Below are 107,859 nucleotides of genomic sequence, written 5' to 3'. Positions count from 1 at the left end.
GCTCGTTCGACGCCATCCAGCCCCTCCCTGTCCTAACCCAAACCCAGGACAGAGATGAGGCTCCCCGGGGCTGATAATGGGCGGGGATTGTCTCTGTCTGTTGTCGGATTGCCCATTCCGAGCGCTTAGTACAGGGCTCTGCACATAGTAAGCCCTCAGTAAATATTATTGAATGAATGAATGAATCTAGGCCCCTGCCCCCTTCCCCACCCATCCTCCAGCGACGATAAATAGGAATCGTCATGGTGCTTCAACGCTCACTAAGGGCCGAGCGCTACGCTAAACCCTGGATTAGGAATTAAATCGGTAGGTCCGACCCACTTCCCGGCCCACATAATAATAAAAATAATAATGATGGCATCTGTTAAGCGCTTACTATGTGCCAAGCACTGTTCTAAGCGCTGGGGAGGATACAAGGTCATCAGGTGTCCCACGTGGGGCTCACAGTCTTAATCCCCATTTTACAGATGAGGTAACTGAGGCCCAGAGAAGTGAAGTGACTTGCCCACAGACACACAGCTGACGAGTGGAAGAGCGGGGATTCGAACCCAGGACCTCTGACTCCCAAGCCCGGGCTCTTTCCACTGAGCCACGCTGCTTCTTTAGTGGAAAGCGGATGGGCCTGGGAGTCAAGAGACCTGAATTCTAATCCCCATCTCCATCCTGACTGCAGGGAGACCTTGAATAAATCAGTTAACTGATCTGCGCCTCAGTTTTCTCATCTGTAAAAAGAGGGGGATAAACTACTCTCTGTTCCTCCCATTTAGGCCGTGAAGCTCACGGGAAGCTCATCTGTAAAATGGCGATTAAGACTGTGAGCCTTACGTGGGACAACCTGATTACCCTGTATCTACCCCAGCGCTTAGAACAGTCTCTACACATAGTAAGCGCTTAACAGATACCAACATTATTATTATTAGGTCATGCTGCTCTTCGCCCGACATTAAGCCCCTGGGCATCCCACCCCAGGTAGTAGGCAAGGATTAAGTGAAGGGGATGAGAGCGGAGGACAGGGGCAGACATCGGGAAGGAAAAAGCTGGGGAATGCCAAGAATGGGGGGGGAAGGAAGGAAGGAAGGAAGGAAGGAAGGAAGGAAGGAAGGAAGGAAGGAAGGAAGGAAGGAAGGAAGGAAGGAAGGAAGGAAGGAAGGAAGGAAGGAAGGAAGGAAGGAAGGAAGGAAGGAAGGAAGGAAGGAAGGAAGGAAGGAAGGAAGGAAGACGGGTGTGGGGAGGACAGGAAGAGACTATACAATTCAATCGTATTTATTAAGCGCTTACTGTGTGCAGATCACTGTACTAGGCCTTTGGAAGAGTACAATATAACAATAAGCAGCGTGGCTCAGTGGAAAGAGCCCGGGCTTTGGAGTCAGATGTCATCGAATCCCTGCTCTGCCACTTGTCAGCTGTGTGACTGTGGGCAAGTTACTTAACTTCCCTGTGCCTCAGTTACCTCATCTGTAAAATGAGAATTAACTGTGAGCCTCACTTGGGACAACCTGATTACCCTGTATCTACCCCAGCGCTTGGAACAGTGCTCTGCACATAGTAAACACTTAACAAATACCAACATCATTATTATTATTATTAGACACATTCCCTGCCCACAGTGATCTTACAGTGTAATGACTCCATTGGATGTCCAGCTGTGGATGTGAGGGGGCCACCAGGCCTGGACCTTTGAGGGGGGCTACATTGGGTTCCCAAACGCAGGGTCCTGCAGCAGGAGAATTCTCCCCTCCCTCCCTGCCAACCCCGCCAAACCCTGTCAGGCAGGGAGACTGGAGACCTGGGAAGGTGTAGAAAATCAGCCTGGGAAGAAAAACATCCTTGAAGAATAATCGTGGCATTTGCTGGCTGCTTACTCTGTGCCAGACACCTTACTAAATGCTGAGATAGATGCAGGATAAACAGGTTTGACATAGTCTCTGTCCTCCCTGGGCCTCATAGTCTAAAGGGAGGGAAAAGCAGGTATTTCATTTCCATTTTACAGAGGAAAAAACAGAGGCACAAAATGTTTAGTGGCTTACCCAAGGTCACAGAGCAAGCAGGTGACAGTGCTGGGATTAGAATCCAGGTCCTCTGACGTCAGATCTGTGCTCTTTCCACTAGGCCACACTGCTTTAGTTGCCTAGACAGAGTGACCTTGCAGATAGGTAAATGAGTTTTTTTTAATGGTATTTGTTAGTCAATTATATTTATTGAGCACTTACAATGTGCAGAACACTGTACTAAGCACTTGGGCGAGTACAATACAATGAAATTAGCAGATACTTTCCCTGTCCGTAACAATTTTATAGTCTAAAGAAGTGCTTATTATGTGCCAGGCACTTTTTTAAGCACTGGAGTAGATGAAAGGGAATCAGGCTGGACACAATCATTCAATCATTTATTCAACTGTATTTTTTGAGTGCTTACTGTGTTCAAAGCACTGTACTAAATTCTTGGGAGCGTAACATAGGCTTGCAATCTTAATCCCCATTTTATAGATGAGGTAGGCACAAAGAAGTTAAATGACTTGCTCAAGGTCACACAGCAGACAAGTGGCGGAGCTGGGATTAGAACCCAGGTCCTAATGACTCTGAGGCCCGTGCTCTAACCACTGGGCATGTTCTTTGAGGGCAGGGATCATGTCTATCAACTCTATTCAGCATGGTGTAGTGGATAGAGCATGGGCCTGGGAATCAGAAGGTCACGGACTCTAATCCCGGCTCTGCCACTTTGCTCTTTGACCTCGGGCAAGTCACTTCACATCTCTGGGCCTCAGTTCCTTCATCTGTAAAATAGGGATTTAGATTGTGAGCCCCATGTGGGACAAGGACTGTGTCCAATCTGATTACTTTATATCTACTCCATAGTAAGCACTAAAATGCCATTATTGTTATTATTACTCTCCCAACCACTTAGCACAGTTCTGTGCACAGTAAGCACTCAATAAATGCCACTGATTGATGGATTCATTAATTGCCTGAGAGTGTTATTGTGTGGACAGGACCTACCCTACAGTACTGGAAAACAAAAGGTTTCATCGAACACTTTAGCCGCTCTGGGCTAATGAAAAGAAAAGGAGTGGGGCTGTGGGAGATGCCTAGCTACCTCCTGGAAAGAAGAGGTAGGAAAGACACCGGAACAGGGATAAAAGGGGGGTGGGCAGGGCAGGGCAGTGAAGGGCAAACCCCAATTGACCAAGGCAACAACGTCACCCTGACTTGGTCCCTTCATTCATCTCCCCCGGCCCAGCTCCGCAACACTTATGTACATATCTGTCATTTAATTATTTATATTTATGTTTTTCATTCATTCATTCAATTTTATTTACTGAATGCTCACTGTGTGCAGAGCACTGTACTCAGTGCTTGGGAGAGTACAGTCCCCCTCTAGACTGTAAGCTCGTTGTGGGCGCAGAATGTGTCTATTGGTATATTGTATTTACCCCAGTAAATACGATTGAATGATTGAATGAACGAGTTAAACATAATCAGTGGTATCTACTGAGGGCTTACTGGGTGCAGAACACTGTACCAAGCACTCAGAAAAGTACAGTGCAATAGAATTGGTAGACACATGCCTGTTCTCAGGGAGTTTACAGTCTAAGGGGGAAACAGTCATTCAAATAGAAGCAGCACGGCGTAGTGGATAGAGCACATTCATTCATTCGATCATGTTTATTAAACGCTTACGGTGTTCAGAGCACTGTACTAAGTGCTTGGAATGTACAATTCGGCAACAGATAGAGACAATCCCCGCCCAACAACAGACCTGGGAGTCAGAAGGTCATGGGTTCTAATCCCGGCACCCACTTGTCTGCTATGTGACCTCAAACAAGTCATCACTTTCCGGGCCTCCGTTACCTCATGTGTAAAATGGGGATTGAAGATTGTGAGACGTGGATACTGCGTCCAACTTCATTTGCTCGTATCCACCCCAGCGCTTAGTACAGCACCTGGCACATAGTAAATGCTTAACGAATACCATCGTTATTAAATACTTTACAGCTGGGTGAAAAAGCAGAGCATAAGGATGTGGAACGGACACATAATCCTGGGCAAACCTGTCAGGGGCCCGGAGCTGGGGATGGACTCAGGGATGGTCCTCGCCTCTCCCGATCAATGTTGCTAGTTGGACCCGTGGCTGGGGGATCTGGTATCTGAGTGAGGGTGGGTGGGAGCTCAATGCCAGCGGCCAGGCGAGAGAGGGGGATGAAATTCCTTAGGGCACAGGCTGCGGAAAGCCTAGGACTAGGAGAGCTGAAGGAAAGGGGAGGCCATGTACGTAGGCTGGGGTTCCCCTGACCTCCCACCCAATCCCAGGGGCCAGAGGACCGGAGGGGAAGCAGCCCCCAAATTTACTCCCACCCAACCCCAGGAGGCCGGAGGGGGGACCAGAGGTGGGGCAGACCCAGAATCCATGAGGCCGGGGGGACCAGAGGTGGGGCAGACCCAGAATCCACTCCCCTTCCAGGCAGAGAGCTGTTGGCCCTATTTTTTAAAGGTCTCTCTGAAGATAGAGACCCCCTCCTTCCCAACCCCCCACCTCCCCCTTCCAATCCCCCCACCCCCCACCTCCTCCTTCCCATCCTCCACCCCTCCCTAGCCATCCACAGTTGGCCTGTTTCTGGGATTAAAGCAGCCACAGCATTCTTCCTGAATGCCTGGATAACCTGTCAAGCGCTTAGCTCAGTGTACTGCACTTAGTAGACACACACATACACTCACGTATGTGCACAAACACACACACACACAGGGCTCTGCATCATACCCAAGGAAGATGCCGCTGAAAGAGAGAAGCAGCGTGGCTCAATGGAAAGAGCCTGGGCTTGGGAGGCAGAGGTCTTGGGTTCTAATCCCCGTTCTGCCACTTGTCAGCTCTGTGACTTTGGGCAAGTCACTTCACTTCTCTGCATCTCAGTTACCTCATCTGTAAAATGGGGATTAAGACTGTGAGCCCCACGCGGGACAACCCGATCACCTTGTATCCCCCCAGCGCTTAGAACAGTGCTTTGCACATATCGAGCACTTAAATACCATTTTTATTTTTTTTTCATTTTGCTGCACTCCATAGGTGCACAATAAATGCCCGTATCACTACTAAATCCTTCCTATCATCATTTCAACCCAATTTCTCTTGCTGTATTTTAGGTGATGGACAACAGCTGGTTCCTCTCCTCTGAAGCAAGACCTTTTCTGCATTTAAAATCCTCTATCCAGTGCCCTTCCCCCACAGCCAACTTTCCCTTCTCTAGGCTGAACACTCCCAACACAATATGGTCCAGACTAAAGGCAAACATAATGAAAGGATTGTTTCCTGGTTGTTCGTGCATGGCCTGCTTTTTTTTAGCCCACACTGTCCTAGTGTTTTTCTGCACCACCCAGGCCCACTCAGATTCAGCATGTGGTCCACTCTGACCCCTGGACCTTGTTCGGCCACCCTGATAATTGGCCAAGTATCCCGCATCCTCTGTCTGTCTGCCTGTTTGTCTGCATAGTGGATAAAGCACAGGTCCGCGAGTCAAAAGGTCATGGGTTCTAATCCCAGCTCCACCATTTATCTGCCGTGTGACCTTGGGCAAGTTCACTTCACTTCTCTGTACCTCAGTTACCTCAACCTGTATTTATCCCAGTGCTTAGAACAGTGTCTGGCACAAATACCTTCTTCTTCTTCTTTTTATTGTTATTATTCTCTGTGCCTCAGTTACCTCATCTGGAAAATGGGGATTGAGACTGGGAGCCCCACATGGGACAGGGAGTGTGTCCAATCCGATTCGCTTGTATCCGCCCAGGGCTTAGTTCAGTGCCTGGCACACAGTAAGCGCTTAACAGATGCCATTGCTATTCTGCGGTGCTGCCCTGAACTTGTCTTTTCCAGGAATCCTGTCCCCATCCCTCAGGCCTTGCGGTCAGAATCTGAGGAAGGGAGAATTAATCAATCAATGGTATTTATTGAGTACTTACTGCGTGTACAGTATTATATTAAGAAGGAGAAGATAGATGGAGCTGGCTTGATGGCCCTCTGCCAGATCAATGGTCTCATAACCCCTGGGGACCTCTAGCTGGACTCTGGGGCCCTGCAGACTCCCAAGCGCTTAGTACAGTGCTCTGCACAGAGTCAGCACTCAACAAATACCATTGATTGATTGACTAATCCTCTACCCCACTGTAATTTAGCCGATAGAGCGGGTCTGGGAGTCAGAAGGACCTGGGTTCTAATGTGGGTCCCGCCACAAGTCTGCTGTGTGACCCTGAGCAAGTCACTTAACTTCTCTGGGCCTGGAGTACCTCATCGGTAGAATGGGGATTAAGACTGTGAGGCCCATGTGGGACAGGAACCGTGTCCAGCCTGATTAACTTGTATCTACCCCAGCAATTAGAACAGTGCTTGGCACATAGAAAGCTTTTAATAAATACCATCTTTTTTTTCTCCTATTAGCCTACCCTGGCTCCTGTCATCAGCCCATTGGGCGATATAGGAGGTAGGGGAGGGGTCTCTCTGTCTCTGTCTCTGCCACTTGTCAGCTGTGTAACTGTGAGCAAGTCACTTAACTTCTCTGTGCCTCAGTTACCTCATCTGTAAAATGGAGATTAAGCCTGTGAGCCTCATGTGGGACAACCTAATTGCCTTGTATACCCCAGCGCTTAGAACAGTGCTCTGCACATAGTAAGCGCTTAATAAATACCAACATTATAAGCCTGCTGCTGGTGTCAGCGGGACGGTAGCCACGTCCTAGCATGTCCCTCCCCTTCTTGCCCTTCCCAGCTCCACCCCTCCCCTTCTGGCCCCACCCCCTCTTTCTCAGGCCCAGCCCCTTCTGTACTCGCCCCCCCCCCCCTTTTTATGGTATTTGTTAAGAGTTTAACTTACTATGTAATAATAATAACGATGATGGTGGTATTTGTAAGCGCTTACTATGTGCCAAGCACCGTTCTAACCGCTGGGATAGATACAAGGTCATCAGGTATGGACGTGGGGCTCACAGTCCTCATCCCCATTTTACAGATGAGGTAACTGGGGCCCAGAGAAGTTCCAGTGACTTACCCAAAGTCACACAGCTGATAAAGGGGCGGAACCGGAATTAGAACCCATGACCTCAGACTCCCAAATCCGTGCTCTTTCCACTAAGCCAAGCTACTTCTCACTGTAAGTGGCTGGCACTGTACTGGATACAAGCTAAGCAGGTTGGACACAGTCCTAGTCTCATATGGGGCTTTTACCCATTTTACAGATGAGGTAACCGAGGCATAGGGAAGTTAAATGACTCGCCGTAGGTCACACAGCAGTCAAGTGGCAGAGGTGGAATGAGAACCCAGGGCCTCCTGACTCCCAGGCCTGGGCTTTTTCTACCAGGCCAGGCTGCTTCTCGTGTTGCGCTTCCCCTTTTGTACCCCCACCTTCTTCTGACCACTGCGTGGCTCAGTGGAAAGAGCCTGGGCTTGGGAGTCAGAGGTCAAACCCGGCTCTGCCACTTGTCAGCTGTGTGACTTTGGGCAAGTCGCTTAACTTCTCTGTGCCTCAGTTCCCTCATCTGTAAAATGGGGATTAAGTCTGTGAGCCCCACGTGGGACAACCTGATTTCCTTGTACCCACCCCACCTTTGCTTAGAACAGTTAAGTACATAGTAAGTGCTTAACAAATACCATTATTATTATTATTATTATTACCACAGGCCCTGCCCCTTCTCGCCCAGGACCCGCCCCCTTCTGGCTCAGGCCCCACCCCTGCCCCCTCCCTCCCCGTGTAATGGTTGTGTCCCTGGCAACGGGTGAGGGGAGGGAGGGGAGCAGGTTGTTATGGTAACTGCGGGGAAAGGAGTGGAGGAAGAGGGTTCCCCTGGCAACTCTCCCCACCCCTTCGGGAACAGATTTCCCTGGCCTCCATCTCTCCTTTCCCTCCTCCTCCTGTGCAACTTCCCCCAACTCCATACTCCCCTGGCTCCCTCCTCCCCTACCGCCCCTTCCCAAACAAGATCAGGGACCCCGAGACCCTCCCCAAACCTCTTCCTGAAGAGGGGTCATTATTATTAATCATAATAGTATTTGTTAAGCACTTACTATGTGCCAAGCACTGTTCTAAGCACTGGGATAAGTACAAGGTGATCAGGTTGTTCCCCATTGGGCTCACACTCTTCATCCCCATTTTACAGACGAGGGAAGTGAGGCCCAGAGAAGTGAAGTGACTTGTCTAAAGTCACACAGCGGACAAGTGGCGGAGTCGGGATTAGAACCCACGACCTGTGACTCCCAAGCCCCGGCTCTTGCCCTTGAGCCACGCTGCTTCCTTTGAAGTACCCCCCCCCCCCAGGCCTCCAGGATCTGTTTGTGAGGATGGGGGAATGGAAAGGAAGCGAAAGGAAAGGAGGGAGCTCCCGGGACCGGCAGAGCAACGAGTGCCTTGGGGGCGAGAAACGAGAAAGGAGAGCTTGCAGCAGAGCATAATGGACTCATCCTTTCGAGGGGTGGGCTCATCCAGCAATTTCCCCTCAACGACCTTCCCTCTTTAATCTTTTCATCTCCACACCCTATTTCTCCTCTTTCTACTGCTACTTCCGCCTCACCTGTGGACTCACCTCCCTCCTCCCAACCCAAACACTTATCTACTTATCTTTAAACTCTGCTGTTTCCTCCTACTGGTAATTTATTTCAGAGTCTGTTTTTCTCGCTGGATTGTAACTCCCTCAGGACGGGGCTTGTGCATACTATTCTACACCCTCTGTGTCTCTTTCTTGTCTTTTTGGCAGTGGATCCTTTGTTCACCCCCTCCTCCCTGGAATTCCCTTCCCTTCTCTTACCACAGACTAGAGCTCTCCACAATTTAACAGCCCTTCTGAAATCACATCTCCTCCAGAAAGCCTTCCTTGCTTCATCTCTCTTCTCCCCACCCTATTCTCCCTTCCCTTCTATGTCACCTGTGCATTTGAGTCCTGACTCCTAAGCACATATCTCCACACCCTCCCTCCTCCCCCACAGCACTTACATATTTATATTTACATCTTTATACTCAGTTCCTTTCCTCACCTGTAATTTATTTTAGTGTCTGTCTCCCCCACAATTTAGTAAGCTCCTCGAGAGCAGATATTGGGTCTACTAACTCTACTGAAGTAACATGGCTTCAGTGGAAGGAGTCCGGGCTTGGGAGTCAGAGGACGTGGGTTCTAATGCCGACCCCGCCCCTTAGCTTTGTGACTGTGGGTAAGTCACTTCACTTCTCTGGGCCTCAGTGATCTCATCTGTAAAATGGGGATGAAGACTATGAGCCCCACGTGGGACTACCTGATTACCTTGTATCCATCCCAGTGCTTAGAACAGTGCTTGGCACATAGTAAGTGCTTAACTAATATCATCATTATTATTACTATATTCCCCCAAGTGCTTAGTACAGTGCTCTAAATACAGTAAGCACTCAGTATGACTGTTGATTGCCAAGCACTTAGTCCAATATTCTGCACCCAGTAAGTGCTCAATAAATATTAGATTGATTGATTCCTAAATGCTTAATAAAAGTGTTCTGTAGAGTAAGTGGTCAGTAAATTCATTCATTCATTCATTCAATCTTATTTATTGAGCGCTTATAGTATGCAAAACACTGTACTAAGAGCTTGGGAGAGTACGTTATATCTAGAAACAGACACATTTCCTGCTCACAATGAAGTCAAAGCCTAGAGTGGGGAGAAAGACATTAATATAAATAAATGACTGATATGCATAATGGATAGAGTACGGACCTGGGAGTCAGGAGGTCAGGGCTCGTCCACTTGTCTGCTGTGTGACCTTGGTCCAGTCACTTCACTTCCCTGGGCCTCATTTCCCTCATCTGTAAAATAAGGACTGAGACTGACTGAACAACCACCATAATAGTAATAACAATAATAACTGTGGCATTTGTTAAGCCCTTACTCTCTGCCAAGCACTGTACTACGCACTGGTGTAGATGCAAGAAAGTTTCCAGGCTTGATGCCAGGTTGAGTCGAGCATGGAGCTCCCAATTCAGTCGTATGTCCTGAGCACTTACTGTGTGCAAAGCACTGTTCTAAGCACTTGGGAGAGTACAATATAACAGTAAACAGACACATTCCCTGCTCACAGTGAGTTTACAGACTAGAGTGTCAGGAAACCCTCTTCTCATATTTTGGGATTTGCCCTGTCCTGTTTGGGCTACCCTCAACCCAATCCCATGATAACCACTTCCCAATCAATCATTCAGTGGTATTTATGGAAGGTCTACTAAGAATAATAATAATAAAGTCATTTGTTAAGTCCTTACTATGTGCCAAGCACTGTTCTAAGCACTGGGGGGATGCAAGGTAATCAGGTTGTCCCACATGGGGCTCACGGTCTCAATCCCCCTTTTACAGATGAGGGAACTGAGGCACAGAGAAGTTAAGTGACTTGCCCAAAGTCACACAACTGACAAGTGGATTAGAACCCATGACCTCTGGCTCCCAAACTCGGGTTCTTTCCATTGAGCCACGCTACTTCTCTAGAGCTTAGAGGACATATAACAAGCAAACACGCATTCGCTGCCCCCCAAAAACTTACGATCTAATAGGGGAGATGGATAACAAATATTTACAAGTTGTGAGAGCCAGAGGAAGAAGAATGATATAACAGTTAAGTAGTACAAATGTACCAGGATGAGAATAACTGAATAATTGAATGTGCAAATACACATAAGTCTTTTTGTGTGCACAGTGCAGTCAGGGATGGCAATGACACACAGATCGGTAAGTTGATATTTACTGATCACTTTGTGTAAATCAGTGTACTATGCACTTGGGAAAGTATGATACAGTTGATAGACACAATTCTTGCACTCAAGGAGGTGAATTTCACCATCAGGGGTGTCTTTTTTGAGTAAGAAGGAAAACTATATATATATATGTAGAGAGAGAGAGAGAATTATTGAAAGTGGACATGAATCACACAAATGCTAAAAGTGGCTATTGAGCTCATGTGACGTGAAAATTATTCAAAGAAGTCTTCCTGGAGGAGGTGGGATTTTAAGAAGTTATTTGGAGATCGGGAGAGCTGCGATCTGGCTGATTCAGGCCAGGGAAACGGCACAAACAAAGGGCTGAGGCAGAAGAGCTAAGAGTGAGGTACAATTAGAAGTTAAACTTGGGGAGGAGTGAAGATTTTGATGGGGGAGTAATTATTATTTTTTCATGGTATTTGTTAAGCACTACCTATGTGCCAGGCACTGTATTAAGCACTGGGTAGGTACAAGCGAATGAGATTAAAGACGGTCCCTGTTCCACATGCAGCTCACAGTCTTAATCCCCATTTTACAGATGAGGGAACTGAGTCAGAGAGAAGTGACTTGCCCACGATCACAACAGACAAGTAGCAGAGCCAGGACTAGAGCCCAGGATTAGAAACATTGCTCAGCCCCCATCTCTTCACTCCTTAAAAGCCTCCAATCGCTTTCCACTTGCTTCCTCATCAAGCAAAAACACCTTACAGTTGGGCTCCTCTAACTCTCTCCATTTTACATATCAAGCTCTCTTCATCAGAAACAGAGCCTAGCGGAAAGAGCAAGGACTTGGGAGTCAGAGGACCTGGGTTCTAATCCTGTTCCACCATTTTTCTGCTGTGTGACCTTGGGTGAGTCACTTAATTTCTCTGTGCAACAGTCTCCTCACTTGTAAAATGGGGATTAAGACTGTGAGCCCCGTGTGGGACGGGAGTTGTCCCCAACCGGGTTTTCTTGTATCTATCCCAGCCCTTAGTACAGCGTCTGGTATGTAGATAGCACTTAAATACCTTTTTTTTTAAAAAAAAAAGAGCCTGAAAATCTAATTTATGGTGATGGAAGCAGGGAGGTAATAGCTGAGGGGGCAACTGGAGAAGGCTTTTCTTGTGTAAGAAATACTTGAATGTGTTTGAAGTTGTCTCCGAGAGTAACGGTTGAAGATAGAGACAGTGTTTTTAAGAGGGGAGAGGTTAAGATCAGAGGCCCAGTAGAAAGTAGATTTTGAGAGCAGACTGGGGACCTCTTCTTGAGGAGCAACCGGAAAGGAAAGAGAAGAGGTTAGTGGTGAGTTAGTGATAGAGACACTTTTGGAATTTCACGCTCGATGATTTCAATTTTATAAAAGTTAGCGAGGTCAGGGGTCTTCTGGAGGTGGTGAGGCTGGGTGCTACCAGAGGGAGTTGAGTTTGAAAGAGTTGGCAGGCTTCTTGGCTATTGGAGTCAATGAGGGAAGAGGAGAAGAGTTGTTGAGCTGAATTATAGCAGGTCAAAGAAAATCTGAAGTGACAAATTGGCCCAGTGCCTGGATTTTCGCCAGCAGTGTTCTCCTACACTCATGCAGATGAAAAGGAAGGAGACAGGGAGGGGGAACAAGGGTTGCTGATGAGACAGTGATGGAGGGAAACTGAAACCAAGAGAGAATTAGGGTAAGTGGAGAAAATGGTGTTGAGGGAGTGGCCTTCAACAGCAAGTCACTTCAATTCTCTGGGCCTCAGTGACCTCATCTGTAAAATGGGAGTTCAATACTTTAAAAAAAAGTATTTAAGTGCTTACTATGTGCCAGACACTGTACTAAGTGCTGGGATAGATACACGCTAATCAGGTTGGACACAGTTCATGTTCCATACGGGGCTCCCAGTCTTAATCTCCATTTTACAGATGAGGTAACTAATACCTGTTCTTCCCCACTTAGATTTTGAGCCCTTTGTGGAACAGGGGCTGTGTCTGATCTGATTATCTTGTATCTTCCCAGCCTTTAGAACGGTGTTTGACACATAGTAAGTGCTTAGCAAACACCACAATAATTATCATCAAGCTGTATGAGTTGGTAGGGTAAGGGAGTCCAGGAGGGTGATAGTCTGGTACAGGTGCAGCAGGTCTAGAGTACAGTAAGCAGTACGGCCTAGTGGAAAGGGCTCAGGCCTAGGAGTCAGAAGATCTGGGTTCTAATCCCAGTTCCACCCTTTGTTTGCTATGTGACCTTTGGCAAATCACACAACTTCTCTGTTTCTCACTTACCTCATCTGCAAAATGGGGATTAAGACAGTGAGTTCTTGGTGGGACAGGGATTGTGTCCATCCCAATTTATCTTGTATCTACCACAGAGTTTAGTACAGTCCTTCTGATTCCCAGGCCTGTGCTCCAGACACTAGGCTTAGTATCTAAGCCTAAGAAACAAAGAACATCCCTGGGCGAGGGCCCCAGAGCTGGGATCTTAATAATAATAATGATATTTGTTAAGTGCTTACTATGTGCTAAGCACTATTCTAAGCCCTGGGGAAAATACAAGGTAATCAGGTTGTGATGATGATGATGATGGTATTTGTTAGGCACTTATTAAGTGCCAAGTACAGTTCTAAGCGCTGGGGTAGATACAAGGTAATCAGGTTGCCCCACTTGGGGCTCACAGTCTTCATCCCCATTTTATAGGTGAGGTAACTGAAGCATCGAGAAGTCAAGTGGCTTGCCCAAGGTCACAGAGCAGACAAGTGACGGAGCCGTGATTAGAACCCATGTCCTCTGACTCCCAAGCCCTGGCTCTTTCCACTAAGCCGTGCTGCTTCTCCAACATGGGGCTCACAGTCTTAATCCCCATTAAACAGAGGAGGTAACGGAGACACAGAGAAGTTAAGTGACTTGCCCAAAGTCACACAGCTGATAAGTGGAGGAGGCAGGATTAGAACCCACAACCCCTAACTCTCAGCCCTTGCTCTTTCCACTAAGCCACGCTGCTTCATTAATCAATCAGTGGTGTTTATTGGACCACTAACTGTGCTCTTTACTAAACACTTGGGAGAATACAACGGCTTTGGTCGTTAAGTTCCCTATCCACAATGAATTTACAGTTTGGAGAAAGTTGATTCTGATTCCACCCATCCCAGGCTCAAATACTCCTGGATTCCCTAACTCTACCAACCCTAACACACCTGGCTGATACAGTCCACTCCCTCAACATCCTTTTCTCCACCAAGCTCAACTCTCTCGTCTCTGGTGTCTCTCTATTACTGTCACATCAACAACCCCAGCTCAGGATCATCGTGATCTTATCTTTTCCTCTCTCCGCCCATATCTCCCACCAGCTGGGCAGTGACCATCTTCCCCCTCCCTTTCACCCTTCAAATCAGAGAGAGGGTGGGTATATGCTCTACGCCCTTTTCCCCACCCCACCGCACTTATGTATATATCTATAATTCTATTTATTTATATTGATGCCTCTTTACTTGTTTTGATATCTGTCTCCCCCCTTCTAGACTGTAAACCCAGTCTAGGCAGGGATTGTCTCTAGTGCTGAGTTGTACTTTCCAAGCACTTAGAGTGCTCTGCACAGTAAGCGCTCAATAAGTACGATTGAATGAAAGTGTATGAGGTCCACCCCGTCCCCAAGAGTCCAGATGCAGCAGTATAACGCACACAGCTTTATTTCGCAAAGGCCAAGAGCTGAGCCTACAGGTTAAGAGGTGAGGAGAGAGCCCACTTTCACACAGGAGTCCAGCAAGGAGAAGGTCAAAACCCCATCTCCACTCATGAAGCCCCCACTGGGGCAGGAGCAATAAAACCAAATTAAAATGGGCCGGGGCTCGGCCTGGAGATGAAGGGGTCAGGGGTCAGGTCAAGCACTTGGGAAGTGCAGAGGTCTCTGGTCACGGGACCTTAAGAGGGGCTTTTGCGGGGGCAGAGTCAGGAGGACGGGGGTCCGGGGAGAAGAATAAGTGGGAAGGGGAGGAGCCGGGGGGCCCGGGAGAGACATCTGGAGATGGGCCAGGAGGCGAGAAGGGGGAGCCCGAAGGAGGTCCGGGCATCAGGGACCAGTGAGGGCAGTGGCCGAGGTTCCCGCCCCAGGCCTCCGGGAGCGTGGGGGCGCCTCGGCCTCGGGGGCCCCGGCCCGGGTACCCCAGCTCCCTCTCCAGCTCCTGCTCCAGCGTTGGAAGCGAGCAGCTGCGGCCAAGGTGGGGGGCCGCCTGCCCGCCCCTCCGCCGCTGCCTCCGATCACCCTGCTGCCGCCGCTGCCACTGTCGCCATTCCCGCGCTGCGTTCTCCTGCGGGCAGTGAGTCCAGCTCACCCGGGCACCTCCCCCGAGCTCCTTGGGCAAGGGGGGAGGTGGGCGAGGGGCTGCGGAGGATCCGGGGAAGCTGAGGGAGGCTTGATGGGGTGGGATCTGCAGACTGGAGTGGTTTGAAGAATTGTGGGGGGCAGGCCCTGCAAAGGGGTGCACGTAGAGGAGGGCAGGGGGAAGACGCTACCTGGGCAGCAGTCTGGAAGTGAAGGGCGAAGGTGTGGAAGGTGGCACAGAGCTCCTGCAGAGGGCAACGAGCCCCATCCTCACAGAAGAATTCCATCAGGGTTTCAGTCAGCTGGGCCAGCCCCTGGAGGCAGGCCCGAGCCCCTTGCAGCTCCCGTTCTGCCTCCTGCAGACAGAAGGGTCCAGCTTAGCTGGCCAGGGTAGAGCTAAGGTGCTACACCACACCCGAAAACCCCAGGGCTCCTATGCTGCGCGGGGGGAAGGGAGGCGGCATGGTCGGGGCAGGGTGGGGGTGAATGGAGGGAGGACCCTCGGAGGAGTTAGAGGCTGCCCACCTGGAGAAAGGGCTCCATCTGGGCCCACACCTCAGGGGGCGGGGGGTGGGTGCGGGCCCCCCGGAGCCGCTGAGACAGGAGCTCCAGCTCCTCCTCCACCTCCTGTTCCGGGATCCTGCAGTGGGGCCCAAATGCACATTAGCCCTTTGCCCGCTCCCGGGCCGGGCGAGATGTGTTGGGCCCCGAGGTGAAGGGGAGGCAGTGGGTGGGCCCCGGGCCAGCTGGATCAGCGGCATCCCCCGATGGGGGCAGTTTCTGAATTTGGGGCAGAGGCCTTGAGGCGGGAATCGGAGCAGAGGATGGATAGCGTCTCACCGGGAAGCAGGCCCAACATGGGGCAGCTGAAGGGGGAAGTGCAGCAGCCGCGGCTCTCTGCGCCCCGCTTCCTGTGGGGAGAAGCCAAGGGCAGACAGGGGTCACTCTCAGACCCCACCCTCTCCCCCTCTCTGCAGCCCCCACTTGTGAGAGGCGGACAAGAGGCAGACCAGGGTCACCCCCAAGGCTCCCATCCTCACGGTTCCCACCATCCCCCCCTTCTGCACCCCGCCTCCTGTGGGAGACAAACAAGGGACAGACAGGGGCCACCCCCAGTGCTCCCACCATCTCCCCTTACTGCCCCTCTATTAATCCTCCCAGACTCCCCCTTGCTGCTCCCTGCCCCTCCAGACCCCAGACTCGGGACCAAACCCCTCCCTCACATGGAGTCCCCACCACCTACCATGGCCACAAAGTGCAACAGGTGAATGCCGGGAGTGTTGGCCTTGGTGTCGGTCAGGCGCAGCAGCGAGGCCATGCGGAACCCCACGGCCCCACCTGCATAGCCGCCCTGGGGAGCACAGAGGTAAATGGGGTTTTCACTCACACGTCCAGGCTAGGGGACTTCCATGTGCTCCCGGCTGGGAGTGAAAAGCATCACCTTTCCTTCCACCTCCCCACCTCCCTGCTCACCGCATTCAGGTGGTTCCCAGCCTTCAGGATGAGGCGGATGATGCAGTGCAGATCCTCACATGCCAGCAGCTCTAGGGGATTAGGGGTAAAGAGAAGAGGGAGAGGGGAAAATGGGATGGGGTGCTGTTCAGAATTCCGCCAGGCTTGGATTCGGCTAATAATTAACTGTGGGATTTGTTAAGTGCTTACTACATGCCAAGCAAGGTGTTAAGTGCTGGACTGAAAACAAGATATCAGGTTCTACATTGGTCTCATAGTATAAGTAAAAAAGAGAACAGGTATTGAATCTCCATTTTGATGATGAGGACACTGAGGCACAGAGAAGATAAGTGATTTGCCCAAGGACACACGGCAGGAAAGCTAGAATTAGGACCCAGGTAATCTGACTCCCAGGCCCGTGCTCTTTCCATTAGGCCATGTTGCTTCTGCTCTCCTGCCTGCCTCTCCCCACCGGTGCCCATGCACCACCCTGCCATGTCCTGAACCCGTGTGACCTAGGGCTGGGCCTTCTTCTGGGCTTGAATCTTCCCCTCACCCATCCCTGTTTCCCAGGACCCCATACCCTGAGCAGCTTGAGTTAAGATGGCAATGTTGGCTCGTAAGGTACCAAGCTGGGGCAGAAATTCCTCCTTCAGCACCATCAATGCAAGCCGTTCCGGGTAACTGGGGAGAGGGGACAGGAAGAGTTGGACAGACTCTGGCGGTGGGGGTGGGAGCGAGATTTTTTTGGGGTTAAAAAGGGCTGTGCGCCCAGGGGACCAAGGAAGAGCTGTTAGTGAGGGGACTCACCAGGGCACTTGCACCAGCAACAGCATGAAGAGCTCGGCCTCTGACAGCTGCTGCCGTGACCGCGACCGCCGACCCTGCTCCCCTGCCTGGAAGCTGCGCAGCCGTTGCACCTGCCAGGGGTAAGGATGGACTGATGGATGGACAGTCTGTGGGCCCAGTGGGGTCTAGCCAGCAGGAAACTGACCCTCCACCCTGAAGACAGTAGCCCACCTCCCTCCCTACCTCATGGGAGTCGGGCAGCACCCGGCACAGCTGCCGAAGCCTCTGGGCCCCATAGGGCCCTCCGGTACCAGCCCGCACGGCCTCCACGAGTTCCACCGCTGGCCTAGAGGGAGAACAGATAGTAATAATAATTATGGCATTTGTTAAGTGCTCACTCTGTGCTAGGCACTGTACTAAGCACTGGGGTAGATATAAGCAAATTGGGTTGGACACAGTCCCTGTCCCACATATGGCTCACAGTCTTATTCTCCATTTTACAAATGAGGTAATTGAGGCACAGAGGAAGTGAAATGACTTGCCCAAGGTCACAATACACAAGTGGCAGAGCTGGGATTAGAACCCATGACCTTCTGATTCCCCGGCCCTCACTCTATCCCCTACACCATGCTTCCCTGAAATCGGGTTCCAAACGAAGTTCTAAATCAGTTTAGAACTTGGTTCTCTCCCCCCACCCCCCATCGAAAGAGTACTTATTGAGTGCTTACTGTGTGCACAGCACTGTACAATAGGCCAATAAAATGAATTCCCTGCCCCCAGTGAGTTAACAGTCCGGGGTGGGTGGTGGGAGACAAACGTTAATATAAAAAAAGAAGTTACAGATATGTACATAAGTGCTTTGGGGGTGGGAAAAGAGATAAATAAAGGGAGCAAGTCAGGGCAATGCAGAAGGGAGTTGAAGAAACGGAAAAGAGTTTAATCAGGGAAGGTCTCTTGGAGGAGATGTGCCTTCAATAAAGCTTTGTTGGGGGGTGTAATTCCCTCCCCTCCATGGACAGCCTGGTCCAATCCTCCCTCTCCAAATCCTTTAATCGGTGGCTTTTCCCCACAAGGTCCTTTAAGGCCCCCCAGAGCCCTCCCAGCCCTCACACTCCAGATATTCAGCCTCTCTCCCGGACCCCTCCCTCACTTATCCCACGTGTTTACACCCCCACCTCTTGCACTGCCTCAGCACGATTCCCAGCGTTAGGACCTTCTTAGGGTCCAGGAGACACACCTGGAAAAGGAGGGAGGGGAGGCTGAGAGGATGGGAAGGACAGGGCTCGGTTGGTGGGGGGCAGAAGTCCTGGGCAGGACGAGAGGTGGCTCGAAGGGGCTAGGGTGATGGGTCACTGGGGAGAAGGGAGGGAGGACTTGAAGGACCCCAGGAATGAGGGGAGGTGGGAAGGGATCGAGGGGTGGCAAAGGTGACTAGGGGGTCGCTGGGGGGTTGGGGGAGTTACCTGTCGGGGGATCCCCCGGGCCGGGGGGCCGGGCCGTTCCCCGAACAGCTCCTCCAGACGCTGGAGGTCCAGGGGACCGGGGTCTGGCTGGGGGCCGGGGCCGCCCCCTCCCCAAACGCTGCGCCGGCCCCGGACCCGCTCGGCCGGCAGCGGGGCCCAGTGCAGGCTGCGGAGCCGGAGTCGCGGGCCTGGGGGGCCTGGGGGGCCTGGGGGGCCTGGGGGGCCCGGGGGGCCCGGGGGGCCTGGGGGGCCCGGGGGGCCCGGGGAGGCTGGAGGCGGTGGGGCTGCGGGGACCGGGGCGGGGGGCCGGGGCGGCCCGGGCTCACCCTCCATCCACCGCGCCTCGGCCGGGCCCTGGCACCGGGGGAGGGGAGAGAAGAGGAGGGGAGGGGAAGGGGACGCCTGGGCCTGATAAGACCCCCGGGCCCCTCCTCCACGTTCACGCCCCGCCCCCACGCCCACGCCTTACTCACTCCATCGTATCTGTTGAGCTCTCACTGTGCGCAGAACACTGTACTAAGCGCTTGGAAAGTCAATTCAGCAGTAAAGGGACACCACCCCTGCCCGCAACCCTTGCATCCACAGCACCCACTGGCTCCAAAGTCGGGAAGGAGTGGGGGATTCTCCCCACTCGGGCCCCCGGATCCAAAAGTCCGGTCCTCCCCGCGTGATTCATTCATTCAATAGTATTTCTTGAGCGCTTACTATGTGCAGACCACTGTAATGTACAATGCGACAACGGATAGAGACAATCCCTGCCCACTGAGGGGCTCACAGTCTAATCGGGGGAGGCAGACGGACAAAAACAAGACAACATATTCACGATAAATAGAATCAAGGGGATGGACACCTCATTAACAAAATAAATAGGGTAATAAAATATATACAAATGAGCACAGTGCTGAGGGGAGGGGAAGGGAGAGGGGGAGGAGCAGAGGGAAAGGGGGTTTATCTGAGGGGAGGTGAAGGGGGAAGGGGGAGGAGCGGAAGGGGAGCAGAGAGGGAGCAGAGGGAAAAGGGGTATCTTAATCTGGGAAGGCCTCTCGGAGAAGGTGAGCTCTCAGTAGCGCTTTGAAGAGGGGAAGAGAGTTAGTTTGGCGAAGGTGAGGAGGGTGATCAACCGGGACTCAGCGTCCACTCCCCTCTTCAACTGGATCTGGGCTCCTCCAGTCCCCGAGATGGGAAAGGCAGGGGTTCCGTGGGGATTCGAGGACTTGCAGCCCGAAAACAAGGTGGGACAGACTCAGTGTGGCCTAGTGGATAGAGACCGGGCCTGGGAGTCAGAGACCAGGGCTTCTAATCTATGTCTGCTGTGTGACCTTGGGAAAGTCACTTCACTCCTCTGGGCCTCAGCTACCTCGTCCGTAAAACGGGGGTTGAGACTTGGGAGCCCCACCTGGGACGTGGACTACATCCAACCTGATTCGCTTATATCTCCTCCAGTGTCTGGCACGTAGTACATCCTTAAATACCACAATTATTATCGTTATTACTGGGGGGCTCCTCTAAGGGGGTGCGGAGCTCCAAATCGATTGGCTTTCTGCCATCAAATGGTCCCGCACCACCAAAACTTAACATCCTTCCAGCTCCGCTTTCCTCTTCGTGTCTGACTCACTGAAGCCGCGCAAGAATGGTGAGTTAAGTTGTCCCCGAGTGGGAGACCTTCTGTTCAGTGTGCGCGTTCTGCTGCTGAACTCAGCAAGAAGGCAGTGGAGAAGCCCAAGGTGACTGTGCTGGCAACAGAATCTAGGCCTCCGAATCAGAGGACCTGGGGTTCTAATCCCCGCTTCTCCGCTCTTCTGCTGTGTGACCACGACCAATTCACTTCTCCGTGCCTCAGTCCCCTCACCTGTAAAATGGGGATTAAGACTACGAGCCCCATGTGTGACAGGGACTGTGTTCGACCTGATTAGTTTGTAGTCATTCATTCAATAGTATTTATTGAGCACTTACTATGTGCAGAGCACTGTACTAAGCGCTTGGAATGTACAAATCGGTAACAGAGACAGTCCCTGCCCTTGGACAGACTTACAGCCTAATCGGGGGAGACAGACAGACAAAAACAATAGCAATATCTGCTCCAATGCTTAGTACAGTGCCTGGCACAATGTAAGTGCTTAACAAATACCATTTGAAAAAAAGCATCAGCCACTGACTCCCTGGATAATCAATCAGTGGTATTTACTGAGCACTTACTCTGTGTGGAGCACTGTACTGAGTCCTTGGGAGTATACAATAATAATAATAATAATAATGTTGGTATTTGTTAAGCACTTACTTTGTGCAGAGCACTGTTCTAAGCGCTGGGGTAGATACAGGGTGATCAGGTTGTCCCACGTGAGGCCTACAGTTAATCCCCATTTTACAGATGAGGTAACCGAGGCACAGAGAAGTAAAGTGACTTGCCCACAGTCACACAACTGACAAGTGGCAGAGCCGGGATTCGAACCCATGACCTCTGACTCCCAAGTCCGGGCTCTTTCCACTGAGCCACGCTGCTTCTCTACAGTACAATTCAGTGCCCATAATTGTGATATTTGTTAAGTGCCTACTATGTTCCAGGCACTGGACTAAACTCTGCGTTGAGGCAATGTAATCAGCCGTCACAGTCCCTGTCCCACCTGGGGCTCACAATCTACGAGAGAGGGGGAACAGGTATTAAAATCCCCATTACAGCTGAGGAAACCAAGGCCCAGAAAAGCTAAATGACTTGCCCAAGTTCACACAGCAGGCAAGTGATAGAGCCAGAATTAGAACCCAGAATTAGAACCCCGGTCTTCTGAATCCCAGGCCATGCAGTTTTTCCTGTTGGCTCCACTCCTAAGGTTGGTGACTCATAGAAAATGGGCAGGGAAGTGGGTCTCGTAGCCGGAATCGTCTCTCCTAGCGTGTTGCCATAGACTCTGCCCCCACCCCGCCCGAGGAGCGAAGGAAGCTTCCATGCTGGACTCCCCAGGGAGTGGTAGAGCAGAGGTTTCGTGGAAAGAACACGGGCCTGGAGGTCAGAGAACCTGAGTCCTAATCCCGGCTCTGCTACTTGCCTGCTGTGTGACCAGCTTGTCTCTTAAAATCACTTCTGTGTGCCTCAATTTCTTCATCTGTAAAATGGGGGTTAAATCCTACTCCCTCCTACTTAGACTGTGAGCCCCATGTGGAATTCTATTTGTTTTGATGTCTGTCTCCCCCCCATCTAGACTGTAAGCTCGATGTGGACTGGGAATGTGACTATTGTTATATCGTACTTTCCCAAGCGCTTAGTACAGTGCTCTGCACACAGTAAGCGCTCAATAAATACGAATGAATGAAAGAATGAATGAATTAACAGGGATTATGTCCCTCTTGATTATCTTCTTTCTATCCTCGTGTTTAGTACAATGCTTGGCAATCAATCCTTCCCCTCTTCAGAACCCTACTGAGAGCTCACCTCCTCCAAGAGGCCTTCCCAGACTGAGCTTCCCCTTTTCCCTCTGCTCCCTCCGCTCCCTCTCTGCTCCTCCCGCCCTCTGCTCCCTCCCCCTTCCCCCTTTCACCTCCCCTCAGCTAAGCCCCCTTTCCCTCTCCTCCTCCCCCTCTCCCTTCCCCTCCCCTCAGCACTGTGCTCACTTGTATATATTTTTATTACCCCATTTATTTGATTAATAAGGTGTCCATCCCCTTGATTCTATTTACCGTGATCAAGTTGTCTCGTTTTTGTCCGTCTGTCTCCCCTGATTAGACCGTGAGCCCGTCATTGGGCAGGGATTGTCATTCATTCATTCAATAGTATTTCTTGAGCACTTACTATGTGCAGAGCACTGTACTAAGCGCTTGAAATGTACAAATCGGAACAGATTGTCTCTATCTGTTGCCGAATTATACATGCCAAGCGTTTAGTACAGTGCTCTGCACATAGTAAGTGCTCAAGAAATACTACTGAATGAATCAATCAATTAATCAATCAATGGTGTTTATGCTGTGTGCAGAGCACTGAACTAAGCACTCGGAGAGTACAACAGAGTTGCTAGATGGTAGATTCCCTGCCTACATGGAGCTTACAGTCTAGAGGACATATAGAGCCCAGCTGTACTAGGCGTCTGGGGAGAGTACAACAGAGTTGATAGACATGTTCTCTGCCCTCATAGTGCTGAGTTGAGGACATAGAAGTCCCACAGGGCACATAGTAAGTGCTTAATACTATTTTTAAAAATGAGGTGTGGCCCAGCCCCTTATCACCCTACAAACAGAATTTACAACAGTCCTGCCGATTCTCAGATCAGCACTGCACCCAAATAGCCAACCCTGAGTCAGGTCCGAAGTAACCCAGGGCTGGGGGTTGGTTACTCCCAGTAACGCGTGGATTGAGTACTCTATTAAACACTAGGGATTAAATGATGATGGCATTTGTTAAGCGCTTACTATGTGCCAAGCACTGTTCTAAGCGCTGGAGAGGATACAAGGTGATCAGGTTGTCCCAGTGGGGCTCATAGTCGTAATGCCCATTCTTACAGATGACATAACTGAGGCCCAGAGAAGTTGACTTGCCCAAAGTGACACAGCTGACAAGCGGGGATTTGAACCCATGACTCCTGACTCCCCGGTCCGTGTTCTTTCCACTGAGCCGCGCTGCTTCTCTAATCCTACTCCCTCCTAGACCGTGAGCCATACGGGTCAGGAACTCTGTCCGATCCGTTTATATTGTATCTCCCCCAGAGCTTGGTACAGTGCTCGGCACACGGTGAGCACTGACCAAATGGCACAGTCACTACTAGATACAAGCCGATCCAGCTGGACACGATGACCTCATGAGCCGATAGCCCGGCCCGATACCTGGGGACTGAGAATACGGCCCATATAGGACTCCCCAGTGGATAGAGCACGGGCCTAGAGGTCAGGACCTGGGTTCTAATTCCAGCTCACTCATCTGCCATTAGACCTTGGCGAGTCACTTCACTTCTCTGTGCCTCAGTTACCTCATCTGTAAAATGGGGATTAAGACAGTGAGCCCTATGTAGGAAAGGGGCCGTGTCCAACCTGATTCATTTGTATCTGCCCTAGTGCTTAGCACAGTGCCTGGCACATCGTAAATGCTTAACGAAAACCATAAAAATCAAAACCAAAAAACCTCCTCCTTTGGATGTAGGAGTTCATAAGTCCCCATTTGAGCAAGGATAGCAATCTCTGCCTCCAGGGGATGCTCCCAGACACCTGCACAGGTCCTATATTACCCTAACCCATATCTAACACCCTCCCACAAAGCAAATCTGCTTCCCTATAATAATAATTATACTTATTAAGCACTTACTATGTGCCAAGCACCGTTCTAAGCGCTGAGGTAGATATGAGTTAATCAGTTTGGACAGTTCCTCTCCCACCTAAGGCTCACAGACTCAATCCCCATTTGACAGACGAGGTAACTGAGGGCCAGAGAAGTGAAGTGACTTGCCCAAGGTCTCAGCAGACACGTGGCAGAGCTGGGATCGGAACCCGCGACCTCCGACTCCCAGGCCTGTGCTCTATCCGCTCCGTCACACTGAGACTCAACTCTGATGTGAGTCACTGGGAGCTGGGCTAGGGCCTGTGTGTGTCCCCCTCATCCTTTCCTTCTCCTAGTACATCGCGACCAGCCTGTCATTTTCCCCTCGGGAGGGGAGCCGTGCGGCCGGATTAAGAGGAAAACGACCAGGTTGTGGACAGGCTAGCTTCCAGACGGGCCAAAGCCTAGGCGTGGTTTACCCTGGGTCTCCGGGAGAAAGATGGTGGCGGCTACCAGGTTGCCCACTTAACAGCGCCCCTCCTTCCCTCCAGCTTTGCAAGTTTCACGAGGGCCGGGTAAATCGCATCACCCAGCACCGGCCCTCAAGCCCAGACTCGGGACTTTCCCCGGTCTCCCCGTCCTCCCAAGGTCCAGTCTGGACCGAAAGGCACCTCCGCGAGCCGCCCTCTCCCCGGGGAGATAGGATCCTAGCCAGGGGAGAGGCCAGAGGCCGATCCGGAGGGCGGCCCGCTCCCACACAGAGACGGCCCGGTTTTATTAAAGGTTTATTCACCGATGTCCGGGGTTATTACACTGCTGGGTTTTGTACATTTTATTTAGACTCTTTACAGAAAGGGGGAAGAGATGGGGGGCAGAGGGGGCTCTGTGGGGGGACAACACAACAGTTCTTGGGGACAACCCCAGGATTAAATTATGGAGGAAACACCCAGCTGCTTCCTCTGTAGTGTTGCCGGGCGAGCTGTCGGGGGGCGGGGGGAACTGGGCACAGAGACAGCCACACGGAATGGGAGAGACGGACATTACAGACACACATCCACAGGTCACCGGGGTGGGGGCGGGGGCTCTCGGTCCCCCCACCCCCTCCTCCCATCGGATCCCGTCTTCCCCACGACTTACAGGGGGCTGAGGAGGGGGGCGAGCCCGAATCCCATCAGGCAGCAGGGAGGCCAGTGAACACGGAGGATTGGGGAGCGATGCCACCGGCCGACGGGAGGGCCCAAGGAGTGGCGCCGTTGGCTTTCGGGAGAATCGTCGGCCGCGGGGCCACCCCCGACAACGGAGCGCCGCCGGCGGAGACGAGCCCGAGGAGTGGCGCCGTCGGCCAAGGAGAGGGGGGGGCCCCCCCGGAATCATGCCATTGGCGGAGGAGGTCATCCCCAAGGTGCGATGCCAGTGGCCGAGGAGAGGCGCGCCCAAGGAGCGATGCCGTTCGACGAGGTGGGGGAAGGAGCCCCACCAGTGGAGTGACTGAGGGGAGGGGAGTGACCCCAGCCCGGGCCTTGTCTTCGCCCCTGGTTCCGTGAAGGTCGGGGAAGGAGGAGGTGTGGGTCAGAGGACCAGCTCCCCCAGGGTCCCTTCCCCAACTCTATCCCATTCCAAACACAAGCCAGGGGCCTAGGGAGGCGGGGGTGGGGATGGGGGAGGAAGGAAGGGTGCCCCATCTCACCCTGTGGGGGCATCAGGAGGGGGGGAGCTAAGTGAAAGAGCGGGGGGCCACCGGAGGGACAGGACTTGGACCAGGGGTGTGGAATGTGTCCCGGCCCCCCGCCCCCGCCCCCCGGCTTCAGTACCGTCGTGCTGGGGGCGCCTGCCGCCCTCCACCCTGGGGCTGCCGGATCGGGGGAGGGCGGGGGGGGCGGCCCGGAACCCCGGCCCCTTCCTCCTCCAGCCCCTCTCGGAGGCTCTGGGCCGGTAGAAGGGCTGGGGCCCGGGCTTCAGATTGGCAGATCGGGGAGCCCCCGGGGAGCGGCTGGGCCGGGCCGGTCGGGGGCCTCACTGCTCCTCCAGCCAGGACGGCTTCTCGGAGCCCGGAGGCCGCAGCTTGATGTTGAACTGCTGCAGCGTCTGCTCCAGCTGCTGCTGGTTCCCCGCAAAATAGGACGAGACGGCGTTGTGAAAGAGCAGGAGCTGCTTGTGCATCACCTTGATCTGGGGAGGAGACACGGTTGGGGGGGGAGGGGATGAGGTGGGGAGGAAGAAAGGAGCAGAGGGAGGGAGAGGGAAAGGGGGAGAGAGATGGAGAGAGGGAGGAGGGGGAGAGAGGGAAAAGAGGGGAGAGAGGGAAAGGGTGGGGAGAGAGGGAAAGGGGCAGAGAGAGGGAAAGGGGCAGAGAGAGGAAAAGGGGCAGAGAGAGGGGAAGGGACAGAGAGAGGAAAAGGGAGAGAGAGAGAAGGAAAAGGTGTGGGAGAAGGAAAGGGGGAGGAGGCCCAATCCAGCCTCAGCCCCAGGCTCCGACCAGGGTGGGGGCGGGCGGAAGAGGGGAGGGATGTCCCCGGTCCCCCGCAGTCCCTGACCTTGTTCTCCTCCAGGAATTTCAGCTTGATGGCCACGTCTCCGCGCAGCTTCTCGTACTTGTCACGGTGCGTCTGGAACGTGGCCTGCGCCGCCTCCAGCCGGCCCAGCGTGCCCGCGTCCCGCGGCCCCAAGCTCAGCTCCTCCAGGTCCGTGCGGTAGGCGTCGTACTCCAATCTGCCCGGCGGCGGGGTGAAGGGGGCGGTCTTGGAGGAGGCCCCGGGCTCCTCCCCTCCCCGCCACCCCCCACCCCGTGACGTCTCTGTTCCTCAACCCTACCCCTGCCAGCCCGCCCCTTCCCGTACCTGGCGGTTTCGTACTGCTTGACGGTCATGAGCGTGTCCTCCATGGTCTTGTTCACCAGCGTGTTGATGCTGGCGACGAAGAAGTTGACAGCTCCCAGCAGGGTCTCCCCGTTCTTACACAGCAGCTTCTGCGTCTCCGCGTTGTAACCGAACTCCTCCTGCACCGGCGGTCCCCCCCACCCCGCGAGTCAAGGTCACGCCCTCCTCCCCGGCCTCCGACTCCAAGGTCGCGGCCGGGACCCCTGGCGCGACGCTCCGACCCTCCCTCCCCCCGGCTCGTCCCCCCACGGGGGCTCCGGCTTCGGGCTCGGCCCCTTCCCGGCCGCGGCTCAGGCCCACGTCCTGCCCCGGGACCCACCCCGGGCACCTGAAGCTCAGGGGACTTCTGGCTGAGGTCGGCGAAGGCATCGCCGAGCGCGTGCTGGGTCTGCAGCAGGTTGTAGAGGTGCGAGGTGAGGGCGCGGCCCAGGTGCAGTACGCTCTCGTATTTGCGTTTTGTGTCCCGCAGCAGCTCGATCTGCAGCTCCAGCTCCAGGTCCACCGTGCGGGAGCCCCGGCCAAACCGCTCCGACAAAAGCTGCTTCGTGCACTGGGGACGGGAGCGGGAAGGGGTCAGGGACCCCGAGGGAATCCCGCATCCGGGGACCTGCCCCTCGTCCCCTCTCCCCGCCCCCCACGCCAACACCGGGGCGGCCCACCAACACATCGGGCGGCCCCTGCTTGGGCCCCTTCCCACGCACACCTTGTAGGTGTTGATGCCCCATTTCTTGACAATATCGAACTTCTCCCCAGCGATGCCACGGGCGGCCTCTTCCCCCGGCCCCGGGGGCGCTGCGCTGTGTGGCTGGTGCCGGCCAGACCCTGCGGGACAGGACGGACTCGCTGACCACTCCCCCCGGACGAAATCCGCCAGCCAGGGCCATTGCGCTTCCGGGCCCCCCGCCCGGCCCAGCCCACCCCGCAGGACCCGATGGCCAACTGAAACACACCGCCCTTACCCTGAGCTCATCGCACCCCACCTGTCCGCGACGAGGCCTCCCCCCTGGGCCGGATCCCGGGGCGCGGCCCTGGTTTTCCCGACCCGGCCCGGACCCCTGGTCCCCAACGACCGAGTCCGGTCCGAGTCCAAATGAGATGGGGATCGGGGTTCTACTTCTGGGGGTGCTGCCATGACTCTGACGGGTTCCCGGGAGCCTGGGGAAGGAGATGGAGGGCATGTGGGGGACCCGGGAGAACCTGAGCTGGCCTAAACCTTCCTGCCTAGATTCTGACGTGGGGGGGGGGGGGGGGGGTCTCCTCCCAAACCCAGGCGGATGGGTCCCGCTGACTCCCGCCCCCCTCACCAAACCCTGCAAGACTCACTGACCGCTGCCTTCCCGCCTCCATCGTCAGGCTCTGAGGCGCACACTGATCTGCCCCATGTCTTCTCCCGCGGGCCTCCTGAGCCCCGCACGGGCCGGAGAGCTCGCCTTATTCACCCCGGCCCATCTGCGTCCCCACCCCAAGCGTCCCGGGCTGCGTCTCAGGGGAAGGGAGGCAGGGGGGCGGCGCGGGGAGGGACACGCCATGTGAAAACACCACACACGGGCACGGCGGTGTATCTTGGAGCCCCGGCCCGGGGTGTGGTCGCATCTCGGCTACTCTTTCCCCCTCCCCCAGGTCCAAAACACAGGGGCCACCAAAGGGACACCCGGACCCGAGCCGGCTCGAGGAGCACCGCCCGCACGGGATCTAAAGGGCGGACCCTCAGCTCCGTGGCCTGGGACAGCCATCGCCCAGTCCGGGGCAGCCAGAGACTCCCATTCCCCAAGTGCGAGTTCGGGCCCGCCGAACGCGTGGGGTGAACCCGTGATCCCGGACACGCTCAGCTGGACCCCGGCCGGGCCCCGAACCCCTCAAGACCCCCGGTTCCCCCACGCCGCTTCACCTGTAGGGATGAGCCCCTCGGCAGAGCCCCCGTAGCCGCCGGAGACGATGCTCGTCTCGTTGAGGTTTGGCCCCGACACCATCACCTGCTGCAGGTCCTGCAAAGCCAGAGCGGGCGGGGGCTGGGGGACGGGGGCGTTGGAAGAGTCTGCAGGGCGGGCTGGGGGCGGGGGGAAACTACAGACAGGAGAGCTGAGGGGTGGGATGCGGCGCGGGGGTAGCCGGGCTAGGGGAAGGGGCGCTCTGGTGGAAAGCGGAGGTGGGGGACGTGGCAGGCCGGCGGACGCACGGTCAGGCGGTGGGACGGCGTGGGCAGGCGGGGGCCGCAGGGGAGGGTTTCCCCCGGGGCGGGGGTCCCGCACTCTACCTGTTCCAGCCCGTCGTCCTCCGGGAGCCGTCCTGCATCCCCATTCCCGTGGATGGGGATCTCCATCGTGGCCGCCTTTCCCAGTATCCCGTCCGTCATGGCTGAGGAGAGACGAGGGCGTCAGCGTTGCGCCCCTTCAGCCCCCCACCCTCCCACTGCCTCCCAGTCCCTCCTTCGCTCAACGGCACTGAGCGAGCGCTTACTACGCGCGGAGCACCGTACTAAGCGCCGGGAATGGCCAATTCACCCCCTCCCCGTGCCCCACGAGCGGGGCGGCCCGTGCGCCCGCCCCAGCCCATCCGTGGGGCTGCAACGTGGCCCTGGCACAGGGCTCCGGGCTTTGGGCCAGGAGGATTAGGGGGTGGAGCTGGCCGGAGGGCACCTGGACCCGTCTGGCCCGGGGCCCGGGCAGGGGCAGGGGGGCGCGACCCCCTTTGGAGGGCTCCAGGGGAGGGTGGCTTCTTGGGGGGCAGCCCCCCCCGCAGGGGGGAGGTGGGGGGATTGAAAGGGGGGCGAGGGAGGGGAGGCTGCCGTGTCGGGTGGGCTGGTCCTCTGCATCGTCCAGGCTGGAGGGCACATGGCAGGTCTTTCCCAGAGGCCTCCGGGGCAACGATGCCCCTCCAGGCTCAGGTTGGCCACCCCCGTCCTTGCCGGCTGCGCCCTCACCCGGAGCCTCGACTCCTCCCTCCACCGTCTCCTCCTCCTCCTCCTCTTCTTCCCCCTCCTCCTCCTCCTGCCGGGCCTCCCGGGGGGGGGGGAGAAGGAGGAGACCCGGGCCCGGGCCGGGAGGCTGCCGGCGGGTCGGGGACACGGCGGAAGTGACGTCCGAGGCCGGGCAGGCCAAAAGGGGCCGCCGGCCTCCGGCCAGGGCGGAAGTGACGTCGGAAGCCGGGCAGGCCAGAGGGAGGCCGCCGGCCTCCGGGAAGGGCGGAAGTGACGTCGGAAGGCCGCAGGACGACGGCGGCGGCGCCGGGCGCGCATGCGCACGGCCGTTCGATGGAGGCCCTGCAGCAGCAGCAGCTGCGGAACGTGAGCCGGGGGGACCGGGCGGCGGGGGGGGGGGCGTGACCTTTGACCTCCGAGGTCGGGGACGGGCCTGCGGCCTCTTTCCAAAGTCGGGGCTCCTCCCGTCCTTTCGGTGGGCGGGGAGGGGGGGACCCTGGGGTGGTCGTGGGTTCGAAACTCGCCTCCCCCGCCTCAGTTCCCTCCTCTGGAAAAGTGGGGCATCCTCATCCCCTTGCATCCCCCCGCCCCCAGCGCTTAGAACAGTGCTTGGCACATGATGAGCGCTTAGCAAGTGCCATCATTGTTACAGAAGCAGCCTGGCGCAGTGGAAAGAGCACGAGAGATCATAATTCTAATAATGTTGGTATTCGTTAAGCGCTGACTATGTGCAAAGCACTGTTCCAAGCGCTGGGGGATACAAGGTGATCAGGTTGTCCCACGTGGGGCGCACAGTTTGTTTTTTTTTTAATCCCCATTTGACAGATGAGGTAACTGAGGCACCGAGAAGTTAAGTGACTTGCCCAAGGTCACACAGCTGACTAGCGGCGGAGTCCGGATTAGAACCCATGACCTCTGACTCCCAAGCCCGCGCTCTTTCCACTGAGCCACGATCGTGGGTTCACATCCTACCCCCGCCACTTGTCCGCTGTGTGACTTTGGGCGAGTCACTTGACTTCTCTCGGCCTCAGTTCCCTCATCTGGAAAATGGGGATGAAGACTGTGAGCCCCATCATGGGACAACCTGTCACCTTGTATCCTCCCCAGCGCTTAGAACAGTACTTTGCACATAGTAAGTGCTTAAATGCCATCATCATTATTATTATTATTGCTGCGTGACTTTGGACAAGTCACTTCTCTGTGCCTCAGTTACCTCACCCGAGAGATGGGGGTTCAGATTGGGAGCCCCGCGTGGGGCGGGCAGCGGGGCCAACCTGCTCAGCTTACGTCTGCGCTTGGAGCGCTGCGGGGCACACATTAAGTGTTGAACAAGTGCCGTGGCTATTCTTCATTCAATCGCACTTATTAAGCGCTTACTGTGTGTAGAGCACTGTACTCGGCGCATCTGGGGGACTATAGCAATCATAATCATATTTGTTAAGCACTTACTACATATCGAGCACCGTTGTAAGCGTTGGGGTGGATACAAGGTAATCAGGTTGTCCCACGTGGGGCTCCCAGTCTTCATCCCCATTTTCCAGATGAGGTCACTGAGGCCCAGAGAAGTGAAGTGACTTGCCCAAGGTCACACAGCTGACAAGTGGCAGAGCTGGGATTAGAACCCACAACCTCTGACTCCCACTGGTCTGCTCTGAGACCTTGGGCAAGGCACTTCACTTCTCTGGGCCTCAGTTCCCTCATCTGGAAAATGGGGATTGAGATTGTGAGCCCCACGTGGGACAACCCGATGACCTCGTGTCTACCCCAGCGCTTAGAACAGTGCTTGGTCCATAGTAAGCGCTTAGCAAATACCATCATTATTTTATTATTGTTTAACAAATATCATTATTCAGTCGTATTTATTAAGCACTTACGGTGTGCAGACAATAAGCACTAAGCACATGGGTAGAGCACGAGCATTATCATTATGAGTACCCCGGTACTTATTACTTTGTCTGGCATACAGTAAGTGCTTAAATACCCTAAAAAAAGAGGAAGCATCCTTGGGGTTTTCTGCAGCAGATACAGTTGTCGAGATCATCACTGTTTATTGTTGTACTTTCCCAAGCGCCTGGTACAGTGTTCTGCACACAGTAAGTGCTTAATAAATACGATGGAATGAATGAATGAGGTGTCTGAGAGGGGAGGGTGACAGGAGAGCACCTGGAACAGTGCTTGACGTCTAGTAAGTGCCTAACAAATAGGACAATAGTAAGAGACCCTCCTTCTCCCTCTCCTATTCCCGCCATCTTCTCACCTCCATCCTTTTCCCCAGTTTCCCGAGATTCCCGTAGCCGGATGAGACCCGTCGTCCTTTCGGGCCCCGGCAGGGAACAGCAAGGGAAGCAGCTTGGCCTAGCGGATAGAGCAGGGGCCTGGGAGCCAGAAGGACCTGGGTTCTAATCCTGCTCCGTCACTCGTCGGCTGTGTGACCTTGGCAAGTCACTTCACTTCTCCGTGCTTCAGTTCCCTCATCTGCAAAAATGAGGGTTAAGACTGGTTCCACATGTGACATGGACTGTGTAGATTGTATTGATTGAGCGCTTACCGTGTGCAGAGCACCGTCCTGAGCTCTTAGGAGAATACAGTACAACAGTGAAACAGCGGGAACGTGTTTGTTTATTGCTCTCCCGAGTGCTTAGTGCAGTGCTCTGCACACAGGAAGCGCTCAATAAATATGACTGAGCGAATGAATGAATAACAGGCACATTCCCTCCCCACAGTGAGCTTACAGTCTAGAGGGTCCAACCTGATTAACGTTGTGTCTCTCCTCCCAGCGCTCAGTACAGAGGCTGGCACATAGCAAGCGCTCAAAACCATTAAAAAGAGAAAACAGGGCCACTTCTCATAGTCATCTCCCCGTGGCACGTGGCCTGGGGACGTGGCCGGGTGGGCCAGCCCCTTCATCTCTCACCTTCCCCAATTTCCCTTCCAGCTCCGGGATTTCCTGTTGGTCTACAACCGGCTGACGGAGCTGTGCTTCGAGCGCTGTGTGCCCAGCCTGCACTACCGTGCTCTGGCCCCTGATGAGGTGGGCACCGGGGGCAGGGAGGGGCCGAGGACCCCGCGCCCTCTCCTCTGACCCAGCTCTTCCCCGCTTCCCGCCCCTCCCCTCGTCCTCCCCTGCAGGAAGCCTGCCTGGACAGCTGCGCGGGGAAGTTCGTCCGCTCCAACCACCGCCTCATGGCCGCCTACATGCAGCTGATGCCCACCCTGGTGCAGCGGCGGGTCGCCGACCTGGAGGCCGGCGCTGCCGCGGCCGGGGTCGAGCCCGCCGCCCCGCCCGGCCCCGAGAGCGGCGAGGTGCCCAGCCCCCAGCTGGAGCCCAAGGACGTCCCGGCCGGCCAGCGCAGTCTGTCAGACCCCACCGGCTAGGGCTCCGGCCTGCTTTTCCTTCCCGGACTGCTGGGCCGCAAGCACTCTGAGCCATCCACGCTCTCCGTTCCCTCCCCCGGCGGCTCCCGGGAGGGCGGCACAGGTCGGAGTCGTATACGGAGGGCGGGGCGGGTGCAAAGGAGATCTAGGACAGAGCAACATCTGAGGGGGTCGTCGGGATGGAACAGCAGTTACGGACTGGAGACGGTTGCCCTTGCCAGGGAGCGGTGCCCGCGGGGTGGAGCAGCGGGTCTGGGACCCGGACAGCTAGCTGCCAGGCACCGGGAAGACGCTGGACTCCCACCGGGGGAACCCTCCGGACCTGCTCCCTCTCTGCTTCCCCCATCCAGCCTGGATCCTCTCGAGGGCTGGTCACCCCGGCCGGACCAGGACCCTGCTTAGACAGCGGGGAGGGACAGACCGCAGCCTCACCTTTCCCGTCGCCAATAAATTAGTTTCCGTCCGGCTCGAGGCCTCCGCTGTGCGTGGGCGAGGGGGTGGGGGAAAGAGGGAGAGGAAGGCCAGGTGGGGAGCTCCTGCCCCACCGTCACGCCTCGCTTCTTGCCATTTTAGGGCGATTGAGAAAGGGGAGGGGATGTAGCTGCCAGTTGAGGGTTGATAGTAGGCTGGGCAGAGGCCCAGTCAGTGGGGCATTCTCCCTGTCCGCCCCCGGCGGCCCGGGGCCTGGGGAAGTAGTCCAGATCAACCCCGACTGGCTTCACCTGGCAGGGCGGAGCGGGCCAGGCGGGATTGGGATTTATTGCTGAAGATCATTTCAAAGGCTCCAAAAGGTGGGAGGAACCAGGTGTGTCATCCGGCCCCGAGGTCCCCCGATCGATGGAATTTGCCCCATAGACACAGCTCGACTGAGTCACTCTGGCCACACGCACCCAGGAAGAAAATGGGTCTTGGGGCCATTTGGGCTTAAGGAGCCACTTAGCATCTTTTACTGCTCGCCGCTCACCCCCTTTAAGGCCCCTCTGTCCCGCCCAGACGGCTGCGTATGGAACTGACCGACCTTAGGCGTCTAGTCGGTTCTGCTCTGTCGAACTGTGGCTTGGCTCAAAGATGGTGCCGCTTGCTGATGGTGAGATTCTGTCCAGGTGTGTGAATGTCATCACACTGTACCCAGGAAGATAAAATGGTGTTCCTTTCCGGTCCCTCGCCGTTGAGGGGACGGGTACGTATCGCCGCCAACGGGATGGACGCTTGAGTTGTTTTTGCGGTAGAGGTGATGGTTTGCACTCCGCCATCCTCACTCTCCCCCGTCTCAGAGGCTCACACAGATGGGAGGTAAGAACCAGGCCGTTTTTGTGGAGATCGTGTTCTTGAGAAGCGGGGTGGCCTAGTGGAAAGAGGACCTGGGTTCTAATCCTGCCACACCCCTCGTCTGCTGGGTAATCTTGGCCATGTCCCTTAACTTCTCTGGGCCTCAAGTTCCCTCACCTTCAAAATGGGGATTTAATACCCGCCCTCTCTCCTACTTAGGTGGCGAACCCCTTGGGGGAACTGATTACCTTGTATCCACCCCTGTGCTTAATACAGTGCTTGACACGTAGTAAGTTCTTTATTATTAGTATGAGCGTGGGTCTGGGGATCAGAGGACGTGGGTGGTGATCCCGGATCTGTCACTTGTGTGCTGTGTGACCTTGGGCAGGTGACTTCACTCTTCTGTGCCTCAGTTACCTCAAGCATAAAAGGAGGATTAAATCCGGGAGCCTCACGTGGGACGTGAACTGCGTCCAAGGTGTTGATCTTGTATCTACCCCCACGGTACCCAGCACACGAGTAAGTTCTTTATACCATATAAAGAAACCAAAAACTGCTTGCAAGTAAACCCACATAGTATTTATGCCTTGACTAACACCCTCTGATATTGCACTGTGTTCGGTGGACAGAGTGTGGGGCAGAGGGGTCCCGTTCCGGTTCTGCCACTTGTCTAATATGTGACGCTGGGCAAGTCATTTTTTTGAAAATCCTTTACATGCTATTTGTTAAACTCCCCCTAAATGCCAGGCACTGTAAAAGCTAATCGGGTAGGACGCAGTCCACGTCCCACTTGGGACTCACCGTCTTAACCCCCATTTTACAGGTGAGGTAAGCGAGGCACAGAGAAGCTTGTCCAAGATCACAGAGCAGGTAGCTGGGATTAGAACCCAGATCCTCTGATTTCCAGAGACCTGTCCTCTTTCCAGGAAGCCAAACAAGTGGGAAACACCACTCCCTTCACTTCCTCTCCACTAACTCTATTCTTGACCTCTGGCAATCGTCATTTCACCCCCTGAACTCTATTGTGACTGTGCTCACCAAAGCGTCCATTGACTTCCTCTTTGCAAATTTAATGGCCTCTTTTCTGATCTAATCCTTTCCCTTTCTAGGCTGCCTTTGATAAAAAATAATAATTGTCATATTTATTAAGCGCTTACTGCATGCCAGGAACTATACTAAGCGCTGGAGTGGATGCAGGCAAATGGGGTTGGACACAGTCCCTGCCCCACGTGGGGCTCCCAGTCTCCATCCCCATTTCACAGATAAGGGAACCGAGTCAAAGAGAAGTGAAGTGACCCAAAGTCACACAGCGGTGGTGGAGCCGGGATTAGAACCCATGGCCTTCTGACTCCCAGGCCCGTTCTCTATCCCCTGCACCGTGCTGCTTCTCCAAGCCTTTGACACTACTGGCCACTCTCTTCTAGCAACTCGATCTCACCTGTTTCTCTTCTTCACTGACCACGCCTCGGTCTCTGCTGCCTCCTCTTCGTCTCGGCGGCTAACGGAAGCAGCGTGGCCTATCGTAAAGAACACAGGACTGGGAATCACGAGACCTGGGTTCTAATCCCCACTGCACCACTTGCCTGCTGTGTGACCTTGGCCAAGTCACGTTGCCTCTGCCTCAGTTTCTTCACCTGTAAAATGGGGATTAAATCTCCGTTCTCCCTCCCCTGAGACTGTGAATCCCATTTTTTATGGTATTTGATAAGCGCTTACCATCTGTCAAGTGCTGTTTTAAGCGCTGCATAGCTTAGTTTAATTAACCTAGTTTACTACTTGTCCTAAATGGGGTTCATAGTCAAAGTAGGGAGACTAGGGATTGAATCCCCTTTTTTCAGGTGAGGAAACTGAGGCACAGCATAGGGGACAGGGACTGTCTGATCTAATTGCACTTTACCCCAGAGCACATGTAAGGGATTAATTGATTCCATTATTATTATGGCTACCAATAATACCTGTGGCTATACACAAGACTCTGTTTTCAGTCCTCTACCAATCTTTCTTAAATTCCTCTCTCGGGAAGCTCACCTGCTCTTGTGACTTCAGCTGCCATCTCTATATGGATGCCTACCAAGCTTATCTTACCCTCCTGCACCGTAAATATCCGTAATTCATTTATTATATCCATGATTTACTGATTACAGCCAAATTTATTTATATTAATGTCTCCCCCTCTAGACTAAGCTCGTTGTGGGCAGGGATCGTATCCACCAACTCTGTTAAATGGTACTCTGCCAAGCACTTCATGCAGTTCTCTGGATACAGTAAGCACTCAATAAATACAGTTGATCTACTGACTGATTGGACCTCTTGCTTGCCTGATATCTCACAATTTTTCTTGCAAGAAGGGAATCAAGCCCAAAGAAAATGGCCAGCTTTCAAATACTGGTCAGGTCCAATGACATAGGCCTGTCCAGCATTTCATACATTCATTCCGTTGTATTTATTGAGTGCTTACTGTGTGCAAAGCGCAGTACTAAGCACTTGGGAGAGTACAATATAACAAAGAGACACATTCCCTGCCCACAACGAGTTTACAGTCTAGAGGGGGAGACAGACAATATTCCAAGCGCTTAGTACAGTGCTCTGCACATAGTAAGCGCTCAATAAATACTATTGAATGAATGAATATAAATTACAGATACGTACATAAATGTGATGGGGGCTGGGACGGGCGGATTAATAAAGGGAGCAAGTCAGGACAACACAGAAGGGTGAGGGAGAAGAGGAAAGGAGGGTCTTTTGGAGGAGGTGTGTTTTCAATAAGACTTTGAAGCAGGGGAGAGTAATTGGTACGAGGAGAGAAGGCGTTCAAGGCCAGAGGTGGGTTATGGGCGGAAGATTGGCGGTGAGATGGATGTGATCGAGGTACAGTGAGAAGGTCAGCATTAGAGGAGCAAAGTGTGCGGGCTGAGTTGTAGTAGGAGAGTAGCTAGATGAGGTAGGAAGGGGCAAGGTGATCGAGTGCTTTAAAGCCAATGGTGAGGAATTTTAATTTGAAGCAGAGATGGATGGGCAACCACTGGAGTTCCTTGAGGAGCGGGAAAACTGGCCTGAACGTTTTTGTAGAAAAATGATCCGGGCGGTAGAGTGAAGTACGGACTGGACTGGGGAGAGAAAGGAGGCGGGGAGGTGAGCAAGGAGACTGATTCAGTAATCAAGGGGGGACAGGATTAGTGGTTGGATGGAGAGGAAAGGGCAGATTTTAGCGATGTTGTGAAAGTGGAATCGATTGGATTTAGTAATGGATTGAATCTGTGGGTTGAATAAGAGGAGTCAAGGATAACGCCAAGGTTATGGGCTTGTGAGACAGAAAGGATGGTGGTGTCCCCTACAGTGATGGGAAAGTTAGTGGGAGGACAAAGTTAGGGTGGGAAGATAAGTTCAGTACTTCCCCTGGACACTCAAGATCTGGACAGATCAACAGATAAATCAAACAGCTTCTTGGCTCTCCCTGTGACTGCAGGGCTCACCGCCTCCATTTTCCAGGGGCCGCAGCTGGGTGGGATGGGTGGGGGTGGGGATAGGTTAATTACGGTATTAAGTGGTCACCAGGTGTCAAGCAAGGTGCTAAGCCTGGAATTGAAACAGTGGGATGAGCAGGAGGTTAGGTTTGGGGGCGGGGGTGAAGAGTGTGATCTGATGAGCGAGGACGGGGAAGAAGGACAGACCAGCGGGTGGAGAGCCTTGGCGCCAGGGCTCAGGAGGAGTTTGAGGCCAGAAGAGGTGTGATGGGTTCCACAAGACGTTTCTATAAGGGTAGGGTGGACTCCCGAGAGAAGTTTGGGCGTGGGAGACCAGTAAGGGCCGTCACGGGGATGCTGCCCGGAGGGTAGGGGGCTGAACTGGGGTGGGGGGCCGTGGGAGTTCGGGGGAAGGAGAGTGTTGTCAGGGGGAAAAAAATAAAAGCCAGCTGTTCAGTGTAAAGGGCCGGACCACAGGTGACTTGCGCTTCTGTCATTTGGCCAGTTAAGAAAGGAGTCGAAGTGGGTAAGAGGGGGGCGGGGGGCAAGCCAGGGCCGGGCCGGCTCCAAAGGTGCCAAGCCGGGAACGGGAGGCCTTCGGTGCTTGGTTTTTTCCTGCGCTGCCCCCTCCCATACTGATGATGGTGGTATTCGTTAAGCGCTTACTATGGGCCAAGCACTGTTCAAAGCGCGGGGGCAGACACGGAGTCCTCAGGTTGTCCCACGTGGGGCTCACAATCATCATCCCCATTTTCTAAATGAGGGAACCGAGGCCCAGAGAAGTGAAGCGACTTGCCCAAAGTGACCCAAGCTGACAAGTGGCAGGGCCGGGATTGGAACCCATGACTTCCGACTTCCAAGCCCGGGCTCTTTCCTCTGAGACACGCTACTTCCATCCCTGGCCGATCCCCGCTCCGGCCCCGTCCTCTGTCCCACCCCCCTTTCGGTCCCTTGTCCCCCCTCCTCCAGCCCCCATCCTCCAGTCCGCCCTCCGGTCCCCGCTCTGGGCTCCCTACTCCAACCTCCCTTCCAGTCCCTCCCTTCTCCTGTCCCCCATCCTCCAGTCCCCCCCGACCCCCTCCTCCAGGCCCCTTCCTCCGGCCCCCTCCTCCAGTCCGGCCTCTCCGTCCCCCCTCGGGCCCCCTCCTCCTGTCCCCCTCCCTCCAGTCCCCCCCCTGCTCCTGTGCCGCCCAGTCTTGTCCCCCCCGCCCTTCCAGGCCGCCCCCTCAGTCCGCCCTCTGGTCCCCCTCCTCCTGCCCCCCCTCCCCCAGCCCTCTCTCTTCCAGCCCCCCTTCCAGGCTCCCCCGTCCAGTCCCCCCCTCCTTCTGTTCCCCCTCCTCCAGTCCCCCTCAGCCCCCCCTCTGGTTCCCCTCTTCCAGGCCCCCTCCTCCAGGCCCCCTCCTCCAGTCCCCCCCTCCTCCAACACCCCTCTGTCCCCCTTCTCCAGCCCTCCCTCCTCCAGCCTCCCCCTCCTCCTGTTCCCCCTCCTCCCGTCCCCCCTCCTCCGGCCCGCCCTCCGGCGTTTGGCCCAGGTTTCCTTAGGCTGGGAGGGCGATGATGTTGGTCCGGTCCTGTCCTGTCCTGTCCTGTCCTGGCCGGGCCGGCTAGACGCACTTGGGACCATTCGGCCCCAGGCGGGGACCCTCAACCTGCCGCTGACCGTTGTGCTCCGGCCCCCCGCGCCCCCTCCCCCGTCCGGTAACGACACTAACGGTCCGTCCGTCCCGACCTCCGACCCCACGGGGACCCCTCTCCCCGTGTCCAGCCTCAGCCCCGCCGGGGCGAAGATGGTGCGAGGCCGGGGGAGTTATTGGGGGGCGGGAAGGGGTCCTTTTCTCTCCTCCCCAGAGACTTGGGGAAAGAGCCCCCGTTTGCGAGTCAGAGGTCGTGGGTTCTAATCCCGGCTGGGCGACTTGGGCCAAATCACTTCACTCCTCTGGGCCTCAGTTTCCTCATCTGTAAAATGGGGATTGAGTCTCTGAGCCCCACGTGGGGCAACCCGATGGCCTTGTAACTACCCCAGCGCTTAGAACGGTGCGTGGCTCAGTGGAAAGAGCCCGGGCTTGGGAATCAGAGGTCATGGGTTTGAATCCCGGCTCTGCCACTCGTCAGCTGTGTGACTGTGGGCAAGCCACTTCACTTCTCTGTGCCTCAGTTACCTCATCTGTAAAATGGGATGAAGACTGGGAGCCTCATGTGGGACAACCTGATGACCCTGTATCTATCCCAGCGCTCAGAACAGTGCTCTGCACATAGTAACAGATACCAAAATTATTATTATTATTATTATTAACAAATACCCTTATTATTATCATCCCCTTTAGGTTCAAGGACAGCTTCAGGAGCGGGGTTAGCGGTGACTTTGGTCGGTGCGGAGCTGGTTGAGGACTGGAAAGGGAGGAGCGTTAGGCCCGGGGAGGCTTTCCCTCGGACCCCAGAGTCTGAGCCTCCACAAGTCGCCAACCATGACCTGCCCCCCGTCCTCTCCACGATCCTCCACCCCCCAGTCCGAGCAGCCTCTTGGGCCAGGTGAGGGGCCGTTGCGGTGGGAGAATTGGGTGGGAAGAGGGTGACGGGGGAGAGGAGGACAGCGCTGACCTGTCAGGCCAAGACCACGGGCCAGGGAGGCCGAGGACCTGGGTTCTAATCCCCCCTCCGCCGTTTTCATTCGGTTGTATTTACTGAGCGCTTACTGCGTGCAGAACGCTGGACTTAAGCGTCTGGAAAGTACAAGGCAGCAGTAGAGACAGTCCCTACCCACAACGGGCTCACTGTCTGCTGTGTGACCTTGGGCAAGTCACCTCACTTCTCTGGACCTCAGTTACCTCATCTGTAAAATGGGGATTAAGTCCGTGAGCCCCATGTGGGACGTGGACTGTGTCCAACCTGACTAGCTCGGATCTTCCTTGGCGTTTAGTACAGTCTGCCTGGCACACAGTAAGCGCTTAAGTACCATTAAAAAATAAAAAGGAAAGTTAGGCTGAGGATCCGAAGTCTCGTAGTAACAACCCCACAGCCCTGCCCCTGCCTGAGGTGAGGCCTGGACACACCTTTTCCCACTCAGTGTCAACCCAGAAGATGTTCAACCTCCCTCCCAACCCTCCTCTAAGGCCTGGCGTGGGGGCTCAGGTCCAGAACACCTGTCCCATAGGTAGGCATGAGAAGCAGCAAGGCGAGTGGGTGGAGCCCGGGCCTGGGAGTCAGAAGGTCATGGGTTCTAATCGCGGCTCTGCCACTTTGCTGCGTGACCTTAGGCAAATCACTTCACTTCTCTGTGCCCCAGTTGCCTCATCTGTAAAATGGGAATTCAGGCTGTGAGCCCCACGTGGGACAGGGACTGTGTCCAACTCGATTTGAAAGCAGCATGGCCTAGTGGCAAGAGCCCGGGCTTGGGAGTCAGAGGACGTAGGTTTGAATCCCGGCCCAGCTGCCTGTCTGCTGTGTGATTTCACTTCTCTGTGCCTCAGTTATCTCATCTGTAAAATGGGGATTGAGATTGTGAGCCCCACGTGGGACACGGATTGTGTCCAACCTGATTGCCTTGTACTTACCCCAGCGATTAGAACAGTGCTTGGCACATAGTAAGCGCTTAACAGATAATAATAATAATGTTGGTATTTGTTAAGCGCTTACTATGTGCTGAGCACTGTTCTAAGCGCTGGGGTAGACACAGGGCAATCAGGTTGTCCCACGTGGGGCTCACAGTCTTAATCCCCATTTTACAGATGAGGTAACTGAGGCACAGAGAAGTGAAGTGACTTGCCCACAGTCACACAGCTGACAAGTGGCCGAGCCGGGATTCGAACCCATGACCTCTGACTCCAAAGCCCGTGCTCTTTCCACTGAGCCACGCTGCTTCTCTGATACCATCTGATACCAGATACCATCATTATTATTTGTTTGTATCCACCCCAGTATTTATTGCAGTGCCTGGCACAGAGTAAGCGCTTAAATACCACTATTATTATCATTATTATTATTATTAGTGGTCTCTCTGCCAGGGTCCCAGTAAACCAGGCCTTCCCTGGCCACTGAAATGAGACTTTGCCTGGCCCCAGTGTGGGTGGAGTTATTAATAATAATAATAATAATAGTAATAATTCCCACCATCCTCATCTCCCAGGGGCTCTTGTGGTGGGTACTCAAAGCCCCTTGGTCCTCGGGCACCGAGGTTGGCTGCAGACATTCAACTGTCCTGAGATGCAGGGACGAACTGCTGCCCGTTCACCCACACCCACCCCCCCGACACTGCCCGGGTGCAGGTATTGCCCCTGATGTCATGCTAGACGTGCAGCCTATCGTAATGATGTTATACGCAAGCATTTTTCCCTTGCCCCAGAGCCACTGCTTCCCTCTCCCCAGTCCCTGGGAAATGCAGGTGTCGCTTCTGAGCTGTAGGACTGGGCGGAGAGGGATTGGTCACCTCCAGACTTTCCCCCACCCTCTTGACAGTGCATCAGGAGGCTGCCTCTCCCGTTGGTCGTCTGAAGCCGAACCCCTCGGCCCTCCACTCAGTTTTCCTAGGCCAGCCTTTGCCTAGATCTTTCCAGACTCCTAATTGCCCTCCAGTGATTACCTTTTGGGGAATTACTCCAGTGGACAGAGGGGGTGGAAATGGGAGGAGATAGTGGATAGTTCTGATTGAGGTATCTTCCCCCGCCCCTTTCCCCATCTTTCTCCCTCTTCCCGGTCTTCTCCTCTCTCCTGTCTTCTCCCTCTCCCCACATTCCCCATTTTCTCTCCTTTCCGTTCCCCCCATTCCTCATTTTCTCCTCTTCCCTTTACCCCACCACGTTCTCCCTCATCTCCTCCTCATGTCGGGTTCCTCCTCCTGTGTCTCCTGACTTCTTCCACTCCCGCTTCCTCTCCCTTCATCCTTTATCCCTCCTCCTCCTTCATCCTCCAGACAAGCATCCAGATCATAATTGGCAGCTGGGGACAGAGCTGTGGGCTTGGAGCGTGCGGCAGCAGCTGGATACCCAACTCCGGGCCCGGGGCCAGGCGCCGCCCCGGACGGTTGAGCTGCTGCTGTCCGAGCTGCAGGCCACGTTGGCTGCGGTGCTGGAGGACGGTCGGCCCGGCTCCTGGCTCTACCTGAAAGAAGTGCTGCGGCTCCTGCCCCCTTACCGCAAACTGCTGCAGGGGCGCCCGGAGCTGCTGCCCCTTCTGGAGCAGGTGTACCGCCGGGCCCCCCTGGCCGACGATGACCTGTGGGAGGCCCTGATCCAAGCCTTGCCTCCTGACACCTCCCTGCTGGAGAAATCCACGCACAGTTGTTGCCGGAAGAGGAGCGAGCCCTTAAGCGGAGGCGCCCAACCTCATGGAGATCCAGGCTCAGCAGCCCCCTGGGAGCGGCTCTGCCCGTTCATCTGGGTTGGATGTGAGGAGAAATCGGAGGAAAGTCAACTGCAGCCAGAACCCATGACTCTGTCTGAGCTGCAGTACTGCTTGGGCGTGGTGGGAGCCGAAGTGGTGGAGAGCGAGGGGCATTGGAGGGCCGGTTTGGGCCTCTTGCCCCTGGCCTTAGCGATCGACATCCCCCTGAAGCCTAGCAGTGAGGAGGAGCCCACCCCGGCCTGGGCTGGGACCAGGTAAGCTCCCCTTGGGCCTGACCCAGTCTGTGTCCCCGAGGAGAAAGAAGCTCATGGTTGCCTCGCTTTCTCCCTTCCTCTTCTGTGCCTTCCCTCTTCCCTCCCTTTTCCTCTTTCATTTGGGAAGCCCCCGGCTCACTTTTGAGGGAGGGGATGTAACCGAGAGGGGCGGAGCAGCCAGCTGGGATTAGAGCCCAGGTCCTCTGACTCTCAGGCCCGTGCTCTTTCCACTTTGTGTTGGGAGACTCCATGCCTCCAGTCTGTAATGACTCAGAATAGGGGTGGGAAGACAGGGGGAACTCTATGGGCTTGTCCACCCCAGGGTTACAAGAGGTTGGATGGGTTCAGAGATTGAGCACTAACCCAACTTCTACAGCTGTGCCCTCAGAGGAGGGGCACAGACCCTAATGACGAAGCCCATTTTTTGTCCCACTCTTCCTCCTGTCTGCTGCCTTCCTCTGGGTAGTAGAAAGAAAGAATCAGGGCTCTCCCCATTGTTCCCAGCTGGCTCCATCACAAAGTCAATCAATCACCTTTACCAGAGGCCTTCCCTGACTAAGCCATCAATTCCTCTCCTTTTCTTCACCTCTGCATTGACTCTGAGCTTAGCTGTGCCGCCCTTAAGCACTTCGATACTCTCTCCAATCCCACAGCGCTTATGGAAATATCCTTTTACTCCACTATTTCTCCTATCTGTAATTCATTTGACTATTTATCTCCCCCTGAAGATTATAAGCTCCTTGTGGGCACGGATTGTGTCTACCAACTCTATTCGATCGATGGATTGTATTTACAGAGTGCTTTTAATATGCGGAGCACTGTACCAAACACTTGGGAGGGTACAATGCAACAGAATTAGCAGACACATTCCCTGCCCAAAGCGATTTTACGGTCTACAGGGGAAGACAGACATTAACACATTAACGTGAATAGATAAGTCATTTATGCTATATAATTTAAAGATATATGCATAAGTGCGGTGGGGTTGGGGGTGGGCCAAATATCAGGTGTCCAAAGGTCACAGATTGAAGTGCATAGACAATGTAGAGTGTGTAGTCGACGCAGTACAACACAATATTGTAGTCTCCCAGTGAGCGCCCCTTAAATAGTATCGAGAAGCAGCGTGGCTTAGTGGAAAGAGTACCGGCTTGGGAGTCAAAGGACTTGGGTTCTCATCTCGGCTCTGCCACTTGTCTGTCGAGTGACCTCGGGCAAGCCACTTAACTTCTCTGTGCCTCAGTTACCTCATCTGTAAAATGGGGATGAAGACTGTGAGCCCCAAGAGGGACAACCTGATTACCTTGTATCTACCCCAGAGCTTAGAACAGTGCTTGGCATATAGTAAGCCCTTAACAAAAACCATAATAATAATAATGTTGCCTGATTGATCAGACCCAGGTCCCAGAGCCTTGGGTGGTTGTGTCATTTGCAGGTCACAGTGGACTAAGTTACCAGACAGCAGCTTGCCAGAGACCCAAGAGGAAGGGCACCGTCCCCGGACACTAGAGCACTCCCAGTTGGGAAGCCAAGTGGCCGCCATCCTACGGAGACACCGATTCCTGAGTTACAGCCACTTTTTCTATCTCAACGTGGCCTCCAGCAGACACTTCAGGTGGGAATCCCAACTCTCAGACTCTGGTCCCTCCGGGTACCCAGTCGCCAGGACCCCCCACCCGACCCCACCTGCTCCCCCTGTGCCCTGGCTCTTTGGCTCCCCGGGACTGACCAAGGGGTGACAGCATGGATCCAGTGGGTCTCTCCTTAGCCTCTTAGATCTCCCCAGGTGCCCCAAAGATGCCCCCGATCTATTAGATTCTATGGGTTGCTGCAACCCTTTATTCAGGGAGGCTGGTTCATTCTTGATCCCAGAAGAGATTGCTTTCCCTCCTTTGTTTGCATTCATTCCAAGTCCACCCCCGGTGAGGCTACAGATTTGACCTGCTTGGGGTCAGTTCGTTCACATATCCTGCCTTTTCTGGTGCCCCTGAAAGCCACCACCTTCTAGCCAGGGGACAGGGTTACCGGTCCCTCCGTCCCGATTGAGGGACCAGGCACAACTGGGCAAATGGTGGCAACCAGGATCAAGGGTGATAGAAATGTCCCAACGCTCCCTTCCTACTGATCAAAACGTCAAGCCGGGCCGGGCACCACAGCGGGAAGAACATCACGGCGCGTTTCCCCTGGGTCGAGGTGTGCAGCCATGAGTACAACTCCCTCAGAATCACCGCTCCCCTGTGCCCTTTTCCCATGCCCGCATCCCACCTGCGCTTAAGCCGTGCCTGGTAACCCCTCTCTCCCTACCCTGCTGCAGGCCGTACAGCCTCAAGGTGGTGGCCCGAAACAAGGTGAACCCCGAACACTACATCTTCTCCCCATTTGGGGTCCTGCACGTGCATCCCGTGGAGGGCAGCGAGGCCCTGACCCTGGGCACCTGGCACCGGGAGACCGTACTCTGGCAACTGCTCCAGCACATCCCCTTCTTCAGACACTGCCTCTTGCGCCGGAGTTTCACCTGGTCAGGGGGGCAATGGAGGAGGAGTGGGGAGAGGCGGGTGGAGGGGGGGGCAACCGAAGGGAAGGAGAGAGCCCAGTGTCGGGGTTGGGGGGTGGCAGGGGCCCCGAGAAAGGAGAGCTCATGGGGCGAAATCCCCAGAAGCGTGGCTCAATGGAAAGAGCCTGGGCTTCGGAATCAGAGGTCATGGGTTCTAATCCCGGCTCTGCCACTTGTCAGCTGGGCAAGTCACTTAAGTTCTCTGTGCCTCAGTTACCTTACCTGTAAAATGGGGATTAAGACTGTGAGCCTCACGTGGGACAGCCTGATGACCTTGTATCTACCTACCCCAGTTCTTAGAACAGTGCTTGGCACATAGTAAGCGCTTTAACAAATATATAAAAAAAAAAGGGCCAACATGAGCCATTCATTCATTCCAATGCTTAAAACAGTGTACCAACATTTAGAACACATAGTAAGTACTTAAAAAAAACCATCATTATTATTACTATTATTCATTCAATCATATTTACTGAGCGCTTACTGTGTGCCACTGCAGAGCATTTTACTAACCGATTGGGAAAGTACAATATAGCAGTAGAGAGACAGTCCCTACCCACAACACGCTCACAGACTAGAGCAGGGGAGACAGACATCAATACAAGTAAACAGACGTCATTATAAATAAATAAAATTACAGATATATACAGAAGTGCTGTGGGGTGAGGGGATGGGGAAAGAGTAAAGGGAGAAGTCAGAGTGACACAGAAGGGAGTGCTCCGGAGATGAGGAAAAGTGGGGCTTAGTATGGGAAGGCCTCTTGGGGGAGGTGCACCTTCAGAGCCCCACCCCTTAGGCTCAGAGCTTTGTCTTGTGTCCCCAGGAGGGGATGGGAGTCCATCTCTCTGGGTGACCGGTCCGAGCTCCACGACTCGGAATTCCCCACGGACCACCCTCTTTTCCCCCGCAGCTCCAGGCCCCTTCCGGGCCCTAGGCGTCCGGGCCTGACCCCATGCCCCCAAGGTGGCCCACCCTGGCTCTGGACACCGACTGATTGGCTCTCATCTCCCGTCCATAGGTGGAAGAAGAACGTGAAGGCCCAGCTCCTCCAGAAGACGCGGGCGGTGCTGGGAGCTGAACTGCTCTGTACCGTTCCACACTTTGGAGCCGGCCTGCTGCATATCAACAGGTGGGGGGCCGGCCCCAAGTCTACGTCCCGGGTCTCTGTCCCTGGAGCTGCCCTCCCCGCCCTCCATTCCCCTGCTCCCAGAAGTCTGCCGTCTTGGTGCCTCGCTCCTCACCGACTTGTAGCTCTCAATTTAGAGAAGCAGCGTGGCCTAGTGGATAGAGCACGGGCTTGGGAGTCGGAAAGTCAGGGGTTCTCATCCCAGCTCTGCCACTTGTCTGTGGTGTGACCTTGGGCAAGTCACTTCTCTGTGCCTCAGTTCCCTCAGCCATAAAATGGGGATTGAGACTATGAGCTCCTTATGGGCAGGGACTGTGTCAATCTGATTTGCTTGTATCCACCCCAGCACTTAGTACTGTGCCTGGCACACAATAAGCACTTAACAAATACCAGTTATTATTATTATTAATAATAATAATGATGGCATTTAAGTGCTTACTATGTGCAAAGCACTGTTCTGAGCGCTGGGGGGGGGGGACACACAAGGTGATCAGGTTGTCCCACGTGGGGCTCCCAGTCTTAATCCCCATTTTACAGAGGAAGTAACTGAGGCACAGAAGTTAAGTGACTTGCTCAAAGTCACACGGCTGACAAGTAGCAGAACTGGGATTATTCCAGTGTAACCTGCTAAATCCTGCCAATTCTTCCTTCCAACCCTAGGTCCTCTGAATCCCAAGCCTGTGCTGTTTCCGTTAGGCCATGCTGCTTCTCATTATATCGCACGTTCTCACATTAGATTGTAAACTCCTTGCGCGCTGGTGTCTTTTGCCTCGGCGTACTCTCCCAAGTGCTTAGTACAGCATGTTGCACTTAGTAGCTGCTCAATAAATTTCATTACTAGTTCTTCTATTACCACCATTAAATCTTCCCAAGCATTTCTTCTATCCTCTTGAAGAAAGAATTGGAGACCAGTTGTTAGAGTATCTCAAAGTTATTCATTATCCTTCAATCAATGGTATTTATTTGTTTACTCTGTACGGACTGTTGTACAAAAGCCCTTTGGAGAATGCAGTGCAACAGAGTTGATAGACATGATTCCTGCTCACAAAGAGCTTAGAGTCTAGAGGAAAGCATTTGAATCATATTGGTTTCTCTTTGCACCCTCTTAATAACGGCAGAAGAAACATATGCGTATATACCCACTCTCACACAAATATAAACTGCCCAGGGAAATGAAACTTGGCTTATAGAAGATTTGACCATTTTTTACAGTTGGCAAGAACACCCAAAAAAAGTCTTGAATTTTATATAATTTTTAGCATGCTATAAAGTAAAAATACCTCTTACCCCTTGAAAATGAAACTTCGATTGACTCTATTTCTTCTGGAGGCAGGCTCCAATATCGTCTCTAAGGAAGAAGTGGTGTGATGAGCTTTGCTTTGTTGCTCTCCAGAACCTTTCTCATCTCTTGCCAACTAATAATAATAAGTATTGTGATATCTGTTGAGTGCTGACCTCTGTGCCAAGCTTTGCGTTAAGCTCTGGGGAGGAGACAAGATAATCAGGTCGGACACGGGATTCACAATCTGAGGGGGAGGGAGAACAGGTGAGGAAACTGAGGCGTAGAGGAGTTAAGAGACTCATCTAAGGACACCCATCGGGCGAGGGGCAGAGCCGGGTGTAGAATCCTGGTCCGCTTTCCACTCTTTTCCTACTTGGCCACGTTGCATCGCTAACTCCGTAGGTGTCTCCCAACCCTATCACCCACCTCCTCCTCTACCCCCGTTCTGACCCATTTTCCCCCCGCCCCTTTTCCCAGACTGCTGCAGGAGCTACATTTGGTATTCTGGCTGCCCCAGGACCGGGCCACCTGCTACACTTTAGCCGAACTGCAGCGCGCGTTGGCCAGGGAGACCCACCGGGCCCAGCAGCTGCTCCGCAGGTTCCTGACACTCTGCACCACCATCCTTAACCTGGTAGGTCTCCGGCTAACTCCTGGTAAATCCCCTGCTAGTCCCCAGATGCTTCTTAACATGTCCCCGGCTAGTCCCCAGCTGGTGCCCGGCTAATCCCTGGACAGTGCCCAGCTAGTGGCCTGCTAATCCCCAGCTAGAGCCCAGTTAGTGCCCAGCTAGTCCCTGGCTCCTTTGCCCGTCTCTCTCACTTGACATTCTTTGACCCCCCTCCTGGCCCAGCTCACTCTTCCTGCCTTGACCCTCCTACCTTTCCCCTTCTTTCCTCGCCTTGTCCCGCTCCCCTTGGCACCTCTCTTGGCTTCAAACCATTTCGCACCACCTCCCCATCTTCCTAAATTCCCCCTCCCAACCCCTCACCCCTTGCTCTTCCCCTGGGAGCCAGCGAAGCCTCAGCTCCATCCGAGCAGCCATCCTCAGGCCCAAATTTGGGAGCCCGGCTCAACTTGTCCCAGCTCAGCCCCAACGGAAACCCTGGAGTTGTGTGCGGGGGCACTTGTGTGCGTGTGTGGTGGGGGTGGTGCCTGAGGGGGGAGAGGAGTGGTTAGTTGTTCAAGAGCAACTGCTCTTGCCCTGCTTGGGCTTATGGTTCTCATGGGTGCAGGCAGATTCCAGCACTCAACCCTTTTCCTCAAGCTTAGGCAATCAGAGAGGCATGAGAATTAATTAATTAATTAATGTTGGTATTTGTTAAGCGCTTACTATGTGCAGAGCACTGTTCTAAGCGCTGGGGTAAACACAGGGGAATCAGGTTGTCCCACGTGGGGCTCACAGTCTTAATCCCCATTTTACAGACGAGGGAACTGAGGCACAGAGAAGTTAAGTGACTTGCCCACAGTCACACAGCTGACAAGTAGCAGAGCTGGGATTCGAACTCATGAGCCCTGACTCCAAAGCCCGTGCTCTTTCCACTGCGCCACGCTGCTTCTCTAGAAGACCCTAGGCAGTGGGAATTGGGGAATTTGAGAGCTTGGGGCAGGGTCCTAGCTCCAGCCCCAGCCTCAGCCCAGGAAGACACTAGTCCAAGATCAATCCACCCTGCTGAGCTTCTCAAAGGAGCCCCTTTCCCTACCGAAAAAGGCAAGAAAGAAGCTGGCAGGGCTTGTATCCTCCAGCCTTTTGCTGTGCTCATGTCCTGGGGGCTGGAGAGAGAGGCAAGGGAAGGAGAAGGCAAGGCCCTGCCCTCCAGGCACTGACAGTCTGATGGGGGAAACAGGCCAGACAAACAACAGGAAGACAAGGGGATAGAAGGAGACCGAGAAGATAATCAATCCTTGGGAGCAATCTCCAGAACCGTGGCCTCCACCCCAGAGTGTTTAGGGATCTCAGGGAGAACGGCGTGCCCCAGATGTGCAGGGGGAAGAGAACTGCTTAGCAAAACAAAGGAGCTTCCCGGAAGAGGATTATTTATCCATATAAATGTCTGTCTCCCTTCTAGACTGGAAGGTCGTTGTGGACAGGCAACATGATTATCAACACTGTTATACTGTGTTCTCCCAAGTGCCTAATAGAGTGCTTTGCACACAATAAGCACTCAATAAATAGGAATGATTGATTGAGGTTGTCTCCAAGTAGATGTCTTCCTGGGTCAGGTTAGTTAAAACACTGTGCCCCCGACGTGGTGGGAAGAGGCTCTAGAATTCCCTCAGCCCTCTTTTCCTCCCTCCCTCTTTCTGTTGCTCCCCCACCCCCCCGATTTCCAGTTGGTGGTTGGGAGGAGTGAGGCATCCACACTTACTGAGTCCCAGCTGGAGGTGCCCAGGTTGGCCACGCTTCCTTAGCTAGACAACAAGTGAGGGGAGACAGAGCCCAGGCCCCACCAAGGCTCTGGGGTGGTATCACTCTACCACTGGGAGACCTGAAACCCAGGACCTGCCACCCTCACCCCAAACCATCCGCCTCCCACCATCATATGGCAGCAGAGACTGAGCCTCTTCTGTAGCCAAAGGGCGATTAGCAAGACGCTAGCCTGGTCCGGGGTCTCTGGGAGAGCCAGGTCCTCTGGGGCCCGGGCACTTGGCCGCCCTGGAGAGACAAATGGCCATCTGACCTGAGCATATGGGCATCTTGGGTAGTTTTTTGAGAATTGGACTTTTTCTCTGAATGTACATCTCCCCTGGGTGTTCGGGTGGAGGTCAGGAACCAGGCTTGTTCATGTTCATTTTCAGTGAATTTTCTCAAGCACCCAACTGGTCCACCACTCAGTCGGTTGATTGTGTTTATTGAGCACTTATTGTATGCAGAACACTGTACTGAGCACTTGGGAGAGTACAGCATAGCAACGTAACAGACACATTTCCTGCCCACAGTGAGCTTGCAGTCTAGAGGGGGATACAGGCATTAATATATATAATAAATTACAGATATGTATATAAGTGCTGCGGGGCCGAGAGGTGGGGGTGAATAAAGGGAGCAAGTCAGGGCGACACAGAAGGTAAAGGGAAAAGAGGAAAGGAGGGCTTAGTTAAGGAAGGCCTCTTGGAGGAGATGTGCCTTCAATAAGACTTTGAAGGAGGGGAGAGTAATTGTAGGATTTGAGGAGGGAGGGCGTTCCAGGTCAGAGGCAGGATGTGGGCCAGGGGTCGGCGGCCAGATAGACGAGATCGAGGTACAGTGAGGAGGTTGGCATTAGAGGAGCAGAGTGTGTGGGCTGGGTTGCAGTAGGAGAGTAGCGAGGTGAGGTAGAAGGGGGTGAGGTGATGGACTGCTTTAAAGCCAGCGATGAGGAATTTACCCGAGATGGCGGTGGGTCCCTGGCAGGTGCACGAGGACACATACCAGATGCTGCAGGGCCTGCAGGCACGTCTTCAGAGCTGCCAGCGCCTGCAGGTGGACGGCTTCCTGTCCCAGCGGCGCATCCAGTGCCGAAGACTGGAGGGCAAGCTGCAACTGGCTGAGCTGTGGTGGCAGCGGCTAGGCCGGCTGGGCCGCCTGGTGGACTTCATGGCTTGCCAGAACCTCATCACTATCCTGCAGGATCAGATCAGCACGTTCGTGCGCGGCATTCTCCTGGTGAGAGGGCGGGAGGCAGACCGACGTGCCCGGGGCCGTGCTCCCGGCCTCGCTCATCCCAGGTCTCGAGGAAGACCCAAGGGGTTTCCACTCGCTGCTGAAAAGACCCAAAATGAGGGCCGGTCCCCGTCCCGTAGAATCCCGTCCCCTACTTCTGACCCCTGTCCTAATAATAATACTAATAATAATCATAAGAAGAAGTGTGGTATTTAAGTGCTTACTATGTGCCAGGCACTGTTCTAAGTGCAGGGGTAGATATAAGATAGTAGGGTTGGACACAGTTCCTGTCCCACATAGGGCTCACAGTCTCAATCCCCATTTTACAGATGAGGAAACTGAGGCCCACAGAAGTTAAGAAACCTGACCAAGATCAAACAGCGGACAAGTGGCAGAGCTGGGATTAGAACCCAGGCCCATGCTCTATCCACCAGGCCAGCCCCTTCACAAGAGCATGGCTCCAGCTGTTGGGGGTAGGGAATTGGGAGACCAAGATGGCCTTGGCTCCCCTGAGGCCCAGCCCTTCTGGCTTGTTCTTGTGAGTGGGGGAGGGAAGGGGACCTGGGTACCTTTCCGGGTTCAACCTCATCCGGACCCTCTTCCTCCCTCCCTCTCGACACGGACACAAAATAATAATAATAACAATTCATTCATTCATTCATTCAATAGTATTTATTGAGCGCTTACTATGTGCAGAGCACTGTACTAAGCGCTTGGGATGAACAAGTCGGCAACAGATAGAGACAGTCCCTGCCGTTTGACGGGCTTACGGTCTAATCGGGGGAGACGGACAGACAAGAACGATGGCACTAAACAGCGTCAAGGGGAAGAACATCTCGTAAAAACCGATGGCGACTAAATAGAATCGAGGCGATGTACAATTCATTAACAAAATAAATAGGGTAACGAAAATATATACAGTTGAGCGGACGAGTACAGTGCTGTGGGGATGGGAAGGGAGAGGTGGAGGAGCAGAGGGAAAAGGGGAAAATGAGGCTTTAGCTGCGGAGAGGTAAAGGGGGGATGGCAGAGGGAGTAGAGGGGGAAGAGGAGCTCAGTCTGGGAACGGCTCTTGGAGGAGGTGATTTTTAAGTAAGGTTTTGAAGAGGGAAAGAGAATCAGTTTGGCGGAGGTGAGGAGGGAGGGCGTTCCGGGACCGCGGGAGGACGTGACCCAGGGGTCGACGGCGGGATAGGCGAGACCGAGGGACGGTGAGGAGGTGGGCGGCAGAGGAGCGGAGCGTGCGGGGTGGGCGGTAGAAAGAGAGAAGGGAGGAGAGGTAGGAAGGGGCGAGGTGATGGAGAGCCTCGAAGCCTAGAGTGAGGAGTTTTTGTTTGGAGCGGAGGTCGATAATTGTGGTAGTTAAGCCCTTACCGTGTGCCAGGCACTGTACTGAGCACGAGGATGGATACAAGCAAATCAGGTTGGACACAGTCCCTGTCCCACGTGGGGCTCACAGCCTCAAAAGGACCCCCGGGCCCTCCCATTTCGGGGCAGAAGAAGGTCAAGGATTTGGCAGCTCCCTCCTGGAAGAGAGGGGATTGAACTCCCCCAATTTTCTTCCTTCCTCTTTCCTGGCACCCCAGGAGCCACAAGGTGAGGCGTTGCTGTGGACCCAGCTGGTGTTTGAGACAGACAGCCGCTTGGCCCTGCTTCCCCGGGCAGAACTGCTTCTAGAGACCCTAGACTGCGGCCTGCAGAACGTGTTGGCTGTGGCCGTGAGGGTGAGTCAGGCGGCCCAGGAAAGCGGGGCCTGAGGAGGTGGCCCAGGGGCTGGACTGGTGAGTTGGGGGGTAACCGGTCTCTCCGTTATGCTGGAGGATGGGATGTACCTTGATCTCGTCTATCTCTCCGCGGACCTCTCGCCCACATCCTGCCTCTGGCCTGGAATGTCCTCCCTCCTATCTGACAGTCAGTGACTCTCCCCACCTTCAAAGCCTTTTTGAAAGCACATCTCCTCCAAGAAGCCTTCCCAGACTAAACCCTCTTCTCCCTCTGCGTCACCTTGACTTGCTCCCTTTATTCGTTCCCCTCCCAGCCCCACAGCACTTATGTACAGATCTGTAATTTTATTTACTTATACTAAGGTCTGTCTCCCCCTCTATTCTGCGAGCTCACTATGGGCAGGGAATGCGTCTGTTATTTTGTTATACTGTACTCTCCCATGCACTTAGTACAGAGCTCTGTACCCAGTAAGCAATCAGTAAATACAATCGACTGACCGACTGGGTGATGACTGGTCTCCCCATTGATCTGGTGGATGGACGTGACCGGTCACCCCATTAGTCTAGGGAGTGGGCGTGACTAGTCTCCCCGTGAGGGGGAGGAGGGCTCGGGAGGGGTAAGGAGTGTATGCACCTGGCTCCTCTATCTGACCTTAATCTGAACTAAAGTCAATAGGCTATTCTTTATTTTGTTTCGTTTTTTAATGGTGTTTGTTTAGGGCTTACTATGTGCCAGGGACTGTTCTAAGCGCTGGGGTAAATACAAGGTAATCAGGTTGGACAGAGTCTATGTCCCAAATGGGGCTCCCAGTCTTAATCCCCATTTTACAGATAAGGTACAGAGACGTTAAATGACTTGCCCAAGGTCATACAGCAGACAAGTGGGGGAGCCAGGATTAGAACCCAAGTCCTTCTGACTTCCAGGCCTGTGCTGCTCTTTCCAGTAGGCCATGCTGCTTCTCCCTGTTTGGGGACAGGGATTATGTCTACTGAGTCCATTGTGTCATGCCCACCCAAGCATTCAGTACAGACAGTGCTCTGCCCTCAGTAAACACTCATTAAATAGTCATTCATTCATTCATTCGTATTTACGAATACGAATACGTATTTACGAATACGAATGTGCAGAGCACTGTACTAAGCGCTTGGAATGGACAATTTGGCAGCATATAGAGACAATCCCTGCCTACTGAAGGGTTTACAGTCTAATCGGAGGAGAAAGACAGACAAAAACAAGTCAACTTCATCACAGTAAATAGAATCAAGAGGATGTACACCTTAAGAGAAGCAGCGTGGCTCAGTGGAAAGAGCCTGGGCTTGGGAGTCAGAGGTCATGGGTTTGAATCCCGGCTCTGCCACTGTGAGCTGTGTGACTGTGGGCAAGTCACTTCACTTCACTGTGCCTCAGTTACCTCATCTGTAAAATGGGGATGAAGACTGTGAGCCTCACGTGGGACCACTGGATTACCCTGTATCTACCCCAGCGCTTAGAAGAATGCTTTGCACATAGTAAGCGCTTAACAAATACCAACATTATTATTATTAATAAAATAGGGTAATTAAAATATATACAAATGAGCACAGTGCTGAGGGGAGGGGAAGGAAGGGGGGAGGAGCAGAGGGAAAGGGGGGAAAGGGGAAATATCACTGATGGATTACGTGGACAAGGGGGGCTCCAGCCCCAACGGGAGGGTGGGGATGGGGCTGGCCCCACTGCAGGGTCCTGACCCAGTTGGGCCCTGTCCCGTTGCTTAAGCAGCAGGGGCCCGAGAGTCCCCCCCACGCAATTTCATCCCTATCTGGAAGTAAGGCCAGGCCTTGCCGGTCCTCTCCTCGGGCCAGACTGGGCCAGGATTTCAGCCTGCGTGGCCGAAAACTCAACACAGGCAGGAAGGTCATCATCCTCTTGCCATTGGAAGATGACTGCTGCCTCGCCCTCCCCTCTAATCTGCCCGCCTCCACTCCCTCCTTCCCTCTGCTGTCTGGAGTATTTCCCTAAAAAGTCAATCCAGACATGGCACTTGGCGGCTCACACTCAAAAGCGCCACCACTGAGGGTGACGTTCACCTATCAATCCATCAACCAATGGTATTTATTGAGCAATTACTGAATGCAGAGCACTGTCCTAAGTGTCTGGGAGACTACAGCACCACAGAATTGGCGGACATGTGCCCAGGCCAAAATGACCTTACGGTCTAGAGGGAGATCATCCTGTCTACCCCAGCGCTTACTGTGCGCGGTGCTTGGCCCGTAGTAAGCGCTTAGCAGATGCCACCGTTAATCATCATTAATGGGTGTGCGTCTGACTGAAAACCTTCCCGCGGGCCCCTCCCCCGGTCGCAGCTCCAAGGTGTCCCCCCCAAGACTGTCTCTCTTTGCACTGCTGGCTCATGGTTTTGGGCGCGGCCCCCTCGTCTCTCGATCCTTACAAGCTAACGCGCAAGAAGACCCGCTCCTCTCTGGACAGACGTATGTCCTGGTGGACAGAGATTACATCTACCTACTCTTCTCTACTGTAAAGTAATAATAAGAATTATGCTATTTAAGTGCATACTATATGCCAGGCACTGTTCTAAGCGCCGGGGTAGATACGGTAGTCAGTTTGTCCCACGTGGTGCTCCAAGTCTTAACCCCCATTTTACAGATGAGGTAAATGAGGCACAGAGAAGTTAAGTGGCTTGCCCAAGGCCACACAGCTGACAAGTGGCAGAGTTGGGATTAGAACTCAAGTCTTCTGACTCCCGAGACTGTGCTCTTTGCACTAAGACACGCTGCTTTCTTACTTAGTACATTCAATAGTATTTATTTAGAGCTTACTATGTACAGAGCACTGTACTAAGTGCTTGGAATGTACAATTCGGCAACAGATAGAGACAATCCCTGCCCATTGATGGATCTGCACCCAGCAAGCGCTCTAAAAATGCCATCGCTTGAGGGACTGACTGGTTGGAAACCTCGAATGGCTCTCCGATTCCCTCCTCGTCAAACGGCAGCTCCTATGCAATGGTTTCAAGGCTCACTGCCAGCTCCCACCTTCTTTCATAGAGATGAACCAGGGCGTAGTGGACAGAGCACGGGCCTGGGGGGTCAGAAGGTCATGGGTTCTAATCCCAGATCCACCACTTGCCAGCTGCATGACCTTGGGTGAGCCACTTGACTTCTCTGTGCCTCAGTTACCTCATCTGTAAAATGGGGATTGAGATTGTGAGCCCCATGTGGGACAAGGGACTGTATCCAACCCTATTTGCTTGGATCCACCCCAGCACTTAGTAGAGTGCCTCGCACATAGTGTTTAACAAATACCAAAATTACTATTATTAAATATTATATCTGTTCTCTTCAGCCGCTCCACTCCCACCAGGACTCCTTGCTCCCTTCCAGCTAAACTGATTCCAGCTCATTCTCGACTCTCCTGACAGCTTCCCCACCCCTTGCTCGCTTCCCCTGCCCCCAGCTCACACCTCTTGCCTCCCCGGCCGGGGTCCCCAGGTGATGCAAGCTGACGAGCAGGGGACCAGTCCTGGCTTTGGCCCCAAACTCCGTGAGCCCACCACCGACCAGGCTGCCTCTGAGCCTCCAGCTTCTCTTGGTAGGAAGGCGGGCCTCGTTCGGTGGGGCCCTGAGGCGGTGGGGGAGAAGGGCAGGAGAACGTTACTGAGGAAGAGAGGCCCGGTTGTGGGTTGTGGGGTCCGGGTAGGCAGATTCGGATGGCGGAAATGATTGTGAGAGGAAAGGATCCTCAGGGAGGGAGAGGGTTGGGGGAAAAGCCCCTTTCCCACTCTAACCCACACCTTCACCTTTCTGAAGGCTTCAGGGCACAGGGGGTCGGTTTCCTGGCGGGGGAGAGTGGGTTCGGGGCGTGGGTTCGGGGGGAAATGCCTGTGAGCGGACCCAAGCAGCTCGCACGGAATCCACGCGTGGGGCAGTCCTGGGGCTGGGGAGTTGGCCGGATTAGGGGAGGGAAAGTCTTCGTTTCCCAGGGCGGTCCCTGCTCATGGCTGCGCATGGCTTGGGGATGGATCTGCAAAGACGGCGACTGGCTTCCTCACCCTCCTAGGCCTGGAGAATGATGGGGAGAAGAAAGAGGAGGCGCTTGACCTTTTGACGCCAGTAGACCGAGGCCAACCCAGCGAGGCCGTGCGCCTCTTCTGCGGTCCAGAGATGGACCTGATTAAGAAGTCGGCGGGCAAGTCTGGCCAGGGGCTGGGGCTGCGTGGACAAAGGCTCCGCGGCCAGTACGCTCCCCCAGCCCGGGCCCACCTGCGACAGGGTCTGGACACCAACCCTGGCATCCAGAGCGCCCTGGCCATCCAGAAGGCCCTCTTCCAGGTGAGACTGAGGGAGAAGAAAAGGGGGGAGAGGACAGCCTGCCTCCACTCTCCACTGGCCCCTCTCCCTTCTCCTTCTCGATCTCCTCCTTCCACCTTTCCCCTCCTTGCCTGCTTCGCTCCACTCCCGACCCAGGGCCCCTGCTCCCCAGCTCCCCAGTTCTGCGATTGCAGCGGTTTGTTCTCCCTCTAAACCGTCCCTCTGCTGGTCCCTGGGTTGGTAGATCCCCCCTTGTCTGGGGGAGAGAAGTGGTTCTAGGCAGGAGGCCCCACAGCTCACACTGCGGGGGGAAGCTGGAGCTCAGCGGCCTCTTCCACTGGATGGTAAGCTCCTTGTGGACAGGAAGCTCGTCCTTATTTTGCGTTGTACTCTCCCAAGCGCTTAGCTCAATGCACGGCACCCAGCTGCCTGCCCTAAATCCCTTTTCCGCTGTGCTCCCCTGCCTCCCCCTTCCCAGAGCACTCTACAGGAGGTGTACACGTTCTACAAAGACTACCAGTGGCTGACAGAGATCCATAGCTTCGTGCAGAGCTGGAGCGCCAAGCAACTGGAAGACATGCGGGGCTGGCCGGCCAAGCGTTACCTGCACCTCCTCCAGCAGCTGAGCGCCTGGCGCGAGCAGGTGGCCCAGATGCCGCCCGTGCTGCTGACCCAGGGCCGCCTGCTGCGGGTAGATTGCCTCTGTCTGCGAGATATCGGTGAGGAGTCTCGACTCCCCCCACCACGCCCCACTGGAGCCCTCCTCCTTGGCCCCTGCCCCACATAACCCACTCAACACCTCCCCCCAACCCGCTCCCCTACTTTTGTGTCCCCTGAGCCCCTGTTGATAGGAAGCGGTGTGCTCTGGTGGAAAGAGCGCAGGCCTAAGGGGCTAGAGGACCTGGGTTCTATTTCCAGCTTGGCCACTTACCCGCTGCGTGACTTGAGGCAAGTCATTTCATTTCTCTGGGACTCAGTTTCCTCAACTGTAAAATCAGGATGAAATACCTGTTCCCCCTCCTGTGAGCCCCATGGGGGACAGCAGCATGGCCTAGTAGATAGAGCACCGGGCTGAGAGTCAGAAGGATCTGGGTTTCAATACTGGCTCTAACGCTTGTCCTCTGTGATCTTGGGCAAGTCATTTCACTTCTCTGGGCCTCAGCTACCTTATCTGTAAAATGGGGATTAAGCCTGTGAGCCCCATGTGGGACATGGACTGTGTCCAACCTGATTATTTTGTAACTTACCCCAGTGCTTAGAACAGTAGCTGGCACATAGTAAGCACTTAACAAATACCATTGAAATAAATAATAACTTTCCAACCAGATTGATTATCTCGTAACTACCCCAGTGGCTAGCACAGAGTAGGTGCTTAACAAATATCATTAAAAAAGCAAAACTACAGTTTTGGGCACACAGCAAGCACATAAAAAAATGATTATTATTGATTACTTCCCCCTAACTCAGTCTGCTAGTCTGCACGGCCGCCCAGGCCTCTGCCTTTTCCTCCTTTCTGCCCTCTCCTCTCTCTCTCTCTCTCAGCTGTCTGTGCCCTCTCCCCTGTCCAGGGCCCCAGCTGCTGACCATCACCCAGGCCATCCAGAGACTGCTGGTACGTGACAGCATGGAGCGGAGCGAGCGGCTGATCGGGGAGCTGACCGGCCTGGTGCAACTTTTCCAGAGCGTGGACTCAGACGTTCTCACCATCGCCCGCTGTTCCCAGAAGGTGGGTCCCCAGGCGGCACGATGACCCGGCCTGCCCCGGTCCACCTTGCTTCGGTCCGGCCACCATGCCCCCCTCACCGATCGTGGCTCATCAGTCCCCTCTCCCTGCTCTCGGTGCTTATGGCCTCTGCAATTTGAGATAAGATACCATAATCAGTCGGGTACTGAGATCCTTGTGAGTGAGACCAGTGGGTGAAGGGGGCAGGGGTATGGCCTTTTTTAGAGTGGAGCATTCTAGGTACTTGAGAGTCTGAAGAAGTGGCAGGGGTCCGTATCATCATCACCGTTATCGTCGACTCGGTTGACGGAGCTTTTATGTTGCGGGCTTAGCATAAGTCTGGGCTCGAAAAGGAATCTCAAGTCCGACGGGGGAGAGAGTAAAAATAGAAAACAAGCACCAACTTAACATTTGTGGGCATGAAGCCTAAAGAAGCAGCTGGTGATGGTGTGACATGTAACGGAGATTAGACAGTTACTGGAAGAGAGACGGTGCTTGAAGGAGAGGGACGGGATTTAGTGGAGTAGAAGGAGGTGGGAGCCGAGGTCCAGAGAGACAGATGAGTTGAGTCATTCAGTGCTACCGTTGGGGGTGGATTTTGGCTCCTGCACTGTCGGGCAAGTGGGGTGATCTTAGCCCCAGGGCCCTTTCCTCTGCCCCCGCCCCCAGTCCTTGGATTCAGAGTTTTGGACCGCTTGGCTCACCTCCAGGGACACGCCCTCTGAGTCCACCCACTGGGCTCCTGTCAGGGTGGACTCTGTTGCAAAGGGCTAGGGGGAGCTTTTGCAAATTTTTGAGGAGGCTAGTGATGTGATGGACTGGTGTTTGGAAGGATTATCTATGACGCTATTTAAAGGGCGGGACCGAAGTGGGACATCAAGACGGGAAGGCCAGCGAGTAGGTTGTGGTTAGAATCAAAGTGTGAGGGGAAGAGGGCCAGTTCTCTTATAATTCTAGGCTTGTGTTCTCGCAAAGCCCCTTGTTGAGGAAAGCCGAGCCTGGAATATTTATAACAGTAATAGTAGCAGTAACAGCGGGAAGCAGCGTGGCTCAGTGGAAAGAGCCTGGGCTTCGGAGTCAGAGGTCATGGGTTCGAATCCCGGCGCTGCCACTTGTCAGCTGTGTGACTGTGGGCAAGTCACTTCACTTCTCTGGGCCTCAGTTACCTCATCTGTAAAATGGGGATTAACTGTGAGCCTCACGTGAGATAACCTGATTACCCTGTATCTATCCCAGCGCTTAGAACAGTGCTCGGCACGTAGTAAGCACTTAACAAATACCAACATTATTATTATTGGCATTTGTTGTGCTCTGCGCAAAGTAAGCGCTCAATAAATACGATTGAGTGAATGAATGAACGTGCTTACCACGAGCCAACAATGCAGTATGACTTGGGGTAGATACATGAAAATCAGGTCGGATACATCCCTGTCCAAATGGGGTTCACAGCCTGAGTGGGAGGGAGAACAAGTATTGAGTCCCCATTTTACAGATGAGGAAACTGAAGCCCAGAGAAGTGAAGTGATTTGCCCCAGATCACACAGCAAGCAAGTGGCTGAACTGGGATTAGAACCCAGGTCCTCTGACTAGGTGTCTAGCGCCATGTGCATGATGACAACTCATCGTGCTCTATCCACACAGGCTTGTGTTGTCCAAAGAACGTTCCCTAATGACTTCTTCACCAAAATGCATAAGGAAAACGTGTTACGGCAGTGGCTCAGGGAGTAGAGAGGGTGGACAGATGAGTGAAATATAGAGAGAGAGATTCGGCAAATCTTGGATGTGGCTGGGGAGCGGGGAGGAAAGGAGGACAGGGGCAGGAAGAACAGGGCTTTCAAGAGAGATGAGAAACTTAGGGAGAGAAGAGGGAAAGAAGACAAGGAGTTCATTTTAGAAATATTAAGTCTGGTGATGAAGGAAAAAAATGGCAGAGTAGAAGAGCCGGAGATGTAGATTTGGGAGTTGGAATCAAGGGATAGAGGCAAAATAGAGCTTATGGATGTATCAAAACTATACCATCTCCTTTGTATTTGAAAGTCACCCTACTGCCAGTGAGGTTCCTCTATAAAGTGAGGGGGTGTGTGTGTGTGTACGTGTGACTGAAAAGGCCAAAGTGGGACTCACCATCCTGACCACACCACGCGCACACAAAGACTCTCCTTAGTTGTGTCGCCGAGATGGGCGTAGGCAGGCCCTGGCTGTTTTTGCTTCTGGATCCTCGTCTCGGAATCCCTCAAGGCTCAAAAAGAGCCCCTCCTTTCCTTTCTGGCCCACAGGGCCCCACCGCCTTTGTGTATGCCTGCTCTGGGTCTGTTGTGGTTATCTCCTGGTTGTTAGCTGGGATGCCAGATCGTGTGAGACTTGGCTTTATTTATTATGTCCTTACTATTCTCCCTCTAGACTGTATCCTCACTGTGGGCAGGGAATGTGTCCGTTATTGTATTGTACTCTCCCAAGTGTTTCGAACAGTGCTCTACACACAGTAAGTGCTCAGTGAATACGATTGAATGGATGAAAATATTCCCTCTTCCCCCCCTCTTGCTTTTGGGTACCCAATTCCTGCTCACGGGCTGCAACTTTCGGAAATATTTTACTGTCATCCGTTCCCCACACTAGTCCCACCCAGAAAAGAAGCAGCGTGGCTCGGTGGAAAGAGCATGGGTTTAGGAGTCAGAGGTCATGGGTTCTAATCCCGGCTCCTCCCCCTGTCTTTGGGCAGTCACTTGACTTCTCGGTGCCTCAGTGACATCATCTGTAAAATGGGGATTAAGCCTGTGAGCCTCACGTGGGCCAAGCTGATTACCGTGTATCCACCCCAGCGCTTAGAACAGTGCTTGGCACATAGTAAGGGCTTAACAAATGCCAACATTATTATTATTATTATCATAAAAACTTCAACGTTAGCAGACTAACTTCATTCCAAGGTTTTACTGTTGGTGACTCTGTATTGCCGCTAGATGTTGAGTGTGGCCCATAGGTCAATCAATCGATGCATCATATTTACTAAGGGCATCTACTGGGTGCAGAGCACCGAACTAAATGCTTCGGAGAGTGAAATACAATGGAGTTGGTAGACGTGTTCCCTTCCCGCCATGAGCTTACAGTCTAGAGGGGGAGACGGACATTAGTATATATAAATAAATTACGCATATTGACATAAGTGCTGTGGGCCCGAGGGAAGGATGAATAAAGGGTGCAAATTCACGACGCAGCAGGGAGTGGGAGAAGAGGAAATAAGGGGTTAGTTGAGGAAAGCCTCTTGGAGAAGATGTGCTTTAAATAAGTCTTCGGAGGTGGGGAGAGCGATCGTCCGTAGGATCTGAAGAAGAAAGGAGTTCCAGGCCAGAGGCAGGGCTCGGGCAAGACGTCGGTGGAGAGATGGATGAGATTGAAGTATGGTGTGGAGGTTGGCATTGGAGGAGCGAAGTGTGTGAGTCGGGTCTGTAGTAGGAAAGGAGCGAGGTGAGGTAGGAAGGGGCAAGGTGATTTAAAGCCGATGGTAAGGAGTTTCCGTCTGATGAAGAGGTGGATGGGCAACCACTGGAGGTTCTTGAGGAGTGGGGAAACATGTGCTAAATGGTTCTGTAGAAAAAGGATCCAGGCAGCAAAGTGAAGTATGGACTGGAATGGGGTAGGGAGGTCAGCGAGGAGGCTGATGCTGTAATACTTAGCGTCTGCTGTCAGGCATCTGGTGCGATGTTGTGCTCAGAGTAGGCATTCAAGACAGGACTTGCACACAGTGGTCCTCAGCAAAGGCTAGCAAGAGCTCACCTCCTCCAAGAGGCCTTCCCAGACTGAGCTTCCCCTTTTCCCTCTGCTCTCTCTGCCCCCCCCTTCACCTACCCTCAGCTTAGCCCTCTTTTCCCTCCCTTTCCCTCTGCTCCTCCCCCTCTCCCTTCCCCTCCCCTCAGCACTGTGCTCGTCCGCTCATGTGTATATATTTTTATTACCCTATCTATTTTGTTAATGAGATGTACATCGCCTTGATTCTACTTACTGCTATTGTTTTTGTCTGTCTCCCCCGATTAGACTGTAAGCCCGTCAGTGGGCAGGGACTGTCTCTATCTGTTGCCGAATTGTACATTCCAAGCGCTTAGTACAGTGCTCTGCACGTAGTAAGCGCTCAGTAAATACGAATGAATGAATGAATGGATGGTGAAAATCAGTCAATCCATCCATCATTGAGCATTCATTGAGTATTCATTGAGCACTTTCTGCGTGCAAGGCATTTTACTAAGCGCTTGGGACTGTATAGTTTGACAGAGTTGTCAGTCACGTTCCCTGCCCACAGTGATCTTACAGTCTAGAGATGAATGAGGGGACCTGGGGTCAGGTCCGAGGTCCGTGGCCTGAGCCTCCCTCTCCTCCCAGGACTCTGCAGGTGCTTCACAGACTCCCTGCCCCTCCCTCTAGCCCTGCCTCTCTGCTTGCCCACCCACCCTGCCTCCTCTACCCTGCTGTTCAACGCCCCACGCCGCCAGAGTCCTGTGGCCCAAACGCTGTAGCCGGGGGCACCTGTGGGCAGTGCCCAGAGCAGACCCAGCCGGGGCCCAGCTCCCTTTTGCCCCGTCTTCTTTTGGGGCCTCCGGTAGCCTCGCCGGCAGACAGGCTGCAACGGTGTGGGCCCAGAATGGGGAGGGGAGGAAGAGCCGGACCGGGCTGGACGGGTCTGACTGCACCATCCCTCCGGCCGCCCAGCTGGAGCAAGCCAAGATGCAGAGCGCCGAGCTGGAGGAGCAGGTGGACTACGTACGCTCGCTCAACGAACTCTGCCGCAGCTGCTTCAACCTGTTCGGCCCAGAGGAGGAGACCATGGAGACTAACGTGAGGGACGGGCGTGGGGCGGGAGGGCAGGTGGGGCAGGACGGGGGGAACGAGGAGAACATGGAGACTGGCGGGAGGGCGGCGGAGAGGTAAGTGGGACAGGACGAGGCAGGCCTGGACAGAGTGGGCAGAATTGGGTAGATCCCCAATGGGGCTGGAAATCCAGACCCGATCCCCCTTGGTCTGGCCTCGGCTCGAGACCTCGCTTCTCCCCGAGCCCCCCTGCCAATTCTGTGCCCTCAGATGCTGGACCTGTGGGAAGCCTTTCTGTTTGAGCGGGACCAGGCTTCAGAATTCCTCCTCAGCCGGCGCCACTCCATCGTGCTCAAGCTGCTGGAACAAATGACCACCGCCATGGCGGAACTGGAGGCCCTGATCCACAGAGCCACGACCGGGCCCTTCCTGGACCCCACGCAGGATCCTCGGAACATCGAGAGGGAGCTCATCGGTCTGGACCGCCAGTTCCACGACATAGTTAGCCGGCTGCTGGAGCTGCACCAAGCCTACACCATCTTCACCGGTAGGGACCAAACCCCGTCTCGGCCCCGGGCCCTCAGCCGGGGCACCCAACGACTTGACTCTCCCACTGTCCGCCGGGCACCTCGCAAATCCCCCGCTGTTCCCCCAGCCCACCTCAGGATGCCAACCACCCATCCTCCTCCAGTCTCCTGCCTGCCTCGCGGCCCCCTCCTCTCTCTGACCTTAACTCTGCCCTGCGGTCCCTCACCTTGCCCTCCCCCGCTGCGGCTCTGAAAGCGTGCTCTACTTAGTGGGATTTTCCTAGCATTAACACCCCCCACCCCCGGGGGTCCCTACAGGGGAGAAGCGGCCCTCCCTGGTGCCAGCTCGTGGGGCCCGGCCCATCCAGCTGCAGCTGCGCATCTGGCACCTGTTCCGTGTGGCCTCCGAGCAAATCAGCGAATGGAAGTGCCAGGCCTTCGTCAAGGTAGCCGGCGGGAACCACCGTGTCCGCGGGGCCTCCGGCTCAGCCCCCGGCCCGCCCCAGCCCGACGCCCGGTCCTCTCCCCGTAGCACCCTCAAAATCGCGGCTTGGAGGTCAGAGGAGGGAGGTGAAATAGGTGCGTCGGCGCAGGGGCGGGAGGGGCAGATGGAGAAGGTCCATCCGCCGCCGGACCTGGGCAGCCAGAGCGGAAAGGCAGCGGCGGGCGGTCTCTGTCCCTCTCCCAACCTTGGGAGGGTCCAGGACCCAACAGCAGAGCTGCGCCAAGTGTCCGGCCCCTGGGCACGGGCCCAGCCAGCCACCACACCCTCGAAGGTGGTGGGAAGAGTAGACGGGAGGCTCAGGGGGCCGGGATGGGTCGGGGGGCGGAGGGGCATAAAGGTTTCCGTTCTGGGCCCGGGGGCCGAGTTAGGTGTAGGTGAGGTGGCCGGTGGGGACGAGGAGTAGGGCCGTCCCCTGGCTGGGGCGACAGGCTGCACCCCCTCTCCCCACCCGCCCTCGCAGTTCAACGTCGGCAAGGCCCTGGAAAAGACAGAAGGCTGGCTCACGGGGGCTTCCCATCTGGAAGTGGAGCTGGGGATGCCCAGCCCGGTGCTGCACGCCTGCAGGAAGCTGGTGGAGGGGCTGCATAGCATCCTGCCCCTCTTGGCCAAACTGCGGACCTTCCCTCTGCAAGGACCAGGCTGGCAGGCTGTCTTTCGAGGTGTGTGTGGGCCTATTGGTTCATCCAGTAGCATTTATTGAGCATTTATTATGGGCTAATAGTTATTATTAATATTAGCACACACCCGTACTAAGCGCTTGGAACGGACAATTTGGCAACGGGGTGTGTGTGTGTGTGGTGGTGGGGAGGGTAGAGAGGCGGGGCAACGACCCAATTCCTCCCTTCCCAGTCCATCCTCCCCTGTGCCTTTGCCTATTCCGGGCCCCTCCCCGTCCTTCTCTTTCGCCCACTTGTCTCTTCTTCGGCATGGCCTAGTGGCAAGAGCACGGGCTTGGGAGTCAGAGGACGTGGGTTCTAATCCCGCTCCGCCGCTTGTCTGCCGCGTGGCTTGGGCAAATCGCTTAACCGGTCATGGGTTCTAATCCCGGCTCTGTCGCTTGCCAGCTCTGTGACTTGGGGCAGTTCACTTAACTTCTCTGTGCCTCAGTTACCTCATCTGTAAAACTGGGAGCCCCATGTGGGACGATCTGATCACCCTGTATCGCCCCAGCGCTTAGAACAGTGCTTTGCACATAGGACGCGCTTAATAAATACCACCATTATCGGTAACCTCTCTGTGCCTCAGTCACTCCATCTGTAAAATGGGGGTTAAGAGTCTAAACCCCATGGGGGACAACCTGATTACCTTGTATCTACCTCAATGCTTAGATCGGTGCTTGGCTCGTAGTAAGCGCTTAACAGATATCGTAATTGTTGTTATTCCTTCTCCCACCCCCCTCCACTTCTGTCCCTCCCAGCCATGGAAGTGAGCTGCCCCAGTAACGTGGAGCTCCTGACCCTGGCCCAACTGCTCTCTTACCCACTGCTGGAGTTCCGTGACCACATTCACGAAGTGAGCGCCGCCGGCAGGGAGGGAGAGCCGTGGACGCTCCCGGGACGGGGGGGAGAGGGGAAGGGTGCGGGCCTGGGCCCGGGATGTGGCAAAGGGTCTGCGGGCCCACCCATTCCCAAGGCTGGGAGTCCCAAGGGGGATCAACAGTGGGGCCTGCTGAGAACCAGGGGTGTGGGGGCAGAGAGGGGTATGGGTCTGGGTCCTCCCTGTCAGGATGGACCCCATTTGGGGTAGGGGTGATGGCTCAGTGGAAAGAGCCCGGGCTTGGGAGTCAGAGGTCATGGGTTCTAATTCCGGCTCCACCACTTGTCAGCTGTGTGACTTTGGGCAAGTCACTTCTCTGCGCCTCGGTTCCCTCGTCCGGCAAATGGGGATTGAGACCGTGCGCCCCACCTGGGACAACCTGATTCCCCTGTGTCTACCCCAGCGCTTAGAACAGTGCTCGGCACATAGTAAGCGCTTAACAAATACCAACATTATTATTATTATTACTCTCTGCGCCTCGGTTCCCTCGTCTGGCAAATGGGGATTGAGACCGTGCGCCCCACCTGGGACAACCTGATTCCCCTGTGTCTACCCCAGCGCTTAGAACAGTGCTCGGCACATAGTAAGCGCTTAACAAATACCAACATTATTATTATTATTACTCTCTGCGCCTCGGTTCCCTCGTCTGGCAAATGGGGATTGAGACCGTGCGCCCCACCTGGGACAACCTGATTCCCCTGTGTCTACCCCAGCGCTTAGAACAGTGCTCGGCACATAGTAAGCGCTTAACAAATACCAACATTATTATTATTATTATTGTTCTCTGCGCCTCGGTTCCCTCGTCTGGCAAATGGGGATTGAGACCGTGAGCCCCACCTGGGACAGCCTAATAACCTTGTATCTCCCCCCGGCGCTTAGAAGAGCGCTTGGCACATAGTAAACGCTTAACAAATACCATCATTATTATTATTACTCTTATGGGATTTGAGTGGGTCCCTGTCCCAGGGAGCCGGGCCGTTGAGAAGGACGGAGTAGGATCCCGCCAGAGAGGGGAAGAGAATCCCGAGGGGGGGACGGGCACTACAGGGGGGCTGGCAGGGGACTGGCAGTGAGGGGAGACGGTGGGGGAGAGGCAGGACTGGACATTATGAACTCCTCGAGGTCAGGGATGGTGTCTGCCGACTCCGTTGTACTGCACTCTCCCAAGTTTTTAAGGGCCCTTCTAGCTAAGCGATTACTAGCTAATACTAACCGACCAGGTTGGACACAGGCCGGGTGCCACGTGGGACTCACAAACTTGGTCTGTGAAGCCTGGAAAAGCGAAGGGACTTGCCAAGGGTCCCACGGCAGACCAGCGGCAGAGCCGGGATTAGAACCCGGGTCCTTCCGACTCCCAGGCCGGGGCTCGATCCTCTAGGCCACGCTGCTTCTCTATCCACCAGGCTACTCGTCTGCCGTGTGACCTTGGACAGGTCCCTTCACTCCTCTGGGCCTCAGCTGCCCGTCGAGCGGGGGTTAAGACTGGAGCCCCTTGTGGGATGGAGACTTTTGAAGCTGAAGCTCGGGGTAGGTAGGGAACGTGTCTGCCAACTCTGTTGTACGAGACACTCCCGGACACTTCCTACAGTGTTCCGCGCCTAGAGGGTGCTCGGTAAATACCACGGATTAATCTATCCCGGCACTTAGCACAGTGCCCGGCACCTAGTAAGTGACTTAGGTCGTGAGCCCCACGCGCCCAGACAGGGACCGGGTCCAAGCCGATTTGCTTGTATCCGCCCAGTGCTTAGAACAGTGCTGAGCACACAGTAGGCGCTTAACAAGTACCACAATTCTCATTATAAGTGCTCAGCATAAGGCTCTGTACAGGGTAAGCGCTCGATGCTGTCGATTGGGAGGGAGGAATGGAAACAAGGCAGAGAGCCGGGGTCAGGTTGGCCAGTCTCTCGACCCCTGGGCACCGGAGCTGGGGCTGCGGCCGGTGGCCTCTTCCGGGGCACCGTCCCGGGCACCGAGCCTGCACCTCCACAGATCTGGTTGAGCGAGACCGGGCACAGCCAAGCCCAAGAGATGCTGCTCCGGCTGCAGCGGGCCTGGCAGGAACACAAGCTGCGCCTGGTCAACCTGATTCTGCGGGTGCCCTACGAGGCCCCCCAGACCGACCGCACCAAGCGCCACCTGCCCCCCCGCACCCATGGGCCCCAGTGGGACACGGTCACCAAGGACAGTGGCACCTTCATCCTGGCTGGTGAGCCACGCCCCGGACCCCCTTCCCCCGGGGGGCTCCCCCCCGTCCCGTGTGGGCCCGGCCCGCGGCCCCGGCCCGGCCTAGACCACCCTCTGCGCCCTCTCCCTCCCCGGACCGCCTCATCTACGCCCACTCCCGTCTGCGCCCCAGCTTCCGCTCGGGCCCCTCCCCGGCCCCCCCCCCCCCCCGCCCCCCCGGGAAGCCACTTACCCGCTCGCTCCCGTCGTCCCCCCTTCCCCGCCCCCAGCGGAGGCCCCGGCTTCCCGGTGCCCAGGCAGACTGGGGAGGCGCCTAGGCTGCAGTCTCTCAACCTGTGGCTCCCGGGGCCTGACCCCGTGCCCGCTCAAACCCCCAGACCAAGGTCACCTGAAGGAGCTGATCCAGGAGGGCCTGCAGATGCTGCAGAAGATCTCGCTGTCGCCTTATGGAGGGGAGAGCAGGGAGCAGGCCCGTAAGTGGGCAGCCATGCTCCAGGGCCTCAGTGAGTCGGGGCGAAGCGGCCACACGCGCTCTCGGTCTGTGGGGGGGGGGGGGGGAGGCCGGCCGGGTGACTCGAGGGGGCGGGTGGGAGGGACCCCCACGCGGCGGACGACGGGGCAGCGGGGTGGGGGACCCTAAGTAGGCCGCCCGGAAGGCCTCGGAGGGCCGTTCAGGAGCCTGACGGGCCCCGTGGAGCAGACCAGGGCCCCCTTCGCCCGGTTGCTTCTCCGACAGAGCCCGGTCTGACCCCTCCGCTCCCTCCCTCAGGGACCCTGCTGGACGTGTGGGTGCGGTGTCAGCAGAAGTGGGTTTTCCTGAACAAGGTCCTGTACGAAATGAAGATCGACTTTCCCAGTCCCGAGCTGGTGAGCGGGGGGGGTGCGCCGGCCCCGCCCTCTCCCCCGCCCCGGCCCGGCGCCCCGTCTTGGAGAAGCAGCGTGGCGCAGTGGAAAGAGCACGGGCTTTGGAGTCAGGGCTCATGAGTTCGAATCCCAGCTCTGCCACTTGTCAGCTGTGTGACTGTGGGCAAGTCACTTAACTTCTCTGTGCCTCAGTTCCCTCATCTGTAAAATGGGGATTAAGACTGTGAGCCCCACGTGGGACATCCTGATTCTCCTGTGTCTACCCCAGCGCTTAGAACAGTGCTCGGCACATAGTAAGCGCTTAACAAATACCAACACTTGGACTTGGACTTGTCTCCCCGACCGGTCCCTCCCGCCCCGTCCCCCGGCCCCGACCCCGTCCCCGGTCGCGCCCCGGTCCCCCGACCCGGGGCCCACCTCCTCGCCCGCCGGGGCCTCTCCCCGCCGCAGCGCTTGCAGTTCCAGACGGTGGACGACCAGCTGCGGACCCTGATGCGGGTCTCGGTGGCCGATCCCCTGGTGCTGTCCTGCGTCCTGCCCGGCGTCCGGCGGGACCCGCAGTACCAGGGGGAGCAGCTGCGCCTGCTGCTGGTGAGCGGGGCGGAGAAGCTGGAGGGCATCGTGGGGGCCCTGGAGGCCGTCCTGGAGCGGGCCCGGTCCCGCTTCCCTCGCCTGTTCTTCCTGAGCGACGACGAGCTGGTGGCCCTCATGGCGGCCCCGGCGGAGCCGGCCGAGGCGGAGGCCTGGGCCCGGCGCTGCTTCCCCCAGGTCCTGGCCGTGGTCTTCGAGACCAGCCCGGCCGAGGCGGAGGAGAGGGGCGGGGGCGGGGAAGGGGAGGGTGCGGGCGTGGAGGCCCGGCTGGTGCGGGGCCCCTGCGGGGAGGAGCTGGCGCTGCGGGCCTCCCTGCCCCTGCCCCAGGACCTGACCCAGTGGCTGGCCCGCCTGGAGCTGTGGCTGCGGGCCACCCTGGTGCACGCGCTGCAGGAGGGCGTGGCGGCCCGGACGGCCCTGCGGCAGCCCCTGGACCGGGCCTTCGAGCAGCCGCCGCCGCCCGGCCAGGTGCCCCTGCACCTGCACTCGCAGCACTGGCTGCAGCTGGCGGCCGCCTTCCCCTGGCAGTGCGTGCTGGTGGCCGAGGAGGTGGCGTGGCGGGCCGAGGCGGAGGACCACCTGCTGGCCGGCGGCCCCGGGGCCGTGAGCCGGCTGCTCCAGAAGCAGGCGCGCAAGCTGGAGGCCCTGGTTCACTTCATCCGCAGCCAGCACGAGCACCGGGGCGGCCGGCCGGGCCTCTGCCCCCGGCTGGCCAGCCTGCTGGCGGCCCTGGTGGCCATGGCCGTGGGGCACCGGGACGCCCTGGGGGTCCTGCAGGACCAGCAGGTCGGCGGCCCGCGGGACTTCGACTGGGCCCGGCTGCCCAAGTACCACCTGGACCCGGCCCCCCGCAAGGCGTGCCCCTCCCAGGGGGCGCCGCCCTCCCCCCCGGCCGCCTGCTGGGTGGAGGTCCTGGGCACCCAGTGGCACTACGACTACGAGTACCTGGGCCCGCGGGCCCAGGGCCTGGCCACCACCCTGCTGGACCGGGAGGCCCTGGGGCTCTGGCTGGCCCTCCGGCAGGAGGTGGTGGGGGCGGTGCTGGGCCCCACGGGCACGGGCAAGGGCACGGCCGTCAAGGCCCTGGCGCGGGCCCTGGGCCGCCACCTGGTCACCCTGCCCTGCTCGGCCCAGACCGGGCCCACCTGCCTGCGCTCCTACCTGAGCGGGGCCCTGCAGTCCGGCTCTTGGCTACTGCTGCGGGACGCCGGACGCCTGGCCCCGGGGCTGCTCTCGGGGCTGGGCCAGCGGCTGACGGCGGTCCGGCGGCTCCTGTCCGGCCTGGACCGGGGGCCCGGCCCGCCCAGGGACCCGGCCCAGCCCCTCGTCCTGGGCTCCGGCTTGCTGGACGAGCGGCGGGTGCAGGTCCGGGCCGGCTACGGCTGCTTCCTGACCCTGCGGCGGCTGGGCCCCGCCGTGCCGGCCAACCTGCGCCTGGTCTTGCGCCCGTTGGCCCTGGCCCCGCCGGACCCGCGCCGGGTGGCCGAGGTGCTGCTCCTGGGGGCCGGGCTGCGCGAGGCCCGGACGCTGGCCGCCCACCTGGCCGCCTTCCTGGCCCTGGAGCGGGACCTGGGCGCCGCGCCGCCGCCCTGCCGCCTGGCCCTGCTGCTCCGGGTGCTGGAGGTGATTCTGCAGGCCCCCCGGGTCCCGCCCGCCGAGCCCGGCCTCCCGCCGCCGGCCCCGTCCGGCCCGGGGGCGGCCGTGGAGGCCGTCGTCGCCGAGGCCCTGCTCCGGTCCCCGCTCTTCGCGGGGCCCGACGGCCCGCGCCTGCGGGCCCGGCGGGAGCTGCTCCGGGCCTTCTTCCCCGGCCTCCCCGGCCCCCCCGCGGCCCCCGGCCCGGACCCCCGGCCCCAGCTGGAGCGGGCCCTGGCCTCGGAGCTGGGCGAGGCCGGCCTGCACCCCCACCCCGACCTCCTGGTCCCCATGGAGCAGCTGAGCCGGGCCTTGGGCCGGGCGACGGGCGTCCTCCTGCTGGGCCCCCCGGGCAGCGGTAAGACCACGTGCTGGCGCGTCCTGGCCAAGGCCCAGAACCGGCTGGTGGCCCGGGAAGGGCCCGGGCGCTTCCGGCCCGTGGAGGTGGCCTGCCTGTACCCCGGCAGCCTGGCGCCGCGAGAGTTCCTGGGCTGGTGGGACGGGCTCAGCTGGCGGGACGGGGTCTTCCCGCGGCACCTGCGCGGGGCGGCGGCCACCGCGCTGCCGGGGCCGGCCGCCAGGACCCAGCACTGGCTGGTGTGCGACGGGGCGGCCCACTCCAGCTGGCTGGACCCCATCGCCTCCCTGCTGGGCCAGCCCCCGCAGCTCAGCCTGCCCAGTGGCCAGCAGCTCCCGGCCCCCCCGGACACCTGGCTCCTGCTGGAGCTGGCCGAGGCGGCCGAGGTGTCCCCCGCCGTGACGGCCGGCTGCGGCCTGGTGTGGTGCGGGGGCCAGCAGACCTGGCGGGCGCTGCTGGGGGCCCTGATGGCCGCGCTGCCCCAGCAGTACGACCTGGCCCCCGCCACCCTGGCCGCCCTGTCCTGCCTGGCCGACGAACTGGTGCCCTCCGTCCTGCGCTTCTCGGCCCAGCACGGGGGCTGCCTGCTGCGGACCCACGCGCAGCCTCAGCCGGCCCCCGGCGTGACCGAGGTTGGCACCCTGGCCCGGATCTTCCGAGCCCTGCTCGACCCCCATCTGCGCCTCAAGGAGGAAGTCAGGAGCCAGAGGGCAGGTGGGCTCGCGGGGAGGGGGGGTCTCGGGGGCCGGCGGGGAGCGATCCGTCGAGCGGTCGATCCGTGGCATTTATCGAGCGCTTACCGCGTGCGGAGCACCGTGCTAAGCGCTTGGGGAGCAAATGGAGACGATCCCTGCCTAGGGCGGGCTCACGGTCTAGGGCGGGGGGGGGGCGGGGGGAGGCAGACATCACTACAAGCCAACAGGCATCCATCTGAATAAATAGGATTATAGATAGCCACATAGATACAGAAGTGGCGCGGGGCGGGGAGAGGGAGGAAGAGCCAAGGGAGCGGGTCGGGGTGACGCGGAAGGGCGGGGGAGCCGAGGAAAAGCGGGGCTCGGTCTGGGAAGGCCTCCCGGAGGAGGTGCGCCCGGGGGGCGGCTGGGCCGACCTGGGACCCTCCGAGGAAGGGCGGGGAGGGGATGGGTGAGAAGCAGCGTGATCCAAGAGCCCCGGCTTGGGAGTCGGAGGACGTGGGTTCCGAACCCAGCTCGGCCACTTGTCTGCTGTGTGACCTTGGGCAGGTCGCTTCGCTTCTCTGCGCCTCAGTCACCTCGCCTGGAAAATGGGGATGAAGACCGTGAGCCCCACAACCTGATTACCTTATATCTATTCCGGTGCTTAGCACGTAATTAGCGCTTAACAAATGCCATAATTATTATTATCTTTATGGAGGGCGGGCGGGACCACTCCTCACTCTCCCTCCTCCTCTTTCTCCTTCTCCCTCCTCCCCGGCCCCGGGGCTTGTCCCCGGGCCCCACCCCGTCCAGGCCTAGGTTGCCACTCGGCCCAGGCCTCGACATCTCAGCCGGAGAACCTCAACACGGACGGCTCGGCGCGGAACGGGCCCGAGGCCCAGGGCCGAGATCGCCCCCACCCACTGGCCCTCAGCTGTTTCGTCTTTGCGTTCATCTGGGGGTTCGGGGCCCACCTGCCCTCCAGGTGCCTGGGGTCGCCGGGGCGCCGGGGGCGGTGAGGGAGGAGCCCGGATCCGCCCGTGGGCCTCGGCTGAGGCCGACGGATCTTTGTCGCGCCCCTGCCCCGTCCGGCTTCGGGATGGGCCGGGTCCGGCCTGGGAGCCTGCAGAACCTCGGGCCCGACGTGCCCGGTGAGACAAGAGCGCCGCGAGCCCTTGGCCGCAGAGCACAAAAAACGGAGGAAGCTGCGAAGAAGCGGCGTGGCCAGGTGGAGGGAGCGCAGGACCGGGAGTCGGGCAGCCAACTCCGACCGCGTCGTCCCGTTATCTATCCCCGGCGCTTAGTACGGCGCCTGGCACGTAGTAACCGGTTAACGGGTGGCCATCACGGTATCGCCCAGTGCCCCCCAGCAGGCAAGGGGCAGAGCGGGGATAAGAACCGGGGTGGTCCTATCTCCCAGTGCTGTGCTCTTTCCACCGGCCCAAACCCACTCAAAACCCGGAGGCACGAGCCCCGCGTCCGAGGATCGGAGGCGGGAAAAGCTCGCTCGCTCAATCGGGGATTTATGGAGTGTTTCCTGCGTGCGGAGCACTGGATTTAGCCCTTAGAGAGTACCACAGAGCTGAGAAGAGGTAATCCCTGCCCTCGACGAATTTACAATTTAGTGGGGAAGACGGGCAACAGGGGAAGCCGCCGAGCGCGAGGTTAGGGACGTGGGTGCTGCGGGGCTGGGAGTGGGGTGAGTATCAGAGTGCTTAGGGGGGGCCGAGGTGATGCAGGAGGGAGGGGGGATTGGGCGGGGAGAGGAGGTGGGCGCTCCGCACATAGTAAGCGCTCAATGAATACTACCGAACGAATGAGGTCGGTCAGGGTGCCCGAGCAGAGATGATTTCAGTCGGGTTTTGAATACGGGGAGGACGGAGGCGCCGTGGACCGCCCGTCACCGGGTGCTTCCCCTCATCGGTTCGGGAATCGGTCTCCGGGGGCTCCCCGGCCCGTGTCGGGGGCCGTCGCCCAGTCCGGCAACCGTGGGTCCGTGTGCCCGGTTGCAGGGTGTGGCCCCTCTACGACAGCTTCATCCGCTCCACGGTGGCCCACCACCCCTTCTGCCCGAAGCTGCCGTCCACCGACTCCGTTTTCGACCTCTACCCCTGCCCGGAGAGCGGGACCCTGGTGGCCTTCGCGGGCACCTACCTGAGCTGCCGCATGAAGGCGTCCCCGGGGGGGTACGGCCCCCTCCCGCAGGTGAGGCGGGGGGGCGGGTCTCCGCGGGGCGGAGGGGGCCCGCTAGCCTCCCCGGCGGGACTACCACCACCCCCTGTGCCCCAGAAGGCGGAGCGGATTCTGTTCGTGACGGACCTGCTCCTGGAGGCCGGGCAGCCCGTGATGCTGGCCGGGGAGACGGCCTGCGGGAAATCCACCTTCCTGGAGACCCTGGTGGAGCCCCACTACCTGTGCCAACACGTGCCCGTCTCCCCGGCCCTCGGCCTGGCCCATCTGCGTCGCCTGCTGATCCAGGGCGCCCAGGGCCTCGTCTCCTCCCGGAAGGCCCCGGGCCAGACGCTGCAGCCGCCCCCAGAGGGCAAGAACCCGCCCCTCTTCCTGCTGGAGGACCTGCACGCCGCGGCCACCGGTGAGTGACCGGCCGGGCCGCGCTGCCCCGGCGCTGCGCGCCGGGGAACGTCAACCACCCCGTCGGTCGGTCGGGCCGCGCGGCTTCCGCGTCACCCTCCGTTAGGAGCGGCGCGCGGCGTGGACCACGGGCCCGGGAGTCTGAAGGTCGTGGGTTCTAATCCCGGCTCCGCCGCTTGACCGCTGTGTGACCCTGGGCAGGTCGCTTCACTCCTCTGGGCCTCAGTCCCCTCAGCCGTCAAACGGGGACCGAGACCGCGAGCCCCACGGGGGACGAGGGACTGCGTCCGACCCGATTTGCTCGTATCCATCCCGGCGCTTAGTACAGCGTGGCTCAGTGGGAAGAGCCCGGGCTTGGGAGTCAGAGGTCATGGGTTCGAGTCCCGGCTCCACCACTTATCAGCTGTGGGACTCTGGGCAAGTCACTTCACTTCTCTGGACCTCAGTCACCTCATCTGTACAATGGGGATGAAGACTGTGAACCCCACGAGGGACAACCTGATCACCTTGCATCCCCCCAGCGCTTAGAACAGTGCTTTGCACATAGTAAGCGCTTAACAAATACCAACATTATTATTACAGCGTCTGGCGCGTAGTAAGCGTTTAACAAATAACCATCATCGTTATTATCATTTCGTCTCCCCTAGTGGGCAGGGATCGGGTCTGTCTGCTCCATCGTCCTCTCCCAAGTGTTTAGTCCAGAGCCCTGCATCCAGGAAGCGCTCCGGGAATACGCACTGACTGTCACCCATCCCCTCTCTGGTTTTACATCCTCTCATCGGGGCCCCTTCGAGGGACAGGGATCGGGTCAAATTCCCACCCGTGTGCTCATCCCCAGCGAAGAGTACAGCGCTCCGCACACCAGAAGAGCCTAAAAAATATACCACCGCTGCGACTGTCCATCCATCAGTCGATCTTTTTTAGTGAGCACGGCACTCTCCACATAGTGAGCGCTGGACTGTAAGCCCGTCCAAGGGCAGGGACTGTCTCTATCTGTTACCGATTTGTCCATTCCAAGTACTTAGTCCAGTTCTCTGCACATAGTAAGCGCTCCATAAATACTACTGAATGAATGAATGAATGCACATAGTGAGCGCCCCCAAAATACGACTACCATGACTGTCAATCACTCAGTCGATCAATCGTTTGTATTGAGCGCGGGCTGGGTGCAGAGCGCTGTACTAGGGGCGTGGGTGAGTGCTCTAGACGGGGCAGACACGATCCCTGCCTTCGAGGAGCACTCAGTTTCTACCTCACTGACCCTCCCTGCCGTCCCCTCAGTCTGAGCAGGGCGGAGGCCCTGCCGCACCCCGTTCCCCCATTCTCCCCAGGAGAATAATGTTGGTATTTGTTAAGCGCTTACTATGGGCAGAGCATTGTTCTAAGCGCTGGGGTAGATACAGAGTAATCAGGTTGTCTTAATCCCCATTTTACAGATGAGGTAACTGAGGCACAGAGGAGTGAAGTGACTCGCCCACAGTCACACAGCTGACAAATGGCCGAGCAGGGATTTGAACCCATGACCTCTGACTCCCGAGCCCGGGCTCTTTCCGCTGAGCCACGCTGCTTCTCTAGAAGCATAGTGGATGGAGCCCGGGCCTGGGAGTCGGACGGTTACGGGTTCTAAGACCGCCTCCACCACTTGTCTGCTGGGTGACCTTGGGCAAGTCACTTTACTTCTCTGGGACTCATTACCCTCATTCATTCATTCAACTGTATTTATTGAGCGCTTACCGTGTGCAGAGCACTGTACTAAGCACTTGGGAAAGTACAATGCAGCAATTACCCTTAGGGAATTACTCTGTCCACAGAGAACTCATCTGTAAAATGGGAATTAAGACTGTGATTTGTTTGTATCTACCTCAACGCTTAGAACAGTGCTCGGCCCATAGTAAGCGTTTAAGAAATACCATAATTAATTCTATTTATTTACATTGATGCCTGTTTACTTGTTTTGATGTCTGTCTCCCCCTCTTTAGGCTGTAAGCCCGGTGCGGGTAGGGATTTTCTCTCTTTATTGCTGAATCGTACTCTCCAAGCGCTTAGTGCAATGCTCTGCACACAGTAAGCGCCCCAGTAAATACGACTGGGCCCATAGTAAGCGCTGTCGACCTTACTTATAATTATTATTACTGTAAATAATAAGATTAAGCTTCTAATGATAACTGTGGTATTTTATTAAGCGTTCACTACGCGCCAGGCACCGTATTAAGCCCCGGAGCGGAGACGAGCAAACGGGGTCGGGCCCGCGTGGGGCTTGGGGGTCTAAATCGACAATTTACAGAAGAGGTCGGTGAGGCCCAAAGAAATGAAGCGACTCGCCCAAGGTCACAGAGCACGAACGAGGACGAGGAGGATTCCCTCTGAGCCCCCCCCTCTGGCCGCCGGTCTCCCCAGATCCGGAGCGGAACTGCCAGCCGGTGCTGGAGACGCTGCGCCAGGCACTGTCGAAGCACAAATGCTACAGCGGCGAGTCCCTGGAGGCCCAGCCGCTGCCGGCCGCCAACTACCTGGGCACCGCCACGGTGGCCGCCGCCCCCGGCCGGGCCCTGTGCCCGCGGCTCGGCCGCCTGTTCGCGGTGCTGGCCCTGCCCGACCCGACGCGGGCGGCGCTGCTGGCCCTGCACGGCCCCCGGCTGCTGAACTGGCTGGCACGCTTCCCCGTCCTGGAGCGGGCGGCGCAGATCTCCGAGGCCCTGCTGACCGCCAGCCTGGACGCCTGGGAGGCCGTGCGGCGCCGCTTCCCGCCCTCGCCCCGTCGCCCGCACTACCGCTTCTCCGCCCACGAGCTGGCCAAGCTGCTGGCCGGCCTGGAGCTGCTGCCGCCCCGGGCCCGGCGCTCGTCCCTGGGCCCGGAGGGGGAGGTGGAGACGCTGCGACGGCTCCTGGCCGGGCTGCGGGGCCCCCAGCGCACGGCCCTGCTGGGCACCCGCACCCTGGCACGCCTCTGGCTGCACGAGGCCCAGCGCACCTTCCGGGACCGGCTGCTCACCGGCGCCGAGCGCGCCCGCTGCACCAGGCTGCTGGTCCGGGCCCTCAGCCGGGCCCTGCTGCTGGCCAAGGGGCCCGCGGCCGGACCCAGCAAGGAGGGAGCGGCCCGGTCGCAGGACGAGGACGAGGACGACGACGACGAGGAGGAGGACGAGGAGGAGGAGGACGAGGAGGTGTCCGAGGTGGAGTCGGAGGGGGAACTGGACCTGTGGGAGGCGGATTTCGAGGCCGATCTCGAGGCCGACAGCGACGCGGACCCCGCCGAGGGCTCGGAGGACCTGCGGGCTCCGCTCTCCGCCTGGGCCCCCGACTGCCCGCCCCCACCCGGGCCCGGGGCGCAGCTCAAGAGCCACGAGGACCCGGGGGAAGGCAGGAGGCCGGAGGCGGACAAGGCCAGAGAACCCAACCGAGACAGGGCCCGGAAGGCGGGGCGGGACAGGGGCCGGAGGGTGGACGTGGAGGGAGAGGTGGTGGGCCTCGGGCCCCGGGGCGTCGAGCCCTCCCTGAGCGTGAGCTCCAGGCTCCTGAGCAGGGCGTCCAGGATCCGGCGATCGAGGATCTCCCGCCAGAGCAGCGCCGTGCAGCCGTCGTTCTCCCAGATCCTGCTGCCGCTCCTGCCCTCGGCGGAGCAGGCCCAGGACCTGCTGTTCTGCCAGGATCTGGTGGGCTCGGCCCCGCTGGCCGAGGACCCGGGCCCCTACCGGGAGCAGAGCTGGGAGGCCCTGGAGGCGCAGCTGGAGGCGGCCGTGCGGGAGCCGGGGCCCGGGGACCGCCTCGTGCTGTGCCGCCCCTTCGCCCGCCACGTGGCCTCCCTGGCCCGCACCCTGGCCGGGCCCCGGCGGCACGGCCTGCTGCTGTCCGCCGGCCCGGGCGCCGGGCGCCGCGCCGCCTTGGGCCTGGCTGCCCGCCTCTGCCGGGCGCGGCTCTTCCGGCTGCCCACGGGCCCCGAGGCGCCCGCCGGCCCCTGCCTCCGGGAGGCCTGCCGGCACGCCGGCGTCCTCAACCAGCCGGTGGCCCTGCTGGTGCCCGAGGCGGTGGGCGAGGCCACCCTGCACGAGCTCCTGGCCCTGGCGGCCGCGGGCAGCTACCCCGGCCAGTATTCCGAGGACGAGCTGGCCGACATCGCCGCCCGGATGCCCGAAGAGAGCTTCAGGGTCAAGCGCAACATCAAGCGGGAGATGATCCTGCAGAGGTGGGCCGGGACGGAGCCGAGGGGGGCCGTGGGAGCCGAGGGGGGCCGTGGGGGCCGTGGGGGCCGCTCCCCTCCCTCCCGCACACAAACATATGCCCCCACGGACCCGTGTCCTCTCTCCTCCCCTCCTCCCGGGTCCCAGGTTCTACCAGCTGGTGAGCAGAAACCTGCACCTGTTCGTCCTGCTTCCCGTTCAGCCGGAGCCCCCCCCGCACCCTTTCCTACTCACGGTCCTCCTCAACCTCGCCTCCTCCGTGGATTTCTACGAGCCCTGGGACCAGTCCTCCCTGCTGTCGGTGGCCAGCCGACACCTCCGGGACGCTCTGAGCTCTCCCCACAGTGTTGGTGAGGTGCCCCGACCCGGGGCCTTGGGCACCTTTCTGACCTCGGGCCGCCCCGTCGGGCTCGGGGCCTCGCCGCTTCCCTTCCCCGGCCCATCTCCCGCCCAACTGCCCCGCCTCCGGCCCCGGCCCCAGCCCCAGCCCCGCCTCCCCCCTCCGTCCAGGATCTGAGTTCCTGGCCGCCCACTCGGAGTCCGTGGCCAACATGGCCCGCGCTGTGGCCCTCGTGCACCAGTCAGCCGCCAGCTACTGTGCAGCTCTGAGCCCGCAGCTGCCCCTGGCCACCCCCACCGCCTTCCTGGACTTCCTGGACACCTTCTTAGTGCTGGGGGAAGACCTTCAGCAGAAGACCCACAGCGAGGCCCAACGGTGAGCAGGGCAGCGAGGCCCCGGGAAGCACCGGCTCCCCTGGGCCCGGGGGGAAGCGGAGTGGCCGTCCGCAAGTCGGAGGACCCGGCTCCTCGTCCCAACTCGGCCCCTCGCCGGCTGCGTGATCTTGGAAAGATCACTCAGCTGCTCTGCGCCTCGGGTTCCTCCTCGACAAAATGGAGATTCGTTACGTGATCTCCCTCCTATTTAGACCACGACTCCCCACAGGGGACAGGGACTGTGTCCCACCTGATCATCTTGTATCTACCGCAGTGCTTAGTACAACGCTTGGGACATAGCTCTGAACAAACACTACATTATGAGATTATCTTTGGCACTCGCCCCTCAGTTGCCCTCCCCTTTCCACCCCACCCCTGACCCACCCCCACTCCGGCCAACCTTCCCTACTCTCATCTCTCCTGGGATTGCCCTTGCTCTCTCTCCCCTCTCCCAGCCTCCCCTCAATCAATCGCTCACATGGAGTACATACTGTATGCTAAGCGCTTGGGAGAGTACAGTGTAACAGAGTCGGTAGGCCCATTCCCTGCCCACAGCAAGCTTACAGTCCGGGAGGGGGGGAGACAGACATCAATATAAATAAATTTATATTAAGTGCGCGTTATAACCAGCGAGTACGTACGGGGGCTGTGGGGCCGAGGGAGGAGTGAGTAAAGCGTGCAAACCCGAGCCCTCCTCGGGGCCACCTCTCGCTCCGGCCCCGGCTCCTCCTCCCCTTTCCTTAGCACCCAGATGGTCCTGGAGAAGCTGAGCAAAGTGCTGGGCCAAACCCTGATCCAGGGCCACTACATTCGAAGTCTGAGACAGCAACTGAGCGAGGCCCAAAAGGTGGGGAACGGAGGGAGGGGGATGGGGGATGGAAAGGGGCCAGAGAGGAGCTGGACTGTGGGAGGTGAGGAGAGGGTCCGATTAGGTGAAGGGGGGTCTGGGAAACCAGGGGGAAAGAGGTTTGGGGGAGGGCGGTGGCGGGGCAGGGCAGGGCCGGGCGGTCGGAGGGGCAATCGAAGCCCCCTCTTCCCCTTTCTGGGAAGGCCCCCCCCCCCCCCCGTCATCGCCCGAGTCTGGGTCTGCCGGGGTCGTCTCGGGGCCCGCCCCGAAACGGGCCCGGGAGGACGGTGGGCGAGGAGGTCGGAGCACGGCAGAGAGCAGGGTGAGCGTGAAGGACCCGGGGCGCCGGCGTCTCTCTCACCGCCAGCCTGTTCCGTGCCGCCGCCAGAACGTGCAGAGGTGTCAGGAGCTCCTGGCCCAAGACCTGGCCCTGCACGAGCAGCAGCTGAAGGAATGCCGGTTCAAGGAGGTGCTGATCAACGACCTGTCCAAGCAGCACGACGTACTGCAGCAGCAGCAGGACCGCCTGCAGGAGCAGGTCAGGAGGCGGGCGCGGGGGCCGGGCCGAGCCGGGCGGGTCGCGGGGGTCTGAGCCCCCCGGCCCCATCCCCCTAGGTGGCCACCGTTTACCTGAGGGCCACGGCCAAGCTGCAAGAGGCCCACGTGGAGGAGCTGCGCAGCTACCGGGCTCCCCCGGCTCCCGTGGTCACGGTGACCGACGCCCTCTGCACCCTGTTCGGGTGCCAGACGGGCTGGGAGAGTGCCAGGCAACTCCTGTGCCGGGACAACTTCTACCAGGTGGGCCCGGGGGCCGGGGGCCCGAGGAAGAGGGAAAGCGGAGGGGAGAGTTGGGCTGGGAGAGAAGTGGGAGCGACGGGGAGAGGCGGGATTAAAGGGAGGGAGGGACAGTGGGGAAGCTCGGCGGGGAGAGAGGGAGAGGGACAACGCCTGGTGCCAGCAGCGCCCACACCCCCGGTTCTCCGTCTGCGCCCGCCCGCGCCTCCTGCAGGAGCTGCTCTTCTTCCCCAAGGAGGAGCTGGAGGCGGCCCGCGCCGAGGCCCTGCTGCACGCGCTGGAGGCCCCGGGCTGGGACGAGGCGGCCCTGCGCAGGGTCAGCCTGGCGGCCGCGGCCCTCGCGACCTGGCTCCGGGCCGTCCAGCGGTACGGGGCCGTGACCCGTCGGGGGCAGCTGACCAGAGAGCAGCTGGTCAAGGTGAAGGCCCAGCTCCTGCGGGAACAGGCCTGGCTGGGCCGGTGCCACCTGCGGGCACAGGAGCTGCAAGAGCGCAACTACAGTCTCAGCCTCCAGCTGCAGGAGGCCCAGGATGCCAAGAACAAGCTGGACGCCCTGCTGGCCCGGGCCCTTCAGGGCCACCGCCAGGCCTGCCACCTGGGACGGGTGATCGCCGGGCCCCTGAAAACCTGGACCGCCACCGCCCAGGTACCGCTCCCCGCCGCCCCACCACGAGACGCCCTCTTCGGTAAAACGGCGTCGGTTAAGCGCCGGCGACGTGCCCCACGCCGTATACCGGACGCTGGGGCGGATCAGTCGATCGGCGGTTTGCCGAGCGCTCACCGTGCGCAGAGCACCGTGCCGAGTACCCGGGAGAGCCCAGCACGGCGCAGTTAGGACCATTCCCCGTCCGCGGGTTACGAGACGGTCGGGCCGGACACGGTCCCTGTCCCAGGCGGGGCTCCGGTCTTAATCCTCATTTTACGGGTGAGGAAACCGAGGCCCAGGGAAACGCAGCGACTTGCCCGGGGTCGGGATTAGGACCCAGGTCCTTCCGACTACCGGGCCTGTGCTCCTTCCCCCGGGCCACGCCGCTTCTGCCCTCCCTCCTCATTTACGATCATTACTGGGACTAGAATATCAGGTCAGGACTCACTAGGTAGCCGGGGCTTGCGCTGAGCAGCACCGGCAAGTGGGACCGGAAGAACGGGCACATCATCCCCATTTGACAGATGGGGCCCAGGGTCGGGGAGCGACTTGTCGGGGGTCACCCGGCGGGCCAGCGGCGGGGCCGGGATTAGAACCCGGGCCTCCCGCCCCCACACGCCCCGGCCCTCCCCAACAGGAGCTGGAGAGACACTGCCTCACGGTTCCGGGGGACGCCCTGGTCTGCGCGGCCGCCGTCTGCTACCTGGGCCCCTTCCCGCCCGCCCGGCGCCAGGAGCTGCTGGACAAGTGGCTGGCGCTGTGTGGGGGCCGAGAGGACCGGCTGGAGCCGGACGACCTGGGGCTGGAGCTGGAGCGGGCGCTGGGCTCCCCGCCGGCCCCCGCCTCGCCCCTGCTGCCCACCCGCACCACCTTCAGCCTGCCGGCGGTGCTGAGCTCCGAGGTGGAGCAGCGCATCTGGGACCGCAGCCTGAAGCCCCAGGACCCCTACGCCCGGACCACGGCCCTGCTGCTGCGCAGCCACGCCCGCAGCTGCCCCCGCCGCTGGCCCCTGCTGCTGGACCCTAACCAACAGGCCAACACCTGGCTCCTGCCCCTGCCGCCGCCGAGGCCCGAATGGAGCCTGGAGGACCCGAAACCCGGTGAGCCCGGGGGTGGGCTGGACCCGGGGACCCCGCCCTCCCCGCTTCTGGCCCCAACCGGCCCCCCCGGACCGGCCCGGACCGCGCGCCCACTGGGGACCCTCCATCTCAGACCCTCTCTCTCCTTGGCTGGGCCCACCGCCACCCCCGGCGCGCGGGGATAATCATAATGTTGGTATTGGTTAAGCGCTTACTATGTGCAGAGCACTGTTCTAAAGCGCTGGGGTAGACACAGGGGAATCAGGTTGTCCCACGTGGGGCTCACAGTCTTAATCCCCATTTTACAGATGAGGTCACTGAGGCACAGAGAAGTGAAGTGACTGGCCCACAGGCACACAGCTGACAAGGGGCAGAGCGGGGATTCGAATTCATGACCCCGGACTCCCAAGCCCGGGCTCTTTCCGCTGAGCCACGCTGCTTGCCTGGGCACCCCCCTACCCTGGCCGCTGCCTGCATTCATTCGGTCGTATTCGTATACGTGCAGGGCACTGTACTAAGCGCTTGGAATGGACACTTCGGCCAAAGAGAGAGACCATCCCCGCCCCATTCAATCGCTCGGCCGTGTCTATCGAGCGCTTACCGTGTGCGGAGCAGGCTCGGTGGAAGGAGCCCGGGCTTGGGAGTCAGAGGTCGTGGGTTCTAATCCCCGCACCTCCGCTTATTAGCCGGGTGACTTCGGGCGAGTCACTTCGCTTCTCTGTGCCTCAGTTCCCTCGTCTGGAAAATGGGGATTAAGACTGTGAGCCCCACCTGGGATGACCTGATGACCCTGTATCTACCCCAGCGCTCAGAACAGGGCTCTGCACATAATAAGCGCTTAACAAATACCAACATTGTTATTACCGGGGAAGCAGTGTGGCTCAGTGGAAAGAGCCCCGGCTTGTGAGTCAGAGGTGGTGGGTTCGAATCCCAACTCTGCCACTTGTCAGCTGTGTGACTGTGAGCGAGTCATTTAACTTCTCTGGGCCTCAGTTCCCTCACCTGTAAAACGGGGATTAAAACGGTGAGCCCCACGTGGGACGACCCGATTACCTTGTATCCACCTCAGCGCTTAGAACAGTGCTCGGCCCACAGCGAGCGCTTGACAAGTACCATCGTCACATTCCCTGCCCCCAAGAAGCTTCCGTTCCTCCCCCGGCCGCAGGAGAGGAGGAAGACCAGCCCGCCCAGGAGGCCCCCAAGTCGGACGAGGCCTCTCTGACCTCCTTCCCGCTGCTGACCGAGCTGCAGGTCTTCTCGGCCCTGGATCCGGACCTGGGGTCCCAGCTCCTGGAGGCGGCACAGGGCGGTGAGGGCACGTCCGGCTCCGGCAGTCCCGGGCGGGGCGGGCAGACCCCGGCCTCTCCCCGACGTGGCCCGGTGGGCTGAGGGACGGGAGCCTCGCTCGCTACATCCCCCTCCCCACGCTGGACTACTGAAGCAGCGTGGCTCGGTGGAAAGAGCCCCGGCTTGGGAGTCAGAGGTCATGGGTTCGAACCCCCGCTCTGCCCCTTGTCAGCTGTGTGACCGTGGGCGAGTCACTTCCCTGGGCCTCAGTTCCCTCATCCGGAAAACGGGGATGAAGACTATGAGCCTCACGTGGAACCACCTGATTACCCTGTATCTACCCCAGCGCTTAGAACGGTGCTCTGCACACAGTAAGCGCTTAACAGATACCAACATTATCATCATCACTGAAATGGCTTCCTTCCTCCACGCTGGTCTCTGCCCCTGCCTGCCTCCCTACCGGCCTCCAGCTCCTTCTTTCTTTCCTCTTGGTTCGGCCTCCATACGGCAGCGAGGCTCACTTTTAATAATGATAATGATGTTGGCATTTGTTAAGCGCTTACTATGTGCAGGGCACCGTTCTAAGCGCTGGGGGAGATACAGGGTCATCAGGTTGTCCCACGTGAGGCTCACGGTCTTAATCTCCATTTTACAGATGAGGGAACTGAGGCCCAGGGAAGTTTAGTGACTCGCCCACGGTCACCCAGCTGACAAGGGGCAGAGCCGGGAGTCGAACCCATGACCTCTGTCTCCCAAGCCCGGGCTCTCTCCGCTGAGCCACGCTGCTTCTAACCTGCGGACTAGAGCCTGTCACCAGATCCTTCGCCTCTCCCCCACTGACCATTTAGTTATTTACTGATCAATCCATCTGTTTCTTATTTACATCCACCCATCGGTGGCACTTATTAAGCACCCACCATGTGCAAAGCACTGTACCGAGCGCTCGAGAGAGTACAACGGGAGCACAACCCATGCTCCCTGCCCTTATGGAGCTTACGATCCGGTGGATAGTCCATCTACCTTCATTTTCTTCCCCTTACCCTCCCCTCGTTAGTGGAAAGGGCACGGGCTTTGGAGTCAGAGGTCATGAGTTCGAATCCCGGCTCTGCCGCTCGGCAGCCGGGTGACTGTGGGCAAGTCACAACTTCTCTGTGCCTCAGTTCCCTCATCTGTAAAATGGGGATTAAGACTGTGAGCCCCACGTGGGACAACCTGATTCCCCTGTGTCTACTCCAGCGCTTAGAACAGTGCTCTGCACATAGTAAGCGCTTAACGAATACCAACATTATTATTATTTTTTTTGTGCCTGCCGGCTCCGGGAGGGTAGGAATTATGGCTTTTGTCCGCTCTGCTTGTGCCTAGGGTGCTCCCGGCACTTGGCAGTTCCAGGTGGCAGGGCTCCATCCAGAGGACCGGAATTGATACCGATTTGCCCCTACGTCTCCCTCCCCACCCTCCTTCTCTAGGGTTCAGCGAAGCTCCTAGGGGCCTGTCTAGTGGCTGGGTGGTCAATGGGACGGGGGGGTAGGGGAAACTGAGGAACAGATCGACGTGAGGCAGGGAGGTGGGGAGAGCAGCGTGGCCTAACGGAAAGAGCACAGGCCTGGAAGGCAGACGATGTGGGCTCTGATCCCAGCTCGACCACATATAATAACAACGTTGGTATTTGTTAAGCGCTTACTATGTGCAGAGCACTGTTCTAAGCGCTGGGGTACATACAGGGCCATCAGGTTGTCCCACGTGAGGCTGTCTTAATCCCCATTTGACAGATGAGGTCACTGAGGCCGAGAGAAGTGAGGTGACTTGGCCTCAGTCCCACGTCTGCTGTGTGGCTTTGGGCAAGTCGCTTCACTTTGCCTCAGTTCCCTCATCTGTAAAATGGAGATTAAGAATGGGCCCCACGTGGGACAACCTGATTACCCTGTATCTACCCCACCCGCGCTCAGAACGGTGCTTGGCAAATAGTAAGGGCTTAACTGGGAGAGGCCGCGTGGCTTGGCGGAAAGAAGCCCTGGCTTGGGAGTCAGAGGTCGTGGGTTCTAATCCCCGCTCGTCAGCGGCGTGACTTTGGGCGAATCACTTGACTTCTCTGTGCCTCCGTGACCTCTTGTCAGCTGTGTGACTGTGGGCAAGTCACTTCACTTCTCTGGGCCTCAGTTCCCTCATCTGTAAAATGGGGATGAAGACCGTGAGCCTCCCGTGGGACCACCTCATTCCCCCGTATCTCCCCCAGCGCTTAGAACAGTGCTCTGCACGTAGTAGGCGCTTAATAAATACCAACATTATTATTATTATTATTGTTAAAATGGGGATGAAGACGGTGAGCCCCACGGGGGACAACCCGCCTTGTATCTACCCCAGCGCGCAGAACGGCTTAACAAATACCACACATCATCAGAAAGGCAGTCAAATAATAATAATAATGTTGGTATCTGTTAAGCGCTTACTATGGCAGAGCACTGTTCTAAGCACCTGGGTAATAATAATGTTGGTATCTGTTAAGCGCTTACTATGTGTGCAGAGCACTGTTCTAAGCGCTGGGGTAGATGCAGGGTAATCAGGTCGTCCCACGTGGGGCTCACGGTTAATCCCCGTTTAACAGATGAGGTCACTGAGGCCCAGAGAAGTGAAGTGACTCGCCCACGGTCACACAGCTGACAAATGGCAGAGCCGGGAGTCGAACCCGTGACCCCTGACTCCGAAGCCCGGGCTCTTTCCACCGAGCCACGCTGTACCCATTGGAGAGTCGGGAGGGTTGCCGAGAGGGCGTCAACCAGTCGATCGGCGGGTATCGATGGCGGGCTACCGGGGGCCGAGCCCCGTACTCGGCTCTCGGGCCGGCCGCCCTTCCTTCGTCCCGCCCCTCCCTCACCCGTCCCCACATCCCACCGGCAGGTCCACTCGGTCCTGCTGACCAACCTGGAGGTGGCAGACCGTGCCCGGAGCTGCAGTGGCTGCTGCGGCGGGACCAGCTGGGCCCCGCAGGTGCAGCGGCCTTCTGCCTCTACCTGAGCACCAGCCTGCCGCTCGGCGCCTGGCACAGGGGTGAGGGCCCGGGCGGGGCGGGGCAGCCCGGTGGGTGGCGCGGCGGGGCCGGGGGGGGGGGGGGGGGGCCCGCCGGGCCCCCGGCCTGACCGGTCCTCCCTCAGTGCTGGATCTGCCCACGCTGAAGAGACTGACCGTGCTGGACCCTGGGCTGAGCTGCGGGGGGCTGGAGGAAGCAGTTTGCTGCAGAAGGTGCTGGTCTGCAAGCGGCCGGAGCTGGACATCCACTGGCGGACCCTGCAGCTCAGCATCCTGGACGCCCAAGAGCGGCTCGAGGCCGGGCAGGTGGGGGCAAAGCGCGGCTGGACGTCGTCCTTCTCCTTCCCCTTCGGCCTTCCCCTCTCCCTAGCTGCCCTCGCACTCTCCTCCCCCTTCTCACCCTTCTGGTAGTGTATTTTAACGTCCGTCCCCCTAATAATAGTAATAATGTTGGCATCCGTTAAGCGCTTACTCCGTGCCGAGCACCGTTCTAAGCGCTGGGAGAGATCCAGGGTCATCAGGTTGTCCCACGTGAGGCTCCCAGTCTTCATCCCCAGTTTACAGATGAGAGGACTGAGGCACCGAGAATAATCATGTTGCCATCCGTTAAGCGCTTACTCTGGGCCGAGCACCGTTCTAAGCGCTGGGGGAGATCCAGGGTAGTCACGTTGTCCCACGTGAGGCTCCCAGTCTTCATCCCCAGTTTACAGGTGAGAGGACTGAGGCACCGAGAATAATCATGTTGGTATCCGTTAAGCGCTTACTATGGGCCGAGCACCGTTCTAAGCGCTGGGGGAGATCCAGGGTCGTCAGGTCGTCCCACGTGAGGCTCCCGGTCTTCATCCCCAGTTTAGAGATGAGGGAACTGAGGCACCGAGAAGTGAAGTGACTTGCCCAAAGCCACCCAGCTGACAGGTGGCGGAGCCGGGATTAGCATCCGTGACCTCTGACTCCCGAACCCGTGCTCTTTCCACTGAGCCACGCTGCTTCTCTCCTTGAGGAGGGAGAGGGTCTTTCGACTCTATCGTCCTCGCCCAAGCGCTCGGTTCCGTGCTCTGCACACGGCGAGCGCTCGAGTCAGAGGTCGTGGGTTCTAATCCCGGCCCCGCCGCTTATCAGCCGTGTGACTTTGGGCAGGTCGCTTGACTTCTCTGTGCCTCAAGTCACCTCGTGTGTAAAATGGGGATTGAGACGGTGAGCCCCACGTGGGACAAACGGATTACCTTGTACCTACCCCAGCGCTTGGAGCGTGGGTTCGACTCCCGGCTCCGCCACTTGTCAGCTGTGTGACTGTGGGCGGGTCGCTTCACTTCTCTGTGCCCCAGTTCCCTCATCTGAAAAATGGGGATGAAGACTGTGAGCCTCACGTGGGACAACCTGATGACCCTGTATCTACCCCAGCGCTTAGAACGGTGCTCGGCCCATAGTAAGCGCTTAACACCAACGTTATTATTATAGTGGGCACTTGATACCACCATTATCGTTATTATTCATTAATATCAGTGATTGATTGGCCTCTTTCCCACCTCCCCGGCCCCCACCCCAACTCCTCTCTCCCCTTGTGGGAGCGAAGCAGTGTGGCCTAGTGGATAAAGCCCGGGCCCGGGAGTCGGAGGACCTGAGATCTCGTTCCCGCTCCGCCACTTATGAGCCGCGTGACTTCGGGGCAAGTCACTTCACTTCTCCGGGCCTGAGTTGCCTCGCCCGGCAAACGGAGATGTGGACCGCGAGCTCCGTGTGGGACGGGGACCGTGTCCGACCCGATCCGCTCGCATCCGCCCCGGCGCTGGGTTAAGCGCCAGCCAACGGATAGCGTTTCAGAGATGCCCCCCTCGCCTCCCCCCCGGCGCTGGGTTAAGCGCCAGCCAACGGATAGCGTTTCAGAGATGCCCCCCTCGCCCCCCCCCCCACCTCAGGAGGAGCTGCTGAACCTGGCGTGGCAAACTCAGGAGGACCAGCTGAGCCAGGAAGCGTTCCTGGAGCATATCGCTCAGTGCCAGGGCCACCTGGGCCAGCTGAGCGCTCACCTGGAGCACCTGCGGGAGCTGCAGGCGCAGGAGGCAGAGCTGTACACGCAATACCAGCAGGTGGCCCGGGTCGGGGGGGCCCTGGCCCAGGCCCTGGCCCAGCTGGAGCGGCTGCACCCACTCTACGCCTTCCCGCCGGCTCACTGCCTGGAGCTGCTCTGCAAGGCCCTGCTCGCCCTCCGGCACCAAAGCCCCGAGCCCGGCCAGGACCTGGCCAGTCACCTGCTGGAGCTGGGCGCCGGCCTGGCCCGCCAACTGCTGAGCAGCGCTCTGGCCAACCTGCGCCCTCCCGACGCGCCGCTCCTGGGGGCCCTGGGGGCCCTGGCCCTGCTGAGGCTGGACGGCCAGGTCCCCGCCCTCGAGTGGCTGGCGCTGTGCCCGGGGCTGGGGGCCGTGAGGGCGCCGGGGCCGGGGAGGAGGGCCTCGGGTAAGGGGCTGGCCCGGCCCGGCTGGCTGAGCGCCCGCGCGTGGCGCGAGTGCGGGCTCCTGGAGCTGCTGAAGCCCTTCCGAGGCCTGCGGGCCTCCCTGGCCGGGCGCCCGGACGCTTGGCGGGAGTACCTGGCGCTGCGCTCCACGGTCCTGGGTCCCACGCCGGACCTCGGGCCCCTCAGCCTCCTCCAGAAGCTGATCCTGTGGCGGGTGCTGCGGCCCAAGAAGTTGGCCCTCGCCCTGGCGGACCTCACCACCTGCCTGCTGGGTCGCCCGCTCTCCGAGGACGAAGGCCCGGCGGCCAGCCCTTACGGCCAGACTCAGGCCAACCGCCCCCTGCTCTTCCTGCTGCCCCCGCCGGGGCACCCGACGGACATCACCCACCCCCTGACCTGGATCGAGCACATGGCCGCCGAGCAAGAGAAGCCGGTGAGGGGGGGAGCCCCCCGGCCGCGGCGGCGGGGCCGGCGGGGAGAGGGGCCGGTGGAGGGGGACTCGGGGCCGCACGGGCTTGACCGGACGGGCCCCCCCCCGGGGCCAGGGTAGCTGCAGGTGATCGCGCTGGGAGCCGAGATGTGGGACTCGCCCCCGGTGGTGATCCGGGCCCTGGAACGGGCCATGCACAAGGGGCACTGGCTGGTCCTGGACAACTGTCACCTGCTGCCCCACTGGCCCCCCGAGCTCCTGGACCGGCTGCACGGCCTGCTGGAGGGTGCGTCCGGTGAGCCGACCCCGCCGCCCGCGCGCCCGCGCCTCCCCCCCCGCCCCCGGTGCCCCTCGCCCGTACCTCCCCGGTGACGACGGGCGCCCTGGCCCCGCCGCCCTCTGCCAGGTGACGCCCACTCCCCGGCCCCAGTCGTCTTGCACCAGAAGTTCCGCCTCTGGCTCATCGCCACCAGCACGGCCACGGACGGTCTCCCCGGTGAGGCTCCTGCCGGGGGCACGGCGGGGGGCGGGCGACGTCCGGCCGCCCGCTCCGGGTGGGAAGTCCCGGGGAGAATCGGCCCCCGTGCCGACCGCCCCCCGCCCCCCGCCCAGTGGTTCTGGCGCAGCGCTCGGCTCGACGGTTCTGCGAGCGGCCCCTGGAGCTGCAGGGGCTCCTGCTGCGGTCCATGTCCGAGGTGCAGGAGCTGCCCACGCCTCACCCCGTGCGGCGGACTCTCCCTCTGCTGCTGCTGCATGGGATCCTGCTGCACCGCCAGCTCTATGGGGGCTGGGTGCAGTCCCGGCTGCCGGCCTGGTGAGCGGCCCCCCCCCCCCCCATACCCCGGCCCGCCGGCCCCGGCCTCCCCCCTCCGAGCGCGCGCGGGGATGGGGAGGGGAGTCCGGCCTAACCCTAACGCCATCCGCCCCGCAGGCCCCAGGAGGAACTGTTCAGGGCGTTGGAGCTGCAGGTGCAGCTCCAGAAAAGCCTCCGCAACCCTCAGCAGGCCATGCAGGCCCTGACAGGTGAAGGCCCCCGCCCTCTGCTGGCTCTGGATCTCTACCTTCTCTCCTACCTCCTCCTCCTCTTCGCCACCCCCCGCTTGCCAGTCCCTCTAGCCTGTCCCGGAGAGTCGTGAACGGCTGGAGGGGATGCGGGGGGGGGGTCAGCCCGAGGCTGGGGCAAGGGAACACCCCCCTCCCCCCCCCCACCCCCTCCCACCTCCGGGTCCGAACTCTTCCCCTCGTCCCCCAGGCTTGGTTCTGTACGGAGGGGCCGTGGCCGACCCCGGGGACCGGGAGGTTCTGCAGAGCCTGGCGCAGGCCTGCCTGGGGGCGCACGGCAGCCCGCGGGCCCCGCCGCCGCACAGCCCCCAGGGCCTGCTCGCCGCCCTCACCCCGAGCCCAGGTAGGGGCGGCGGGGCACGGCCGGGGGGACGGGGTCGGGACCGCGGCGGCCCGGGGCGGCGGGGCCGGGACAGGAGGCCGAGAGGACGCCCGCCTTCCCTCCGGCAGAGCTGCTGGAATACGAAGCGGCGGCGGAGAGCCAGACCCGCCTGCGGCTGCTGCCGACCCCACCCGAGCCCGGGGACTGCGGGGTGAGCGCCGGGCCCCAGGACGCGCTGCTGGGCCGCCAGAGCCGCGCCCTGCTGGCCGCCCTGCGCCGGACCCTGGACCCCTGGGGGCCCGAGCCCCGGCGGCGCGGCGGGCCCGGGGAGAGGCTGCCGCGCCGTCTGCGCCGGGGCCTCGTGCGGCTGGAGGAGCTGCGGCAGCTGCTGCTGGGCCGGGGGCCCGAGGAGGGCGGGCCCGAGGCCCGGCCGGAGCCCCGGGGGCCCCTGCAGCGCTTCCTGGAGGCCGAGCTGGCCGAGCTGCGGGCCCTCCTCCCGCACCTGCAGCGGGACCTGCGCTGCCTGCTGGACCAGCTGGCCGGCCGGCCCTGCGCCTCCGCGCACTGCGCCGCGGTGCTGCGGGCGCTGCGGGCCGGCCGCCTGCCCCCGGCCTGGCGGCGCCACACGCCCGCCGGGCCCCAGCCCCCTTGGCACTGGCTGCGGCAGCTGGGGCGCCGGGGGCGCCTGCTGGCGGCTTACCTGGGGCTGGGGGCGGCGGCGGCCCCTCCGCGCTCCTTCCACCTCTCGGCCTTCCTCAACCCGCGGGGGCTGTTCCTGGCGCTGCGCCAGGAGGCGGCCGCCACGGCCGACAGAGAGCCGGCCCTCTCGGAGCTGGAGCTGGAGCTGCAGGTACGGGGGGGGGGGGGGCGGGGGCACACGCGGCCGTCGCGGGGGTCCCCCCGCGCCGTCCCCTCGCCCACCGCCGCTCCCCCGCCCCGCAGGTTCTGCCCGCCGACCGGGCCCCCGCGCCCCCGGTGGGCGGCGTCCTGGTGGAGGGGCTGGAGCTGCACCACGCGGCGTGGGACCCGCGGGCCGGGGTGATGCGGGCGGGGGCCTCGGGCCGGCCCAGCCCCCTGCCCCCGGTGACGGTGCGGCCCGTCGGCCGCCAGACCCCGGCCGCCCCCGCCGCCTCCCCTCAGCGCCCCTACCTCTGCCCCGTCTACCTCGGGGGGCCCCACGGGCGGACCCGGCTGAACAGCTCCCAGGTGCTGCTGCGCCTGCCTCTGCCCACCACCCTGGCCTCCGCCACCTGCACCCAGCGCCGGGTCCACGTGTGCAGCCCCCCCCTGCCCCCCTCAGATCGAGACCCCTCTGCTACATAAATAAAGATCTATTCCGTGTACAAAACCCAACGGGGCCTCTCCTCACCGCCTCCCGCCACCCCGGTCCGACCCTCCCGTGGGCCCGCCCACCTGCCCGGCCGCCCAGCGGCTCCTCCTCCGCCCCGCTCCCCCCTCCCCGACCGCCCCGCCCGCCACCCCCCCCCCCCCGAGGTGGGGGCCGGAGCCGGTCACTTGGCGACGTCGGCGTCGAAGTCCAGCACCAGCAGCTTGGTCTCCTCGGTGCCGTTGCGGCTGCCCACGGCGCACACCAGTTTGGTGTTGGAGGCCCGGATGCGCCACACCACCCCCCCGCTGCCCCCGCTCTCCAGGGCCACCAGGTCCCGCACGAAGTCCCCCGTGCGCAGGTCCCACAGCTTGACCGTCCCGTCGTCCGAACTGGTCACCACCAGCTTGGCGCTGAACTGCAGACACGTCACGGCGCTCTGGTGTTTGTGGGGCCCTGAGGGGAGGGGGAGAGATCCCCGCGCCGGGTCAGCCGGGGGAGGGAGGGGACGTCTCCGACGGCGCGGCCCCGGGGGAGGCTTGGGGGCCGCCGAGAGGGGGGCCGGGGGCGGGGGGGAGGCGGGCACTCACCCTGCAGGGTCTGCAGACACTGGCCGGTGCGGATGTCCCAGATCTTGACCGTGGAGTCGGCGTTCCCCGACACGAGCGTGGCCTCCCGCAGCTCCATGCCGCTGGTCAGGGACTGGTGGCCGGTGAGCGTGTGCAGGCAGCTGCCGCTCTCCACGTCCCACACCCGGATCGACGTGTCCAGGGAGCCGCTGACGATGTGCACGCCGTCGAACTGCGGGGGGCGGGCCCGGCCGGACTGTCGGTCGCCCCGCCCCGACCCCCCGTCGCGCGCGCGGGGCCCCGTCCTCCTGCCTCCCCGCCCGGTGCCGCCTCCGAAGGCTGCGGTCAGAGAGTGGGGCTGGGGGGCCGGGGGGGGGGTCACCTAGAGCCGAAAGACTCGGCCTGTAGAACGGGGAGGCGGGGAGGGGGGTGTCGCGGGGCGGACGGGGCTACCTGCAGGGAGTAGACGCGGTTGGTGTGGCCCTGAAGGGTGTGCAGGCAGCTCTCGCTCTCGGGGTCCCACACGCGGACGGTGTAGTCGTAGGCGCCGCTGACCACCTTGCGCCCGTCGTACTGGACGCAGCGCACGGCCGCCACGTGGCCGCTCAGCACGTGCAGGCAGCGCCCGGTCCGCACGTCCCACAGCCGCAGCGTGGCGTCCCGGGAACCGCTCACCACCCTGCGGGGACGGGGACGGCGGGGACGGGCGCGTGGCGGTGCATCGCGGCGGGGAGGCCCCCCCCGCCGGCGGCCCGGCCGGCCTCGGCCTCAGTGACCCGCCGAGGGGGGGCCCCGGGACTTGCCTCCCGCGAGCTCCCGACGTGCGAGCCGGGCCCGGGGGCTTGGGCGCACGGGGGCTTCCCCCGAGGAAGGACCCCCTCCCCGGCCTCCCCCGACGCCCTCCGACCCCGGGTTCCCCGAGCCCCGCGCGTACCGGTCCCCGTGCAAGTGGAGGCAGCGCACGGTGCTGGTGTGGCCGTGCAGCGTGTGCACGCAGGCCCCGCTGTCGGCGTCCCACACGCGCAGCGTCCGGTCGGTGGACCCGCTGATCACCAACTTCTCCCGCATCTGGGAGGACCAAACGCCCCCCGTGTGCCCCACCAGGGTCTGCACACACTGTGGGGGGAGGGAAAGAGAGGGGGAGCTCAGCGGCCGGGGCTCCGGCCGCCCCCGCCGACCTCCGCGGCCTCACCGGGGCGGCGCGACCCGGGGCGCGGGGGCAGAAACGTGAGGGGGGGGAGGAGGAGGAGGAGGAAGAGGCGAGTCCTCGGGGCGGGGGCCCGACCTCGCCCATCCCCGAGCAGCTTCGGGTTGGGCCGCGGGCCCGCCGGGTTAGGGAGTTCCCGGGCCCGGGGGGGCGGCGGGATCCCCTCACCTCGCCGGTCACCGCCGACCACACCTTGAGCGTGTTGTCGTCGGAGCCGCTGACGATGCGGTTCCCGCAGAACTGCAGGCAGGTGATGACGTGGTCGTCGTGGCCTTTGAGCACCTGGGAGGGCAGGGGGGTGGTCACCGGAGCCCCGTCCGGGGGGGGCCGGGCGAGGGGCGGGGCCCTCGGGGACGGGGGCGGCCGGCCCACCTTGGGCGGGGGGATGTCCCCGCTTCGCCAGTTGCTGTCGATCTGGTGCTGCCGGCGGAAGGCCAGCTTCCAGGGGCTGTACATGAAGCCGGGGCTGAGCAGGCGTCCGCGCCGCACCGAGCGCGGCTCCTCGATCCCTGTCGGGCGGCGGCCGGGGCCGGGGCGGGGGGGGAGGGGAGAGGAGGGGCGGTGAGACACGACGCTGGGGGCCGGGGGGGGAGGGGGTGAGGTGGGGGGAGACCCCGGCCCCGGAGCGGCGGCTCCTCGAGGGCCGCCGGGGGGACGGGGGCACGGGACGGGGAGGGGGGTAGCGCCGGACTCCGGGCCAGCCCGGGAAGGTTGTGGGAGCGGAGGGGCGGGGGAGGGGGGCCCGGGGACGGCGGTGGTCCCAGGCTCCGGTTACCCTCATCCCGGCATTTCTCGCGCCACAGCAGGTTGTCCTCGGCCAGGACGCGCCAGCAGCGGCAGGTCTGGGCGGCCCGCAGGAGGTCCCGGGGCTCCAGGAACGACAGGACGTGCAGGGCCAGCTGCGGGGCGGCGAGGGGAGACGGGGGAGGGGGGGGTCGGCGGCCGCCCCGCTCCCACCCCCGGCCCGGCCCCAGACGGTCCCCGCCCCGGTGCTCGTCCCGTGGCCCCGCAGGGGGGCCGACGCCATCGCCTCTCACCTCCTTGGGCAGCAGGGAGATGAAGTCGCGCTGGAACTGGGGCTGGATCAGCTGCATGACGTGCCGCACCTGGGCCGGCTCGCACCTGTCCAGGAGCTCGTCCAGGGCCACCAGCTGCTGCGGGCCGCTCCAGGCCTGGCACGGAGGGCGGGGCCGGCTGCCGCGACGCTCCCGCGGCCCCGTTCCCCCCCCGCCCCCCGTCCCCGGGGTGTCCCCCCCCACCCCGCCGGCCCAGATCCGCCTCCCGCCCCCGGGGCCCCCTCCCTCACCTGGAAGGTGTGCAGCCACTCCTGCAGCTGGGGCGGAGGAGCCCGGGGCGGGAGGCGCCGGCGGGCCGGGCCGTGCGGGCCGCCGCGCAGCTCTCCGAACGTCGGGGGGCCCGGGGACCTGCGTGGTTAACGGTGGCCTGGAGGGAGCCCCGGGGCGGGCGGGGGGGGCGGGACTGGGCGGCCGGGGATGTGCGGGGAGCGACAAGGGGGCTCCCTCTGGGGTAGGCGGGGGGGGGGGGTTGACCCACGGGGGAGGGCACAGACGGGAGGGAGCCGTCTCACCTGCGGTAGGCGGGGCCCTTGCACAGCTTCTTCCCCGGCGACGGCGCCCGCCCGGCCGGCCCCGACTCCAGCTTCCGTTTCATCTGCGGCGATGGAGGGCAGGGCCTCAGCCCGAGGCCCGCCCGAGGCCACCCTCGGGGGACGGCTCCTTCCCCCGGGCCGACCCCCACCCCCGGGACCCCGAGCCCCATCCCGCTCGGGGGCCGGGAGCCACGCCGGTCCCGACGGCCCGGAGGCAGACGACGGGGAGAGCGGGAGAGAGTCAGAGTCGGAAAGCGCGGAGAGAGAGAGCACGGGAGAGAGACGGAGGTAGGAGGCTGTACGGGATTCCACCGGAGAGCCCAACTTCGCCAAGCACCCTCGGGTGCCCTCCCTCTTTTATCTCCCTGCGCCATTCATTCACTCGCTCGATAGTATTTATGGAGCGCTTACTCCGTGCGGAGCCCCGGACCGAGCGCTTGGAATGTACAAATGGGTAACGGACAGAGACGGGCCCTGCCCTCTGACGGGCTCACGGTCTAACCGGGGGAGACGGACGGACGAGAACAACGGCAGTAGGTTGTCCGACGTGAGGCTCACGGTTAGTCCCCATTTTACGGATGAGGTCGCTGAGGCCCAGAGAAGCGAAGCGACTCGCCCACAGTCACACGGCTGACGAGCGGCAGAGCCGGGAGTCGAACCCGTGCCCTCGGACTCCGAAGCCCAGGCTCTTCCCACACTGCTCCCGACCCTCTCGCCTCTTCACGCGGCTGCCGCTCTCCCGACTCCCTCCACGCCGTGCTCTTCTAACCCTTCCCATCCTACCTCTCCTCCCGTTTTAGGGACCGGACCCGACCCCGCCGCCGTACCCCCACCTTTCGAAAGACAGAGCCCGCCGCTACGTCATTCCCGGGTCGGACCCGAGGCCCCCCGACCGTCCGACAGCGGCGCCCGGACACGGGGGGCGGGGGGAGCTGCGATGCCGAGAGCCATCCTCCTGTTTGGGGGTGGGCCACCCGACGCCCCCGACCCCCGTCGGGCGCCCCACGGCCGCGAATGTGACTCCTCTCGAATTTACGGATATCTTTGGCCTGCCCGACTTCCTTCGAAACTTTTCTCGACCCACCTCATCACCCCTTCACACTCCCCAGGGCGCCCCCCCGATCCGTTTTCCCCGGCCCGCTCCTGGGGGACCTTCGGGGGCGACCCGCCTCCCCTCTCACCATCCCCGGCCATTATGAGCGCGTGGCTCAGGGGCAAGAGCCCGGGCTGGGGAGTCGGAGGTCGTGGGTTCTAATCCCTGCTCCGCCGCTCGCCGGCTGTGTGACTTTGGGCAAGTCACTTCACTTCCCTGGGCCTCGGCTCCCTCACCTGGAAAATGTGAGCCCCGCGAGGGACCACCTGATCACCTTGTATCCCCCCAGCGCTTAGAACGGTGCTTGGCACATAGTAAGAGCTTAAATACCACCATTATTAAGATCCAGGTCCCTGATCCGGGCAGCTCTCGCTTCTCTTCCGAGACAGAGCGTCACCACGGGACCCCGGGCGCCTGGCACCCAGCCGGCCTGGGGCCCACCCGGGGACGAGACCGAGCCCGGACCCTAAAGGGGTCGGGGAGGGGGGCGAGCGGTGGAAGAAGGGCACCTTCACCGAGAGCTCCCTGGTCATAACCACGCCCGGCCCCGAGGGTTTATCGTCTTGTTTTTCTGTTCCGTTTGGCTCCGCCGTCTCCCCCGTTTAGACCGCGAGCCCGTCGTCGGGCAGGGACGGCCTCTATCCGGTGCCGGACTGCCCATTCCAAGCGCCCGGTCCGGTGCCCTGCCCGTCGCAAGCGCTCGGGAAATACGACCGGACGACTGTGGGAAGCGGCGCGGCTCAGTGGCAAGAGCCCGGGCTTCGGAGTCGGAGGTCATGGGTTCGACTCCCGGCCTCCGCCACGCGTCAGCTGGGTGACCGCGGGCGAGCCGCTTCGCTTCTCTGGGCCTCGGTGACCTCATCTGGAAAGCGGGGATTGACCGGGAGCCTCACGCGGGACGACCCGATGACCCCCAGTGCTTAGAACAGCGCTCTGCACGTAGTAAGCGCTCAACAGGTCCCAACACTATCGACCGACGAGGAAAAGGAGAAGGGGTCCGGGGCAGGCCGAGGCGGAAAGGTTCAGGGAGGCCCGGGCGGCAGCTGGACCGGGGAGGTTGGGGGAGGGAAAGAAGACGCGGGGACGGAGAAGTCAAGCGGAGGAAAGCGGAGGACGGGGCGGGGGAAGCACACACGGCAATCAGAGCTGGTTTCCTCGGTCCTCCCCCGGATCCGGAGCCCAGATGCCAGCCGGCGGGCCGGGGGGAGGCGCCCGGCGGATCCCCTCTCCCCCCTCCCCGCCGCCCCCCCCCGCCCAACCCGGGGCACCGGGGCTCCCGGTCCGGGACCTCCCGGCCGTCCCCCCGGCCGCCGCCGGTCACCCTGACTGTGGCCACTCCCCCGTAGATACCTTGGGCGGCACCAGGCCGCCGGTGTCGGAGCCGTCCAGGTAGTCCATCCAGCCCTCGTCCACCGAGTAGTAGAGATAGACATCGCCCCGGCCGGCCCCGCCGGCCTCCGACCCCTCGGGCTCCTCGCCGCCGCGGGAGCCCCCCTTCCCCCTCCTCCTCCTCCTCCTCCTCCTCCTCCGTCTCTCTCCCGCCCCGTCCCCGAGGTCCAGCCCGGCCGGCGGCCCCCTCCTCCTCCTCCTCCTCCTCCTCCTGCCGCCGCTCCTCCTGCCGCCGCTGTCGCCGGAGCCCCCCGAAGCCCAGCCCCTCCGCTCCGGCCCCCGGCTCCTCCGCTCCGTCGCCGCTACGGTCCTCGGCACGAACCTGGTGAGACAGGACCTGCGGGGGGGTCACGGAGGGGCCGGGGGGCCGGCCGGGGTGCGGCCCTCGGCAGCGGCGGGGGCCCGGGGTTGGGCCCTTCCCCCGTCCGCCCCGGGCTGGGGGCCGTGAAGGAGAAGGGGTCCCCCGCACGCCGCACACCCGCGGGAGGGGACCCGTTCGTCCGTTCACTCCGTCGTTCATTCCCTCGCGCTTACGGAGCCCTCGCTAGGCGCAGAGCGCGGCACCGCACGGGACGTACATCGCCTCGATTCTATTTAGTCGCCATCGTTCTCACGAGACCTTCTTCCCCCTCGACTCCGTTTATCGCCCTGGCTCTCGTCCGTCCGCCTCCCCCGATCAGACCGCGAGCCCGGCAGACGGCAGGGACCGTCTCTATCTGTTGCCGACTGGCTCGTTCCAGGCGCTTAGTACGGTGCTCCGCACCTAGTAAGCGCTCAATAAATGCCAGTATGAATGAATGACTACGAAACGCTAGGAATGGACGACTGGGCAACAGAGGAGCAGCGTGGCTCAGCGGCAAGAGCCCGGGCTGGGGAGCCCGAGGGCCTGGGTTCTGATCTCGGGGCAGGTCACTTCGCTTCTCTGGGCCTCCGTTTCCTCATCTGGAAAATGGGGACCAATTCTGCGAGCCCCACGTGGGACAACCTGATCCCCCTGTATCCCCCCCAGCGCTCAGAACGGTGCTTTGCACATAGCACTTAACAAATACCAACGTTATTATTATCATTATTATTATTATTATTATTATCCCGGCTCTGCCCCAAATCAGCTGCGTGACTTCGGGCAAGTCACCTCGCTGGGCCTCGGCTCCCTCATCTCCAAAATGAGAAGCGGCGTGGCTCGGTGGAGAGAGCCCGGGCTGGGGAGTCAGAGGTCATGGGTTCGAATCCCGGTTCTGCCACTAGTCAGCTGGTTGACTGTGGGCAGGTCACTTCTCTGTGCCTCAGTCACCCCATCTGTAAAATGGGGATGAAGACTGTGAGCCTCCCGTGGGACCACCTGATGACCCCCGTATCCCCCCCAGCGCTTAGAACGGTGCTCGGCACCCAGCAGGCGCTTAACAGATACCAACGTTGTAATAATAACGTTGGTATCGTTACAAGGGCCTCAAGATAAAGAGAATTATAGATGGGCTCACAAGTGCTGCGGGGCGGGGGAGAGCGGAGGGAGGGAGTCAGCGCTTAGGACAGCGTTTGGCACATAGTAAGCACTTAACAAAGTATTATTATTCTTAGGGTGACGGAGGGGGAGCCGAGGAAGAGAAGCAGCGTGGCTCAGTGGCAAGAGCCCGGGCTTAGGAGTCAGGGGTCACGGGTTCTAATCCCCCCTCCGCCACCTGTCAGCTGCGGGACTTCGGGCAAGCCGCCCCCCTTCTCTGGGCCTCAGTTCCCTCATCTGTAAAATGGGGACGAAGACCGTGAGCCCCACGGGGGACAACCCCATTACCCTGCATCTACCTCGGCGCTTAGTCCGGTGCTCTGCACGTAGGGAGCGCTTAATAAATACCGACGTTATTATTATGAGGAGGAAGGGGGCCCAGTGGTGCCGACCCCTCCCACTGACCACTCCAAGCGCTCAGCCCAGGGCTCTGCGCATAGTGAGCGCTCCACAAATACGACTGAACGGGCGAAGGACCGACGGGAGGAAGTTGAGGCTCCCTCTTCCGAAGGGGCAGGACCGTGTTGCGCTCGGCCCAGTGCTCTGCACGTAGTGAGCGCTCAGTCCAGTACTGCGCACACAGTGAGCGCTTAGCTCAGTGCTCTGCAGATAGCGAGTGCTCCGCAGAGAGGAGTGAATGAACGAAGGACCGACAGGAGGAAGATGGGGCTCCCTCTTCCCGAGGGGCAGGGTCGTGTGGCGCTTAGTCCAGTGCGGTGCACCTATTAAGTGCTCGGTCCGGTGCCGTGCACATGCTAAGCGGCTAGCTCGGTGCAGTGTACGTGGTGAGCGCTTAGTCCGGTGCTGTGCGCCTATTAAGTGCTTAGTCCAGTGCTGTGCACATGAGTGGCTAGCTCAGGGCCGTGTACATGGTGAGCGCTCAGTCCAGCGCTCTGCCCGTATTAAGTGCTCAGTTTGGCGCTGTGCAGTTCACATAGGGAGCCCTGAGTCCAGTGCTGGGCACGCGGTAAGTGGTTAGCTCAGTGCAGTGCGCACAGTGAGCGCTGAGTCCAGTGCTCTGCACCTAGTGAGCGCTGAGTCCAGTGCTGTACACCTAGTGAGCGCTGAGTCCAGTGCTGTGCACATAATAAGTGCTTAGTCCAGTGCTGTGCACCTAGTAAGTGCTTAGTCCAGTGCTGTGCACACAAGTGGTTAGCTTGGTGCGGTGCACACAGTGAGCGCTGAGTCCAGTGCTCTGCACCTAGTGAGCGCTGAGTCCAGTGCTCTGCACCTAGTGAGTGCTGAGTCCAGTGCTGTGCACCTAGTAAGTGCTGAGTTCAGTGCTGTGCACATAATAAGCGCTTAGTCCAGTGCTGTGCATCTAGTAAGTGCTGACTCCAGTGCTGTGCACCTAGTAGGCGCTGAGTCCAGTGCTGTGCACCTAGTAAGCGCTTAGTCCAGTGCTGCGCACCTAGTAAGTGCTGAGTTCAGTGCTGTGCACATAATAAGCGCTTAGTCCAGTGCTGTGCACCTAGTAAGTGCTGACTCCAGCGCTGTGCACCTAGTAAGCGCAGAGTCCAGGGCCGTGCACCTGGTAAGCGCTGAGCCCAGTGCTCTGCACGGGGTAAGCGCTTAGTGCAGTGCTGTGCGCCTAATAAGCGCTCAGTCCAGCGTTCCGCAGATAATGAGCGCTCAGTCCGGCGCCGCGCGCATAGCGAGCGCTGGCAAAGGGGCAGGGGGAGGCCCAGGACGGGGGTCCCCCCCGGGCGGCCCCTCCCCCCCCCCCGCCCCCCCCCGGGCGGCCCCGCGCTGACCTGGGGCGGGGGTCGGGGCGCGGGGTCCCCGCACAGCAGGCGCGGCCGGTTGAGGTCCAGGATGCGGGCGGTGACGCCCTTGACGCGCAGCAGGTCGTCGAGGGAGCCGAAGCCCCGCAGCTCCTGCGGGGCGGGGGGGCGGGGAGGTCACGGGGGGTCACGGGGGGGTCACGGGGGGGGTCCCCCCTCCCCTCCCCTCCCCCCCCCCTCCCCGGCCCCCGCCACACCTCTCGCTTCCGCACGATGGCCCGGGCTCTCCTGCGGCCCACGCCGCGCAGCGCCGCCTCCAGCTCCGGGACTCCGGCCCGGTTGACGTCCACCTTCCCCCCGCCGGGCTCCGCCATGGCGGCCCCCGCCGCCGCCGCCGCCGCCGCCGCTCCGCCGGGCCCCGGAGCCGCTCCGCGCAGGCGCAGCTCCCGCCCCGCCCCGCCCGGCCGCTTCCGCCAGGCCCCCGCCCCGACCCTCGGAGACGCCGCCGCGCCTGCGCGCGCCCGCCCCGCCCCCGGAAATGCCGCCGCTCCGCCGGGCCCCGGCCCGTCACCGCGCAGGCGCGCTGCCTCCCCGGCACTTCCGCCAGGGCACCGTCCAAAACGGCAAAGACCCATGTGCGCCTGCGCAGAACCTCCTTTTTTTCCCCCCCCCGTCTCCGGACCGTCACCGCGCAGGCGCATTCCCTCCCCGGGCACCTCCGCCAGAGCCCCACCGAGAACGTCAAAGACCCAAGTGCGCCTGCGCACTCTTTTTTCTTCCCCCTGCTCCCTATCCCTCATTGCGCAGGCTCACTCCCTCCCCGGGCACCTCCGCCAGAGCCCCACCGAGAACGACAAAGACCCAAGTGCGCCTGCGCACTCTTTTTTCTTCCCCCTGCTCCCTATCCCTCATTGCGCAGGCGCACTCCCTCCCCGGGCACCTCCGCCAGAGCCCCACCGAGAACGTCAAAGACCCAAGTGCGCCTGCGCACTCTTTTTTCTTCCCCCTGCTCCCTATCCCTCATTGCGCAGGCGCACTCCCTCCCCGGGCACCTCCGCCGGGGCCCCACCGAGAACGTCAAAGACCCAAGTGCGCCTGCGCACTCTTTTTTCTTCCCCCTGCTCCCTATCCCTCATTGCGCAGGCGCACTCCCTCCCCGGGCACCTCCGCCAGAGCCCCACCGAGAACGACAAAGACCCAAGTGCGCCTGCGCACTCTTTTTTCTTCCCCTGCTCCCTATCCCTCATTGCGCAGGCGCACTCCCTCCCCGGGCACCTCCGCCAGAGCCCCACCGAGAACGACAAAGACCCAAGTGCGCCTGCGCACTCTTTTTTCTTCCCCCTGCTCCCTATCCCTCATTGCGCAGGCGCACTCCCTCCCCGGGCACCTCCGCCAGAGCCCCACCGAGAACGTCAAAGACCCAAGTGCGCCTGCGCACTCTTTTTTCTTCGCCCTGCTCCCTATCCCTCATTGCGCAGGCGCACTCCCTCCCCGGGCACCTCCGCCAGGGCCCCACCGAGAACGTCAAAGACCCAAGTGCGCCTGCGCACTCCCTTTTTTTCTTCCCCCTGCCCCCTGCCCGTCGTTACGCATGCGCACTCCCTTCCCGAACACCGCCAGGGCACCACCGAAAACGTCCAAGACCCAAGTGCGCCTGCGCAACCCTTTTTTTTTTTCTTTCTCTCCCCCTACTCCCTCCGCGCCGCCCCCTGACCATCACCACATAGGCACACTCCCTCCCCGGGCACTTCCGCCAGGATCCCGCCCAAAGCTTCAAAGACCCACTGCGCCTGCGCAGACCTTCCCCACCCCGGGAAAAGCCGCGTTTCTGCCAGGGCACCGCCGAAAATGTCAAGGACCCAAGTGCGCCTGCGCACACCTTCCTTTTTTTCTCTTCCCCCCCCCAAAAAAAAAAACCTCCAGGCCATCACCGCGCAGGCGCACTCCCTCCCCGGGCACTTCCGCCAGGGCACCACCGAACACGTCAAAGACACGAGTGCGCCTGCGCACACCTTCCTTTCCTTTCCCCCCGCGCAGGCGCACTTCCTCCCGCCCCCGCCACTTCCGCCAGGACACCGCCGAAAACTTCAAAGAGCGCAGTGCGCCTGCGCAGCCCTTCCTTCCATCCCACCCCACGCAGGAGCAATCGCCTTATGCCATCAGGAGCTGGCGGACAATGAGACCCGCCCTCATTTCTGCCCCGGCCCGGGCGGGGAGGGACCTGGGGTTTTCTATTCCCCATTTTACAGGCGGGGAGACCGAGGCTCGGGGAGATTAAATGACCTGCCCGAGGTCACACAGCAGACAAGGAGCAGGGCCGAATTAGAACTCACGTCCTCGGACTCCAGAGCCCGTGCACTTGATCATGATAATGATGGCATTTGTTAAGAGCTTACAATGTGCCAAGCAAGCACTGTTCTAAACGCTGGGCATTGGTTAAGCGCTTACAATGTGCCGAGCACTGTTCTAAGCACTGGGCGTTTGTTAAGCGCTCACTACGTGCCAAGCACTGGTCTAAGCGCAGGGCATTTGTTAAGCGCTTACAATGTGCCAAGCACTGTTCCAAACACTGGGCGTTTGTTAAGCGCTCACTATGTGCCAAGCACTGGTCTAAGCGCAGGGCATTTGTTAAGCGCTTACAATGTGCCAAGCACTGGTCTAAGCGCTGGGCATTTGTTAAGCGCCTATGTGCCAAGCACTGCTCCAAGCACTGAGCATTTGTTAAGCGCTTACTATGTGCCAAGCACTGTTCCAAGCGCTGAGCATTTAAGCACTTACTATGTGCCGAGCACTGTTCCAAGCGCTGAGCATTTGTTAAGCGCTTACTGTGTGCCGAGCACTGGTCTAAGCACTGGACATTTGTTAAGCACCTACTATGTGCCGAGCACTGTTCCAAGCGCTGAGCATGTGTTAAGCGCTTACTGGGTGCCGAGCACTGGTCTAAGCACTGGGGAGGATACAAAGGAATCAGGTTGTCCCATGTGGGGCTCAGACTTCATCCCCATTTGACAGATGAGGGAACTGAGGCCCAGAGAAGCGAAGCGACTTGCCCAAAGTCACACAGCTAACAAGCGGCGGAGCGGGGATTTGAACCCACAACCTCTGACTCCCAAGCCTGGGCTCTTTCCACTGAGCCACGCTGCCGTCACTAGGCCATGCTGCTTCTCCCCAGGACTTACTGTATAATAATAGTGATGGGATTTGTTAAGTGCTTACTATGTGCCAAGCACTGTTCTATATGATAATAATGACGATGGTGTTTAAGCGCTTACTATGTGCCAAGCACTGTTCTATATAATAATGACGATGGTGTTTAAGCACTTATTATGGGCCAAGCACTGTTCTATATAATAGTAATGACGATGGTGTTTGTTAAGCGCTTACTACGTGCCAAGCACTGTTCTAAGCGCTGGGGTAGAATCAAGAGTCATTAGGGCTCACAGTCTTCATCCCCATTTTACAGATGAGGTAACCGAGGCCCATATGCCAGGCACTGTACTAAGCACTGGGGTAGTAATAATAGAGAAGCAGCGTGGCTCAGTGGAAAGAGCACGGGCTTGGGAGTCGGAGGTCATGGGTTCGAATTCCGGCTCTGCCACTCGTCGGCTGTGTGACTGTGGGCAAGTCATTTCACTTCTCTGTGCCTCAGTTCCCTCATCTGTCAAATGAGGATTAACTGTGAGCCCCATGGGGGACAACCTGATGACCCTGTATCTACTCCAGCGCTTAGAACAGTGCTCTGCACGTAGTAAGCGCTTAACAAATACCAACATTATCATTAATAGTAATGCCCATGCTCTACCCATGCGCCGAGTACAGTGCTCTACACACAGTAAGCGCTTAATAAGTGCGATTGAATGAAGAATAGCCACGGCACTTGCTCAACACTTACTGTGTGCCCCGCAGCGCTCCAAGCGCAGACGTAAGCTGAGCAGGTTGGCCCCGCTGCCCGCCCCACGCGGGGCTCCCAATCTGAACCCCCATCTCTCGGGCGAGGTAACCGAGGCACCGAGAAGTGACCTGCCCAAGGTCACGTGGCAGTCGAGCGGCGGGGCCAGCCCCGGAAGTCCCCCCCACCTGCCCTGCAAAAAACGAGACCCGGCTGCGCCCCGACTTCGGAAATGCTGTCTCCCCCTGCTAGACTGTGAGCCCGTTGTCGGGCAGGGATTCTCCTGTTGCCGAACTGTACTTTCCAAGCGCTCGGTACAGTGTTCTGCACACGGTAAACACTTAATACGTTTGAACGCGTTATATGGTAGCTCCCAAGCGCTTAATACAGTGCTCTGCGCACAGTAAGCACCGACTCTATTTATCGCCATCGTTCTTGTCTGTCCATCTCCCCCGATCAGACCGTAAGCCCGTCAAACGGCAGGGACCGTCTCTATCTGTTGCCGACTTGTTCATCCCAAGCGCTTAGTACAGTGCTCTGCACATAGTAAGCGCTCAATAAATACTATTGAATGAATACAATTGAGTGAAGTGGTGGTGCAGAATTAGAACTCATGCCCCATGCCTCCCTTATCAAGCTCTTTCCCCGGCGTCATGCTGTGG

The 107,859-nt window shown here is 59.0% G+C and overlaps 5 protein-coding genes and 1 long non-coding RNA gene across 9 annotated transcripts; 2 read left to right on the top strand and 4 right to left on the bottom strand.

Moving 5' to 3' along the window:
* Nucleotides 1-14,362: 14,362 nt before the first annotated feature.
* LOC103168553 (FH2 domain-containing protein 1-like) lies at nucleotides 14,363-19,047 on the bottom strand. The gene is made up of 12 exons (XM_029046676.2): nucleotides 19,041-19,047; nucleotides 18,715-18,902; nucleotides 18,427-18,488; nucleotides 17,495-17,597; nucleotides 17,273-17,382; nucleotides 17,046-17,146; nucleotides 16,484-16,554; nucleotides 16,254-16,361; nucleotides 15,851-15,921; nucleotides 15,536-15,650; nucleotides 15,202-15,366; nucleotides 14,363-14,996 (listed from the first exon to the last, which is right to left on the bottom strand). Exons 1-12 carry the CDS (start codon nucleotides 19,045-19,047, stop codon nucleotides 14,601-14,603), a joined length of 1,497 nt encoding a protein of 498 aa, XP_028902509.1. The 3' UTR covers nucleotides 14,363-14,600.
* Nucleotides 19,048-24,719: 5,672 nt separating this feature from the next.
* Nucleotides 24,720-29,781, bottom strand: ARFIP2 (ADP ribosylation factor interacting protein 2). 4 transcript variants are annotated; one of them, XM_029083191.1, is made up of 8 exons: nucleotides 29,744-29,781; nucleotides 29,078-29,178; nucleotides 28,712-28,832; nucleotides 27,527-27,645; nucleotides 27,143-27,373; nucleotides 26,785-26,942; nucleotides 26,482-26,656; nucleotides 24,720-26,116 (listed from the first exon to the last, which is right to left on the bottom strand). In XM_029083191.1, the coding sequence occupies exons 2-8, from the start codon at nucleotides 29,174-29,176 to the stop codon at nucleotides 25,961-25,963; spliced, it is 1,059 nt and encodes a 352-aa protein (XP_028939024.1). In that variant the 5' UTR covers nucleotides 29,177-29,178; nucleotides 29,744-29,781; the 3' UTR covers nucleotides 24,720-25,960. The 4 variants fall into 4 exon arrangements, with proteins under 4 accessions (XP_028939024.1, XP_028939032.1, XP_028939041.1 ...); XM_029083199.1 differs by having other exon boundaries at nucleotides 27,152-27,373; XM_029083208.1 differs by having other exon boundaries at nucleotides 28,712-28,808.
* Nucleotides 29,782-29,972: 191 nt separating this feature from the next.
* Nucleotides 29,973-33,583, top strand: TIMM10B (translocase of inner mitochondrial membrane 10B). Its single transcript, XM_029083231.2, has 3 exons — nucleotides 29,973-30,106; nucleotides 32,676-32,771; nucleotides 32,870-33,583. The coding sequence occupies exons 1-3, from the start codon at nucleotides 30,074-30,076 to the stop codon at nucleotides 33,113-33,115; spliced, it is 375 nt and encodes a 124-aa protein (XP_028939064.1). The 5' UTR covers nucleotides 29,973-30,073; the 3' UTR covers nucleotides 33,116-33,583.
* Nucleotides 33,584-33,828: 245 nt separating this feature from the next.
* LOC114818248 lies at nucleotides 33,829-35,962 on the bottom strand. Its single transcript, XR_003766087.2, has 2 exons — nucleotides 35,823-35,962; nucleotides 33,829-34,460 (listed from the first exon to the last, which is right to left on the bottom strand). It is a non-coding gene; the product is annotated as an uncharacterized LOC114818248 (long non-coding RNA).
* Nucleotides 35,963-39,451: 3,489 nt separating this feature from the next.
* DNHD1 (dynein heavy chain domain 1) lies at nucleotides 39,452-94,245 on the top strand. The gene is given in 46 exon segments (XM_039914625.1): nucleotides 39,452-39,638; nucleotides 40,173-40,377; nucleotides 42,755-43,439; nucleotides 44,872-45,051; nucleotides 45,751-45,954; nucleotides 47,009-47,119; nucleotides 48,876-49,032; nucleotides 51,790-52,041; nucleotides 53,625-53,762; nucleotides 57,252-57,351; nucleotides 57,820-58,091; nucleotides 58,549-58,789; nucleotides 59,639-59,796; nucleotides 64,492-64,617; nucleotides 64,861-65,137; nucleotides 65,436-65,563; nucleotides 66,083-66,281; nucleotides 67,040-67,134; nucleotides 69,148-69,364; nucleotides 69,720-69,845; nucleotides 70,112-70,209; nucleotides 70,657-72,570; nucleotides 72,652-73,501; nucleotides 74,278-74,449; nucleotides 75,477-75,669; nucleotides 75,754-76,057; nucleotides 78,454-80,239; nucleotides 80,382-80,715; nucleotides 80,750-80,949; nucleotides 81,693-81,795; nucleotides 82,163-82,333; nucleotides 82,411-82,593; nucleotides 82,805-83,236; nucleotides 83,874-84,336; nucleotides 85,481-85,625; nucleotides 88,500-88,600; nucleotides 88,752-88,822; nucleotides 88,825-88,932; nucleotides 90,543-91,511; nucleotides 91,629-91,803; nucleotides 91,915-92,004; nucleotides 92,121-92,322; nucleotides 92,440-92,531; nucleotides 92,761-92,913; nucleotides 93,021-93,742; nucleotides 93,835-94,245. Coding segments are annotated over 45 exon segments (14,142 nt in total). The 5' UTR covers nucleotides 39,452-39,638; nucleotides 40,173-40,313; the 3' UTR covers nucleotides 94,216-94,245.
* A 136-nt stretch (nucleotides 94,246-94,381) lies between these two features.
* LOC114818238 (F-box/WD repeat-containing protein 7-like) lies at nucleotides 94,382-103,943 on the bottom strand. The gene is made up of 14 exons (XM_039914624.1): nucleotides 103,566-103,943; nucleotides 103,339-103,461; nucleotides 100,259-100,423; nucleotides 100,048-100,191; nucleotides 97,584-97,666; nucleotides 97,302-97,419; nucleotides 97,033-97,167; nucleotides 96,771-96,894; nucleotides 96,368-96,504; nucleotides 96,164-96,277; nucleotides 95,723-95,904; nucleotides 95,242-95,467; nucleotides 94,810-95,020; nucleotides 94,382-94,675 (listed from the first exon to the last, which is right to left on the bottom strand). The coding sequence occupies exons 1-14, from the start codon at nucleotides 103,941-103,943 to the stop codon at nucleotides 94,404-94,406; spliced, it is 2,412 nt and encodes an 803-aa protein (XP_039770558.1). The 3' UTR covers nucleotides 94,382-94,403.
* Nucleotides 103,944-107,859: the final 3,916 nt, after the last annotated feature.

This window comes from Ornithorhynchus anatinus, chromosome 2, assembly GCF_004115215.2.
Source record: "Ornithorhynchus anatinus isolate Pmale09 chromosome 2, mOrnAna1.pri.v4, whole genome shotgun sequence".
Taxonomy (NCBI): Eukaryota; Metazoa; Chordata; class Mammalia; order Monotremata; family Ornithorhynchidae; genus Ornithorhynchus; species Ornithorhynchus anatinus.
The sequence above is the reverse complement of the archived record's forward strand: the minus strand, read 5'-3'. Positions and strand labels throughout refer to the sequence as shown.

What these genes read in the sequence shown, in the direction of transcription:
- LOC103168553 (XM_029046676.2), bottom strand. An exon ending in CCCGGGGGATCCCCCGACAG is followed by an intron (nt 18,489 to 18,714) that starts GTAACTCCCCCA and finishes CTCCTTTTCCAG; the next exon opens with GTGTGTCTCCTGGACCCTAA. An exon ending in GTGCTGAGGCAGTGCAAGAG is followed by an intron (nt 17,598 to 18,426) that starts GTGGGGGTGTAA and finishes TTCTCCCTCTAG; the next exon opens with GCCAGCGGTGGAACTCGTGG.
- ARFIP2 (XM_029083191.1), bottom strand. Translation starts at nt 29,176, where the DNA reads ATGACGGACGGGATACTGGGAAAGGCGGCCACGATGGAGATCCCCATC. An exon ending in AGGACGACGGGCTGGAACAG is followed by an intron (nt 28,833 to 29,077) that starts GTAGAGTGCGGG and finishes CCCGTCCCCCAG; the next exon opens with CCCCCGCCCGCTCTGGCTTT. An exon ending in AATTCCTGGAGGAGAACAAG is followed by an intron (nt 26,117 to 26,481) that starts GTCAGGGACTGC and finishes TCTCCTCCCCAG; the next exon opens with ATCAAGGTGATGCACAAGCA.
- TIMM10B (XM_029083231.2), top strand. Translation starts at nt 30,074, where the DNA reads ATGGAGGCCCTGCAGCAGCAGCAGCTGCGGAAC. An exon ending in AGCAGCAGCAGCTGCGGAAC is followed by an intron (nt 30,107 to 32,675) that starts GTGAGCCGGGGG and finishes TTTCCCTTCCAG; the next exon opens with CTCCGGGATTTCCTGTTGGT. An exon ending in GTGCTCTGGCCCCTGATGAG is followed by an intron (nt 32,772 to 32,869) that starts GTGGGCACCGGG and finishes CCTCCCCTGCAG; the next exon opens with GAAGCCTGCCTGGACAGCTG.
- LOC114818238 (XM_039914624.1), bottom strand. Translation starts at nt 103,943, where the DNA reads ATGGGTCTTTGCCGTTTTGGACGGTGCCCTGGCGGAAGTGCCGGGGAG. An exon ending in CCATCGTGCGGAAGCGAGAG is followed by an intron (nt 103,462 to 103,565) that starts GTGTGGCGGGGG and finishes CCCGCCCCGCAG; the next exon opens with GAGCTGCGGGGCTTCGGCTC. An exon ending in CGAGAAATGCCGGGATGAGG is followed by an intron (nt 96,505 to 96,770) that starts GTAACCGGAGCC and finishes GCCGCCCGACAG; the next exon opens with GGATCGAGGAGCCGCGCTCG.